Source organism: Zingiber officinale, chromosome 4B (assembly GCF_018446385.1).
Source record: "Zingiber officinale cultivar Zhangliang chromosome 4B, Zo_v1.1, whole genome shotgun sequence".
Classification (NCBI taxonomy): Eukaryota; Viridiplantae; Streptophyta; class Magnoliopsida; order Zingiberales; family Zingiberaceae; genus Zingiber; species Zingiber officinale.
Window position 1 is genome coordinate 4,409,138 of NC_055993.1, and position 144,179 is coordinate 4,553,316.

The window sequence follows — 144,179 nt, forward strand, 5'->3', positions numbered from 1 at the left end:
AGTGAATATTCCATCATCTGGAGGGTTCTATTTATACTGAAAGAAGAGGTTGAGTGTCCTTTGGGTGAGTGGATGTGTTCTTTGGGCTGGATCGATCAAGATCATCCATTCTGAAGGGTTGTAACCCTTCTCCAAGCCCACTTCAATCTCATCCATCAGATTTGAGGAGTTGTGACCCTCAGATCCCGCCTATTGTCATCGGTCATCGGATCTGGATCCATTGATTCGATGCTTCAGATCAAGTCTCATCCCAAGCCGTCAGATCGTTACTCTTTGCGATCCAACGCTCTAGATCGCATCACAAGCGATCCATCATACCTATTTGATCAACGTTGATCAACGGTAGCCATCCATTCCCTAAGTCAACTGTCCAGTCATCTCCCTTTGCCCACGAGGATGCCGCATAGGTGCTGCCACGTCAGGTACGAGCCTAACACGTCAATGCTCCTCGCGACGATGCGTACGTGCAAAGTGCAAAGTGCGCCTACAAAGCGCCCATTGCGCACGTGGCGGGTGGCGGGCTCACAGGTGCGAGCACCTGCTCGCCCTGGGCTAAGGGAGCATCTGTCCTTTTATTTTTGTGTTAACTCCATTAACACATCTTCATTAATAAGTAGAGAATACACATCGAGAATTTTCGATGTGGGACTATTCTCCCATGCACTTTATTAATGAATAATAAATGTTATTTTGGGCCGACTTTAAACATTAATTTCTCATTCACCCTTAATCGGTTTTGAGCAAATTAATAGTCTAAATCTATCTACGTGAATCGTAGATTTCAATTTTGAAGTCAATTATGACTTTCAACAATTGATGACTTCCTTCCTCAAAATCATTTTGGTCAATTTAAGGCCCCAATATCCAACAATCCCCCACATGAATGGAAATTAATGCAATGCGTGTATGCATGCTGACACTTTATAAGAGTCCAATCGATAAGTCACTGCATCGGGAGAGGTAGCTTGTGGCTTTGAACCTTCCGTAGTGAAATACTATCGAGTATACTAGGCTGCGCAGTGAACGTGATGTCTTGAACTGCTCAGCTGTTGGTGTATACTTAGACAATAACACCCACACAGAGATCTATCTCACCTACTTTAGGTTCTCATGGTTGGTTCCGTTTCGGCCATGGATACCATCTTGGATTCATGAGTGTTTCATTGAAGCAGCTGCCTGTCTTCACACACATAGGTGACACTTCTATCAAGAGTATCCTACCATACTCCACCTTATCAGGTATAGAAGTCACTAAAAGCATAAGCTTAACCTCACTACATGAGGTAGGACAGCACAAATTCATCCTAGGATTGGGATAGAGATAAACTATCTAATGTGCTGGACCACAACTTCTGTAACTTCGTTGTCCCATTGAACCAAGATCTTGGGATCTCCAGTCAACAAGGTTGGGTTACCGCTACAGTCGTTTTCAGTTGTAGATTTTTAATCTCATTCCTCTTGATGAGCAGTATACTTTATCTCGACTCAACCCCTTCGTTAGAGGATCTGCCAAATTATCTTTTGGACTTAACATAGTCGATTGCAATCACTCCATTCGAGATCAACTGCCTAATGGTATTATGTCTACGACGTATATGTCGTGACTTCCCATTATACATATTACTCTGTGCCCTTCCAATCGCCGATTGACTATCACAGTGGATTAGTACGGCAGGCACAGGTTTCATCCAGCTCGGAATTGTTGGTCCCTTTGGAGGCCGGCAAGAGGGGAGGGGTGAATTGCCCTACAAAATAAAACCAAAAACCCTTCTCGGATATTCAACTAACTTAAAAGAACTTGTAATTAAAAAGGCAGAGACTAATTAAAACAGAAAGTAGACACAGAGGAATTACTTGGTTTGCAATCAGAGGATTGCTAATCCAAGGCAAAGAAGGCGCACTAATTGATTCTCCTCTGGGCGGAGTAGCCTCTTACAGCGTTGAAAGCACAGAAAGAAATAACACAAATGAAAGCACTGGATTACAAGTAGTTCGTTCTTAATTAATTATTGCTTCTGGACCAAGGCTATATTTATAGTCTTGGTCCGGGCGCCTAGAAGGGTTCCGGGCGCCCTGGGGGGGATAAATTTTATCCCCCAACGGTCGGATCAAGTCAAAACTCGATCCTGTTGAAAAGTCGATTCCGGGCGCCCGGAAGTCGGTTCCGGGCGCCCGGAATGGTTCCGGGCGCCTGGAGCCCTAAGGTCAACATAAGTTGACTTTTCGACTCCGGTTCAGCTCGTCTCGATCCAGCTCATCTCGGTCCGGGTCTGTTCGCTCCGGCTCCGTTTGCTTGGGTGATCTCGGCCTTCCGGAATAGGGCTCACCCGAACCCATGTTCCGGCCTTCTCCCCGAGCAGCCTTCCTTCCCGGTTTCTCGTCCCTCGAATGCCGCGCACGTTCTTCTCGTCCACCGGTGTACTCTTCCGCGGACACCTCGTCCCTCGGACGCACTGAGCCCGTCGGCTCTCTCCCGTGACGTCTTTCTCGCTAGCCGCGTCTTCCGCTCGACTTCCTGTGTTCCTAAGCTCCTGCACACTTAGACACAAGGGTTAAACAAACGCAGGACCTAACTTAGCTTGTTTGATCACATCAAAACACCTTGGGGTTCCAACAATCTCCCCCTTTTTGATGTGAGCAACCCAAGTTAAGTTAGGGTAACCATATGCAATAAAACGATTTATATTCCAATAAGTCCAAATATTTTTCATTTGAAAAATTATAGTACCTCCCCCTAGATTTAACATACTTCTCCCCCTTTGATCACATAAAAATTGGGTTATAAATTAGTCTAAGGTAAATTCAAAAAAAACTTTAAGTGTAAAATATTTAATAATGTCTAAGTAAAATTCAATTTAAAGACACTCTTCAGAATTTTTCTCTCGAAAAAAAATATTTAAGTAAAACATTTTTCAGATAAAACAATCATAAGTGTTAAAAAAAATTTAAGTTATGAAACTTATCTCAACATTAAAAAAAATTTCTAAAAAAAATCTAAGTTAATATTCATAAGAAACAATTCTAAGTCAATTTTAAGAAAAATTATAAGGCAATAAAAAAAATTCTAAGATAACTTTAAACAAAATTCTAAGTCAATTTTCATAAAAATTTCTAAGATAAAAAAAATTTCTAAGTTAATTTTTTTTTTTTTTTTTTTTTTAACATAAATTGAATAACTCTTTTAAAGTATTAAGTAATTTAAATTAATGCTTTTTCAGTTAGTCAATTAAACTCTTCATTTCGATACTTGGCTCCCAGGTCGTGGCGAGGCACTAGGCCTTCTTGGTTATTGGAGCAACAACCACTTCCTTAGACAAAGCCTCATAAAGAAATTAGTTGTTTAATTTCCTTGCTGAAAATGCTAAGTCTAATTTTAATTTTAAATTAAATAGGTTTTTGGAACCCAATAGAGGTTCCTACCTACAGGATTAACCAAGTATTTCCTAGGTATATAGATTTTTGATATATTTCTAATTTGACTTTGATGAAATCTATAATACCAATTTAAACCTCTATAATATCTAAAAGTAGAAAGATTTGAACCATTAGATTTTTTCAATCTTTCTATTTCTTCTTTTAGTTTTTCATTTTCAATTTTCAATTTTTCAAAATCCTCTATAAGACATGATTTTGCCAAAATTCTCTTTGTTTCTAAAATTTCATTTTCTAATTTGGCATTTTTATTTTCTAATTTATACATGAATTTAGTCATAGCTTTGATACCAAAGTAAAGTTCATCAGGGGGTAAGAGGCATACCTCACTTACCATATCAGACTTGAAGCCTGAATCTCCCCCTGCTTCACTACTTCCATCTGAGGTCGCTCCCCCTTCATCGATGCTGGGTTCTGATGTACTTTGTCCTTCGTGGCTTGCCATCAGTGCAATCCCCGCATATTCTTGAGCTTCTGATTCAGATGAAGAAGTGTCATCCCAAGTTGCTTTTAGGTTGTGTTTCTTGGGTGTCTTCATTTTGACCTTCTTGAGTTCTGGGCAGTCTTCCCTTAGGTGTTCCTCCTTCTGACACTGGTAGCACCGCACCTTTCTTCTACCTTTTTGATTCTTTTTATTCTGCATTTTAAATTTATTAGATCTAAAAAACTTTTTAAAGTTTCTTACCATGTACGCTTCTTGATCGTATTCAGAGTCTGACTCGGGTTCATCCTTATTGGTTGCGTTCAGCGCCATAGTCTGGGTTGTGTCCTTTGATATCTCTACACATCTAGCTTCGTGTAATTCAAGGGTAGAAAACAACTCTTCTAAAGTACTTACCTCCAGGTCTTTTGAGATGTAGTAAGCATCGACGATTGATATCCACTCCGGAGTTCTTGGAAACGCGTTGAGCGCGTAGCGTATAGTGTCCCGGTTTGTTACCGTTTCACCAAGGTTTTCGAGACCAGTAACTAGTTCTTTTACCTTTGCATGTAGACCGGCTACTTTCTCACCTTTCTCCAGACGGATGTTCATCAGTTTGTTGCGGAGGATGTCCCTTCTAGCGAGCTTTGCTTCAGACGTTCCTTCGTGGAGTTCCAAGAACTTCTCCCAAAGTTCTTTAGCAGATGCATAGTTTCCGATGCGGTTGACCTCTTGAGGCGGTAACACGCTCAGCAGGTGATGTTCCGCACGGTTGTTTGCTACCGACTCATTCTGCTCCTTCTTTGTCCAATCGCTCTCTTCTTTTTCTTTTCCGTCTTTATCTATTGGAGCTACAAAACCATATTTCATAATAAACCGAATTTCAAAATCTATTTTTAGGAATACCTCCATACGACGCTTCCAGTCTGCGAAGTTCCCCTCGAATTTTGGTGGGACGATGCTTGGTCCGGCCATCTTGTTGCTTCGATCGGCGGTTAGTCCTCCTGAAGCGCGCCTTGCTCTGATACCACTTGTTGGTCCCTTTGGAGGCCGGCAAGAGGGGAGGGGTGAATTGCCCTACAAAATAAAACCAAAAACCCTTCTCGGATATTCAACTAACTTAAAAGAATTTGTAATTAAAAAGGCAGAGACTAATTAAAACAGAAAGTAGACACAGAGGAATTACTTGATTTGCAATCAGAGGATTGCTAATCCAAGGCAAAGAAGGCGCACTAATTGATTCTCCTCTGGGCGGAGTATCCTCTTACAGCGTTGAAAGCACAGAAAGAAATAACACAAATGAAAGCACTGAATTACAAGTAGTTCGTTCTTAATTAATTATTGCTTCTGGACCAAGGCTATATTTATAGTCTTGGTCCGGGCGCCTGGAAGGGTTCCGGGCGCCCTGGGGGGGATAAATTTTATCCCCCAACGGTCGGATCGAGTCAAAACTCGATCCTGTTGAAAAATCGATTCCGGGCGCCCGGAAGGGTTCCGGGCGCCCTGGTCGGTTCCAGGCGCCCGGAGCCCTAAGGTCAACATAAGTTGACTTTTCGACTCCGGTTCAGCTCGTCTCGATCCAGCTCATCTCGGTCCGGGTCTGTTTGCTCCGGCTCCGTTTGCTTGGGTGATCTCGGCCTTCCGAAATAGGGCTCACCCGAACCCATATTCCGGCCTTCTCCTCGAGCAACCTTCCTTCCCGGTTTCTCGTCCCTCGAACGCCGCGCACGTTCTTCTCGTCCACTGGTGTACTCTTCCGCGGACACCTCGTCCCTCGGACGCACCGAGCCCGTCGGCTCTCTCCCGTGACGTCCTTCTCGCTAGCCGCGTCTTCCGCTCGACTTCCTGTGTTCCTAAGCTCCTGCACACTTAGACACAAGGGTTAAACAAACGCAGGACCTAACTTAGCTTGTTTGATCATATCAAAACACCTTGGGGTTCCAACAGGAATATCTTCCAAGAAATTCCGCAGCCATTCAGCTTCCTCAGCTGCTTTGTCTAGTTCTATAAACTCGGATTCCATAGTTGACCGAGCAATGCAAGTCTGCTTAGTGGATTTCCAAGATACTGCTCCCCCACCGATCGTGAATACATATCCACTAGTGGATTTGGAGTCTTTTGTATCTGATATCCAATTAGCATCACAATATCCTTCCAACACAGCGGGATATTTTCCATAATGTAATCCATAGTTCATAGTATATTTCAAATATCTGAGAACTCGCATCAATGTTTTCCAATGGGTGTCGTTTGGATTACTCGTAAAACGACTCAGTTTGTTGACCATACAAGCAATATCCGGACGTCTGCAGTTTGTGAGATACATCAAACTGCCTATTATCCGAGAATATTCCAACTGCGATATGGTCTCACCATGGTTTTTCGCTAAGTGTTGACTTAGATCCATAGGTGTTTTCACTGTAGAGAGATCGTACGCATTGAATTTTTTCAATACAGATTCTACATAATGGGATTGTGTTAAAACTATCCCTTCTGATGTCCTAAAAATTTTAATTCCCAATATAACATCTGCTTGACCCATATCTTTCATATCAAAATTTCTAGTCAACATTTTCTTTGTAGTCATGATTACATCATGATTACTACCCATTATTAGCATGTCGTCTACGTATAGACAGACAATTACATAGCATTCAGGTGTGTTTTTGACATAAATGCATTTGCCACATTCATTTATTCTGAATTCGTTTGACAACATTACTTTGTCAAATTTTTTGTGCCATTGTTTAGGCGCTTGCTTAAGTCCGTACAACGACTTAACAAGTCGACACACCTTTTTCTCATTTCCAGGAGCCATGAACCCTTCGGGTTGCTCCATATAAATTTCTTCTTCCAACTCACCATTTAAGAACGCAGTCTTAACATCCATTTGATGTATTTCAAGGTCATACAGTGCTGCAATGGCTATTAGCACTCGTATGGACGTAATCCTTGTCACCGGTGAGTATGTATTGAAGTAATTAAGGCCTTCCTCTTGCTTGTACCCCTAGGCTACAAGTCTGGCCTTATACTTGTCAATTGATCCATCAGCTTTATACTTACGTTTTAGTATCCACTTACAACCTAATGGTTTATTACCAGAAGGAAAGTCTACTAATTCCCAAGTATGATTATTCATGATAGACTCAATTTCACTATTGATAGCTTCTTTCCATATTGGAGCATCGGGTCTAGAGAGAGCTTCACTTAATATTCTTGGTTCCATTTCTGACATGAAAGTCATGAAATCTGGCCCGAACGATTTCTCAACTCTAGCCCGTTTGCTACGACGTGACTCTTCACTTTGATTGTCAATAGTCCTTTTATAACAGCTAAGTTCGGTAACGTCATTTTTGTTTGAACTTCCGTTGTTATCACTTTCAACGTTTCCCTTTTTATTTGGGAATACGTTTTCAAAGAATATCGCATTCCGAGATTCTATGGTTGTTCCCACATGTATATCAGGAATGTCTGATTTGTGAACTAGGAAACGATATGCACTACTATTATGGGCATATCCGACAAATACCGCATCGAACGTTTTAGGTCCGATCTTTACTTGCTTTGGTTTAGGTACTTCAACCTTTGCCAAGCACCCCCACACTTTCAGGTATTTGTACGATGGCTCGCGGCCTTTCCATAGTTCATATGAAGTTTTATCATTTTTCTTATGAGAGATTCTGTTGAGAATGTGATTTGCCGATAATATTGCTTCCCCCCACAAGTTTTGAGGTAAGCCTGAATTTATCAACAAGGCATTCATCATTTCTTTTAGTGTCCGATTTTTACATTCGGCAACACCGTTTGATTGAGGTGAGTAAGGCGCCGTTGTTTGATGGATAATGCCAGATTCTGTACAAAATTCATCAAACGGTGCACCATATTCTCCACCTCTATCGCTTCGAATTATTTTAATTCGTTTGTCAAGTTGATTTTCAACTTCTGTTTTATAGGTTCTGAACGCCTCTAGGGCTTCATCTTTACTTCTTAAAAGAAAGACATAACAGAACTTTGTGCAGTCATCGATAAAAGTAATAAAATATGTTTTACCTCCTCTAGTTTGCACAAATTTCAAATCACATAGATCACTATGTATTAACTCTAGAGGAGTTGTTGTCCTTTCCACCGAATGAAAAGGTAGTTTCGTCATTTTCGCTTCCACGCACACTTCACATTTGTGTGTTCCGTCAACATTGACGTTTGATAATAAATTTAATTTGACGAGACGTTTGAGAGTATTATTATGCACATGTCCAAGTCGATCATGCCATAAATTAAAACACTCAACAACATAGCTGGAAGCATTTATTTTATTTCCATCAAAATTTTGGAGTACAGGCATTATAACCATTTTGAATAGACCCTTTTCTAGGTACCCCTTTCCTACGAAGACACCATTCTTCGTAAGTACAAAGTTGTCTGACTGGAACACTAGCCTAAATTCGGCCTTGACCAATGCCACTCCAGAAACTAGGTTCTTACTGATGTCGGGAACATGGAGTACATCAATGAGTGTTAGCTCCTTTCCGGACGTCATCTTCAGAACAACCTTTACGAGTCCAACAATTGGCGACGTCGTGGAATTACCCATATAGAACTTCCTGCCATTTATTGAAGTATACTTGGAGAATATCGCCTTATCGGAACAGATATGACGAGTTGCTCCAGTATCAATGAACCACTGCTTCGGGTTGGTATCCACCAAGTTGGCCTCAAATACAACTGCAGTGAAATCCAAGTCCTCAAGAGAGGTTGCGACATGATTCGCAGCATCCTTTGGCCCCTTGGTTGGCTTCTTTGGGCGTCTGCAGTCCTTGGACAGGTGTCCTGCCTTTCCACAGTTATAGCAGGAGCCTTTGAACTTCTTTGCTTGAGCCTTCTTTTTGAACTACTTCGGCTTTTTAGCGTTCGGCTCGACCAGGTTGGACATTTCGTCTATAGTCCGCTTGGTTCCTCTGGAGTCGGATAACTTTCGATTATCCTCCTCTATTCGTAGCCTCAGGATCAGGTCTTGCAGCCCTATCTCCTTTTGCTTGTGCTTTAGGTAATTCTTGAAATCCTTCCATGACGGAGGGAGCTTCTCAATTACCGCAGCAACTGCGAATGTCTCGTTCAGCTTCATGCCTTCGGCGTCCAGATCATGCAGTATTAATTGCATATCTTGGACTTGAGATGAGACGCTTTTTGAGTCCACCATCTTGAAATCCAGAAACCGACCGACAATGAATTTCTTCAATCCAGCATTTTCGGTCTTGTATTTCTTCTCAAGGGATTCCCACAAAGATTTTACCGTCTCCAGAGAACAATATACGTTATATAACGTGTTGTCCAAGGCGTTGAGTATATAATTGTGGCACAGAAAATCTCCGTGAGACCACGCATCGCTAGCAGCCTTACTACCTTCCGTAGCGGCTGGCGTGTCTTCGTGCAAAAACCGTACAAGGTTTAGCGTTGTTAGATAAAACAACATCTTTTGCTGCCATCTTTTGAAGTCGGTTCCGGTGAATTTCTCCGGCTTTTCTCCGTGCGGAATGGTTGTCGGAATGACGGTCGGAACGACCATCAGAATGTCGTTGGTAGCCATATCAGTTTGCACGAAATATCGTTTACGACTGTTTATCCCGGGTAGCTTCTGGAGTATGCAAACTGATCGTCGAGGCTAGTGTTCGACACTATCTCCGTAAACGATATTGCTCCGCTACGGTGCTTAACGGATTGTTGCAATTCGTTCCCAAGATACAACGACGACGAACGTCTCGGAATCGTAACACTCCGACTTCCGAGACCAGCGAACCTTCTAGTAGACTTCTTGGACTCTTGAATGCACAAGATGAGATGAATGCTTGAGGAAGAGAAGAGAGGATTGAGTGAATATTCCATCATCTGGAGGGTTCTATTTATACTGAAAGAAGAGGTTGAGTGTCCTTTGGGTGAGTGGATGTGTTCTTTGGGCTGGATCGATCTAGATCATCCATTCTAAAGGGTTGTAACCCTTCTCCAAGCCCACTTTAATCTCATCCATCAGATCTGAGGAGTTGTGACCCTCAGATCCCGCCTATTGTCATCGGCCATCGGATCTGGATCCATTGATTCGATGCTTCAGATCAAGTCTCATCCCAAACCGTCAGATCGTTACTCTTTGCGATCCAACGCTCTAGATCGCATCACAAGCGATCCATCATACCTATTTGATCAACGTTGATCAACGGTAGTTATCCATTCCCTAAGTCAACTGTCCAGTCATCTCCCTTTGCCCACGAGGATGTCGCATAGGTACTGTCACGTCAGGTACGAGCCTGACATGTCACCCGAGTGCCACGTAGGCACTGCAATGTCACTTGGAGCATAAATTTAAGCTCCTCAATGCTCAGTACGAAGTGCAAAGTGCGCCTACAAAGCGCCCATTGCGCACGTGCGCACGTGGCGAGTGGCGGGCTCACAGGTGCGAGCACCTGCTCGCCCTGGGCTAAGGGAGCACCTGTCCTTTTATTTTTGTGTTAACTCCATTAACACATCTTCATTAATAAGTAGAGAATACACATCGAGAATTTCCGATGTGGGACTATTCTCCCATGCACTTTATTAATGAATAATAAATGTTATTTTGGGCCAACTTTAAACATTAATTTCTCATTCACTCTTAATCGCTTTTGAGCAAATTAATAGTCTAAATCTATCTACGCGAATCGTAGATTTCAATTTTGAAGTCAATTACGACTTTCAACAATTGATGACTTCCTTCCTCAAAATCGTTTTGGTCCATTTAAGGCCCCAATATCCAACAGGTTCATGATGAGAGAATAAGAGAGGTCACAATTACATTACATACTGGTGTTCAACTTGACCTCCGGATCATCTATGAAGTCATGCTCAATTTTTGCGATGATTGTCGAAGACTTGGACATTGTAAGAAGGATTGCAAGAATTCTGGCCACCATCATCCCAACCGATCACAACCTACAAAAGGAAGGCAACAATTTCAATATAGGAAAAAAAATAATTTTTTCCTCCTCAAGGGCCACCACAAGTCGTTGGTGACACTCCACCACCAATGGATTGTGTTCCGAAACAAGACCCTGTAGTGGTTGGAACGGTTACTGAAGAATTGGTTCCAAAGGAAATACAATCATCACCCCTCCCAAATGTGCTCGATCCTCTTTCACAACCGGTTGTGGTATTCCATCCGAGAACAGTGTGACCTCATCATCAAAATCAACCGATACTCAAGTCGATGGTAAGAAGGTTACTACATTTCAAGAACAAATTGACTCAAGTGAGGCTACTTCTGTCACTTTAGGCACGGAGGACACTATCATTTCGCACAACACCTTCTTCCCTCATTTAATTCCGGGACCTATTGTGGAAGCGGAACTACCCCCTTCACCAACTTCAACTTCAACTTTAGCACATGTGGATACTTGGCAAAATGGGAGGAATTTACGGGTTAGAGCAGCCCGGCCTTCTCGTGGACGATGAAGATTGCATGTTGGAACATTAGGGGGTTCCATAAGCCCCTAAAACATGGGGTGGGGGGGGGGGAGTCATTCACCTTCTCGAGCAAAAGACAATTCAAGTTATAGCACTCATTGAAGCTAAGCTTAATGAGGACTCCTTAGATGTTATCATGCGAAGAAAATTCTCAGGTATGGGGATGACAAATAATTTCATTTATTCTAATAGAGGTTGTATTTTGCTTCTATGGGATATGAACAGGGTCAATTTGGTTGTTCTCGACACATCGGATCAATATATACATTGCTGTGTTCATTGTTCTATTATAGCCCGGTCTTCTTTGGTGACATTTATATATGGATTTCATTCTATCATGACAAGGAGACCCTTATGGACTTCTCTTACCCTCCTTGAAGAAATGATTGTGGAACCTTGGCTCATTATGGGAGATTATAACTCACCATTGGCAATTCGAGATAAAGAAGATGGAGAACCAATTTCTAATTATGAGATACATGATTTGGAGTGCTTTGTTGACACTTGTGGTTTTGTTGATCTTTGTTCTATTGTGTGTCATTTGACATAGACAAATGGGCGGGTTTCTTGCAAGTTAGATTGTGCTATGGTAAATTCACAATGCCTTGTTGCGGACTATGAAAGTTACGTGGAATTTACGCCCCCGGGTTGTCTATCGGACTACTCTTGCACCATAGTTTCAACTTTTGTAAGAGAGAGAGGTTCCAATAGGCCCTTCAAATTTTATAATATGTGGACTTTGCATGATGGATTCAAAGATTTGGTGGCAAATACATGGGAGACACCCGTATATGGCAATGCACAATTTACTCTAAAGACAAAACTTATACGGTTGAAAAGTAAACTAAGGGAACTTGATACGCTTCACTTTCAACATATCAAAGAGCAAGCATCAAGAGCAAAACCAGAGTTAGAGGTTGTTCATAGAACCCTTCTTGATGGTGGAGAGCCCCCAAGTGAATATGACACAATAAGAAAGAAGACAATTATGCTAGCGGAGGCGGAAGACTCTTCTATCAACAACATGCTAAGAGTATTTACCTCAAGAATAGTGATAGATGCACCAAATTTTATCATCACTTGGTGAAGCAAAACAACAAAAGAAATAATATTATTATACTCATCAAACAATCTGGGGAATAAACAACTAGTTTTGATGAAGTCGCCGTGGAATTTGTGGAATATTTCCAAAGCCTATTGGGTGAAGCCGGTCAAAGCTCTCTAATTGATGTTTCTTTCTTGCATGAGACTAAATTATCTCAAGCCCAAGCATCATCCCTCAAAGCCACAATCACCGAGGAAGAAATCAAGAAGACTCTATTTAGTATAGGTGTTGATAAAGCTCCCGGTCTGGATGGTTATAATGCAAAATCCTTCACGGCGGCTTGGGACAATATAGGGGCTGATTTCATCGAGGCGATAAAGGGATTCTTCACTAATGACCAACTCCTAAAACAATGAAATCACACCTTGATAGCCCTCATCCCTAAATCTGATCATGCTCCAAGAGTTACGGATTTAAGACCCATCTCATGTTGTATGGTTTTCTACAAGGTTATCACTAAAGTATTGGCGGCAAGATTAGCAAATGTTATGGATATATTGTTGGATCCGGCTCAAGTGGCTTTCATCAAAGGCCGGTCTATAGGTGACAACATTCATTTAACCCAAGAATTATTGAGGAAGTATGCTCGTAAGCGGGTTTCTCCAAGGTGTATGATCAAAGTTGATTTGCGCAAAGCTTTTGATACAGTTGATTGGAGTTTTCTTATGTCCGCACTTGTTGGTTTTGGTTTTTCCCAACAATTTTGTGGATGGATAAGGGAATGTATAATCACGGTCTCTTACTCCATTAATCTAAATGGTGGATTGCATGGTTTCTTTAGTGCAAGAAGAGGCTTGAGGCAAGGTGATCCTCTCTCTCCTTTATTATTTGGCCTATGCTTAGAAGTTTTCTCACGTTCTATGAAAGTTGTTTCAAGGTTAAGTGCTTTTCATTATCATTCAAAATGTAAATAATTGGAACTCACACATATAGCATATGTCGATAACCTCTTGTTGTTTGCAAGAGCCGATGCTTCTACTCTTACTCTTATTATGAATTGTCTAACGATTTTTGGTGATAAAGCGGGCCTCCAAGCAAATTCGTTGAAATCCAACTTATATATGGTCGGGGTTAGTGAATACGGGAGGAGCTCCTTCACATAACCGGTTTTCAACAAGGCATATTTCCCTTCCGATATCTTGGCATTCCTTTAGCAACGGAAAAATTGAGGATTGCAAATTATGGGGCACTTCTTGACTCCATAAGGAAGAAGGTTGTATCTTGGCTGAAGCACACACTTTCTCATGTCGGAAGGTTGGAACTTGTGCGATTGGTACTTCAAGGGGTGGAATGTTTTTGGTTGTCTATCCTTCCAATACCAAGTGGTGTTATTGACAAGATTTATGGCATCTCTCGTTCCTTTGTATGGTCAACAAAACATCCACCAATCTCATGGGCTTCTATATGTCTACCTAAAGAAGAAGGAAGATATGGTTTACGTGATTTGCAAACATGGAATATGACTCTCTTATGTCGGATTCTATGGAATATTCAAAATCAACGTGAGTCCTTTGGGTTCGATGGGTTCATCATCACTATCTTCGAAATATGGACTTTTGGCAATGGAGGAGTAAGCCTTCGGACTCACCCCTTATTAAACACTTACTTTTTATTCATGATGAACTTGTACGGCGAACTACCTCCATTGGCGCCGCAAACATGAAAATGATAGAGTGGTTTGCCGGGGAAAATAAAGGATCGGCTTTGGCATATGAGTTTTTCCGTCCAAAAGCGGCTAAAGTGGATTGGTTTTCGATGATATGGAGCCATATATTTTGCCTAAGCATAGGTTCACATCTTGGTTACTTGCTCATGGAAGACTAAGAACTACGGACACCATCTCTTATGAGTCCAACAAATTATGTGTGTTGTGCCGACAACAAGATGAATCCAATAATCATATTTTCTTTGATTGTGAAATTGTCAAGCCTCTACTTGCTAAAGTCAAGACATGGATGGGTATCACTTTTGACATCACCGACATGGCCTCGTTTCTTGATACATTTCGACAACATTACAAAGGTAAAAGGTGGCAAATGAAAGCAAGGCATCTTGCCTTATCTTCTATGATTTATCCTTGCTTTGAGAAGATATTTCACAAAGTCCAAGTTCATGTTTGGTGCTTTATATATATCAAGTAATTCTTTTGTAATGTGTGGTAATGCTTTGTGATATGCTCGGGTATCATACAAAGTTCAAGTCATGTTTGATACTTTGTAGATACTAGTGAGGTCTTGATGTGTGATGTTATGTATGGAGTTTGTTTAATGGTGTCATACAAAGTCATAAACCTCTTATGTACTTTGTAGACATCATATGATTATATTTTATTTTTTTAGGAGTATAATACATTTACCTTCCCCCAAAAAAAAGATGGACAAATTTAACTACAAATAATTTTGGACATGCAACTCTGTCATGAATGAAAAGATACGTTGAAATATTAGAGGTCTCACTTGTGTCAAAATAAATATACTAGTAGATTATATATATTATGGGGAAAAAATATAGGTTGGATGGGACATCATTAGTTAACACAAGTACTAAAAGCATTATTATAACATCATAATTCCCAGTCAAATACAATTAAATGTTGAAATAGGAAGTACATAATACAAATGGATTCATTTAACTACTCATACAAAAATTACAAGGATGTATAAACTCATATATTTGCCAAGTGAATCATATCCCAAAAAATTCATATATTCATTTAGCTACTCGTCCACCTATATCTAAAGGACCAAAAGATTCTAACACGATACTACATAGAACTGATTAAATCATCTAAGGTGGCTATTATTTTTGGAGCTTTGTTATTTATGTATATGTTCAAGTAATCAGATTCTAAAGATCCTTATAGTAGAAAATGAAGAGTAAATAGAAAGGAAGTAAAATATCTCACCTGAAAAAGAAGAAGCATAAAGTTTGTTCTAATTTTATGCTTTCCTTTTCGTGTCTAGTTTCTTATTTCTTACAATACTCAAATGGTTCAAAAATAAATTAATGTGCAAAGTGATCAAGTAATTTAAATAACACATTCCATTGAAATATGTAGCTGTGCAAGTTCTAGTAATTACCAGAACTTCTAAATCATTTTTCACATGAAACTTGAAAAGTATGAATGATGTAATTTTGCACTATACTAACAAAATCCTTAGTTTGTTATGTTTCCACAACCATCTGACTCCCTGAATGATGATGAATAGATTCATAAACAAATAATTCGTCTATTATAATAAATGCACCCATTTTTCTTTAAAAAAAAAAGTAAATTTAATGGTAAATTTTGTACTAAATTGGCCTATCAGCTTTCATTCTACAAAAAACTAATTGAGGATAGTGAATATGAGAAATTTCTAATTGTGAATCAAAATTAAGTTTTTTTTTCAAAGCAACATCAAGATCCCATTTTCAGAGACTGAGAATTTAAGGATACTGAGTTATCACATTGGATGAAAAAATTAGATGATTATCTCAATAGGAAAGCATTATTATTTATACAATAAAGTAAACTATTGTTTACACCGAACTGGTTAACACAAGAAGCAGGAGTTTTCTAGTGCAAGTATTATTTGAGAAATTGGAACAAAATTTTAAACAAGAAAATGATGGAAAGGAGAATAAACTAGACAAAAACCTAGCTTTAATTACCGGGAAGGCAGCCTTTGACTTCTCTAAAAGAGCCTTAAATCAATCTCTTGATCTTCTCTGCAACGACAGAACTGCGGAGAAGGTGAGGAGTCGTCGTTGCGTGCTCAAAGCCCTAAAGGCGGAAGGGATACGAAACTACAGGGAAGGTGCGCAAAGTCATTGCAGGGATAGGGTTTCTTTGCTGCCCATCGGACTTGATCTCTCGGGATTAAGGGTTTGACAAATCATTTTATTTTATTTGAGTCCAAAAACAGTTGGATTAAGAGATACTTTGGTGTCTTTGGTTGACCATCTCAACCGTTGATCATGAGATAGTATTGTGTATTTGATTTAATTTAAATTAAAAATTTTGATCATCTCAATCAGGATCAGGAGATAGTTTTATGTCTTTGAGTTTTTTATGCAAATTTGACAAAGTAATATTTTTGAGGGCGTAACTTTTGACTCAAGATTTCGAATCAGACTATCTACACTCATGTATGCATAATTCAAAAATCTATATTTATTAAAGGAAAACTAAGTTTTGGGCTAAAAAAACATCATTTGGGCTCTTTTCAGAGCATCTGAATAATTTTTTATTATTTGTAGTAATTTTATATTTTTGGTATTTTTTTCTTGCAAGTAGGGTATTTGATCTATTTAAGCGTCATGCTTACTATTTTATTAATACTATTTTTATGTCACTTCTAATATTTGTGTGCGAATGAACAAAGCTGATATTATCCACTGCGTCAGTTTTTATTAAAAAAATTCTTAACCTATTAGAATATTGCAATAACGATAGGAGTTTCCTCCCGTTATTAAAGATATTGCAATAACGGTGTGAGGAAATCTCGTCGTTAAAGGCATAACATTAACAATCAAAATAACAAACACGTTCATTAATGACAAAGCATCAACGACATTGATAAATACAGTCATTAATGTGTATGCATCAATAAAGAACACTAAATTCCGTCATTGTTGAACTATCAATAATGACGGTATTTGATACCGTCGTTAATATTCATCGTTAAAAATAACTTTTCTAGTAGTCAACAAATTAAAAATCACTGTTGCCAATATAATATGTCAAAGTAATGTTTGAGGAATTATATTTATTAAGGAGACTTAGACAAATAGGGATAGAGACAAGGGGGGAGGCGATGGTGATGACCACCCTTCTCATCCTCGATTTTTTAGTATAAGAGGTGTAGGGATATAGAAATGAAGGGTGTATAAAGGACGAATGTGAGCAATGACATGGCCACTCCCTTCAGCGTAAGCACATATCTTTCGCTCCTCCAATATTAAATTCCTCGCTCCGTCCCTATAAATGAGTACAAAGATCTTTGGTTTGAAGTGATTCGGCTAAGTTCATTTGTTGATTTTATTTAAAATTAGTTAATGAACCTAGAGAACTCCGAATTACTTCAAACCAAGAATGATATATTCACTTAAGTCTTCTTAATATATTTATATTCTCAAATATCAATTTGGTATACTATATTGAGAGTTGTAATTTTCAACTCATTTTTGATCAAGCTATATTCCACCAATTGATTGTTATAGTATAAGAATGGATTGGTGGAATGTTACATGACCACAAAAAATTGCCAATAGATTGGGAATAATAAAAGGAGTAAAATGGTTATTGGGTACATGATTTGATAATTTTAAAAATTAGCTATGTGATTTAGGTATTCTGGAACTTTACTACGTGGTTTAGTAATTTGACATTAAAATTATGTTAGAACTTTCTCTTATGTTAGAACTTTACAATGAAAGCATTTTATAATGCCTCCCGTGTTTGAACCATCAAGACTCCTTGACCACTGTGTAAATTTTCACTTGTGCTTCCGGATTTACTCTATTGGTCAGAGAAAACCTTCTATGAAATTAGACTGATCACATCCAAGATTAGTTGTATCGTAAACCATGAATACCTTGCCTATAAAAAAACTGAGGTGACGTTTGGTTAAATGATGGGAATGACTATGAGTATAAGTTTGATAGTAAGGTGGAATGAGAATGGAAATAAAACCCACCTAATTATATAAGTTTTGTTGATTCCCAAAAATCTAGAAATCATTCCCAATTTGGCATTCCCAACCCCACAAACCAAACACTATCTTTTATTATCATTCTATTCCTTCATTCTCAAATCCATCAACTAAACACCCCTGAAAGATGCACAACAAGAACATTTAGACTAGTAATAAATTAACCATAACTACAACTACTTGGTTTAATTAAAGTGTGACAATTGGGAATTCTTATGTAAATGTGAGAACTATAATTACAGCGATAAAAATGAATCCAAGTTCATAACAAATTTATTATATTCATGAATAAAATTCATAAATAATTTATGAATAAATTTATTTATTAAATTGTGTAAAATTTAATTATAAATTTATCTTATTTTTTATTCAAATATATAAAAATATTTTTATTTATAATTTTAAATTATTCATAATATATATATATATTGGGCTAAGTTTAATAAGTTTTTTTTAAAAAAAATTGCTCTGCATATTTAAGCGATATTTTTATTCATCATATTCTTTTAAAATATATATATATATATATATTAGCATTATTGAAGTTGCTTGTGAAGTAGAGGTGAAATTGCAATTTTATAAAAGTAAAAAAAGAAAAAATTCAGAAAGTATTGGGCCAAAATGAAAGTTTCTCCGTGGTACTAAAATAGAAGCCATTTACATTTTGGCCCCCCTCGGGCGGCCCCCCGGTCTAGAGCGTTTCCGCGTTTGCTGAGATCTCGATTAACCTACGCCGCTGGTCACTGCGGCGCACGATAGACCGATTCCCTTCTTCCTCGAAGTTTCCACCCTTCGCCGCCGACGATGGCGTCCCCCACCGGGAGCCCCAACACCTCCGCAAACTACGACACGCAGGCCCTCTTCAAGCCCCCTAACCCCAGCCCTAGTCCCGGCGCCATTCCACGGCAGCCGTTCCCTCCTACTTCTGCCTACCCGTCTCCGCTACCGCCGTCGACGTTTCCGGCTCCGACGCATCCCGGAGGCTTCTCGTACCCCCCGGCTACTCCGCCTTTCCACCACCATCCTTTCCTCCACTACCCCCAGGAATCCCTCCACCGTACCCCAGCCATCTACCCCCCTGTGTCTCCCCATCTTCCGAACCCCAATCCCGGCACTAACCCTAGTCCTAGCTCCAACACCAATCCCGGTGCTCGCCTTATGGCCCTCCTGAACCCTCCCGCAAGTTCCCAACTCGAATCTGCCGTCTCGATGCCGCCTCCTTCTTCCACTCAATTGGAATTCCTCACCCCTTCCGCTATCGGCGCGCTTTACCCTGTGCCTTCAGCCCCACCTGCTGCGCTGGCACAGCCAGCGCCAACGAGGATGTCGAGCAACAAGTTGCCTAGGGGTCGGCTTCTCAGCGCAGGGTCACGTGCTGTCTATGATGTTGATTCACGTCTGCCGGGAGAGAAGCAGCCGCCTCAACTTGAGGTGACACCGATCACCAAGTATACATCTGACCCAGGGCTTGTTTTGGGGCGGCAAATCGCTGTCAATCGAACCTACATATGCTATGGGCTTAAGCTTGGTGCTATTCGGGTGCTCAATATCAACACAGCTCTGAGATCGTTGCTAAAGGGGCATTCTCAGGTGGATCTTAAGAAACATTGAACTAGACTTAGCAATACTTTCTACTGCTGATCAGTCAAAAATTCCATCCTGTTTAAGTGATGGAATCATATCAACTTAGTGAATATGCATCATTGGTTTATTAAGATATCATTATAATCAGGATATTGTACTACATATAGTTTATACATGAAGATAAAGTTTGTCCTTGCAGATCTGAGCCTGGCCAACTTGAGTGTGGATTTTATTGATATTCACGAATCCTAGGTTAAATATTTTGGAGTGTTAGATAAGTCAGTTTTTGCATGCTAAATGGATTTGTTTGTGCAAGAGTTTTAATTGAAAACTTATGCTTTGTTTCTCAGCCATAGTTTATGTTCTGGACATCTTTATCCATCTTGACATCTGAATTTTTTTTGGCTGAAACAGTTAAATTTGTGCTTTGACTGTCATGTTGGTTGATGGAACATGGATTAAAATAGATGGTCATTTCCTTAATGTGGTGTTGGCTATGTAATCAATCATATGTTAATTATTCAATGTAATGTTTGTTGCTTTTCTGATGCATAGCAAAGATCTTCTATTGAAAATGTAAATTTATTCTGTATGTTGAGCGTGGTAGACAAAGAAATTAAATTTTTACATTGGTTACTTGTTACCTAATTATGTTGGCAGGTCATTTGACAATAACATTATGGAGTTGTCTCTGATTTACATTGATAAACTAGTTTCTACAAATGTATATTGGCAGACTAGTGTCCCTAGGCAAGCAAGTTATGGAGTACTAAGTTTATTACTCATTAATGGTAAATTAATGAAACAGAACTGTTCACGCCAGATGGCTCATGGATTCATTCCTTGTAGAACCTAACAAAATCCATTGTGTTTGCTAATACTCTCTTTCCTTGGACTCGTGTAATAACATATACCAGATTTCCCAACAATGATTTCCCATGCACGATGTTTCCCTAATTTGACTCTTATATATCATCCTATTCTTTTCTGGCAGTAGATGCCATTCATAAATATAGTTGTTTCCTATTCATTGTTATCTATGTACAGAATTGTTTTGACCTTCTGCTTATTTAGAAACATTCTTGCGATATCTTTTATGTGTTTTGTCTTTTTTGAAATATTACTTAATCATTTTGGAGGCACAGTCTGGAACTTCTTATGGTGCAACTTTGCTTTTATTTTATTAAGGCTTTTAGATGATGTGATTTTTGACTTTTGTAGAGAGTTACAGACATGGCTTTCTTTGCTGAAGATGTGCACCTTTTAGCCAGGTACTTGTGTGGTTTTCTGTTTTTTCCCCCTTCTCTTGCCTTAACATTCTGCTCATTTCATTTATTGCCAGTGCAAGCATTGATGGAAGGGTTTTTGTGTGGAAGATTGATGAGGGGCCCGATGAGGAAAACAAGCCACTGATTACAGGAAAAGTTATAATGGCTATTCAAATTGTTGGCGACAGAGAGTCATATCATCCCCGAATTTGTTGGCACTCGCACAAGCAAGTAAGACTATCTTTAAAGTTTGTGCGATCTTATTTGATACAACTATGGTTGTTAACAAGGTCTTCAAACTTTTCTTAAATTTACCAATGTAGGATGCATCTTTTGCTACAGCTTATTTTCCATACTTTTTATGTCATGGTGTTCTTGTTAATCTTACATTTCCCATGCAGGAAATTCTGTATGTTGGGATAGGGGTTTTAGTGCTAAAATTTGATATAAATAAAGTTGGAAGAGGAAAAGAATTTTTGGCTGAGGAGCCACTCAAATGCTCCATTGAAAAGCTTATAGAAGGAGTGCAAATTATAGGTAAACATGATGAAGAAGTGACAGATTTGTCCATATCCCAATGGATGGTCACTCGTTTAGCGTCATCCTCAAAAGACGGCACGGTTTGTACTTATGTTGTTTGAGTGTTTGATCTTTTAATACTTTGTGTTTTTGTGGGCAATACAATGATTCATATTTGATTGATAAAATTCGCTTTGTAGAACTTGCTGTTACTTGTTTCTTGACTGCTTGCTAGTCTATTATACAAACACATTGTTTAAGGTAAATATTACATATGGGTGCAAAATCTGCAATAGTTTGTTTAATTCCAACAGAATTTCCTTCGTTAGTGTTTGCATGCCAGAAAAAGTACAAGGAAACTAGTGTCACTCCAGAAGACATGATGCACGCACATGTAATACCAAAGATGAGAAAACTAATAATAGATGTGTCAGTTGTGGATATTGGAGATGGCAGCTCTCTTTTAGCTTGCATAATTTCTTTTAAAGGTGCCAACATAAATAGCTAGTCTCTAGTTCTATAATGTTGCTTTGTTGCTCTAAGTTAGCTTTGCATGATATTAATTCTTAGCCTAACGTTTTGTCTCAATGGGGCATGTGCCCAGCTATTATCTAATGTGATTATATAGAGATTTTATTTAAGCATTTATGCCTCTATTTTCTCTATCATCTCATCTATTTTCTCTATCATCTCATCAGTAAAACGTTAAATCTCACAAGAGATGCATGTTACTAAAGATAAGGCAATTAAATGGCATATGTTTCCTTTAGAATTAAGATCCATGCTTACAGAGTTAAACCATCAATCCTTATTTTATGGACTTGATACTAATTGGTGGTTTGATGATGATAATGACTGTTTCCTTTTGGGTTCTTTGTTACTGGATTTACAGTAATGTTATTGTTTTTGGATGCCATGATTTGTTCTCATTGTTTTTCCACTGCTATTATCATTTTTGTGTCGTCTCACAGGTAAAGATCTGGGATGACCGTAAAGCAGTGCCCCTTTCGGTTTTAAGGCCACATGATGGCCATCCTGTCAACTCAGTGGAGTTCATGACAGCACCTAACCACCCTGAACACATCAATCTCATCACAGCTGTATGTATCCAATTGTTGTGTATTTAAGGATGTCTATATCACCAGCTACATTTTGCCATACTTGTTTTTCTTAGTTATCATTCTTTTGCCCTAGACAATATTTTGTCCACAGTATGATGATCATTTAGATAATTTTGAGATGAATGACAAGCTTCATTCTTAAGTTTGTTATGATGCAGTTGGAGGTTGAGATGAGACAACCTTCATTCTAAAATGATATTTTTTGATTCTTTACATCTTTCTTTACAATGACATTTGTGGCTGCATAATTATCTATGGCAGGGACCCTTAAGTCGAGAAATAAAAATTTGGGCCTCTGCTAGCGAAGAGGGTTGGCTATTGCCTAGTGACTCTGAATCATGGCATTGCACTCAGATGTTGGACTTGAGAAGTTCATCAGAACCTCGAATGGAAGAGGCTTTTTTCAATCAATTAGTAGTGCTTTCTCAAGCAAGCCTTATTATAATTGCTAATGCTAAGAAGAATGCTATTTATGCAGTGCATATTGACTATGGTCCATGTCCTGCTTCTACACACATGGACCATATAGCAGACTTCACTGTGGCAATGCCTATTTTGAGTCTTACTGTAACGCATGATATCCTGGCTGAAGGAGATAAAATTGTTCAAGTCTACTGTGTACAAACACAGGCAATTCAACAATATGCTTTGGATTTAATTCAGTGTTTACCACCACCGATTGCTAATGCTGGGTTAGCAAAAGATCCTTCATCCCATGTAATCGAGGCATCTAATTCTGAAGGATTACCTGTGCCAGAGTTGTCTAGTGAACACTACAGAACTAATACCGCTATGGAAAATGCTTCACCAGAAACCCTTCTTACTGATGGTAGTATGGATGGTGCATCTGCAGCTCCAGCTCTTGTAACCACAGATTCTTCCGAGGCCACTGGTATTAATGAATCATCGACATCAAATGTTGAAGTTAAACTCATTTCTCCACTTCTGAATGTGGATGCAGATGCAATTCATGTTGCCTCATCTTCAGGTCCCTTTAACATAGACATAACAGGAAGTTCACCTTCTCTAAAGAGCCCTGCGAAAACTTCTGAGGATGCTCTGTCCTTGAGTGGTCATGAAACTGATCACTCCAATTTTGAGCATGCAATTGACAGGGGAGTATACAGTGTTGTAACAAAAGAAAGTACAGAAAAGGATGGACTTAATACTGGACAGAATGATATATCCATGATTTTTAATCCTCCTATGATGTTTAAACTTGGTGGAAACTCAACTCACCTAATTACTCCCTCTGAAATTTTATCTGGTGCAATATCTACTTCTGAAAACAGTAATGTCAATAAAAAACTTACCGAGGAGGTGAAGGGGAAAGACTTAAACACTGGTGACAGCATTATAAATGCTGAAGTGGTTGAGGGTACGACAGTTCAACAAGAAACCAATACTCAGAAGGTGCCTCAAGATTTTTCTGCGCTGGAGCTATCTCCCCAAGTTTCTATAGCTCACTCGGAGGTAGATGATGAGGCTCCTACTGTAATAGAAACTTCCTTTCAGGTAGAAAGTCACCCAGCTGAGGACATTGCTATTGTTGAGGCAAAGAAGCACCTGTTAACTACTGCTAAGGAAGAAGGACAAGATAGAACAATAAATGCAACAGAAGATATTGCTGAACCTGGCGTTGCTTCAGTTTCTGAATCTCTCCTGGTTTCCAAAGGTAAGAAACAAAAAGAAAAACAACGTCAAACATCCAGTCCTTCATCGTCTTCCTCTAGCCTTCTCCATTCCACCTATTCCTTGAATGAACCAGTAGTCACTGAGAGTGTCCCTTCAGCTGATCCTGCTTCCCTGGATATTCTTGCTTTGCAGGAAATGCTGAGCCAGGTAAAAAATCATTTCACTTAAAAATGAAATTGCTTTCGAAAATGGTCTTATTGCTCACTACATATCTATAGATTCTTTTAATAGGGATTGACTTTCTATTGCCCATAATCACACTAAAGGCAATGAATTATTGCCCTTTCCTCTTTATTCTTATTGACGTGATTTATATGGTCCATTTTGATCACCTTCAGATTGGACCAATCTGAGATTAATTCGTGGTAGCATTCAAGCTTGATTATTTTTCTAAGGGTTGGTTTGGTATTTTGAGGCTGCATACATATTTCTTCCCCTCTGATTAGATCAAGACTAGCTGATTAGTAGAATTGTTTAATAATAGGAAGTAGACTTGTGTAATTTTTTTGCATTTATATTTTCAGGAGTGAATTAATCACAAACTTCATTTCCTTGTATGAAAACCAGTGTCTGAAATGGTCGATGCCTTAGATTCCTTGTAGCTAGTGAAATTCAATACTTTGATAAACTTTCACCTATATGATGCACGAATAACAGGGTTTTCTGTGCTTTCTTTTTTTTTTTGAGTTGCTCCGCCTTCCATTTCAGTCTTAACATCTATTGCCATTAATTGGTTGGACTTGATTATGGCTTTTAGATAACATGTTTTATTCTTGTGGCCATAATTTACAAAACCACTTGACTATGTTCTGGATTAGATTAACAAATTTAACCTGAAATTTCTTATAACTCAAAAACAGTACTCAAAATGAAGAGGAGGAAAATGCTGCAACAAAGGTTTTATTATTTACAAGGGTTGGCATAATGGGATAACATGTTAATGGCTAATGGGTTAATAATTTTTTAGGTTCCTAATTGAGATAATGGTGTTAATTTCATGAGGCTCAATGATTAAGGGGGCCATATCCCACTGATATACTTGCTAACATGAGCCTCAAGAGAGTTTTAGTCCCTTAACAGTATGGTTTATAACTGAGATGATTGTGTACCTATTGTCATTGTCAATTCTAGAACTAATTTCTCTTGCTAGTTTTTAATTCCTTCATGAATCTTTAGATAAAATTCAGTTTTATGATTTCTAATTCCTGTTGTTTCAAACTTACTGCACGGGAAGTTTCTTGTTCAACAAATTGTCATTGTCTACTCTTGTAAAAGCTGCCATTATCCATTCAGAGTGAACAACTCTTTGGTCTATAATTTCTGTTTTTATGTTTCACTTTTTTCTTTTGAGTTTGTCTGCATTCACATCTTAGGTTTTTGGTTCTTTGCAGGTAGTGAATATGCAAAAGGAACTGGAAAAGCAGATGAGTCTAGTTGTGGCTGCTCCTGTAGCAAAGGAAGGAAAACGGATGGAGACTGTCTTGAGCCGAAATATTGAGAAGATGATTAAAGCTAATGGAGATGCTTTATGGGCACGTGTTCAAGAAGAAAATGCAAAATATGAGAAGTTTGAGAAGGAACGGATGCAGCAGATCACCAATCTAATTACCAACTGTGTGAATAAGGACTTGCCAACCGTTTTAGAGAGGGCAGTGAAGAAAGAACTTTCTACAATAGGGTCCACTGTAGCTCGTTCAATTGCACCTTCTATTTCTTCAGCTATAGCAGAGTCATTTCAGGTTATCTTCAGATTGTGTGCTTTTATTTGAACCAAAACTTTGTGAATTTATCTCACATTCCACATTCTCTTGTTACTAGAGGGGGGTTGGTGATAAAGCAGTGACTCAGTTGGAGAAGTCAGTCACTTCTAAACTTGAAGCTACGGTTGCAAGACAAATCCAATCACAGTTTCAAACTTCTGGGAAGCAGGTTCTTCAGGTATGATGTATGCATTGTTTCAAGCAATGATTTATGTGTATGCATCTGACTATTGAATTGAAGTGAAAAATGTATGTTAGATTAATCATACAACTTTTATTGTCATACATACACTATAAGCTAACTTTAGGTCGCTGTACGTTCACCATTCTTGTTTCAAATGAATTTGATCCCCCGATATTGCTGTTCAACAGCACAAATTGTGAAACTTATTTACAATATAACAAGTTGGAAATTAATTACAATATATAAATGTGTGTGTCAGTGTTCCCTCATTAACATGGATCTTACATGTGTTTATGGAATAAAACGCACTTAGTGGATCACTTGATAGGAATGGTCAATGATCCTGTTTGAAAACTGAAGAGATGGTGCGCTGGGAACAGTGGCTTGGTTGTTGACTGAAAGAAGACTTTTTACTTTACGGTCCTTTGATCCTGTGCACACTCAGACGAGCCAACAAAACGTCAGTGCCCCAAAACCGGAGAGAGTCCTAGCGAAGGCCCTCTTAAGTCAGTACAATTCTAGTCGGGTGTATGAAGAACAGAAGAGCATTAAAAAATGTGCGCGCAAGAGTAAGTTTCAGAAGAACATACTTTGCCAACGGAGAGGATCCCCTTTATATACCACCTCTCATAACCTCCGCAATGATAAGGTGGCTAAGAATGTCAAAGGTTGTTGAATAATGGAAAGTATACAACCTAGGTAATGTGCAATAATTGTCCGACGAAGCTACCATTGAAGGAATATGTTGTTATAAGTGACTGGTTGATGAGAGACACAATAATCCTTAAAGAAAGTTTCAGCAGAATATTCTCTGACAATGTGATTGTCATTCTGACATGTTGTTAGGATTCTCTGCTCTTGTTGTGAGTATATCTCGGTCGACCCATAAGGTTAGCCATCTTTATGTCCGTCTTTGCATTAAGTTGCTCAGTTATGTTCTACATAGTATTAGTGATCCGTTCGGAAAATAATATGATGCATTGGGTGTGCTGAAATCTGTTCAAGAAATCATATGACGAACTGTGTGCTAGAAATCCATTTGGGAATCAATATGAAGCTAAGTGTCTTAGGCCCGACCAATCTTTTATTTGGCCAAGCATGCAAAGAGATTTATGAGTCTCGGGGAGGCTGACCCTTATTCTAGCCATACATATGGCTGGTCAATTGTGAGGTGGGTCGGACATTCCAGCCGACCTATAAGACTTGTCGTCTTTAAACTCGGTCGGCCATTGAATGACCGGACATGCTATCTTTCCATTTTAAGAGACACTAAACCCCTTATGTTCAACCAACTTAAGAGTCGATCGATTCTCTCCCGCCTGGGTTGTAATTCGGTTGCACTGGATCTGAGAGCCTTAGCGCTGGGTGATCAACGAAGTCAGGTGGGGAATGCTCTCTTCCCTTGGCATTGATTGTCATGTCACCTTAACTTTGACCATCACATCACCTTACATCTTCGAGTCCGCTCGTCACAACCCGTATCAGTCAATTTGGTATACCTTTCATCTATAGCACATTTGGTCCATTTAAGAATAGCAGCTGGATTTGCATGGGGCACAACCTAACAGATCGATATGGAATGCATGTTTGATGGGTTACTATCACCCTAATTGCCAGACAAGAGTATAATTAAAGTAATATATCTTGCATCACTTTATTTCTACAATGGGTATGTATTGATCTGGATATTACATACATCATCACAAGTACGAGGCACATACTAGAGGTGGCTACGGGCCATGCTTGTGCCAACCTGTTAGAAGACATGTCAGGCTGTACACAGTACCAAGTGTTTATGGCCACACATAGCATGAGCATGGCCTCGCATTGCTTATTTTTGTTAAATATTTACATTTTTTGAAATTACTTCAAAATTAATCAAAAGTATTTAAAATTAATAAAAAGTATTTTAAATTAATATAGTAATATTTAAAATAATATTTTTTTTATAGATATTAATAAAATATTCAATATCAATAACTATTATTAATATTATTATATAAAAATTTAGTAGGTTAAACTTGTCTAATGGGTTGTGTTGGGCTTGATTTTTGTGTCGAGCCCAGGCTTGCAAGTTGCGGTCCTCATGCTTGGCATGAAGTTGCAGCTAGTCTTGAGCTGAGCTTGGTCTTGTTTGCTATGGGCTGAGTCAGTCTTGGCTTGGACCATGCTAGGCTGGGCCATGCGACAGGCAGCCTAACCCACTTCACACCTCTACCCTTTCTTTTGATGATTTCTCAAGTTTGTTATGTATGCATGTTATGGAGACGTGGAACATCTTTTTCATACTGATGCCCTTTTGCTCTTAACTTTGGGCAATTGTGTAACATACTTGCACTATTTTTTCCAAGTTTTTACATGCATGGACACACAGTAAGCGGCTTCAATAAGGCAAAGAGTTGAACGTAAATGCTATTAGTTCCTTAGTTGTCAATGGTTTAGGGATGCCAAAGGTGAGGGTGCTTGAAGGTGTAAAATTCTTATCGTTCTGTATTGAATTTCATGCAACAAAGGAAAACATGAAATGTGCAAGTAATGAGGTGGGTAAAACTCATTCCATATTCAAAGTAAGTTGGTGTCAACCTGAGGTAGGGTAGATCAAGCTAAATTTAAATGATCTTATGACTCAAACACATGAAGGGGATTATTAAAGGCATTATAATGCTTCACTGAAGGTGGTGGGATGTAGGTATATAAGTAACAAATTAATTGTGGAACAAAAGGCACTATAACTATGGTGGATGGATTGAAGGCTGCAACGAGGGTGAATATTGTTAAAACAAAATCCATGACAATGAATTGTTGACTTAATACATAAAGAAAATCAAAGCTTCACCCTGGATTGCAATCAACATGTATGACATGTGGTCAACTTAGCGTTTTTGACGACATAAGAGTTTCTCGTATTTTTGATTGAATAGAGCAATGGAATGAATTGCTCATTTGCCCATTCCTCTATAGTATCAAAGTTTTTATCTTGATGTTTCTACTAACTGTAGGGGCTTTTACCTATGATATAAAAAAAAAACTATGATATAAGCAGTGATGTGCACAACCATTCTTAAAACCATTCTTGTTAAACAAAAAAACTATCACACGCCAACCATTTATCCTATCACACCATATTCTGTATGATATTCCTAATCCTAATGACTGCTTTGCTTCATATCAAACATCCTAAAATTCCTTGTGTTTTGATGTTATTTTATGTTGGGTGTCAAGTAATAATGATCCCTCTACCTTTTCCTTTCTGGTTTGAGATAAATATTGGTCATATTAAAGCAAGCCTTGTGTGCTTGATCTTGTTTTAGACTGGATGACTGATATTTATTTCATAGTCTCCTTGTTTTTTAAGGTTGACTCATGGATCTTATCCAACTGGCCATATTATCAGCAATGATTTTTTGTGATGGTCCATCTTTGTAAAAAAACAACCATTCTTGTAAGATTTTTGGTTGTGAATACTTGACTTGGAATAGTGGCAGTTTCAAATATGAAATTTATTTATTTCATGTTATTTGTTTATTCTTTGTGGGTATGTGCGTACTTGCAATTGGAAAATGATGTAATCCAGTTTAAAACATTTTTCTATCTGAAACATGCAGGATTCTCTTAGGTCCTGTTTGGAATCATCAGTGGTTCCTTCTTTTGAGCAATCTTGTAAAGCAATGTTTGAGCATATTGAAAATGCATTCCAGAATGGAATGAGCGAACACACTGCTGCTGCTAGTCAGCAACTTGAGGCAGCAAATACACCTTTAGCAGCTACTTTGAGGGTAAGTATGCCAAATCATCATCATCATCATCATCATCATCATCATCATTCTTGTTGCTGTTGCTCCTGCTACTAGCCTACTAGGACATTTTTTTTACTGTCTAATGGTCTTGGTATCTTTTGTTTGGCATGCAATCTCTGTTATCTGCAAGGTAAATCCTTTTATTTTCAATGAAAATTTTATTATTCATGCAGGAAGCAATCAACTCTGCTTCTTCAATCACCCAAAACCTCACTACTGAGTTAATTGATGGTCAACGCAAAATTTTGGCTCTCATTGCGGCAGGAAACACAAAGGTTCTAAACCCTCTGGTTTCTCAGCAAGCTAACGGCCCTACAGCTGGTCTTCCTGAGATGGTAAAACTTCCATTCTGGATCCCACGGATTCTCCGTAGCTTATGGGGACTTTGTCTTCTATTGCTTTAGTTGCATCACTTGGTTTCCTTGTAAGTAACAATTCAGTAATGCTTCATGCTATTCACAGGAGGCCTTTCTGTCTGTTCTGCAGGTCGGTGCACATCTGGATCCGACAAAAGAACTCTCGAGATTAATTTCAGAGCGAAAATATGAGGAAGCTTTCACAATGGCACTTCAAAGAAGTGATGTGTCAATAGTGTCTTGGCTATGCACACAGGTACTCAACTACTCCTGAGGAACCTAACTGCTGAGCCGGTTTGACATTGATGTCTTCATGTCAACCTTTACACTGATGCAAAGTTCTCTATTCCAATCCTTACTGTTCGTCCCTTCTTCGCTTATACTTAGCATCATACTGCAGGTGGATTTGCAAGCACTTTGTTCCATGGTGCCACTTCCCCTGAGTCAAGGGGTTCTTCTAGCACTTCTGCAGCAACTGGCCTGTGATATCAGCAATGAGACATCCAGAAAAGTTGGCTGGATGACTGATGTTGCTGTAGCAATCAACCCGGCTGATCCAATGATCGCATTACATGTGAGGCCAATCTTTGAGCAAGTCTACAGCATGTTGGGTCGCCAAAGATCCCTTCCAACCACTGCCGCCCCTGAGTCGGCCAGCATCCGCCTATTGATGCATGTTATAAATTCTGTGCTTACCTCCTGCAAGTGATTTACTCTCTGAGTTTACACACATGTATAGAAGGAATTGAAGATAAAAGAAGTGTTGTTGTGTATGTAGATTATAGAGGATGCAGGAATGGTTCGACATCTCCTTTTCTTTCTTCGGCTTATTTCTAGGTTTTGAATGAACATTTGTATGTCTAGGAATTCAATTTGGTCATGCATCATGGATTTTTAAGTTAAGGTTTTGATAGTGTTGGGATTGCATAATCCTTGTCTTGACTTCTTGGTGCTTATATGCAAATAAGATAAAGTCTTTATGCATGAACAATTTTTAAGCTTACTTTAGTATATACCCCTTTTAGTATAAAAAGACATGCAGTGAGAATTGATCCTCAAATATTATTGTGCAAAATAACATTTATTGTACATGGGTAAATATGCATTTAATTTTTATTTGTTTAAACATTATAATGTGTAATGTTTAGTTATTGTATGTTTTTTTTACTGAATCAGTAAATCTTATTCCATCCATTTCAAATAAGAAAAAATTAATTTTTTTTCTTTTTAATTTTAAATTGTAACTGTGGGAAAGGTAATAACCAAATTTGAAGAGTTGATTTAGCTAGTTATGAAACTTTCATTTTTCTTCAATGTTAAAGAGTTTCTATGTTATATTTCCTTAAATAGTATCACATTTTTAAAAATTTAAAGAGTTCCTATGTTATATGCATTTATTTCTTAAATAATATCCTCAAAGCACTCCATTTATTATTGCAACATTTCAAAACGAACGCAAACCTTAACTCGATTCCTAAGCAAGCAGAGTTCTTTAGATTTTATCTATGCGGATTTCTTCCGCGCCGTTAGATTAGAGAATCTATGTGGCGGTCAACGGGCAGGAGTTTGTTGTCGGTCTGGTTACCTTCGTTTTTTTGGGACCGGAATCAAGACCGCCGCCACGTGTCCGTGCGTTACCATTTTTAGGTAGAAATCCACAGTGGTGGACGCGTGGGCGTCCGAGGATTCTATTTAACGACTCGTCCGTGCGTACACGCCGCCACGCCGTACCTCCGTACAACGACAGCGACCTCTGCCACGGGCCGCCGCCGATCGAATTGGAGACGGAAATGGAGATGATGGAGACGTGGAAAGAGACGAAGACGGAGGTGTTCATCGTCGGCGCGGGCCCTTCTGGGCTGGCCACGTCGGCATGCCTCAACGTGCTCTCGGTCCCCAACATCGTCCTCGAGCGCGAGGCCTGCACCGCCTCGCTGTGGAAGCTGCGAGTCTACGACCACCTCAAGCTCCACCTGGCCAAGCGCTTCTGCGCGCTCCCGCACATGCCCTTCCCTGCGGACGCCCCGACCTTCCTCCCGCGCCGGCAGTTCGTTGCCTACCTCGACGCCCCGATCGACCTTCACCAAGATGGCCATCGTGAGGCCCTCCAAGGGGCCCTTCGCCACCAAGTTCACCACCGGCAAAGTCCTCCGTCATCGACGTCGGCACCGTCGCCAAGATAAAGACCAGAGAAATCAATGTAAGATATCATAGTAATAATAATAATAATTGTAACGGTAAATATAATAAATTTAAAAATATTCTTGGATGACAATAAAAATATAAAAAATCTTTATTGATTGAAATTAATTTAAAATTATTTTTTTATAATTATTTCGTTTCAATCAATAAATTTAAAATTATTTTTTTTGTTACTATTATTCTTGATAAATTTAACGGAATACCTAAACATTAAGTTTGATTGTTAAATTGGTAAAATATTATATAAATAATAATTTGATGAATATATACATTAGTAATTTGATTTTCATAGACTTAAGAAATTGAAAATTATTGAAATCAATTCAAAATTATTTTTTATATGAAGATGGTCAAGTCCGAGACGAAGAACATATCAAGGACAACAAGCTCGAGCTCGAGAACGGGGAAACCAACTACTACGATCATATCATCTTCGCCACCGGCTTCCGGAGAATTGCCAAGAACCAGCTTAAGGTAAATTAATTTAAAATTACGTGTGTGCCTATATATATGGATCGATCGGTCAGACTAATTTAACGATCAAATTGAATGGCAATTGGCATATGTAGGATGGCGAAGCACTGATGGACGATAAGGGAATGCCGAAAGAGAAGGCCCCGCGGCACTGGAAGGGAAAGAACGGCCTCTACTGCGTGGGCTTCGGTCAGGCAGGCTTGGCAGGGATAGCCATGGACGCCCAGAACGTGGACAACGATATCAAGAACCATTACGTATAAAAAAAAATGATCTTTAGACTAATCAACTAACTGTTCTTTTGTGATCATTTAGTTTAGGAGAGATAACAGTGTTAATTTTATAAATAATGATGTTTAATCTGTTTTAACTTTTTGTATATATATATATATTGCACACGACTGTTAAAGTATTAATTCCGGATGAGTAAGATTAGATTTAATTTGTGACTTTGTGTTTGTTGTTTATTTACTGCTACTTAATTTCAAATAAATGATTCATAGTTTTTTTATTAAAAAAAAATATCTTCCTAAAATGAAGAGGTGGAGAAAAAATTAAAGAGAGAGATTATTATGGCAGATTTTTATTTGTTCATTTTTTAAATTTGTTTAATTTCTTTCTTTTAAAATATTTCCTTTTTTATTATTACTACTTGCTTTAGTTTTCGATCGGGCACAATATTAAATGCATGGATAACTGAAAATATCTTATAGTCGGTAACTAGGGGTGTAAATGAACCAAGCCACTCACGAGCTATTCGAAGCTCGATTTGATAAAAACTCGTTTGAGCTTGTTTAATGAGGCTCGTTAAGATAAACAAACAAAGCTCAAGCTTCACAATATTCGGCTCGTTAGTTCCTGAACACATTCGTTAAGCTCATTAAGCAATTTTTAAATAAAAAAATAATAGTTTTGATATTGAATTTATAGATTTTATACTATACTTATGAAAAATATAGACAAATATATTAAATTTATTTATTAGGATAAAATTATAAATTTTAATAATAATATTATAATTTCCTCTAAATATATAATTTAATTTTTAATGAATATTTAAATTTATGATTTATATTTATTAAGCTAGTTTAGGTTCGATAAAAACTCGAATAAGCTCGTGAACCATGAATATATTTGTTAAATAAAGCTCAAACTCGGCTCGATTATAAACGAGTCAAGCTCAAATATTCAAGAGTTCGGTTCGATTACACCCCTAGATGGTATCATATCATGCATGATAATTTTTTTAATTGTTTAATTACTTTAAAGCGTGAGTCGCCCAAAATGGCTACGCTTATATATTTAATTTTAAAATGACTATATAACATTTTTGATTCATTTGATCAGTTTTTATTGGGAAATTTTTTAGCTAAAAATAATTATATTGTTATTTTTGATTCATTTTGATGATCACTTTGAAAGAATTGCGTCAAACTTCAACTACCTCTTATAATGGATCTATATATCTAGTTTAAAATTTAAAGAGAAAATGACTATATATTTATTTGGAACAAAATTATTGCATACTTATTTTTGAGTCATTTGATTACAAATGAAAAATAATAATATTTTAGATGTAAATTATTATTATTAATTACATTAATGGTAGTAAAAGATGGTCTACTCCATTACTGAATTGAATTGGCGTTCATCTGTTTATCTTTCAGTAAAATAGAAAATTAAAATAAAAGGAAAAAACAGGTGTTCTTATTGTCCTCTTTTTGTCACTTTCAATACTGTAATTATTTTGCACTCCAATTAATTATCTTATCAGAAAAATATATATATATATAAATATATAAATATAAACACAGTTAGTCTATTGAGTATCTGAATGACCATTCGGCTCCATAAATTTTTTTCATAAATTATCAGTGTAAATAGAAAGTACGTGAAGTGAACAATTCAAGAGTCTAATATCCTTTGATGATAAAATAATAATCTCAATTAACTTCATTGATTATCCCAGGGTGACCGACCCAATCCTACAGAATATTTCCATCGACCACTAGGATAAATCGATAAACGTGCGATGGATAATCTAGACACCCAATATCCTTTGATTGCACGTTTCATTTGAATAAATTTTTTTATAAATATACCATAGCTAAAGATCGAACTATGAATACCTGGATAATCATTTGAATATGTTACCGGAACACAATACTCAAGGAACTACCTTATCAGAAACAACTACCAGATTGCCTACCAATTTCTCAAATTAAATAAATGATTGAAATCGATATCCAGTCTTGTTTTAATCTATTTATAAAGTTGAATTATTGTTTTTTTTTCTTACAAACAAGGGGAGGAAGAAGAAGAAGAAAATCATCACAAAGAAGGCTGAGAAACTAATTAAAGGGTCTGCTTGAAGTTTTTCTCGTAGGCTGTAAAAGTTTTCACTCGTAGTAAACAGGGAGAAGAGGAGGCGGGAAGCGCCTAGAGGTAGATGACGAAGCGCATGGCCTCGCCGACCACCAAATCGCCCAACTCGGCGGCGTGGCGTCGACCCGCGGCGTCCGCCTCGTCGGCGCGGCAGGCGAGGCAGGACGCCGCGGCGAGCGGCGCCGCGCGAGCCACGGCCAGCAGAACCTCGAGTCCCCCGCTCCAACTCCACCGGCGGCCCGCGGCGTTAGCGGAGGCGGCGGCCGCCGCGGCTTCCTCCTCGGGGGCACTGAGAGCGAGCGCCGCCTCGTCGAACACCCGCGCGGTGAGCCGCCTTCGCCGCCTGGGCCAGCGCGGGATCCTCCGCCTCATGGCCGCCAGGAGATGCAGCATCGCAGTCGCAATCGCAGTCGCAGAGGAGGAAACTAACGGCGAAGAAGAGGATCCATGGCCATGCCCCCTGCTTTGCCAGGAGGGGCCTTTTAATAATACGCCTCGGTGGCCAACTTCAAATTCTCAAATATTAATTAATAAATCAAAATTAAAAATTAAAAATTAAAAATTAAAAATTAAAAATATCACAATTAATTAGCTAAGACGATTTGGATGGATCACTAATCGAGCTTAGGAAGCCAAATGGAATGCAAAAGATTAAAAAAGTAGGCGATTAGCCAAACGAATAAGACTATATGGATGGGACAAATATTTTTTTTTTTTGTTCCATTTTATCCATACAAAACACAACCTATAAATGTAGGAGCTACCTGGATGGGTCTAGTTTTTCAAATGATAAATTAAATAATTACTAGAGTAGTCATTAAGGGGTTTAAGGGATAAAATAAATGATAATTCGAGAAATTAGAAATGACCCTACCACCTTTTTATTTTGTTTTGTAATATTAGCTCCGCATTATAGTTTATGATGGTGGGCTCTAGTCTCCTCAGAGCGATGGTTAAGACATGGGATGTTACCATATGAGATTTTAGGATCGAAACTCGGCATGACCGAGCATAACCTCCCCCACATGATGGTGGACTCTAACTCAATCCTGTTTAAAATGCTCAATTGTAAAATTTAAAAATATACATTTATTATGAAAAAATCATAATAGTTAATTTTTAGATTTAAATTTTACATCAATGTCCTATTTTATTAATTTCTATCTATTACAATATTTTTTTAATAAGATCTTTCCTTACAAGATTAGAATTGAGGTCTAAAAGTTAAAAAAAAATTTGAGTCTTAGGATCAAAGGTCTAAATAATACCTATCAGTTGCACGAAGAATGTTCCCTTCTTGTCTGTCTACAAGATAATCATTATCCTGTTCAACGTCAAATCATCTATGTAAATTTTTTTATTTTGTCCATTAACATCTATCACTCTATCCAATCCATCTTTAATTCCTATATATCAAAATATTTTCTCGACTATGATCAACCATTTGGGGAGAATAATATCTAAGATACTTTGCTTGTACGAGTGAAGAATGAAAAGTGATGTCCTTGATGTTGTTGTTTTTTATTCTCCCTTCTACCCATATAGGATTGGTGTTGATTCACTCTCCACCATGATGGTGGGCTCATGGCTTTAAAAAATTGAAAAATCCAATTGAGGTGGACCATGAACTCCAATTAGCTAAAGGTCAAAGAGCATTTAGTAGGCAAGGTCAAGCACTAACCAGGCAGGAGGAATAATGGAATACACTGAACGTTCAGTCTGCACCACAAAAAAAAAATGAAATGGAGTGTTACAAGTGCATCACAAATTGACAGTTCTCCAGTTATATATTTTTTTAAGAAAAAACTAAATTTTCATATTAACTGAGATCTCGCTCACCTTTATCTCTGATCTGATCTGATGCCTTGTAAATCTTGCATGATGCTGCTCCAGGAGATCACGAGAAGATCTTCCATCTCTGATGGCAAATGATGATTCAATTAAATGTTCAGATTCTTCTTTTTTTTTGTTTGTTTAATTAATTTTCTTTCAGCACTTATTTCTGTTTTTCCTTTCCAGTTTCTGTGCTTGGATCATCATGCCCGGCTATTGGCACCGAGACAATGATATGCCCAGCTATTGGCCAAAAGCTTGGTATGCATCCAGCTGTGATTGGATTGGTTTTGCAAAATGGATGGATTAGTGTGGTGACAAAGGAAAGCAGCTTTCAGAGCATTCTTTTTACCTGCATTTTGTGTGATCTCGGACGCTTCTCGTCCTTTATTTTATTAAGAATGGGTTCAGGTGGGAGGTAGCAATGCTCAGCAATTTGTTTGCATGCCCATCAAAGAAACACTCTTTTCAAGCCATTAACAAAATATAATAGTTTAAAAAAAGAAGAGAGTAGTTACCTGGACGATATGATTTTTGTTACTTTTGGAAGGGGCGTGGCTATTTTGATAGTGTTGCACAAGTTCCTGAAATAAAAAAGTAGCATTTAAATAAATAATAATCCACAATTTAACCTTCTACATAATTAGCTGTAAGTATGGTTTCAGCCTGAACAAAAATAGAACATCAGACCTGATAGTTATTCAACTGATGGAAGAAGCTAAAACTATAGTTGGACATTCCTTAAAACTGCAGAGCAACTCTCTTTTGGAGATAGAATTACAACGTAGACTATACAAAGAACCGAATGAAAACCAGTTATTTCTCATCTCATCTCATCACAGTTATATATCTTCAAGGTAAAACGCCTGTGCAACAGGACGACAAGATTTTGTGCTTTGTGGTGTTTAATTTGGCTTTCACTTGCACCATACTTCTTGGAGGAGCCTATACCTTGAATTTGCTTGTGATCTCTCTTTTTGACCACCATCTACTGTCGGAGATGGTGAAACTGGTGGCGTCTTGTCCGTGATTGCTGCAAGGGGGCTGTCTAGTTCATCCAAGTCCTCATCGCTAGTGTATCCCTTCCTTTGTATCACGGATGCTCTCCTGTCTAGCTCACCTTTCTCACCAACATCGCCCACCTTCTCTGCCACGTCTCGGAACAATGGGGGTGAGTATACCACAGGAGCAGCCGCACAAGGGAAGCCTCCAATAAGTTCCTTCTCGGACGATTTCCGATCCAGAATGCTCTGCATTCGATACCAAATTCACACGTTATAGCATACCAAAAGCCATAAGTTATAGCAACCTCAAAGATACTTCTCTGCTCGCTCTTCACTTACCTCAATGTTTAATTCCTCAAGCACAACACCTGGGACAGGATCTGGACAGAACTCATCTGGCGTAAAGTTGCAGAGTATCCGAGTTATCAAGGGAAGATCAATTGAAGGACAAACCTTGAGTATTTCCAAATCAATCAAAATAGTCAAAGGACATTTGTGGGATGAGAAATTTACAAAAAAAACTCAAGAAACCTATGTTAAAAAAATAGCTAACCTCTTTTCTGACATTGTTTTCAAGTAGCATATCCTTGGGGAGCATCAGAAGATCACTTAATTCATTAAGAAGTCGAAAAGATTTTGATTGAGTTCCCCACTCTCTGTCATCATTCCCATCAGTGTCTTGGTATTGGTCTTCTCTTGATGAATCATCATCATCCATACCAAATACATTTGATAACCATCGAGACCAATTTCCTATCTGTATAAAAGTTTATAGCTTATAATATATATTAGCAGAGAAAACTGACTGCAGATTACAACCAACATCGAAAACTACCTTATTATAACAAATCAGAAGGTATTAACGACCTATTTTTCCATGCCACCTTTTATCTTCTAAATTGAAAATGTTCAGATATATACAAAGGTTAAGCTAATCAAACTGTTATTGAGTATCCGAATCAAGGGCAAGTAGGCTTGATGTCAGTAATCAAGGTGACAATATCAAGTAGGTACAAACAGGAAGACACAGTTAAGCTACTTATTAAGGCAACAATGAGTTTCATGTTTAGCAGTCAACTTGTCACTTCATACAGTACCAGTGCAGGGAGGAAAAATGAAAAAAAAAAAAAAAATTGATACTATAACCGAGTAGTTTATAATGGAAGATGCATAAATACTGACAAACAATCAATACCATTTTTTGAGAGAAACTAATATTACAATACAAACAAACACCTAATGGTATTGCTCAATAGGAAATGACTGATCACTCAAAACTGAAGGAATATGATCAAAGCATTAGCAGCATGTGATTCTTTTCTGAAAAAGATGTGTGAACAGAAAAGTTCACGTGGAGGTAGCAGTTTGCCATCCTGACATTTAGTTCAGCAATATGGCCATCATACTCGACAACACAAAGATTAATACAGGATGAACAAAAGCATACAGAGGAACAAATTTTGTCCAAGCAGAAGTAAATACTGGTGACCTTCAATTAACAATGGAACTAATACAATATTTTATTATTAGTCAGATAAAGAATACTGGTACTCATGAATGGAAAATGTATTCGAAGTGCAACTATTTTTAATATAAAACTCAAAGTCAGCTATGCCATTTGCTTAAATGGGATTATTAGTTTGCCTTTTCCAGCCAAGTGTCATGATTATTGTTCAACAATTGATGGATCAGAAAACAGAAAAAAATTTAAATCTTACTGATTATACCAATAAGAAACAGCTTAGGCAATCAGTCATTTTAGAATTAGCAAATTCCCTCTATCTAGATATGAAGATAAAATGGATACAGTGGTTCTTACAGAATTTTTTAGTTGTGCACCAGATCCGAAACTTAAATCCCCAGCGGGAATTGGCAAGACTTTTGGATCAACAATTGGATCTGAGACAGGATCAGTAGGAATCTGATGAGCTGACTCACGCAGAATAGCATTGAACATAGCAACATCTAATCTGGATACACACTGCTCCATCACCTAATCATATCAATGCAAATGATCAATCATCCAATAATTTGTTCACGGAAAACTTCATATCAGAATCAATCAAGGAAAATACAAAAGACATAAGAGAGTAATGTCCAAACATACCTTTCTCGCCAATACAGGTAAGCAGCCGCACTCATGGCCACCAGCACGGACTGGACAAATTCTAGTGAAGGCATCACGAAAAGCACTTTTCCATAAGTTGATAGAAAAAAATCCTTGGTGTTGATCGCCCAATGCCGGTCCTAATAATTTCCCTGAGCTTCTTGGAGTGCACAAGTTATCTTCCGGTGATTGCATGTGTGGCGTCAATGTCTGAAATATGAAATGACATATTAAAAACGAAAATGAAGTTGTTAAACAAGTTCCCATGAAGACAACAGATAAAACGGCCACAAAATCTCATAACATAATGAACATCTAAATAAAATGGCAAAATGTGCTCAAACTTAAAATAGCCAGCACCAAAACAGTACACATAATGAAATGGTCAGAGCAGTCCTCTCATTTTCATTGCTACCACAACCACGATCACTTGCATGATGACAATCCAAGGATATATTGATAGGCATGGTACTGGTAGTGTACTAATAGTCAACATGTCCAGCACAATGGCAAGGAAAATCATACAAAAAAGATAAAAGTGATCTCTCTCTCTATTTAATGAGTGATTCCTCGTCTTGATCAATAGGGCCCCTTGAAAAATTTTTGGTTACCAAAATTGAAATGGCTAATGGTTGAACTTAGGATGTGGATGAGGGACATATGTTCGCTGTGTTCAGTTATTATTGATCATGAAGGGTGTTAACATAAACATCTTACAATTGAATGACAAACAAGATGATCAGTTGGCTTCTCTGCTAGTTCACACCAGAAAAACAGTGATTATGAATTTATTATAACAGCTTGCACCATCTGCCTCCACAAAGCAGTGCTGACTACAAATTGATGTAGGTAGTATTTCACCTGGTGCATGATATATACAAGGTTGTACACAGTACATACTGTATGTAACTCCTGATATGCGTTGTTACTGACAAAGGCCAGAAATTAGGCAATTGGCGTACCAGTAAACTTCAACCATACCAGGAAATATTGCAATAAATTGGAAACCTTGAACATTGATAACCCACTCCTTTGGACACGGTATTGACTAAAAGATGAACAAACAAACGTTCAGTGTAACACCAAGCTAATACGCCATTAAACCTCAAAGAAAGTGAAGCCAGAAACTAGAGATTTGACACAGAATACCATTACAACAGCAATGTTTGAATTAGAATAATCACAGATGTTCATCTCAAACAATGAGGAACAAAATGCAAGTGCATGTGCATAGTTGGGTTAAAGGAGCACCATCTGATATACCTTGCTGCTCCAGATAATCCAAACAAAAAAGTTTCAACAAATTAAATTAACACCAACCAAATACACTCTGAGTTGAATTGTTATTTTCCCAAACTATAAATTTTATTATGGAATGACAGAATTTTTTTATCACAAATTACAATGTGGTTAAGGTCCAGGATAAACAATAATGAAACTCATGAAGAATTATCATTTAGAGAATAGGTATCCTAGCATTCCAGATCCTGTGGTTCTATATACTTGCTAACTAGCTATCCAAATAGTCAAGAAGACCTCCCTGAATTCAATCAAATGACTGAGAGGCATTCTCATCTCAAAGCACTTTGCTTATAATCAATAATGTACCCCCACGGGTTAGCCCAATATGCAAGAAATGGAACCATTAACAAGTTCAAGCAGAATACTAAATTGCACAGACAACCAAAGGATACTACACTTCTCATCAAGAAAACTGCGCCCCAGTTTACTTGTGCATCAATGCATCATTAGTTACAACTAACAGCAACATCCTCACATTATCTCAAATGAGGTGAGGAAATGAAAACAAAAAAATTACCTGCCACCATAGTGATTCAACAACCCGGGAGAATATCCATGACTCGATCTTCTGCAGTGCCGACACATATGTGTTTGCATCCTGCCAGTCATTTGTCTGCTGGACAATACCAAGTATTTTTCCTTGTTTGTTGTTGAAATTGTTTTTCCATTTCATCAGTATATGTTGCTCGTCAATTTTCCTTCCACCACCATTTGATGCAACTGTCTTCCTTGTTGTATTGAAATTGGACAAGTTGCTAAAAGTTTGAGAAATAATTGCCCTAAGGACAACTGTGTTTGACAACCAGAATGTCAACCTAATAAAGGAACCAAATTATTAGTTAATTGATAAAACATGAGTTTTGGCTCTTATGTACGCAACTTAGGTACCTTGGAACATCATTACCACATGACTTTGCAACGAGTACCAGCCCTGACACCGTATTCTTCGCAATTGTAGCCTTCTTGTCCTGAGTCCAATATTTACAAGCATAAATATATAGCCTAGAAAGACGCCGAGCTGGTGTGTGAACCTTATGTGACGAACTACCATGCTCTGGTATAACAGAATATAGAGAAATTTCAAGTGCAGCAACTTCTCTGAGCTCTTCCTCAAGTTTTTCAATTCTAGTCTCCATCTCTTCAATCTTCTGATATACTTTTGCCTTGTCGTCATCAAGGGCATCCTCTTCTGCCTCAATTGTTTCATCATCTGTCCCATTGCTCCGATCACATATTGGAGCCTCATCCATCACATCAATTTCCTTAACCTCCTCATTGGTTTTGTCACTAGATTCTTCAGACATCTCTGATGAACCTCTAGAAGAAACATTTGAATTCTCTATCTTTTTGTTCATAGGACTTTTAGTTGATACTGCTGCTCGCATAGGCTTTTGAGCTTTAGTTTGACTACTATTTGATGCTTTGAATTGCAGTCTGCCATGTTCTTGATGCTTGATACTTCCTCGTGATGTACGAGGACTACTCTCTAATTGTTCCTTTTTGGCAAGCTTCTTTGGAACCCTTGATGCCCTTTTAACTTTGTTATCATCATTAAATGGTGTCTCCCCTTGAGATGAAAGTGAATCCCTTGCTGGTTCATAATCTGATTCACCTTCTTTGCCATGCTTTATTTCTTTTTCCAAATCGCTTGTCCGATCATCTCTTTCTTCACCATTCTCTTTGGCACCCATTTTGCAGCTTGAATAACAGCAGCTTTTCAAACCTGTACATTGACTAAAATTGTCTTAAACTGATTTACACTTCCACAAGTAATCTTTAGAATAATGTAAACGGCAATTAGTTTCATTTATGTTACCTGATGAAAGTTCTTAACCTTTAAGCCTTAAGGACTGTAAATTAGTTTGAATAATAGATGCTCACACAGTTTCATACACAGTCACCTACCTCATAACTAGCAGTAAGAATTTCCACTAATCCTCTATGAAGGTTAAAAACGGATACTGCACATTTATCTTATGGTTAAAAGGCGAGTATCACTCTACTTGGTCGGTAAAATCATATTTTGCTATCCATATATATCCTAATAAATCGCTAACACATTTCAAATGCCAAGGCTACTATCATCAAATGTGATATGCCCTGGAGACATCAAGTTTCGTATGTTTCTTCAAGAGCAAAGAATTATGGCAAGCGAGGTATGAATTATGGTAGGGGTTTAGGATGCAGTGAAACACAACAAACAACAACAACAACAAAAAGAGGCATACTAGTAAGATCCTCAGTAATAGCTTCATAGACAATCCATTATCCATGCCATCTAGAAAACCAATACAGCCGACACTTTCCCCGTCGATCTGGCCTAATTGGTTGAAATCCACGAAGTCTAGATCCGTATTGATAAGCAAAATCAAAACAGAAAATTGATTTTGTCCAAAAGCACAACCGACATTGGATCGCAGAAAATTCAATCCGCCAAAAGACAAACGAATAATAACCCAAGCAATCGAACACAAAGAGAATGCACAGAACACTAACACGAAAGAAAGCAAAAAAAAAAAAAAAAAACTAGCTTCATTAGGATGCTGACCTTTCCATCACCTACTTCACTAAACTAAGAAGACTACATCTAGATCTCGACAAAACAACAAACCGACCAAAGGAATGCGCTTTCCGCCCGACGATCGCCCGCCAAACAAGATCCGGCCCAACTCCCACTACCAAGAAGAAGAAAACGAAATGCAAATGTGCGCACTCAAGTGGACATTTTCCAGAAAGGAGAAAAAAAAACACATCGGACCACACGATAAGCGACGGAAAGAAGGATAAAGAGATTTCTCACCGGAAAGGGTCCGCCCCTCCTCTCGCCGTCGAAGAGGAAGAAAGAATGAGGAAAGAGAACACCGCCCTTCCACCCAGTTAACCGCGCACGAATCCCAATGGAGACTCCGCCAGGGATCGCCGAACTCAATCTGATACGGGAAATGCGATCCTACCGCCCCGTCCCTCTCCCTCCCTCTTCCCCGCACTTTCCTTCTCCGACTCACCTTGATCTGCGTCCGCTGTGAGTAGTTTAAAGCCCGCAGCAGTGGACTGGTGGCGATAGCGGTGGGAGATGCTTCAAAATCACGGCGGTGAAACCACCGACGGGTGAGATTACCGAACGCGTCTGGGTTCTAGAAAAAATGATTAATCATTATTAAGGGAGTTCGGTCTGCGCGTGGCGTGGGATCGTAGTCAAGGTGGAAGGTCCCAGGCCACGTGTTCCCTCTTAGTGGGGCCCTCGACCGCATAGAAGCATCGGTACACGTACGACACATTGAATTCTAAATATAGTTGTATAATAATAAATGAGTTAGGATTCTCTAATATTAACATCAATTTTACCATAAATCATTTTAGATCAAATATTTTTTTTTATTTATCAAAATTTGTAATTTCTTCTCAAATTTTTAAATTTTATATTAAAAATTATTTTTAAACAAACTTGAATTCCCAAACGCACAGCTGTGTGATGAATTTATTTGTCGGATTGCCAGCGTCGGCAAACCATTATTTTGATGTCTCCGATCTGGCGCGTCATCTCTCCCGCTATTAGAGCATCCATATTAATTTATCTATTTAAATTATATCCAAAATTTAAAATTTTTGACTAGGATATCTTATGTAGATGCCTCTTATGTTCGTGGCTCCCGTCCCCCTCACAGGCACACAGCTAACCCAGAATTCTGCACGACCCCAGAGGCCCACAATCAAGTCACTCAATTGGACCACATTGCGGGGCCCTCGAGTAGGTTGAAGAGCTGGTACACGGAGTAGGTTCGCTAATTTTTAGTATTACGTTAAAATATATTAAAAGATGTTTTTTTAATAAAATAAATAAATCAAAATACTTTTGAGTAGATAAATAAAGCATTACTAATAATTTTATTCAAAATTATTTTAATATTAATTAAAACTCCTTTTACCAGGATTGAAACTAATCAAACTTAAAAATATTTCAACATTATTATAATATATTTTTTTGTCATTTTCAAGGATACCAAACAGCATTCTTTTATTTTTACACAATTAATTCTGTTACTGATTCGATTAATCTAATAAATCAATGTTCAACAACATCTAAACTCCTCTCACAAACTGCAAAATATTTTTTAGTGCCTTATTTGTGTGCAAGTAGCAAGGGCATCTCTAATAATTAAAAATTTACATAAGTTGTTTTTATAATTTAGATGTTAGAAATTTAAATAATTTTTTTTTCTGATTCAATTCATAGCATAAATTACATGATTTCATGCATATTATATAATTTTGAAACAAAAGAACAGGTTTAAATTTTTACTAGGACTCTTAAACTACAAACCTCAAACCTCACCTCTCCTATAGTTCAAGACTTTTTATTTAGCTTTTTAGATTTTACAAACCTCTTATAAATCTTACATTAGAGATGCCATTGAGTCACTGCCCCAAGTTGCAAAGCAGCCTCTGCCAAGCAATTTAATTCTGTAAAGTCCAACTTCAGAAAATCATATGCAACTTTCATATCATAATCTTACATCTGATATGAATCCTATTCATCTATAAATAAATTATCTTGGACAAACTCAACATAACAAAAGAAATTGGATGATTCAGGTGCCACACATATTGCTTTCATTACATAACTGAATCATGATTCAAGCAATTAATGCTTTGTGAGTATGCGTAAAGAACAAAGTGGATAAAGAACAAACCCAAGATTTAGATTCACCACTTCTCCCACCAGGCAAAGATAGACAGGGATGTACACGCAAGCAAAGAGTAAAGAGTGGATCAGACCAAATATACACTTGCCTTGAATCAAAAGACATGCTTTTAGGAAAGTTAGTTCTACATTGACTGATACAATCAAATTGAAAGGAAGAAGATTGGAACTTGGTGGGTGATGAGGCAATTCATTGATGGGGTTAGGATAGGGGCCCAGAAATCATAATTTGTAAGGAAAGGAAAAAAAAAAAAATCAAGCAGATAGCTGTCTGTCACTGCAGGCTACAGCTGTTAGACCTTAATAGTCATCATCATACACAGCCATTGGGTACTAATATTGCTTGTAAATTAGATAACATCATAGCACTTGAGATGCACTGCAAGAAAGTGCCAAGCTAGTTGACAGTGATCAATTTGAATGTTTATGGATACAAATATGCAGGTCTCTTGGTAAGCAAACTAAGTCTTCTAATCGAATTAGTCTTCAGCCGTTTCTTTCAGTATCTTTTGCTAGTTTGTTCTGTAGTGAAGGAAAGACCTTTAGTTGTTTACAGGCTTCTAAACAAACAATTAATATGTAGAAATGATGTTATCGAGCACCTTCTCCCACTAGATTTGTCCAGGCATGCAGGCCGAACGTATACTATTGTTAGTTACTCGGCTACGGAGTTATACGATTAGCTTCGACACTAAACACATGTTGTCGACATGGCATAAACATAAGCTGGATAAAGAATCCAAGGTGGTTGTAGAGGCAACAATACCTGGGTAGCAATCTCAATTCAGCAACGATCATCTCATCTCACATCGTATGCAGTTGCTTTGAGGCTAAGGCTAGTGTAGTGCTCGGTGTTGAGTCTGCTGCTGCACTCAATACTGTCAATACTGTCAATACTAGTAAGCCATCCATGTTGCTTTGATATCAAGATGAATTCATTTTTCTTTTTTCTATAGCCAACAGAAAAGAGGATAACTTAGGCCTTCACTATAGATCACTATGAAGATGAACAACTTCCATTGATAAATTTTCAATCTCCTTAGTTCATCCATCATCTCGATTCATTAGAGAATGAGGTTAAGGTAACAAGCTTGGAAACTAAAAGGTCAGACTAAATACTAGCCAAGGGACTTTATTCAATAGCAGAACTGCAGAAAGTCCATTTAGCACATTGCAAACTTGAAGCACATAAACTCACAAGGAGACTGACTCACAAACTCCTAACTCATTATATGAGCATAAAAGCAAGACGTTAGACAATATAATGCCCATCAGCAAAATAGCAGCAATGCTGAAGAACAAATTAATAAGGATGAGGGGGAAAAATGCAAACCTACAAACAAATCATAAAATACAAACATAGTTGTGTTCAGTAAAAACGAGAGAGAATTTCATGTTGACATGGAGTATATGTTTCGTTGGTCGGGGCTGTCCAACAGAAATGGGAGATACCTAAAACAACTACAGACTAATAGTACAAATTATATTAATCAATTTCAACAAACACTAATCCACTTCCTTGACCTACAACTAGTCATCAGTGCCAACAAAAGGCACAAAGTTGTATCAACTTTGTGGATAGATTTAGAGTCTATCCGCACAGAATTTTTACATTAAGTAAACAAGGAAAGTTGTATCAACTGTCATGCAATTTATCCTTCCCCTCGTCTATTTTTGAGGTAAACAGAGCATATGTGCCTGCATTTGATATAGTTAGCAGGCACTTATGCTTTATGCCAACATTGGCTAAACTAGTAGTTATCAGTAGCTTCTCTGAAAACAGCTACATCCATCCTTTATTCTGAATCTCCTATGTCTTCCAAGGAAAAACCATCAGGCAAATCCCAAACAATCACGTATTAATTAAATCTCAGTTTTTTCAGTTCAAATACAGAGTTCTAAAACCAAGGAATGAAACTGAACCAATTGAAAATCCAACTCAACAGAAACAAATTGATCCCTTCTTCTAAGGTTACCCGTTAGACTACCTTTCACATTTTGTTTTTCGAAACATTGATCACGAGGAAGATGCCATTAGTTTTCTGTTTGGACTGTCAAATGTGTAAGGAATATCATCTCGTTATCAGCAGCTTGTGCTGAGATGGAGTTGAGTAGGATGTGATGCAATCGGTTCTCAGACTCAAGCATGTGGAAATCCAAGCAATCTACTTCACTTTATTCCACAAAACTAAGCTGCTGATCTAAAAAAGAGTTTTTCTTTTATTTGGGCTCCTTTATGTAAGTAGACTGCCCTTATCGAAACCGAAGGTACTGATGTCAAAACGGGTCTATCGGGCCCAGCATTGCCTGCACCCGGTCAACCTGTTTGTGTACCATGTGGTGGTTTCAACTTTCAACCTAAAAGTTATCCATTGTCTATCTATCTTTTATCAAACAATTAATCATATTATTCCAACTGTTTACTCCACTCACCGCCGGAAAATTCAAAAGAAAAATAAATTAATCCAGGGAAAAAATTGACATCGGAGTGAAGCATCTGATTCCGACATGAACAATTTTAACTTCAAGAGCAAGTTTAGAAAAAGGCTTTGATGAAGCCAGTGAAAGGAAGAATTACAAAACAAAAAGTTATGGTGGCCAAGACAAAGAAAAGTGAAATAATGGGTGAAAGATATTCTAGATGCAAAAGAGGAGCATAAGTTCAAACTCCATTAGTAGGGCAGCGTAAAAATTCAACAGCATCTAACATATATTCCAACATAAAGGAAGAAGCCCAACCACAGCATATTCCTATTTTCATTGCCATTGCATATCTACCTTTTGGAATAATCAACCTTCATCTACAGGTATTCATGTGCACAGGCTGCTTTTCAAATTACTCCAAGAAAGATTAACTTTACTGACAGTTTACCTTGAACATACATTTCCTAATTATGCAAAGCAATTCCACAGTGAGGAGCTTGGTCAAATGAACTATTTCTTCATGTACCACTTTTTCCAGTCAATTCACCATGCTTTATTAGCTTATGTAATTAGTGTCTAATTGTCCAAGTTGATAATAACTATGGTTGAAAAACAAGGGGTAAAGATATCACTGAGTTCTAGCAAACAAGCATCAAGATACCATTAAGCATCTTAAACCAAAGATCATTAGCAATTTATAGTGGAATAGTGTAATCACATATCAGATTAAATGCCATCTCGCGCTGTGAAGATTAGCTCAAAACTCCAAATCACAACTTGGATCTTTTGCTTGAGTTGCTTGATGTATCTAGCATTTCAGTGGCTCTAAATGAGCTGCAGCAGTGAAACAAATACATGTGAAGAAACAAAAAAAAAAAGAGATAAGGGCATGATAGCAGTCAGAATTTCATAACCGCTAGGGACTTTACGGTACTTTTCGACCAACGGTGAGAGGTAGTTGATGCTTTCAATAATATTAAAAAAAAATCATTTCGTCACCTTTCCACCAAGCTTTAGCTTTTGCATGATCCTATCCTTCAATAGATTCTTCCTTACTCTTTAAGTAAACCCCTACTCCTCCCCCCTCCTCCTCCTCCCATTATCGCCTTCCCTTTTTCAGTTTTATCTCCATCTCAAGAAACATCGAGAGCCAAAGTAAAACAAGCACCTCTTCATCCACCAAATAGTATGACTGAGCCACAGACTAGCTCAATTCTGCACCCCTCCAAGCTTCCAATTCCCAAGCTGAAAACATCTCCAAAAGCTCAAAAAGCCTCATCGATAACCTTGTCGAGTATCCTCTACAAGCTCATCTTCTTCATTGTTTTGATAGCCATCCTCCTTCAATTCCCCTCCCAGGCGCCCGAGTTCATTGGAGAATCCATCTTCACCAGAGTCTGGGAGCTTCTTCATCTCCTCTTCGTAGGGATCGCAGTGTCCTACGGCATTTTCAGCCAGCGCAACGCAGATACGGGGATGGAGAAGGATTCACAGCAGAAGGATGAGAGCCCCCGGTCTTTTGTTTCACAGATGCTTCAAGTTTCGCCAGTCTTCGAAGACGAAGATGATAGTGGTGTGGTTGACAGCAAGCTGCAGACTTGGAACTCTCAGTTCTACAGAAATGAACCAGAAACTCTGGTTGCCAAAGAAGCCGGCATCAGCACTAAGCATCAGTTGTTGCCCGTCCGGAGCATAAAACAAAGGAACCAAGAGATTACCGGACGATTCAACCCATCTAATTACGAATCCAAAGACCAGTTATGGGAGCCAAGAACGGATTCCGTCGTCCTTCCCTCTCCAATCCCCTGGAGCTCGCGATCAGAGTCGACGGCGAATAAGGTCGAACAGGTGGTCGGCAGCAAATCTACTACTACCCTTCCACCGCATCGTCCATCCTCCACTTCGCCTTCCCCAAAGCGGCTTTCTCCCTCGCCGTCTCTCTCATCGGACGCAGCGACGCCAAAGAGCATCTACAGCGACAACAACAAAGCCAGTCCCCCACCAGCGCCGCCACCGCCGCCTCCATTCCCCCCGAAGAGAAAGGACCCAGCAAAAACATCCAAGGACGAATCGAAGGACTCGAGGCGGAAGGGTTTGGGCATCGTCAACGACACAGTTACCGATCTTCCCTCACTCAAACCAAGCAACTCCCAGGAGGGTCCTTCGACCGGGAGGTCAGTGAGAACATTTAAGCCCAAGCAATCCCATGGCACCGCCATGGAAGGGGCGGCATTGGCAAGAGCAAGCGACGAGCAGCGCGACGGCGGAGACGAAGAAGAGGCACCCAACTCTGGATCAGGATCGGAAGAGAACGAGGTAGATAAGAAGGCGGCTGAATTCATAGCCAGATTCAGAGAGCAGATCAGGCTCCAGAGGATCGAGTCGATCAAGAGATCCACAAAGCCGCGCAGTAACAGGAATCGTAACTAGCTCTTCGATACGATCGCGTGCTGTTCATCGAATCATTCTTGCTGAACAGATTTCATCCTTCATCATGTTGTACTTCCTTTTTCTTGTTTCAAAGCATTGAATTATCTTGCAAGAATGAAAGGAATCGAATTTAGAGACTTGAAACAATGAGATCACATTTGAGATTCCTAATTAGATTGTGCAAGGAACAATAATGGAGAACTGGATCAAGCAAATAAACTAGCAAATCAAAAGAATTACAAAGAACACTGATCTGTCAGAAAGTCCGAAAGTCGAAAGTTGATAAGATGGTTGCTGGAATGTAGCCTTCTTGTTGATCTCCGGTGAACTTCACTCCAACCTGCAACACAAGCAGTGTCGATGTCGAGACAGGGAAAAGATCTCCGATGATGATCCTCCGATACTCAAGTTAGTCAAGCAAGAAGAAGAGACGAGGATGAGAACTGTAGCGCAACAGTAAATATCGCATGTAACGCATACCTCCGTCGATATTTGGAATCTCCTTTATATAGAGCTCATGTAGCTCGCGTGCACACTTCTCAAGGCGGGAACGCATCTCAAAGTTTTTCCTGAAAAGACGTGTCAGGAAAGTGTCCCTGACACAATATCTTAATAGGTCGAGCATATCTCTGAAGTGACAGTGAAAGTTTCCGCCGTACGATCCTCTGTCTGATCATGCCGCCTATCAGCGGCACTAGCTCCCAAAAAGATATCAAAAAATATCATATTGTGTCTGTTGTTTGGCTGAGCGAAATAGTCGCTCAATTGAAATTCAATTATCCACATCATGTCTGTTGTCGAGTCGAGCGAAATGACCGCTCGACCAGAAGTCTACTGTCCAAATGTTGTCTATCGCCGAGCCGAGCGTGATGGCCGCTAGAAGTCCACTGTCCCCATGCTCAGCTGACATCAAGTCTACTACTAGGCCGAGCGAAAGAACGGCTCGGCCGAAGTTGAACTTTATCGATGCCAAACCTCACTGCCTGACAAAGCGAGGTAACCGCTCGACTCGACTTCTGCACATCGTCCCTTGAGCGTCTGGTGTTTGAAATGCTCATGTCAAGGACGGTGGGTCGAGACTTAATCCCAAGTCAGAGTGTGATTCGCTCGATCGGCCGATAACATCCCCCATTGAACGTCGTGACTTTGACTTCTTTTGACCTCTACCATGACGATGGGGTAGGACCCCTTATCATCACCGCATCAAACACAAACAAAGCAAACTAACAAGTGTCTAACAGGATAGTTTGAGTAGAAGAGCCATGTGAATTGAATAGACCATGTGAGATGCTGAATTGCTCAACCATTTCAAAAACCAAGCAGACCGAAAGAATAAAGAACTGGGAATTTAAACTTATGGTAAATTACATAATTGATACAAAACTACCATGGCACCATTGGAGCCCTAAAGAAAGTTACAGGAACAAAATCGAAACAAAATTGGGAAGTCTGTTGTCACGCTACAAGTATTGCTGAAGGCTTTCGCCGCTGAGCGTCTCCATTTCCTTCAGAATTTGTTGAGCCAGCGTTTTAACGGGTAGCTCAACATCCTCAAGTAGTTCTCCCAGAAATGGGATGGTCTCAGGCAGCAAGACGAGGTATTCTTCTTTCAAACGTTCTACCAAATACTTCACAATTCGGAGACCTAGTATCTTCGGACGAGTCTTCTCGCTTCTCGTCTGCATCAGCACCTTTACAAATAAAAGAAAAATGGCATCATAAACTGCCATCCTAATGTAGGTACCTAAATTCTAGTGTATGAATTGAAAATTATAATGCCATGGTATACCCATAAAATAAATGATGATTTTAACAAAGTAAGCATGATATATAATCCAACTTCTATTTGCTTTCTACATAAAAGTTTTATAACTCAGGCCTCATAAATTGGTTAGATCCTGCATCATAACATGTTGAGGATTCAAGAAAGAACCCATTAAGAATCAGGATTATTATCATATGATGCTCAGATTATTAATACTTTGCGTATTATAATAGGTCAACATGGAAGAACCTTATACTCACTTCATGGTTCAGTGGCTTCAAAAGAACATCAGAGTGAGCTGTGACAGCCATCTGACCAAGGCACATAACAAGTGATTCATCAACTTCATCAACCGTAGGTACTTGCAAGTGTTGCTCAAGAAGCTTTGGAGGTTCAACTACAAGTTGGCAGGTGATGGGCTTCAGAAGCACCTAATACAGAAGATTTAAATATGAACACCAAAACTAACATGCCGGATAGATGATATAAGAATGGAAACATGATGAGAATAAGAGATTGAACAAAAAAAAAAATCCATTTAAAGATGAGTGGTTTCAGATACAAATACCCAAGGAATCTCTAGAGATAAATCATCACATTTGTTTTGTAGAGTGGCAAAAATGAGTTTACTCAGAAACATACAAGTACATAATACACATAGACATACTGTAGAGCTTCATAGAGAGAAATGAACGATACAGCTAAATGGAAATATGCTTATTGTTCTGTAGTTATTCAGCAACAATTACAATGGAAGATAATTCACAGGGTAGCGAGATGAGATATGAACCATACCCATGTTCCAAATGGCTTTCAGCAAGTTTCTCTCTTTGGCACAAGAGATCCTTATCTCAAGCACATGTATATAAAACAGATATTGAAGCATTTATATTGTTCCAAATGGATTTCTAGTTTACATTTAGAACTTATGGTAGAATGCAAATTGCATTCTGAGTCTCAAAGCTTTTGCTAGTAAAATGAATGGCTGTCCTAGTACTACAGAGTTATGTATGTGAGAGAGAAAACAACAACGAAAACCAAGCCCTTATCCCACTAGGTGGGTCGGATTATGTGTGAGAGAGAAACTAAACAGAGACTATTTGTATGCAAAATAAAATGATCAATTACAGAACAATAGATATTTCAAGAGATGAGAAAATAACCTGAAAGTTGGTTGAATCCAAAAGTTTCTGATTGGTATCATAGAGAAAGCACTTGTACAGTGATTTCAAAATTACTGCTTTTAGATGCCATTGCTCAAGTGACAGAAATTCATCATATGTGGACACGACAGCACCTGCACCATTTGCCATCTTCCTTTTTTTAACCAAAGGTGCATCTACATCTTGAGTATCAGTTAGACATCGTACACAACCACCTAGCAAATGCTTAAAATATGGCACAAAAATTGATCTGCATAAACAAGACATGCTATTGTTAACATCACCTAAAAAACAAAATGTCTCCTCTAGGAGCTTAAATAACAATAAGACATCGAAAGTCCATTGCAAAAGCTAAAGTTATTCAAATCCTGCAATTATTCATCTCATCACAAGTTGTAAGACCATTGTTCAATATTTAAACAATAGAATTTGAACCATATGATTGTTGATTATAGGAATTGGTTCAATAAATTTGAATACTCTAGGTCAATGATGGTTAGCTAGACAGATCATATGCATCTATTAAGCTCTGTTCAAGGTTCAAGGCTAAATAACAAGAAATATTCAAATTAGTTAAATTATTGTTATGTCATTAACTAACTTCTTATTTGAACACCCTCTACCCCTTTAAACCTTCCACTCTAAACAATTCAACTCATTAACTATATGACCCTGATATTTAACCTATTTATTAATTTTAAAATAAACTAGAGCTACACCTAATTGCCCGCTGACTAGTATTTTAATTTTCTCTTTCCAAATAATTAAATATAGATGAGAATATAATAGGGGATTAAGTACAATGGCGTAGAAGAATTCATATAGCCAATCATACTTTAATGGGATAAAGATTTGATTGTTGTTCTTGTTGTTGTCTCTTTCCAAGTAATTCCAAACATGCATCTTAGCATTCCCACTACTGATATATTAACTTTTAGTATGTATTGATTCCCAACATCCCAACACTCCAAACAGTTCAACGGACATGTAATGATTGCATAGAAATCCAAAAGATCCTTCACTAGCCACCATCCATTCTCAATCCCATGCCAGAATGCATAATGTAGAATAAACACAAGACAGTATTGCAAATCTTCAAATATAGCACGATGTTGCAATTCAACAAATGGTTAGCACACTAAAAATTCTGAACATTGATGATTAGTGTAATACCCACCGTTGATGTGTCAAAAGCTCATTGACCAAATAGTAGAAGGAAATATTTCGGTTCAAACTTCCAGTTTTAACCAAATCACATTCAAGTTTCAAATCTGCCCACTCAAGACTTTGGAAGAAAAGAGGGCTAAACATCGGCTCAGTAAGTTTCATGGAAAGCTTGATCATTGCTTGAATTACACTTTGTTCCACCATGTTTATGTTCTTAATTGACTTTGGGAGTTGACGTCGAAGATCAAGTGCTACCAAGCAATGTTCATATATCTTCACATGATATTTTCCTATAGCTGGCATATCCATTGAACTAATCATGTCAGAAAGCATACCAAAGACCAACGACAGGCTCCATTCACCACATTCAAGAGCACTAGAGTATATTTGTAGCAGAGGTTTGATAACAAGTCGGGCCTGCAAAGATTAACAATATGAATTGAGTACAAGCACATAGACAAAAACTTCCAAGATTTCAAAGAAATAATTACAACTCACGAGCAACCATGTAGTTAGAGCAAAAACTTACAGGAACTGTGACCACGAACAGCTTTCTCACAGCATCAGCTTTCATCTTTATCTTCGAATCTACACTGAGAGCATATACTGGACGAAGTACTATAAGATCTAAGATATCATTGAGATATGGATTCAAAGCCCCCCCAAGTTCATTTATAACTGCCTCTAAGGCATTGAGGACAGAAAGTAACATAGATGACTTCTTATCAGAATCCCCACCAAGTGCCATTTTGTGTGTATTTTCATCTTCCATAATGAGGCAGCTTAAAATTCCATGAGATTGTTTCATTATATTCTTCATAATAAGAGGTAGTTGAGGCAATGCTTTTGACCCAAGAACACTAACTAGAATCCCAGCAGCTTGTATGCATACAGAAGAGAGAGCCAAGTCATCAAAACCAATGTACTTCACAATAGTTGCAAGGCATGTTTCAAATACTGTATTTTCGGCCGGATATTTCTTACATAATGCCTCTACTGAAGAAACTGCTGCTAGCTTCACTCTGGTGTCTGAAGTATCTAGATCACCATCAATCAACTGGACTATTTTTGAACACAAGTTGTCAAAGAATGGTTTGACATCTTCACCAATAACTGGCGGGAGGCTAAGCTGTGATTGTTTTGCTTTCCTTTTCTTCAGAACAGAATTTTGGTTCTTCACTATCTCACATAAAAGCCCCAGTGTCTATGAAGTCAAAATAAAATTAGAAAACCATTAAAAGATAACAAAATATTAGAAAAACTACAAGCTACAGTCAAAATCAAATGTCACATACCATATTTTCCATGACTAATAAAAGAAGCCCAAAACATAAAGTTAAGCAACAAATTTACCTGCTTTTTCACGTTGTTATCTGTGTTTTCCAATAACTTAGTGATGCTTGTAAAGTAAGTAGATGGAGCCATCCAATTTGCAGTGAGATTTAATATTTTGTCTGCAGACCTTTTTAGCCCCTTTATCCTATCTGAAGCAATGTTATTCATTTTCCTCTTGTCTCTGATATGTTGCAAGTGCAATACAACCTCCTGCATTAGTGCTCCAAGTGTCGTCTGTAAAAGTACATTGCAGGCTGAGATAGCATGTGGAAGTATAAAGCACAATTTACATACAAAAGTAGCGTTCATTTCTCTACCAAAAAGTGTAACCAATAGTTTCCACAATCCAGAAGCATAAAGAAGGCATCCAAACTCCAGTATAGTACAAGATTATCCAATCTTAGACAAGAAGAAGGGCAATGTTGAATATCAATCCAATTGTTCAAACAATGGAACCTATATGATGTATGGTGGTTGGCCAGGGCTAAAAAGAATAATTATGTTGCAAAAGTAAATTGAAACATCATGACATTATAGTTGCATTTGCATGCAATTTATTATCTAGTAATTAATGTTTTGATTTAAATGTTATGTGTGGCATATGGTAATGAAAATTTTATAGATTTGATCAAATTGTACAAGAAATTGGCATCACAAAAATTGATATCAATTTCGAGAAGTTATGCTATGAACTATGAAGAATTGACCTTATAATGGACTTCCAAGACATGTTAGCAAGGTTTCACATTTCTTTCTGTGTTAGATTTTCCATCTCCGATCAGAACGACAGGATTTTTTGTATGTGTAATGCTCAACACACTTCACAGATTTCTAAGATCAACTCAAATGATTGTAGGTTATTTCTGTAAGGTTCTTAGAAATTTCAATGAAAGCTTGGCAATCAAGTTAGTATATAAGAACACCCAATAATATAAAACTTATACAGAATTTATATTTATGAAAGTTTGCATCTTAGATTAAATTGAACTACGACTGAGGAAGTATGAGGAAATATTTCAATAGATTACCCTAAGAGGGTTTAAGACAATTGTTAATGAGAAGTAAGCAACTGCAGCTCCTGTTGGGTTCAATGAAATAAGGCATAGCACCTTATCAAGAGAAGGAGATTCCGTGGAAAGTTAAAGGATTTCAAACTAATTGCCTAGTGAAGCTGCCTAAGCTGCAGTTTGAGGCGGAGCATCAGTTGTAGCATACACTTTGTTCAGAACAAACAACCTCGTAGAGTGGTTGTGACAGAATTCGATTTAACTTGCATTTTGAGTGGTACAAAAGTGGTCAATCACCTATAAGTGACTGTGTTTCCTAGAAGGATGAGGATGCCAAAGAACCAAGGAAGAAGAGGACAACAAAACAAATCAAGTGGAAAATGTCGCTAGCCTTTCCTCACAAATGGCTCTGCTTCTTAACTCAGTCACAACCTCCATTACAGCAACACAGACATCCTAATCTTGGAAAATGTCTTGAGCCTTTCCTCCTAATGCACTCCACCTATAATTTAGCCCCCATCCCAAGCACATGAGCATCCTAATCATCAATAGCAAAGGGCAAAGTATTGACCATGGAATCAAACTCATATTGTAGAACCATGACAAAAGGAAAGGTAGAACTCTTATTGAAGATACTTACTTGGTAAAAGTTATAGATGAGGAGGAATCCAGTGAAAAGGAGAAAAGGAATGGGGATTTCAAAGGACTTAGGACAATGTTAGGATGTCAGATGATATTGAAATGATATATCTCAGAAAACAAAGCCCCAAGTGAACAAGATGACTAATCTTAGTATTTGTAAAAAGGAACACATATCCTAGTGCCTATTTTAGATAATATATACAAACACATATATTTGTTTAATATTTGTAATACCAAAAAGGGTTGTGATTGTAGGAGTGGAATTACAGAAGATGGGAGAACTGCACTGTGCCAATATAGCTCAGTGCACCTTCACAACATATTAAGAAGCAAAAGACAATAGAATACTACAAACAATCAGTTGCACAAAAGATGATAAAAAAAAATATGGAGAAACAGATGTCAGGAATCACCAATAAGAACTTGAACATCTAAAAGTAACCACAATGTAAAACGAAATTTTGGAAGCCTTACTAGCCTCAATGCACAACAAAATGATGAAAGCCTATTTATATACATAGGAGCATGTACTGGTAAAAGAATCTCGATGCTTGGAAACAAATAATATAACCTTTACAGCATACCCTACATGAGAATATCCATGTATGAAAATTTTGGGCAGCCTGCTGTATAAAACATTAACAGCACGAGCAATAGTCATTTACTGAAAACATTAGTGCCAATGCACTGCTGGCGTGCTAGATTATTACCAAGGTCATATAAAAGGTTAATAATGTGTGAAATGTACCTGAAGATATCCAACATCTTCCAGAGCCTCAAGATCAAAGAGTAATTTAGGATCTTGCAGTTTAAGCAAAGTAAACTGCATTATCAAATGTAACTGAAAGAGAAATTCTTCTTCATTGTGTGCTCCAAGTTGTTTGAAAAGCTTTACTAAACAAGGAAACCATATCTGGCAGGAGTACTGACTGCAGATTTCTACTGCAAAGGAGTATTCCCACTCACTAAGGGTAGCAACAGAAAAGAAATCATTCAAATTCCTTCGAGATTCAGGAATCTTAGTAAGCCGCAGTACCAATGAATGGAATAGATGGAAAATAAGAATGCCTAAGCTGCGCTCTTCTTGTAAGACTCTGCTAGCAGGTCAATACATGAGAAAAGATAATAAATAAGATGGTTAAATGAAAGAAAGATGTTTCAATTAGTGACAAACCTCAGAAGATACACCATCAGAGTCAAGCGTCGGGGTTCAGCAAACTCTGGAAGAGCTCTTATAAATATCTGGAAAAAATTACTTCATGAAAAATAATAAGAAGAAGAAGAGGAAGAGGACATTTGGTAGGCATAGACCTAGTACCTGTAGCAACTTATCCATACTTTTGGCCTTCGACATCCAGCAAGGCACCATAGTAGATATGAGATCTTCAAGAACATGTTGTGAGTGGCTATCATTCTTTTACATAGGTAAGAAATTTAAACAAATTGTTAATATTTGCAGAAAGATCCAATGGCACTATTCTATATAACTAGAACATATAGGAAATGAGCATGAAATTCACTGCTGGAAATCATTTATGAGGTTCCAGCATAAACACCAATAAGAAGGATTCATGTTGACTTGCAACTAAAAATTCAATAGAGCATGCAAAAAAACAGTCCAGTAAAATAAAGTAACTAATTAATGGGATTTCATTTCCACAAGTCTATTAATTAACCCTTGTTCTAGAAGTACCAAGCTGTGGTTGTGTCAGGTATTTTAAGATAACTAGTGTAGACTCAAGAAGCTTCTCCACATAAACCAAGGCATAAGTTTTAAAGATGCCCTAAATTGCTCTTTGAGCTTGAGGCTATGGCTGTATGTTTTAATAACTAGTGGTTATTTATTAACATTTTTCAATGAATATGGTCTTCAAAGAATTAGAAAATGCTCATAGTGTTCTCTTCTTATCACCATTATTTTTATTTAAATAAACTGTCTCCTCTTAACTAAAGCTACAAGTAAACAAAGAGAACCTTTTTGTGAAAAAATAAAATAAATAGGATAGTTACATTTCTTTGTTCAATAATTCAAGTTACTAAATTATATTTATCTAAAGATTTTTAAAAGACATAGAAAAGTGCACCTGTAGACAAGAAGGAAGAGAAAGAATGTATTTAGATTGTATAGGCATAATATGAAGACTGCAACATTAAATAGGGAGGAAACCGACAAGTTATTGAAGGGACTTTTGACAAAATTAATCCAACAAAATTGAAGTGTCCTGATAATGATGCTAACTTTTATCTAAAAAATGCCAACCTGTTTTAATGCAGATTCCCCAATCACAGCAAATACATCAGAAATGTGTTCTGAGATCCACCCAGATGAGACCTTTGTGATAGAAGATAACAATAAGAATACATGGTTACGGGTTGTGACATCTATAGTAGATCTTGCAATTTGAACTAAAAGGCCTATATTGACATGGGTAAATGTATAATCCTGCAAAAGAAATATATGCATATATTAAGATCTTCCGGAATAAAAATGGGTGAGTTTAGATGCTTAAATTTTCATGAATTTAGAAACACTTACAGCAAGAGGAAGATTTGACAACAAGGAATCAGTAATATCCTTAAGAACTATTAATATTGCATGACGAGCTTGGTAAACAGAAGTAGTGACATCATCGCACCAATTATCATAAAAGAGTTCCTCTAATATCGTGAAAAGAGATTTTACTAGAGAAGGCCTACAAATGTGAATGCAATTTGTTAATCAGGCTCAAACATTTTAATAAATAAAATAAAAAGTAAACAGACACAAGGATATTGGATCATCATCACAAACCTTTCATTCAAGTTTTTTTTCAGAAGCAAGATGTCCAGTAATGAGATAAGAACAGAAAGTCTTGATTCTTGTGTAGATAATGCAGCTTGATGAAGAGAAGAAGCATGCTCAGTTGGATGCTTATTCCTCTTAAATCTTTTTGATGGCACAAGCTTATGATCTTGGAGATGAATTGATTCGAGTAATGAAACTATGGAAGAGCAATTAATCTGCCAAAAAAAAGGCTTAGTAACTTGTAAAATATAATAGTAATTAAATATTCCAACATAAACAATTAACTGAATTGCCCAACTCCAGTAGTTAATTGACCTAATTTCAGTTTAACCTTCAAGTGCAACTGCTGGTAAAAAAAATTGTAACACAAAATAATGTGTATCTGGAGAGAATGAAGAGGAGACAAAATTCTGCAGAGAAGAAGAGGTAAGATATCCTTTTGTTGTGGGTGGAACATGAGAATGCTGCTTTTGTTCATGCAGAAGCAACATTGCATGGCAAAGGAAGAAGGCAGTGGCACAATAGATGTTTTTGTATTGCAGGCAGTTATGGATAGGAGAAAAGGTAATGTGCGCAAAGAGAAGGTGATGTAGAACAGAAATGAAAAGAGTGAAGAGGGATTATGAAGGTTTTGATACCAATCATGGCACTCTAGTTCAGTCCCAACTGAAGTTGTCTAATAAAGAGAGTTTATAAGCTTAGATGATAGTGTTAACTTGAACTCAAACATTTGAGCTAATGGTTGAGCCTAACAAGTTAGTGGGTCCATTTTCATTCTAAGCATGTCATGACATTTAATTCTAGACCTTACTAACTCAGGGCTTAAGCATTTGGGCAGCAGGTAAGCCTAGCAAGTTAATAGTCAGTTCTATCAATAAGTTGGTACATGACACCGAATTAAGAGGAATCACTTGGAACATAATCACAATTGAACAGAAGGGACCTGATTAGAATATAGAATTAGTAAGCCTAGCTAATAAGGAAACTATTCTAACATCAAACAAGTCTATGAACATTTAATAGCATCTAGCTTGTAAGTATTTTAAGTAATCTACATGCAAATTTACAACAGTAGCATGTGGTTAGTATGGTGTTTTTATCCATGGGGATGGTATGAATAAGTATTTATTTGTAATATATTTTATTCATCAATAATACATATAAAGACTGTGCTAGCTGGGGTTTTGAGAAGAGGAACCCTAAGTTTCCCCAACAAGGAGTCATAGCCCTCCTCTCTCCTACATCGAACATCCAAGTCTCTCAGCTTCAATCTTCTTTGCACAAGGTGTGCCAACTCCTCAACATCTTCCCCAAACCGATATGTGCTGCTTTCCCTTTGTTGGATCAGTGTACAACCTTTGTTAGAGTTCCCTCTGTGCACACATCCTGTTTGAGAGTGCACCCATTGGCCACACTCGCCATGTGCGCCCTTCATGTGATCACACCAACCATGTGCGTCCTCCGTACAAGCTCCCTACACTGCCTTCTCATATCACAGCCACAGCCAGTGCAGTCGTTTCTTGGATCATCGAATTGATAGCCTTCCTCCTCTCTCCGCTTGCATCTTTCCAAGAATCTCAATCTATTGTGCCTAGCATTTCTGGTTGCCTCATTCCGAGATCTGAAGTCGGCAAATGTTTCTCCGTGTCCATCATTTAGCAAGACTTAAATTGAATTAGTCTTCTTTTCTTCACATGAATCATTCCATGGATCTCAAGTTAGATTAGTAGTCTTCTCTATGCATACATCAGTTCATGGGAACTAGTCATCGTCTCTCCACATGTATCATTCCATAGAAATGAATCGGGAATCATATCAATCCTTTGTGTATGGCATTCCACAAACATCTCAAGCAGGATGTATCTTCCCTCCACGTGTGTCACTCCACATAGATATCCTCCCTCCACATTCATAACAAATTGGTCTTTATAGTATATTCAAACCAGCTTAAGTTGTAATATCGTCTATTTATCAATAATAAACACACACACACATATATATACAGGGTTATTTGGAATTCTGATAGAAAGATGAATCCTAATTAATAATTAGTTACATAAATAGTAACAACTAATAATTGATGAATCTAAAAATTTCACACAATTTCTTAGATGTATAAAACTTGCAATATCTCATTTTCCAATTGAACAAAATTGAAAAGAAGCCAAAGCACTTTGCAGGATTTCATAGCATTCAGGACTCAGGAGTCTACTACGCATATACCTCAGATTGCAATTGAAATAAAAATTCACACTGTTAACAGAAGAGGATTTCATGGTTTCAGCTAATATGAGCATGCTCCGACTACATGACCCTAACGTAGCAAAAGAATTATCAACTTCAATATTATATGTAAGCGACAATTTAAAGCAAAATCTATCTATTGAAAAGGAGATAAAAGAAGTCACATAGTAAAAAAAAAAGGAATAAGCTAAAAATGAGCCTGTGTATGAAGTGGCAGGTCATACATTTAACCGCAGAAGAGCATCTCTACTCGCATTTCGCAAATCGCCATTATCGCTCCGGAATAAAATAACCAGGTTCCATAAGAGCTCATCCTGTGAAGCGGCAATCATACATTATTATCACATCAAACCACATAACAGCTAGAGTACTAGACACAATAAAACAACAAAATAGTGATCACTCACTCAATAACTTATAATCTCTAATAATCTAAACTCTAAAGATAAATTAAACTGTAACAGCAAAGCTGTCTGTGAAAGAAATTAAGCATTCAGAAGGCATTCAGAATGTCCAAACAGAAGGCATGCACCATAGAATTAAGCATTCAGCTGGCTAACCATCAAAATAAAAAGATGTTAAGTATACAATATCATTCATGAGTTGATGACAGAGAAAGACAAGAAAATAATGCTAAGTTGCTCAACAATTATGCAGTTTTTAGAAGATGAAACATAGAGAATAGACTAACACCAGGAAAATCATCATAACATATTAGGAACATTTATTTAAAAAAACACAATTATTAAATTGTTGTCATATAAGAATGGCTGGATAACAAGAATGAGAAAAAGCTCCATAAAAAAGAATAAATCTTATTCTGGCAACCTTTGGAATTGGTAACCAGAAAAACAGATTTTTGATAACCTACACATCTTCTGAGAAATGTAAGTATAACAGCTTTAAAAATGTATATATATGACTATTAGAAAAATTTTGAGATTTGCAGACCACAAGTGATAAGTAACAATTGCTTCAACTAATATCTACATGAAATGAATGAAACCTCAACAATGTGCAACTATTACTCTAAATAAGTTTGCAGAATGGTAATAGAATTCCAACCTGTAGCTCTCTCTTCAAATTTTCATAAAAAGTTGAAGTTAACATCCGAAGAACCATTAAACAAGGAGCCAAAACAGCTGGATCACCTGATGCTAAATCATCCATCTGAATCAAAAATACATTTTAAGATGAAAGAATACAGTAAACTTGAGAGAATTTCTACTAGATGAGAAAATGTTAACATGTATATTAACCAAAAACCAAATTAATTTGCAACTTACTCGTAAGGCTCTCAGTAGGTAATCTATGATGTCTGAATCAAGATATATAGAACTTGATAAAGGGGAGCAAATCTGAGGATTCAGAAAGAAATAATATTATTGAAATTTACAAGAGAACATGCTAAATAATAAAAAGACCATAAGGAAGTATTCTTCCTACTGAGTGCAAGTGAACAAACAGGAGAAAGAAAAGAACATAATGGAAGAGGACGGGAATATGGTTTAAAAGGGTAAAAGAATTACTGCTAATTAGACAACATACTTTTTTAATATATGAAAACTATTTTTTAACTTGCATGCCACTAATCAGAGTACCTACAAATGGAGATAATCATCATATTTCTTAAGGCTAGTCATGTACAATCGTACGCAATATGGCTTTGCAAAGGTTATGTCAAAAAAGAGTGCACACCTTTACATGATATGTATGGGTTCAGAAAACATTAAAAGGGAGAAAGGAGCATAGTGAGCACTTTCACAGCTGGATAAAGCATATGCTTAAAAAAGCTGGATACTAAAGTAGCAAAAAGATCTGAATGTGAATACAGAAGATATTACAAATAAGAACAAGCTAGATACCTCTAAAAGCAAGCATAATAACTGAATTTCATTCTTGGAAAGCGTTTTTTGCAATGAATGAGCCCCAGAGTCATGCTGACTATATTTTTCCATGAGCTCAAATAGTAAAGATTTAACCGCTCCGACAGACAGTAATGATGCTCCCATTCCTTTGAATAATGATAATATCATTAGCTGCAAAAAAGGCACACAATTAATGAGCGTTCATTCAATATACGACTATGAGAAAAAAATGAAAATATACGTTGGGAGGGGAGGGGGGATTGATTGCCATGGTAAAACAAACCTTTCTATACGAGGATCCTTTAAGTGCAGACTGGAAAATATAGAGCAATATAGCATCTTTTTCTGCTGGACCAAATCTGAAAGAATTTATATATATGGAAAAGGCAATCAACCAATCAATGAATCCTCCAGAATATAACACCAAAAGGCACATGCACAAGATAAAAGACATTTCCTTGTAAGCAGCTAAAATAACCACAAGAAAAAAAAGGCACAAGATATAAGTATTAAATATACGGAATACATAAAATAAAATAAAATTAGTATGCCAAAAAATACACAATTTTGAATATAGATACAAAGGGCATCAATACAGTTCAAGAAGTATATGAAAAAGAATGCCAAAACAATAAAGTAGCTAACACCCACAAATAACTGCACAAACAAGGCACGAATGAAATTGACCGAAATCACACTTCCACAGCTGACAGTTTAATATTTAAAACGTAGTGGAATACCTCTTTTGACTGCTATTAGGAGCTAAGAGATCATTGCTTGAAGAACTCAACATTGACTTCAAATACGAATGAAGAAAATTGATGTCCAAGGACATCAATGTCTTCTCATTTACCAAAGCCTCCAAAAAATCCCAGAAAGTTGGAAGTGATAAGCTCATAGAGAGAAAGATACCATTCCCTGCAAATAAAAAAGCATCAATTCAAGTAAATAATTGCATTAATATGTTAAGTTATAAATGAAACTTACACGATCTGGCAAATACCTTTTTTAGGTTGAGAAGCATCAATTCTACCACTACCATACATCTTGTAGAACTCTTCAATGCAATGAAGTGCAGCTGTCCGTACATCCTACAAGTTATTATATTCTATTACTATTAACACATAGAGAAGCAACGCAACAAAAATAGGCAAGAATAATCTTATATTTAAATAGTAAATCAAACCTTATCATGATTAGCAAGTGGAACAAGAAGAGAAGGAAATTCAGCTAAAGGCTGTAAATAATTATTCTCATCTGAGTTGGTTCTCTCAGCTGATGCAAATATCGAGCAAATCGTCTCAAACAACTGCAGACTCTGAATTTGAACTTCCTTACTGTAGCCTACAAGCAGAACTTCCATCAATTTTTCAGTTCACAAAAGGTTCAACATAGGCATGACGCATAAGCGAAGAGTCAGCAATCATGTTGCTAGTGAAATAGGAAAATTGAGCTATGCAGACAAATATACATTATAAAAATTCAATCCCCTAAGGATTAATGTTAAAATAAGAGGAATCTCATCATAGATTCATCAGAATGTGACTATTTTATATTTCATTATGAGAATACTGAGTAAAATGCTCTTTCATTTCAACAATTCAACTATACAAAGAAGTTTAGTTAGCTATGGACGCTACAATTTTATCAACTAAATAAGCCAAGTGTTTGATGTGTTTAGATGATAATGAATACGACAGTAAGGAAAGACATCAAAAAGCTCCTAATCACTTAAACTTGATCCTCATAGACAAGAAGGTGAAGGAGATCAGAATCCATCTTAAAGTAATTGCAATTTAATATGATTATAATATTAGATGTTATTTTCCAAGTACAATAATATGGTTAGCAAGTTATAAACATGGTTAACTCATCCGTGACATATTCATAGTAGTTATGGTCATATGGATCCAGCAATAAGAGAATTTCAACATGCAGAAGGGATAAGTTGAGTAAAAAAAAGCTATATTAACCAAAAAATAAAATTAATTGATCATTTCTCTCTGTAAAATCTAATTCTTTTCTGATCACTATTATCAACCTTCTTTCAACTTTTGATTATTCATATGATATTCACATTCATGATTGACTAGAAACAGTCAAAGCCATTTAGAGTTTGCCCTCTCAAGTTTCAACCTCTTCCAAAGATTATTTACCCTTTTGAGTTTCAATATTACTGAATCGCCATTCCAAATATTGCATTCATTACTGGATGCCGGGAAATAGATTAATGCCAAATCATAAGACAAGATGGGATCTGCACTAGCATATCATACATTATATGGCAATAATCTCTAGACTCCCCAACAACCTACAGTTCTATACTTGCTCTCTCTTATCAAAATATACTTAGACACAATAATTTAACGATAATTCAATAAAATAAAACTATAGAACTCTCAACTTTCAAATTCTTATATAGCCGAAACATTAGATCATTCTTCTTATGATGTATGTACTAGTGGAATCAAGATTTTCTCCTCAGTAGCTCACTAAATATGACAAGAAGTTTACAGATATCAAGAAGACAAAGGGAAAAGGGAATTGTTGAATTAGGTCACCAAAATTTATTATCACAAGAAAATAGAGTAGAGAAGAAAATAGAATACAAGGTTAGCTCACATTATGTTTAATCAAAGTATAAAGAATAAACAAAATGAAAATAGAAACTCTCATAATTCAAAAAAAATGTGAAACATAGGGCAGCCTGGTGCACGAAGCTCCCGCCATGCAGAGTCCCGAAGAAGAATCCATTGTACGCAGCCTTACCCTGCTTTTTGCAAGAGATTGTTTCCAAGATTCGAACCCGTGACCTTTAGGTCACAAAGCAACAACTTTACCGTTGTGCTTAGGCTCCCCTTCCGTGATAAACATAACAAATAGTTATTTTATGATTAAGATTTTTTTATAAAAAAGCAAGGAACTCGGATACTATACTATTCCCATGGAGTATGAGCAAATTATTTTGATGGACTTATTATTTTTCTTTAGAAATTGAATAATGTAAATTTTTTTTGTAAGCACTGCATATGCACTTGCTAAAAATATATGCACTAAATGATGACCTTACCACGCACATACTCTTATGGAAGCTTAGAACAGAAATGATTGCCAAAATAATGACCCTACCATATGCATTTGCTAAAAAGTCGATTCTTTGATGTTCTGATTTGTATTTCTTTTTATTAACTGATAACAATTTCATCTCAAGTAAAATATGGAGGGAAAAGGCCATCAAACATGAAAACAATACAACATTTTCACTGCAATACAATCAAGTGAATCTATGGGCAGAACATTATCAACACGAACCTTCTTCAGCAAAATATTTTGATAGAAACTCAAAAGGCACTTTGCAACAGTTAACCAATAAAAATTTCAGATGATCACCGAAGAGTTTCTTATGATATGATGTCACAAAGAAGAGAAACAGTTCATCCATTATGTTGAAACTCTCGGAGCTATTTTCCTGTATTTCAAAGGAATAATAGTTCAGAAACGTGTATGAGATAAAGAAATCAAAGTTAAAATCTACACTTTTCGTGAGGAAAATTGCTTCTGTTGCCCCTATTACAAAATGTGGAAGTTCCCTTAAGCCACTTACTAATTTATTATGGTTAGCTGCTTCATTGAATGATCTTAGTAGACTCCAGAAAATGCAAAGTAGGAGATTTCGATTAAGTATTCCAACATCAGCAGTAAAGAGCTGGTTAGCTAATTCAATATAATAGTCATCACTTCTGTGTAAATTGAACTGCAAGAAATTTATTTAAAAAAACACTCATAATCATTTAGTTCCATAAGATATAACAAAATTACCAGTATAACGGGTATACAGAACATTAGAGCCAGAGGCATACCTCTTCGAAAGTAGGACCTCCTGACTGTTCAATTTCATGCCACTCTTTTTTTAGCGCATAAAAACAAGTCCTATATATCTTCATAGGGCAGCCAGACTCTAGAGAATGAAACAGTTAACGAAAGTAAAATTTTGGAATATGAAAGTATAAAAGCTAATGTGGCGCTGCCATATTAATTGAATCTAAGTTGAATAAATTAGATATCCAAGCAAACTTGGGCAACATTATAAAATATAAAAAAAATAAAATTGTTTCCTTGGGTAGTAAAGGTAAAAAAATTTGGAGAAAAAAAAGAAAGATAAGAGTATAAGCCTAGATACGAAACATAGTGTGTAGTGTTAATACATGGTTCCTCTCTAAGATGAGGAACTTATTAATTGTGTTAAGAAGAAACCTGCGTACTAAATGCTTCCTGACAAAAGGTAATTATAATTGGAGACGAATTTAGTTAGAATAAACTGAGCTATTTTAGATACTAGAGGATTTAAGTTGGATAGATACAAGTTTGAATGCATACAATTAAAGCTTTGAATAAAAGAAATAAGTAAGAATTTTAAGCATCAAAGGATAAATGCAAATTAAGAGGATAAATATAAGCTTCAGTACATGAAATGCAAGTTTGGAATGGACAAGAAGATTTTAAAAGTAGAAACTGCCAAGCTGTAGATATCATTAGTATTTAAAATAAAAGAATTCTAGTGACTGAATAATACACGGTACACTTAAAATTAAAAACTTTATAATGCAATGATAATTGCAGCAAGCACAAACAATGGCAGCAACCACAAACAAGAACAATAATAAGGTAGAAATAAGCTAACAATTTTCTAGAGTTGGAGGTAGTACATCAACTATGAATAAAATGGGGGAAAATAGGTTAAGAATTAAGATGGACGTGTTCAATAACAATGATATATTCTAAAGACAGTCAAATTGAACAAATTAGAATTTAAAGACTTTGAGTATGGAAGCTTTACTCACACCATGTAAGAAAAAATCAAATAACTCATGGAATTTGGTGAGAATTAAAATCAGTTCTACAATGTAGAAAATGGCATAGATGCTTCACATAATTATGAAATTAGATAATACAAACCCAATCGGGCAAGACAACTGAAACAATTTTAACTACTTATACCTGCATTTACAATGTTCAATGCCTGCAAAATGATGAAGAAAAATAAACTCTTAGAAAGTCCATTGTATCTGTTGCACTCAATCAACCACTCAATCTTCTCAGGAGGGCTCGCAACAAATACTTCAGCCAAAGCTTTAATAGTTCTTAAATTGATGGAAGCAGCATGATCAGAACGATAACTCTGCATCATTTAATGCATTTACCAATTAAGTAAACATTGTTCAAGTGCCAGAGAAGTATAGTGAAAGAAATAAGGGACTGGTGGGGTGATGGAAGCACAAAAACCTAGCAGATTATGCACTCAAGAAGCAATGCTCAAAGTTGTTATCCACAACCCAATATCATCACCAGTCAACTATAACTATTAGCTAGTCATACAACCAATTGAATTTTCCATACAAACAGATAAAGCAGATGATTCCCCAAACAAGAGAATGTTTTAACTTTTAAGTTGTTATCTCAGCAATCCCATATCATTAATAGTTAAACATGGATAGTCATACAACCAATTAAATTTTCTACATTTAATTAAGCAAGAAAAACCACCTTAGCCATGAAGTTTTAGTTGAATGTCAGAATCTTCCAGAGCAAGGAATTGCTAGACAAATTAAATAACATACACAATTTGTTGTCCACTTGCCACCAATTAGTTATTGGTTGGCTATGTGGCCCACTAGTTGTAAACAAAACTGCAAAGTAGGCATTGGAATATACATGATTTACTAACCTGAAAAACATAGATACTTTCTTTGTGCAACATCAATCAATACTGTCAGAACACCTATAAACAATATATTGTAAAAACAAAATGCAAAGTCAAGAAAGAAAAACTCTGTACTCTGCTAACCAGGTGTGCCCTGTAAGATGGCAGTAGCAGTCATCCACCTTCAGGGGATAGAAGGCTACCAGTATTCTAGGAACTTTAGCCTATGGTTTTCCTTCCTCAAACCCAGAGCAACAGAAGTTCCATATCATTAGGGTAAGGAAGGGAAAAAAATGCAGATGAAATCTCTTCATCTGTATCTTCATTATCAACTAAATCCTCTAATTGACTAAGACTAACTCCGGGTTTCAGAGAAATTATCTCATTTCCATCATTTAGAGCATCTCAAACATATGTTTCTTCATTATCAAAATGACCCTTTATTAGCTCACTATCTACAGAACCATACAAATAGATTTAGCAATGTATAGCCACTCCACCTTTCCAACAAGGTAAAAGTCTTAGCATGATGCTGTGTTTTGAAATGTGAAATATAGATTATAGAATTGGAATAGATATCTGAAATGTTTATGGGTATGTCGACAGCAAATCAAATTTAACATGGTAAGATAGGTCACCTATTTGAAGTCTAAGTTTCTGTATCTACATGTGCATATAGCCTAGTAGTTAACTTATGTAAGACTCCAAACAAATGAGCCTACCCACATGCGAGAAGTGTATAAGAATATAAATTAAAGATTGAACTTTGTCCACTTAACTTAAGCTTTAGATAGACACCATCTAATGGTATTTAGGAATGTGCATAACAAGAATATAATTAATTCTGAAATTTAATCTTCACAGAAGAGCTACCAGTTATCATAACCGAAAGAAAAGGGAAGAAAATTGGGAAAAGTAGGTAAAATTATTAACAGTAAGACGTGTCCAATGACTTCAACTCGTTGCATCAAATCAACACCCATTTATCCAACTTATTTGTCAAATGCTGATAAATCATAACAAGGAAATTAAAGCATGAGTCATGAGTTCAAATCGTGGTTCGCCTTTAATTATTTTGTGCTTGTGTGCCCTGTGCCCTGTGCCCTATGATCACCAATCATACAGCATACGTCCAAAGAAAATGTGTATTAGGCCCTTTGGCTTGTAATTCAATCCAAGACTCAAGATATATCATTACCCAACAAAATTTCGACAATAATAAAGAAAATATAGTCAGAAAGGCATAGTTTCCTTGTAAGAAATCTTCGCTCTACCCATGATTTTACCAGTCACCTGTCTGTGTCATGAAACTTTTCTATCTATCCAAAAGGCAAATACCCATGATTATGCAGAACATGCATGAAGTTCTTATATACTGAATCATATGAAGTCCAATAGTTATCAAATTAAACACAAACAGTTCAAATAAATATTCGCTCTTGACATGTTTATTACCTTCATGTGGTCAGAATCTGTTATAATTTGCCCAATAGCATCAAAATAAGGCCATTTTAATTCCTTAACTAGCTGCAAAGCTTTCAAGTTCAATCTCCATGTCTGTGGAGTATCACAGAAGGAAAATCATTATCTCTTTCAAAATTGGGAATTGTAGAGAATACAGGAACAAAATCCAAGAGAGTTTAATTATACCTTTGGACGAACAAGAAATAAAGGGTAAAACATTTTAGCAATTTCTTTAGTACAATTCATGTGTTCCAATTGGAATTCTTGCACCAAGCGTTCAAGGCATGATATGGCTACATCACATACTACATATGTTCTGGAAGCATCTGTTGAAGGGGGAAAAAATTGAAAACTAAAGAAGGCAAGGATGTAGACAACAAGAAGTATAACAAACAAGCTGGTATAACAACCACTTAAAGAGAAATATCATAGATCTAAGAATTCCATAGCAACTATGTAACTTTTAAGTTAACAGCAAATAGAATTAACCAATTTAGTTGTTAATAAACAGAACCCCAGTAAGCCATTAGTCATGTGATTCCCTCAAGTAAGACCATTATATAAACTAAGGGATTATTGTGTGGAACATATTTGCATTTTAAAGTTCTATAGAAAATAAATTCTAGACATAATTCATTTTCCCCTAATTTGTATCCATAGAAAAAATCCTCTACAAATAAAACAACATGACAAAAAAACATCGTACTTTAAACATTGATGGAAAAAAAAACCAAGTAAAAGATAAAGCAGCTTACTCTGAATTGCACTGCACCAAAGAAACAGACAAAATAAAATTGACAGATGAAGCATAATTATGAAAGTGCTTAGCAGCCCAAGTTAAGGATAAGGAAACCAAAAAAAGGTAGATGATTATAAAAGAGCAAGATCCATAATAGCAACTCACCTCTCTCAATTACATCAGTGCATCTAGATAGTATATCATTATATGTGTCAAGAAGTTGACTAGGAGTTGCAATTCTGGCCATCCCGTCTATAGACAAGGCTGCCCGTACAACATGTAAATCCTCATCATGTAGAGCACGCATAATTGAATCTTGTACATTCACAAGTTTCTAGAGAGGGAAAACAGGCAAAGGATTAAAAAGGACAAGCAAATATTTACATGTTGATATAGCAGCCAAACTAACCAACAAATGTACAAATTTTTAATAAAAAGTATGAGCACTTCAGAGTAAAACTAAGAAAACCACCTGTTCATCGGCAGAAATGGTTTTCAACATTGCCGATGCAGCTATATTTGCCAAAGCAGTCTGACGAACCACAGCCTAAAAAAAGCACACCAAATAAAATGGCAATTAAGATTATATTTGGAGATTGAAAGACCAGTTGCCATCTGAGACAAATAGTTAAATGAAGAGACTAGATCAATCTTAAACTTAAAGTAATTGAAAAATCTGGCAAAAGAGAAAAATAACAAACAATTATTAAAGACCCAAATTCCAATAAACATATGCATTATACTACTAATCTCCATATTTAATACCTTAGGATGTTCAAGCGAAAACCATAGTTTTGAGTCAGATATCTCTGTTGGCCTATCCAATGTATCATCAAACATCATGCACAACCTTTGAGTAATGTTTTCTTCTTCCGTTACATTCATCTTACTATCCTAAGAAACGAAAAAACAAAAGAATCATACACAGTAAGAAGAAAAAACCACTCATTAATCCAGATGAATGAAATGAAATGAAAACTACAGCAGGTAGAAACCTCAAGAAATCTTCGAATAGCTCCACGCAATTCACATTTATAATGCTTATCAAGCACAATGAGAATCTTCCTTCCCCAGTTACCTGAGACAAAAAAATAGTAATGTATAGATGTCATAAACATTAGTACAAGAACGTTATGCATAACAATCTAGAAGATACATGGGTAAACAACTGAATACAGGCCAGAATACTAGTGAATCAGGATCTGACACCGATGTCGTGCAAATTATATTATCGCACCCACACAGACTACCTACATCCAGACTCTAAAGTCACAACTTGGAGAATGAATCCTACCTGCTAGATTTAGATCTGGTGAGTCCACCTTCTGCAACAACTTCATACACCTTGCAAGAATCTTAGGCACGAGAATCTCTATAACATCCTTAACAGGAAGAACCTCAACAGCAACTTCTAGAGTTTCAAGCAAAGAGTCCTCATATAAACTGGAGCAAAACACATGAACAAATTTTAAATAAAAAAGCACAGACAGCTAAGTGATACAGAATCAAAACAAAAGGTACCTATATTCCACCAGTGATTCTATGTAAATGTGGAGAAAGCTCCGGACATTAAACTCATTATTCAATCCTGCAAGTACTCCAGGAAAGTCCCTTTCGATAGAAATAATCTGATGGTAAGATGATGCTGAAGAATTTAAAAAATTCAATAAACTTTTTCGAATTACCTTATTTTTTGTAAAACCATAACAGCCTTCTTCGGAAGTATCAGTATAGACTGTGACTGATAACAGGCAACCAAGTAAAGCCAAAATTGGATCAGCGCAAGAAAATATATAAGTGCAACAGGTGCATAAGACAAAAACATGGAGAAAAATTGATGCTAAAATTGTAAATTTAGAATAAAAGAATGAATTATGCACATAGTTATACCTTAAAATTATCTAACTCATCAAACAATTTCAAGGAAATTAAAATAATTATAGATCAGTGGACAAATAAATATAAGTGATAAGAGAAATTACAAATCTATAGCTTGCAGTGATGACAGCTGAACTCCAATGTTGTTTCTCAACAATATTGAATGCTTAGCAGTATATGCACACAAAAGGAAATCCACAAAACAAATAAGAAAAGATGTAAAGAAGGCATGCAGCACTATAATGAAGCAATCAGACGACAAAGTGACTTCAAATCACAATTTCCAAACCTGACTAGATAACTTTTCTCTCTACATGAACTATAAGACACTGTCAACTAAAATGGTCTGGCAGGAGCTCCATCTCATATTGTAAAAACACAAGGCAGGCCTGATGTTATTCTACTCCAATTATCATAAACTTAAACAGAGGCGCCAAACTTATATATCAAAACATACAGAAATGAGTCTCAGAAATACAACCAGCAATATCATCCATGCATTAAAAAAAAAACTAATTGACATGAGATAAAATAATGATGAGACTTTTTGACTCTAAAACACGAATATCGAATATTCAAAGGTAATACATGACATCTATATTTACAAAACAATTTGCTAGAATATAGTTTCTAAATTTATTCTGCAGGTAGTATTGCACCAGTAATGGATTGAGAATATCTTTAATACTGCTCAAGTTTATGCAAAAATATTAATTTTAATGAAGGTTATCAATTCACCAGTTATGCAAAGAAAATAAAGCTTGGCGATGAAGGTTTCAAAGAAGTTCAAAAGCATTTATATGCCCACACTTATGTAGCAATCCCATCATGTCAACTGTCTGCAACTTGTGCAAGCAAAAAACTAAAAATATATATATCACATTACAGTAAAAACACAGAAAGAATAAGCACAACGAGCAGAAGGAAAGTTTAACATATGTAAAGATTAGGTCTGACAATAACAGTAAGAAGAGTATAAAATAAGCAACAAACAGCCGTATCTGGATATATGGTTAAGATGGGCTCATCTTAGTTATAAACGAAACAGAAAGAGAAAAATAAGAGTTAATGAACCAAATCTTTCTTTTCTAGGTAGTAGCAGAATTTTGTGATCAACCCCCTGTGTGAAAATGAGCAATATCTAGAAGTTGCAGATACTTTTTATTTGGGACACATGTATTGTTAAATAATAAACCACTAAAAGAAAAATAAAAGATTTTTACCTGCACAAGAGTAACAAGAGCAATTATTATTGTTCGAAGCCATGGAAGATCCACGGGTTTGTTTGCATCATGTTGAGCCATTTGTAGAATGGAGGACATCAAACTTTGGATAAGCTTTGCGGCTAGTGTTGCTCTAGTAGCTAGCAAACCAATTACCATTAGAGCACCAGCCTGTAAAAATGTTAGCTAGTCAAACCTTAAGTGAGAGTAAATAGTTCATTAACAAATTCATCGTTATCATCAATGGCAAATTGGCCACCTCCCAACTGTTTAAGGTTAGCTACATGCATTTTATCCTTCATTGACAGAGGTTATTTCTCTGGTAATATTAAAATCAATGAAAACATTATTTATTGGATTAATTGCAGTATTCTTTGATCTTTAATCTCTCTCTACATCTTACACCTTCTGCTCTAGGAGTTTCAACTCACCTAGACACAGAATTATTCGTCTCATTTAACACATCCTTACTATCTCAACTGATTTTGCTATGGTCTAATCATTTATTTAAGCTACACATGATTGCCCTTGAATACTAGTATTTTTTTAATCATTTTTCCTACTAACCCAACACATCCTACATGTTTTCTTGTGTTTTTTTTTTCTCATTTTAAGTGACAGAATTAAAAAAAGATTTTGTGATGATTCACATGCCTGCTTATGTGTATTATTTTCAGAAGAACCTCATTATCAGAGGAAAAAAAAAGTGGCAGATGCAAACTTTATAACTTGATAGGATAAGAAACTTTTTTGGAAAATCACATCTAAATAGCAATGACTACCAAGAAAAAAAATGGCAATTATGTAAGACAAGGACTACAAATTGTGATCAATTTGTGGGCATAGCTTACTTTATGATCATGATTTCCTCTCATAGCAGGGTTAAGCCCATTAAGAACAAACATCAAAACTCGCTGTACTGTATCTGTCTCCAGCTTGGGAATTACACCCAAAGCCTCTATGGTCACGGCAGTAGAGAAGCAAATAACAGGCCTTGAGGGCTGAAACTCTTTTGTTGGAGATGACTGCAAGAATATAAGGTATGGAAATCAATGAAAGACTAATCTAATACTGCAAGGTAGATAAATCAAAAGTCCAAGCAATAAAGCACAGACATAGTTGCACAGAGTCTCCAAAAGGCCCTTATCACGAATGCACTGTTGCACAATAACTTTTCTTGGCAAAGGGGAACCTGAAACCTTTACTCCTTCAAGAAACATCCATTTGCTATTTCTGAAATAAAAGTTCCCCAAAAATTACTCAAATTGCATAGGATAAAAACTCACATCAATGGGGAAACAAAAGATGCAATATGTACCCTAACTCCAGCAATTGAACAATGCGAACGAACGTGGTTGTGTCATGGAAAGGTAGCGCACAAAGAATAAGTTCATCAATATTGTAAACATGAACTCTGCAATTCCAACAGAATAAAAGAGATCAAATTTGAAAAACTCGTAACAATCAATTAAGTAAATGGGTACACCAAAAGAGACATACAGATAGCGTCGGATGAGATATTCAAGTGTCTTCAATGCAGGGTGGAGCTGCAAGTAACCAGAAAGCAGCTGCAGGTACGAACATATCGATTTGTTAACCTTCGCCTCTTCGGCAGGAACCATTTTTTCCCTGTCCAACTCGAGACTGGTCTGGCTAAAAAGAGTATCTTTATATCGATTGAAGCGAGCATCTGACTCGATAAGGACGTCCAGCCCTATCATTGAGTCGCAAATCAGAATAAATGAAAGAGCACAGAACACCTACGACTTGAGTTCACAAAATATAGCCTACAACGGGATAGGCAAAAGATGGTACCTGAGAGGGCAATGGGGAGAATGCTACGGAGATCGATGTCAGAAGCGGTCCTATGGTCAAAAAGAACGGATGGACGGACCCTGGCCGCTGGTGCTACATTAGCGGCAGCGCGGATAGCCTGAAGCTCGGCGGCGACACTCGACATGGCGGAGGAAGAGGCGGAGCGTCGGGAAGCAACAGCGGAGGTGACGCGCGATGACGAGAGCGTGCTCGAGGAGGTGGCGCCGGCAGTGAGGAGACACCGCCGCCGGCTGCTCTCCGATTGCTCGATGGAGAAGAGGGGGGCAGCAACAGCGGAATAGTCGCGTGGTGGTGCGAGCGTGCTCGAGGAGGTGGCGTCGGTGGCGAGGAGACGCCTCCGTCGGCTGTTCTCTGCTCGATGGGAAAGAGGGGAGCAGGCGGCGAGTGCGTCGCGTGGGCGGGGGAGAGGAGAGCAGGCGAAGTTAGGTTTTTAATTAAAACTTCAGTTAATTATTTAAATTATTTTCTAATTTAAATGAATTATCTTATTAAAATACATATAAATTTAATTTTAAAATTATAAAAAAAATATGTATTATATATATATATATATATATATATATATATATATATATATATATATATATATATATATATATTATTTATTATTATTATTATCATTATTATTATTATTTAATTTATTTTAAATAAACTTATGATGACTAGTAAGGATAATTTTATAATTTTATATATTTAGATATTTAGGTGGCTTTTGATTTAGAGAATTCACATCAATTACTCTATCCAAATATTTTACCTTAAATTTTGGATTGTGTAGCTTAAAAACCTTTGCATCAGCTATCTTATTCATTCCCTAAATTTAGATTTGATAAATAAATGATTCTTTAAATTTAGGGAATGAAATCACTATCCTCAAAATAAAATAATATTTCATTTTAATTTCTCCCCTTCCACTCCATCTATCTCCTTCCACTCATTCCATAAATATAATAATAACAAATAGAAGAAAGAGAAGAAAAATAATAAAAAAATTAAGGATGATAGAAATTTTAGGTAGTTGATATAGTGTCTAGTGAAAAGTGATTGTTTAAATTTAATAAAGTAAGGCATTTACCCTAAATTTTAGATATAGTAATCGGGAAATTGATGTCGATGCTCTTAGGGATTTGAGAATGAGAAAATAGATTTATTCTCAAACCATGTATTTGATTGATGAGAATGGAATTAAAATTTTAAAATAAACTTAAAAACTTGGGTATTAATGAAACTCACTCCTCCCTTGAGTTTTGATAAAAATATAAATGAGAATTAAGTTTTGGACGAAACACTCTTAATATATTTATTCAATTTTTCTTTCATATTCTCATACTTTCTCTCTCCTCATTCCATCATCACACTTTTTCTCTCATTCTGCCCCCACGGGCTGGATCAGCTGGTTAGGTGCCTGCAGCTTGCCACTGAAGTCGTGGGGTCGAAGGTCGCCAGTTGCACTCGGGGATAAAACCCTGGTCTGCTGCGCCAAAAATTCCTTTGACCCCCAGTCACCTATCCTGCCCAGCATCAACCGTGATTTACTCCCTCTGGAATCTTGTGGGGCCGGGGTCAGGGGCCGCTAGGGTGGCGGTTCCACCTATTGCCACTTTTTCTCTCATTATGAAGTCGTGGGGGGTCGAAGGTCGCCAGTTGCACTCGGGGATAAAACCCCTAGTCTGCTGCGCTAAAAATTTCTTCGACCCCCAGTCACCTATCCTGCCCAGCATTAACCGTGATTTACTCCCTCTGGAATCTTGTGGGGTCGGGGCCAGGGGGCCGCTAGGGTGGCGGTACCACCTTTTGCCACTTTCTCTCATTCTATTTTCTCTCTCCGCAATCTCTCTCATCATACACTTCTCCTCATTTTCTCTGATCACATTTTATCTCTTCGTGTCCCAAGGGCTATGGTGCCGTGGTAGACATTTAAGTTGTCACTCAGGCACCCACGGTTCGAACCCCAGTTATAGCGTATTTGTGGAAATTTTTTCTTCAAATGAGGGGCGCAATCAAAGGATGTTGGGCTTCTGGGCTGGCTGCAACGTGTACTTCCCGATTTACCCTGATGGTCGATAGAAAACTTCCATAGGACATGGCCGGTCACCCGCAAGGATAGTCAATTAGGCTAACTCGGATAATTAATATTTTTTCTCTCTCATTACATTTTCTCTCTCATCATGCTCTCTCATCGTGCTTCCTCTCCCATCACACTCTCTCTTTTTTTTTCTCGTCACACTTTCTCTCTCATAATGCTTTATCTCTTTTTAATATTTTCCATCACTATTTCTCTCCCTATTTTGTCTCAATCCACTTTCTCTCTCTTCATTCTCTCCCAACATACTTTCACTTTTATCACGCTCTCTCTCTCCTCATTCTCTCTCACCATGCTCTCTTTCGGTATGTCCTCTTGGGCTGATGCGGTGGTTGAGGTATGGGGTGTTGCCACATGAGGTATTGGGTCGAAACTTGACGCATTCGAGCATGTCCTCTCCTATGGCTTGGGCAGTGGCGGATCCAGACAAATATTTAGAGGGATGGTCAAAGGCAGCGTCACTGGTGTGAGGCATCGACGAAGTGAAGAGGCGACAAAGATGAGTGCAATGATTTGAGGAGACCAAAGAGGGGGAAACAATGAGGTGCGATTAGGGTTTTTAGTTTGAAGAATAAAGGGTTGACTTAGAAATAAAAGGATTGGGAACGAGAAAGAAACAAAACGAAATCTGCTTGGAAATGATTCGACAATGAGAAAGGAAAGGAAAAGGTGTTTTTTTGACACTTTTGTAAAAAAGTCCAATAAATTTAAGAAATTATAATTATGTCTTTTATTTTTTAATCATGATTATATATTTATTTTTTATTTTTTTTAATTAGAAGCAAGGTGGTGCGGAACGCCCCCTGCCTCCGCCAGTGGGCTTGGACACTTGCACTAATGGTTAGTAGTCATCCGTGATTTACCTCTTCTGTATTGGCCTAAGGACGGTTTGGTGGGGACGAGCGAATTGCATTTTTGCCACATGCTCTCTCCTATCGTACTTTCTTCCCTCATTTTTTTTTTCTCATCACACTTTCCCTCATTTCATTATTTCTCATCATATTTTCTCTGTCATCATTTTCTCTCACATATATTTTTTTCTCTTATTTTCCTCTAAGGGTAAAAAAAAAAAAATTGATTTATTCCGATAGAAAATATTCAACTAATCAAATATTATTTTTAAGAGTGATATCCATGCTAATACTCATTCTAATTCCACAATAATATGATTTATACTCCCATTTTGATTTTTAAGAAATAATCAAATGTTACCTTAACCTTCATTCTCTTCTCTTTACTCTCATAATATGTTAATGAAGTTTTCCTCACCGTATCCAAATAGAAGGTTGGAGTTTAGGCAATGGTTTTAATAATGATTATTATTGTATGATTTTTATGTATAAATTGAAAGGGAAAATACCTTTGACTTTCTCTACTTTCTATCAAGTAATATTTTATTCCCTTATATTTTAAAAATAACATTTAATTCCTTCTAACTAAATGAAAAAAAATTGTAAAAAATATATCCTTATCTTTTGATATATTTAAAAGAAAGAATTATATTAAATTTATTGATAATTTGCATTTACATTTGTTTTCTTTTATATCTGAACTAATTTTAGATAATTTAATATTTAATTGATATTTTTAATATGTATATGACTGCTAATTTATTAATTAAAATTAATAAATATTATTTTATATTAAAAATCAATAAATATTAATATTTAATTATACAAATAAAATAAAATAAAATATTTTAAAATATAATGTATAATATTTTTTTATTTTCTTCTAAATTTAAAATTTTAAATCTATCTATGTCCACAATTATATAAGATTATGCGAAAATATACGAAGGTCTAATTTGTTTTTATGAGAAGGCAAATTTGTTTTATCTTATTCGAGCTTTTTTATTTTCTCGTGCATATATGTAAGTCTCACATCTTAGTTCATCATTGACTTAACCGTCAAAGAAAGTAACACCGATAATGTCAACCCATCAGCTAACAAACTTTACTTTGTAAGACATCGAGAGCGGATGCAATAATAAATTGATATCAACCATAAATCTAAGTGAGCGACGAAGGATGTTATCACTTAATGCTTCTATATATTTTTTTTCTTTTTATGTATATTTTTCTCTATATATATACCTTATACTATTGATCCAACTAACTAATAATTAAAAAGTTGAACTAAAGGTATATGTAATTATTTTTCACGTTAATTCATTATATTTTTTTCTCTTACGGTTATAAAAAAAATATCAAAAACATAAGCACATTAAGTATTTTTACAATTTTTTTCACCTTTAATTTTGATAAAGTGATTAAAAGAATTATTTTTTAAATATAAGACAAAATCCTACTTATTATAATTTTAACGAATAAAATATCTCCCATTATTTATCGGTGATATGGACCGTAATAAAATACTAGAAGATTAAAATTAAATTTATAAAATATAAGCCAAATAAAATCAAAGCAATCTCAATCTTCTAAATTCATATTCCACTTGTTTTCAAGATGATGCCGTGGCGTGGTTTGCTAAACTTCTCGTCCAAATAATTCGTAACAGGTCGCTCCCACTCAAATCATATACATGAAGTAGTCCAATGCATTACGTGGCAAGTAATGATAAGTGGAACTATAAGTTTTGTATCCACATAACCCGTAGAGATACTTTTGGGTACAATGGAAGCAATAGATTAACCGATAAATAATAAAACATAGGAGATAAATAAAAACATAGGAATAAAAAAGGAAATTAAAAGAAAAAAAATAAAAAGAGAGATGAAGAAAAAAAAATATAAAAATAACGAGAGAAGAAGGGGAGAAAGAATAATAGAGAGTAAAAGAAATGAAGAGAGAAAACCCGATGCCAATCCCTCTCCTCCTCCTGCTTCTCTTTTACTTTGCCGCTGCCGCCGGTGGCTGCGGCGGATCGACCGTCGTATCCGTCATCGACCACGGCGCCATGGGAAACGGGCGTTGCTATGACACAGTGGCCATCCAGGCCGCAATCGACGCGTGCGCCGCGGCGGGTGGAGGGCGCGTTAGGTTTCCGGCCGGCGGGGATTACCTGACTGCGACGGTGCGGCTTCGGACCGGGGTAGTGCTCGACATCGAGCCCGGGGCTCGGATCCTCGGCGGCACGCGGCAGCGGGACTATCCGGCCGACCCGGCTCGGTGGTACGTGGTGCTGGCGGAAGGGGCGCGGCGGGTGGGCGTCACTGGCGGCGGGGAGATCAACGGGCAGGGCGAGGCGTTCGTGGTGCGGAGGGACCCGCGGAAGAACGTGATGGTGAGCTGGAACGTCACCGGGCTGTGCCGCGGCGACGAGTGCCGGCCGCGCCTCGTCGGGTTCATCGACTCCGCCGACGTGGAGGTCTCCGATGTAACCCTAAATCAACCGGCCTACTGGTGGTGCGTTTTCTCCTGCTCCCGATTTCGGCGGATTCGCTACTCTGCTGATTGCTTTTTTAGCCCTATTTCAATCGAGCGAAAACCAGTCGTCACTAACCTTCGCGTCGATCGTTGCAGTCTCCATCTGGTGAGGTGCGAGAACACGTTGATCCGCAACGTCTCCATCTACGGCGACTTCGACTCGCCCAACAACGACGGAATCGACATCGAGGATTCCAACCGCACGGTCATCAGGAACTGCCACATCGACACAGGGGACGACGCGATATGCCCCAAATCCTCCACCGGCCCCGTCCTCGACCTGCTAGTCACCGACTGCTGGATCCGGACGAAGTCTTCCGCCATCAAGCTCGGCAGCGCCAGCTGGTTCGACTTCAGCAGGTTCTTCTTCCACAACATCACCATCGTCGACTCCCACAGAGGCCTCGGCATGCAAATCCGCGACGGAGGTACCCAATTCCCGATCTCAGGCGATCCCTAGTGGCTAGTGGCCACGAGCAGAATGAAAACTGATCGATGTTTAATGGAAGCAGGAAATGTGACGGACGTGGTGTTCTCCAACATCAGAATCAGCACGAGATACTACCACCCTTCGTGGTGGGGGAGAGCAGAGCCCATCTACATCACGACCTGCCCCAGGGACTCCGCCTCCAGGACCGGCTCCATCTCCAACGTCCTCTTCATCAACATCTCAGCCGTGTCGGAGAACGGAGTCTTCCTGTCAGGCTCGCCTGGCGGCCTCCTCAGCAATCTCAGGTTCAAGGACGTTAACTTGACCTATCGGAGATGGACCAAGGATCCCGGAGACATCTACGATTACCGTCCGGGTTGCAAGGAGATGGTGAAGCGCAGCACGGCAGGGATAATGATGGAGTACGTCGCCGGCGTGGAGATGGAGGATGTGAAGATGAGATGGTGGAGGAGTAACTTCCCCGGATGGAACAATCCCCTCAAGATCAGACCTTCCACTGTCAATGAACTCTCATTCAAGGATTGGAGCTCTATCGAGATCACAGAACTCGAATCCTCACGTTCTTAAGGTATACCCCCACATTTCACGTTGTAATATATTCTCAAACCAAAACTGATTTAATTTAGATATCACCTTCTTCTATTTCTTGGTAGTGTGTGTAATTCAGGAAATGAAGTTTGTGAACATAAATTCAGTCTGGTTCGAGACAATCTATATTTGGAGACGAATCGAATTGGTATGAACGAGATTAGAGAAGAAGAAAAACAGAAAGTTCGTGAAAAAATTATGAAAAGAATAAGTAACATTTTATAAAAAAAAATTATTTTAAAAATTATTTAAATTTTATTAATTAATCTTCTATTTTGACTAAAATAATATTAAAAATTACTTTTGATTTTTAAAAAAATCCTAAAATTTGTTGTCGAATTAAACAAACTAATCAAAAACATATTTTTTACTTTAACAGAAATAAATTATTTTAGTATGCAAACCTGTTTTTCAAAAAATAATATTTGAAAATATATTTTTATATCTAAAAATTCTATTAATTTTTTAAAATTTGTATAAGAGAAAGTAGAATGGAGAAAAATTATAAAATAAAATTTTGATTTGTGTGAATTTGTAGTATTAAAAATAACTTTTTAGGAATTAATTCATAAGAAATTTATTATAGATCAAACAAATTTAAAAATATTTTATCTAACAAAAAGTTTACTATTCTATCAGTATAAAAAATTTAAATAAGAAATTAAAACAGAAAAATTACTTGAAAAATATTTTTCTTATTAAAATAATTTCTATCCTAATAATTCAAAAGATTTGGGACTTTAATCTAAAAAGTATTTTTGAACTCAATATAGGTTTCTACGTACAAAATTTATCAAAAACTTTAGTGGTACTTTTTTCTTAGGAATTTTTCTAATTTATTCATGGTGATTTTTAATGTATTTCTATTATAATTTCTAAACTTTGATTTTTAAAAATTATTTAAACACGCGTCGTCATTTTCCATTTTGTCTAATTTTTCTTCCAGATTTTCATTTTCTATTTTAAATTATCATACATAAGTAAGGGGCGTAAATTTACTATAAGTTTAATTTTCACCTAACATTATCTTTTTTTAGTTTTAACAAATTCTTATATAACATATAGATAAATTCAAAAGATTGTTTAGGGTAATGTGTAAATATCCTGTGGTAGTTTTAATATCGTCAACCAAGTCATGTTAGGTTCTGCCGTCTTTTTGATATCTTGTGTCTAAGTGTGCAGGAACATAGGAGCACAGGCGGTCGAGCGAAAGAGGTAGCTAGCGAGAAGGACGACATGAAAGAGAGTCGACGGGCTCGGTGCGTTCGAGGGATGAGACATGTGGAAGAGTATGATAGGGGATGAGAAGGAAGCACGCAACGTTTCCGAGGGACAAGAAGTCGGAGCGGAAGGTTGCTCGAGAAAGTCAGAAAATGAGTTAGGGTGAACCCTATTATGAATGACTGAAATCATCCAAGCGAGTGGAGTACGCTGACGAACGAGAAGGAAGCGCGCGACGGTTCCGAGTGACGAGAAGTCGGAGTTGAAAGTTGCTCGAGAAGGCAAAAAAAATGAGTTCGGGTGAGCCCTATTCCAGATGACTGAAATCACCCAAGCAAGCGGAGCTATAGCGGAAGACCCAGACAGAAAGTCAACTCCAAGTTGACTCTGATCCGGGCGCCCAAAGTTATTCCGGGCGTCGGGACTTCAGGCGCCCAAACCTAGTCCGGGTGTTGAGAACACTCGGGGCAGCCAAGGCACCCCGGGTGCGCTCCCTGGTTGAGGGTTGGTTCAGCTCAGTTCGAGTGCCCAGACCTTGTCCAGGTGCTCGGACCAGAAACTTTATCGAGTTGTCAGCTGCTGCGATCTGTTACGACGTGGATAAAGTTTTATCCACACCTAGGAGCCCAGAACCCTTCCAGGCGCTCGGATCAAGACTATAAATACAATCATGATCCCAGTAGCTAGATAGAACACTTGTAAATTATTTTTCTTCTGTTTAGTTTTGTAATTGAGTGCTTTAACTGTTGTAAGATGCTTCTCCGCCTAAAGGAGATTTATAGTGAGCTTTCAACATTTTTGAGTAGCAATCCCTTGATTGCAAACCTGTGCCTTTTTCTTGTTGTTAATTTGTTTGCTATTTCTTTTTTATATAAGTGTTTATATTGATAAAGCTATAAGTCGAGAAAGGTGTTTGATTTTTTATTTCAAGTTATTCACCCCCCTCTAGCTGGCCGCAAGAGACCAACATAATGCACGTACCCCACTTACATTATGATGTGATGCTCCCTGTTCGTCGCAGCTTTCCTCTGAAGATCCTCCCCTTTCATCGATGTTCATTTATGAGCTACTTTCATCTTCTCCTTGGTGGTCTGCCAATAGAGCTAGACTAGCGTATTCTTCAACTTCTAATTCTAATGACGATGATTTATCCCACGTCGCTTTCAGAGTTTTGAGCTTCGATCTTATTGGTCTTTTGCCCTTGTTTTTCAGTTTAGGACAATTGTCCTTGATGTGCCCTTCTTCTTGGAAGTTATAACATCAGACCTTCCTTTTGCTCCGAGATTGTTTCTTAGTCTGCGCCTTATTAATTTTATTAGATTTAATAAACTTACTAAATTTTCTTACCATTAGGGTTGCTTCATTTCCATTGATGGAAGTTTCAGAATCTGGTTCGTCCATTTTTTACTTTAAGGCAACATTTTGATTCTTCTCCTTCCTTAGTTCTGCATATCTAGATTTATGAATTTTAAAAGTAGAAAATAATTCTTCTACATTGCTTACCTTTAAGCCCTTAGGGATATAATATACATCTAGTAACATTGATCATTCTGGTGTTCTTGGAAAAGCGTTAAGCGCATATCTTAGTGAATCTTGGTTGATTATCTTTTTTCCAAGATTCATGAGTTCAATGGTTAGCTCCTTTAGCTTGGCATGTAGTTAAGGGACCGTTTCACCTTTCTTCAACCGAAGATTTGTTAGTTGGTTCTCAAGTAAATCTCTTCTTGCAAACTTGGCTTTGGAGGATCCTTCGTAAAACTCTAGGAATTTTTTCTAGAGATCTTTTTTAGATTTATAGACTTCGATCCTATTGACCTCTTGTGGTTGCAGTACACTTAGTAGATGAAATTTTACTTTTCCATTGGCTACAAATTCAGCGTGTTCCTTCTTCATCCAGTTGTCATCTTTCTTAAGATCATCGTTGTTGTCGGTAGGTACTACAAAATTATTTTTCAAAATTAAAAAAATATCAAAATATGTTTTGAAATATACCTTCATTTTCTTCTTCCAGTGGACAAAGTCTCCCTCGAACTTAGATGGGTGGATACTTGATCCGGCCATCGTCTTCTGTGCTTCGGTAGGCGGTCAATCCTTATGAAGCGATTGAGCTCTGATACCACTTGTTGGTCCTGATTCAACCAACTAGGGGTGGGGGGGGGTGTGTAAATTGCTTGTCAAATGAAATTAATCCCTTCTCATTCTTTCAACTTGGATTAGTAACACAATAAATTAAGTGAACAACTAATAAAATAAAAAAGGTGAAAGAATTACTTAGTTACAACCTAGGTGGTTGTTAATCTAAGATTTTGAAAGTGTTCTACTAGAATTCTTCTTCATTACAGGTGGAGAAGCCTCTTACAGAAGAAGTTGACAGCTCAAAAGAATGACTAGGAAAGAGTACAAGACTTACTGTTCAAGTTGTTGATTAATTCTCAGTTTTAACTCATGGAAAATCCTATCCGTGGGTGGAAGACGCCTTCAAGAGGATTCTGTTGGTACAATTTACACTAACGGTCTAACTCAGACTTTGATAAATGACAAGTAAGTTAAGTTAGGTTTTGTTGTGATCTAACCATTTGATCAAGTGTGCAGGAAATTCAGCTAGGTCAATGGGGCGACCTGATAGCTGGTACGAAGTCCAGATAGGTCGGCGGGCTGACTGGATATCTGACAAGAAATTTAGCTAGGTCGACGGGCCGATCGGATAGCTGATACGGAGTCCACCTAGGTCAACGGGCTGACTGGATAGCTGGCATGAAGTCCGGACAGATCGACGGGCTAACCGGATGTCTGACAAACTGATAAGTTAAGGTAAGTCACTGGAGAAGAGTGACCAAGTGAGGACGTGTCCCAATTGAAGGGACAGTAGGCGTCAGTCCAGTTTAGGTCCATTTGAGATATCTAAGTTGAGACTTTGACTAGTTCCTGGTCTTGAGAGGACATGAACCAATTACTACCCTTTATTATTAATTATTTGTCCTAACACTTGTTTTACAGGTTATTTGGACTAACATTGTTTTGCAGGATAAAAGGAGAAAAATTACCTTCGGATGAACAGTGCCAAAGGCGCCCTCAAGCAATGAGAAGGCGTCTTCCGCAAGATAAATTTTGGACAAAGTCGTGGATAAGTGCCGAGCTGTTAGGGATCAATTTTGCCTCATTAGAGACGCATTCCATAGCTATGGAAGAAACCTTCCATGTCATTTATAAGGCTGTCTTGAGAAGGTATTAGTACAACAACTTATATTCGAGCTACTTCGTGTCCCTTTGAGATTCTGACTACTCCGGGCTCTTGCTATGACTCTGTTGCGAAGCTGCTGCGCCCAACAATTGCTCCGAGAACTTCTGATCGTGGCCGACAGACCGACACCGACACACGAGTGCTCCTACTTCCAATTCTAAAGTGTTGATAACATTTCATTTGTATACTTGATTACTGAAAAAGGACAAGTACATTGTGTTGCACTTGTTCAAACTTTCCTTGTACTCGATTTCCTCTTCTGAAGGTACCGGAAGGGGCCTTTACTAGATTACCCGTCGATAGGTTTGTGAGACTTGAGTTTTGGAGTAGGAGTTGCCGTAGGCTCTGAACAAAGTAAACCGCTTGTGTCTTTCTCGTGCCTTTTAAATTCTGATTTCATACATATTTTTCGTTGTGCATACTTGTGATTTTAAAACCGACAAAATGATTTTTTTTAAAAAAGCACTTGATTCACCCCCCTCTCACGTGCGTATCGATTCAACAAGTGGTATCAGAGTAGGTACTGTTCTGAATTGGTGCAGCCACCAATCAAGTCGGGGGAAACAGTTTCACTTTTTCTTATTTTCAGTAAACTTACCTATTCAATTTTTCTCTACTCGTTCAGTTTTAACTTAAAATTGGTACAACACCTCTCGAATTCTTCTATTTATATATATATATATATCTTAAACTCCGCTAATCCAAGACCAAGTTTTGGCACCTCTTTTTAGTTTTCTATCTACAACTGCGAAATAGCCCAAAATGAAAGATACAGCACTGTCCGTCCCCCCCCCCTCTTCAACGACGATGACTTCCCATATTGGAAAAAACAAATGGAGGTATACTTGAAAACCGACCTTGACCAGTGGTTCAGCATCATTAGAGGCTATAAAGCTCCCGTCGACAACATCGGAATCTCAATGGACTCGGAACATTGGAATTCGGAAATGAAGAAAAAGACTTAGATCGACTTGAAGGCTCTCAACACAATTCAGTAATGGCTAACGAAGGAAGAATTGAACCGCGTCGGCTCAGACAAAAATACGAAAGAGCCATGGGATAAACTCATTGAATTGCATGAGAGAACCAACAATGCAAAGGTAACAAAAAGGGACCTTTATTTAACATAAAAATACAGGAAGGATAATTTGTGAATCAACTACACGCAAGAATAAAAGACATCCTCAACGAACTTCACACCATCGACCACTAGATGGAGAATCATGACTTAATAAGGTATGCTCTAAACGTGTTTCCTCAAAATGCACTGTAGGCATCCATCGTGGATGCTTATACGATTTTGGGGAACTTGTCTAAATTAAAATTAGATAAGCTATTTTGTGAATTAGAGCTGCACGAACAGACTAATGCCAAAACTGAGAAGGGTATTGCTCTTATTGCAGGGACATCAAAAGAAAAGTCCAGAACCAAACCTAAACCTGAAATTGAGTCTAACCAAGACTCAAAGGATGAAGAACACCTGGTGAACCTGGTAAGAAAGATGTTCACCAGGAGAAAGAATAATTTCAGCAAAAAGGACTTGCAAAAGATCAACTCTTCCTCCAATTCCAACAGCAAGAATGTGACATGCTTTGGATGCAACAAGAAGGGGCACTATAAGATCGACTACCCGAATCTGAAGAAAAAGAAGACCCTCAAAGCGACGTGGGATGAATCGTCCGGAGATGAGTCAGACGGTGAAGAACCGAAGCACACTAACTATCTCGCGCTGAAGACTTACAAATCATAATAGGAAGACGGGTCCGAACCCGAATCGAGCCACAAGTCTGCACTCGTTTCCGAAGGTTTCGATGAGGTATACTTTACTTTAAGTAAAAGATTTTTCAAAATTATTTCATGTTTAAATAAGAAATTAACCAACTTTGAAAACTACATAAATGAACTAACAAAAGAAAATAACAAACTTAATGAATAATTAAAATCAAGTTCAATAACTAAACCAATTAATGCTGAAATTCCAACTCAAGTTGCAAAACTTGAGGAGGATAATCTCAGATTGAAAAATCAAATAATTGAACTAAAAGATTTACTAGAAAAATTCATAACTAGATCCAAGTATCTCGACGTGATACTTGGGTCACAAAGAGCGTGTACAATAAGTCTGAACTCGGATACAAGTCCAGGTCAACCAATAAATCTTTTATATCCTTAGTTAATCAAAATAAGATCCAAACTAAAGCTTGGGTTCCAAAAACATGTCTAACCACGCAAGTAGAAATCAACCAATATTATGTACCTAAAAATGAGATCCATTATATGAAATCAAATCTAACTAAAATCTTAAATTCAAACGAAAACAAATCTTCAAAACTAAATTCTAAACTTAAAAATGAAATAAAATCAAGCAAATCAAATTACCATCAAGTCCACTATAATTATAAAAGTAATCGACACAAACTAAAAATTAAACTCAACAATTCAGGGGAAGGCTCCAAATTAGTTGGCACCTTCAAAATAATAACTTATTCGGCTGTGTAATTAGGACTAGCTAAACTAGGGACAACAATTTAACTTGACAAATGTACTGGTGAAGTTTTGGATGATAGTAGGTTAGGGAAACTCTGTCTATGCATGTCTAGGAAGATATGACTTCGACCTAGTGCATTTGACTTAGTGAAACTAACTGAAGCTACTCTTTTACGAATCCTAACTAGTTAGACTAAGGTTTTATACTAAGTTCAGTGGATAGGACTATTTAGAAAACCTCGAAGATATGATTACTCTAATGATATCCAAGTGACTCACCATAGCCCAAAAGTTTATTCAAAAAATGTCCGTTTGTTGAACCCAAAGTTAAACCTGAATCTACTACAAAGTTAAACAAAATCTTGAAACTAAACTTAGCTCATCTCACAAAATTATACAATTCCCTGATTGAAAACGTAGTTCGGGTGAGATGACTAAAAATTTTAAAATTAAACTTAAAATTAAAAATTTAAATTAAAAAATTAAACTTAAAATAAAAAAATAAAAGTAAAAATTAAACTTTAAATTAAAAATAAAAAATAAAAATATAAATTAAAAATTAAAAATATAAATTAAAAATAAAAATAAAAGATTGAACTTAAACTTAAAATTAGAAATAAAAAATAAACTTAAAATATAAATTTAAAATATAAATTAAAAATTAAACTTAAAAATAAAAATAAAAATAGAAATTAAAAATTTAAATTAAATTTAAAATTTAAAAAAATAAATAAATAAAAATAAAAATAAAAAATTTAAATTTAAATTAAACTTAAACTTAAAATTAAAAATTAAAAATTAAAAATTAAAAATTAAATTTAAAATTTAAACTTAAAGTTTAAAAATTAAAAAATTTAACTTAAAATTAAAAATTAAACTGAAAATCAAAATTTGGGCGCCTCTTGATGGTGCCTCCGACACAATCAGAGGCACCCTCAGGAGAGGCGAGAAAAATCCCGCCTAAGCGGTGGAAGGCGCATTTAGCCGCTTAAAGGTGCCCTCCATAACCTTTGGAAGGTGCCTTCTATTAAGCTTGAAGGCGCCTTCAAGTAGCATTTTTCCAGCGAACAAAATGCTTTCTGTTTGCGATCTCGGACACGACAAAGCGCTTTCCAACCACGATTTCTTAACGTTTTCATCTCCAACACCTCAAAATGCCTCCTAAGAAAAGACAACATGTTACCCATAGGCCTATCAATACTCCATCTACTGATGCCAGATTTCTTACTGAGCAGCTTAGGTTGTCTTTTTTACAGCATACATATGTTGCCCTAAAATCTAGGTACTTAAGTAGAACATTTTTTAATCAATATTGTACCCCTATCACACAGATTATTGAGCACTACCAGTTAGATAAACTGATTTACTGTAGTCATGCAGTAAATCATGATTTGTGTGTTCAGTTCTATAACAACTTATAAAAGATAGATGACCTGACCTACTCCACTAGAGTTGGTGGAAAGAATTTTCATTCCCCCACTTTATTATATAATAGTTTAGGACTTATGAGATCTGCATACACATTTTTATACTATCCTGGTAGAGATCTGCCATTTGGCGAGCCCTACTCCCATATAACATTAGATACTATCTATATGTATTTTTTGGGGGAGGAGAAACTACTTACAGTGATTGACTTTAGGTCACTCTCCCTTAGGGTCCAGGACTATATCCTATATCGAGTCCTGACCACATGCATTTTGTTGATCACATCTCGCGATGTTGCGATGATGTGACCCTTCCACTCTAGTCTTTTGTATACTCTTTGTCAGCGTCTAGATATTGATATTGCATTACATATGTTTCATAATATCATATATGCATCCAGTCTCGTCACTAGGCGTCAGGTTCATATGCCCTATTGTCACATTTTGACATACATATTCTTGACCATAGGAGTAGATATGACCCAGGGTATATCTAGTTCCCTCAATGCATATGACGAGTTTAGTCAGCATCAGCCAACCTTAGTGCATATAGACATCACTGCTCAGGGGGTTCTATCCTGGAGAGGTGGGCAACAGTCAGCTATACCAGTTGAGGCCGAGGATGACTTTCCACCTATTATTGCAGCCGAGGGAGAGGAGTGGTCAGAGTTTACGACTAAGGAGATATTTGGGTATCCTTCGAATTCGACCCAACCCTCGACATTGACCCATCCCTCGACTTCTCTATCCGTCGAGGATCAACTCGCTCGACTTGAGGAGTCCTCCGTGCAGCTTCGATAGTTAGTCTCGGATGGATTAAACACACTTTGGGAGAGATGACCACTAGATTTACTTTTCTCTGAGATAACATGATCACCAGATTTGAGCAGATTCTTTAGGCTCCGTGCTCTCTTGAGCGACCCCTACCACCACCTGCTGATGATGCTTGGATCTAATCATGTTGCATACATTATTATGCATTAATATTGTATATTACTTGACTTACTATTTTCAGTCAATTTTTTTCTTTCAATCTGATTGTTAAAATTAGGAATGTGTTCAAAAACTAGGACCAATATTTTTAATTATTTTCAAATAATTTATAAATTCTAGGATAAAATTTCTTTTCTTACATTTTTTTCTTCAAAATTTTCATATTTTTAGAATTTTCAAAATCAATTTTTACCCTAGTCAAGATTAACTTCATAGAAAGCATGTTCCAATAGATTTAGGACTTGAACATCTTACCAACACACTAGAGCTACCTCGTTTGTGTATTGTCAAACTTAGAAAGGGGTAAGATGTTGGTTAGTCCTAAAAAGATCGTACCGGTTCCACTGTATAAAAAAATTTGTCAAGTGTCGAACCTCTCATAACAATCTATTGTGTTCTTTAGAAATTAAATTCGGAATCGTAAACGGAACTTAACATTATTAATTTCAAATTTAACTTATCTGTTCTTAATAGTTTAGACTTGAATCGCAAGCAGAACTTAACACTATTGATCCAAATCCACCTATGTTATAAATTCCATTAAATATTAATTTCAGAAATTGGCTCCCAGGTCAAACATGGCGAGGCACATGGCCTTCTTGGGTATAGGAGCATCCACCACTGCCTCAACAAAGCCTCTTAACGAAATTCAATATTTAATTTCTTAAAATAACATTAGGTTTAACCAAAAGGAACAATCGAATCACAAATTCAAAAAAAAAAAAAAATACAAACTCGAATCACAAATTTGAAACTCTAGAATCATATGCCTCTTGTGTTTGGAATTATACAAAGAAAACCAGCATGATGCGGAAAATAATTACTAGTTATACATTTCTTTGTATGTAACGACCTCTTGATCTTCTACCGTATTCCTCTTCTTATCTCAGACATTGTGTGGGCAATGATCTATCGAGATGAGAACCACCCCAGCCCTTCTTCTTCCTCACCAAGTTTCGGCCACCAAAACTCCTCCAACGATGTAGAGGTTCGGCCACCACCACCAAGCTCCAAGGGATGCAAGAAACAAAGCCTCCTTTCTCTCCTTCTTCTCCAACCAATATCCGGCCACCTTCCAAGCTCCAAAGGATGAAGAGTTTCGGCTAAGGAGAAGAAAGAAAAAGGAGAAGGGAGAACTAGAAGGGCCGACACACCACCAAGGAAGAGAGGAGGAGAATAAAATAGAGTTATTAGCCATGAAAACATCTTTACCCCCTATTTTATAATCCTTGGTCTTAGCAAATAAGGAAAAATTAAATAAAACCTTTCTTATTATCTTTGCCATGAAAAGGAAAATTTAATTGATTAAAATCAATTTCCTTTTCTTAATTATAATGGCCGACCACCTCATAATCCCAAACAAGGAAAGTTTTAACAAGAATTAAAACTTCCTAATTTGTTTTCGAAAATAAAAATTTCTCTAATAATTTATCCCTTCATGGTTGGTTATAAAAGGAAATATATAAATTAAAATTTCTCTATTAAAACATGTGGATGATTTCCAAAAGAAAAGTTATCTTTAAAATTAAAATCTCCTTACAATCTACAAAAAGGAAAGATATCAAATCTTTTCTTAATTTTTTGTAGAAGAAAATATTTAATTTTAAACTCTCTTTTTAAATCATGAATATGGTTACAAAAAAGGAAAGTTTTATCAAAATTAAAATCTTCCTATCAATCTACAAATAAGGAAAGATATCAAATCTTTTCTTAATCTTTTGTAGAAAGCTATAAAAGAAAAGATTTAAATTATAAACTTTCTTTTAAAACAATGGAATCCACATAAGAAAAATTTTAAAATAAAAATCCTTTGATTTTGCTTAGGGTCGGCCACACCATGCTTGGGCTCCAAGCATTGGCTGACCCCTCAATTTGGCTCATCCTTTTTACTTTGGCCGGCCCAAGCTTGGGTTCCAAGCTTGCTTGGCCGGCCCCATTAGGATGGGTAAGAAGGTGGGTAAGGATGAGTATAATACTTTATAAATAAGAGGCTACGATAGAGACCGAAAGGAGGAATTGGTTTTGGTCTCCCGATGAAATTAAGCTTCCCGTGTTCACCCCGAACACCCAACTTAATTTCATCAATAATAATTCATACCACTAAAGAATTATTATTGAACTACCGCACCAATCCCAAATTATATTTTGAGCTCCTTCTTATTATGAGTGTGTTAGTCTCCCTGTGTTTAAGATGTCGAATGCCCACTAATTAATTGAGTTATTGACAACTCATTTTAATTAATGTCTTAGTCCAAGAGTAGTACCACTCAACCTTATTGTCATGTCAGACTAAGTCCACCTGCAGAGTTTAACATGACAATCCTTATGAGCTCCTCTTGGGGGCATTATCAACTTAGATTACTAGGACACAGTTTCCTTCTATAATCAACAACACACACTATAAGTAATATCATTTCCCAACTTATCAGACCTATTGATTTATCGAGCTAAATCTCACCCTTTGATAAATCAAAGAAATAAATACTAAATATATGTGTTTGTTATTATATTAGGATTAAGAGCACACACTTCCATAATAACTAAGGTCTTATTCTTTTATTAAGTCAGTATAAAAAGAACTTACTTTAAATGATCCTGCTCAATACACTCAGAGTGTACTAGTGTAATTTATCAGTCAAGATAAACTAATACCTAATTACACTACGACTATTTCAATGGTTTGTTCCTTTCCATCTTGTCGTGAGCAACTGTTTATAATTTATAAAGAACTGATAACATGATCTTCTGTGTGTGACACCACACACCATGTTATCTACAATATAAATTAATCGAACAACTACACTTAACTTGTAGATATTTGACCAATATGATTCTTATGTTTATACAAAAAACTAGACTTTTAGTATACACACTAATATAAGATACATAGACAGATTGCCTGGACTTAAGATGCTTATATCAGTGCATCAATATAAGTTTGAGTGTTAAATACTAAATTTAAAGTGATTAGGTTAGTCAAACACTAACTAGATAAAAAGACTTAACTTTGTTGGGATCGTTCGTATTCGGCTAGAGAGGGGGGTGTGAATAGCCGCCCCAAATTCTCGCGTTCTTCCTACAGTTAGGGTTAGTCGCAGCGGAAATACAAGGAAGAAACTAAGGAGAAGAAAAACAAACCGATGTAACGAGGTTCAGAGATGAACTCCTACTCCTCGGCGTGTCCGTAAGGTGGACGAAGCCTACCAATCCATCGGTGGATGAGTCCCCGGAGAACCGGCTAAATATGAGCTCCTTATGGGTGGAGAAACCTCGCCACAACTACTTCTTGCAATAGCAAGATAAGAAGTACAAATACAAGAGAAGCAAGAAGTAAATACACAGCAAATGTAAACAGCCCTTGCCTTCTTGTCGACTGTTGAAGAAGCAACAGCTTCTCAGACGCCAACCACAACAGCAGCTCAGTCGGAGTCCCAGCCGAAGGAAGAAGCTCAAGCACCAGAACAGCAGCTCTGTAGCAGAAGAGAAGAGGAAGAAGCTTTTTCACAGAAGATGCCCTCGTCTCCTTTATACCTACGAAGAAGAAACAGCGAAAAAACTAGCCGTTGCGTTGCAACGGCTAGAACCCTGATCGGTCTGTGGACCGATCAGGCCCTGCGCTGATCGGTCCCCAGACCGATCAGGCCACAGCTGGATCGGTCCACAGACCGATCAGAGTACGCACAGAAGGTTGTGGACCGATCCCAACTCTTGGCTTTGAAGCTCTTCCTTCCGCGACATCGTCTCTTGATCGGTCGCCACGACCGATCAGGGAAGCTCCTGATCGGTCCACAGACTGATCAGGCGTCTTTCTCGCGGCTACTGATCACCTTCTGATCGGTCTGCAGACCGATCAGATACCGATCAGTAGCACACTGATTGGTTACTGATCGGTCACCAGACCGATCAGATAACTAGTGACTTGGTTTTTTGCCCAAACCAAGTCCCAAGCCTTCCAAACCAACATTTGGTCAACCTTGACCTGTTGGTACTTCATTCCTAGCATCTGGTCACTCCCTTGACCTGCTAGAATTTCCCGCCAAGTGTCCGGTCAATCCCTTTGACCTACTTGGACTTTCCTCAACACCAGATGTCCGATCATCCCTGATCCATCTGGATTTTCCCTTGCCTGGCTTCACTCACCCGGACTTTCACCTGGCTTCACTCACCAGGATTTCCACACTGCCTAACATCCCAGTTAGGACTTTCTCACTGCCTGGCTTCACTCACCAGGACTTTCCACACTGCCTAACATCCCAGTTAGGACTTTCTCACTGCCTGGCTTCACTCACCAGGACTTTCCACACTGCCTAACATCCCAGTTAGGACTTTCCCACTGCCTGGCTTCACTCACCAGGACTTTCCACACTGCCTAACATCCCAGTTAGGACTTTCCCACTGCCTGGCTTCACTCACCAGGACTTTCCACCTGCCTAACATCCCAGTTAGGACTTTCCCTCGTGCCAAGCATCCCAGTTAGGACTTCTCCGTGCCAAGTCTCCATACTTGGACTTTTCCAGTGCCAAGTCTCCATACTTGGACTTTTCCCGTGCCAAGTCTCCACACTTGGACTTTTCGCGTGCCAAGCTCCCTGCTTGGACTTTTCCAGTGCCAAGTTCCCTGCTTGGACTTTTTCCATTGCCAAGTCTCCATACTTGGACTCTTTCCCGAATCAGGTCAACCAGGTCAACTTTGACCTACGGTTGCACCAATAATCTCCCAAACATCTATTCTTGTCCCATATCAAGAATACAACTCTTCCACGAGTGTCAAACATCAAAATACAACTCAACTAGGTCAACCTTGACCTAAGGTTGCACCAACAATCTTCCTAAGTCAAACATCAAAATACAACTCGAGTCAGGTCAACTCGAGTCAGGTCAACCAGGTCAACCTTGGCCTAAGGTTGCACCAACAATCTCCCCCTTTTTAATGTTTGACAAAACCATAATCAAGTTAGGTTAATCCGATAACCTAACTTAGGTTTCCCAATGTTCTTCAATGTACTTCCTTGAACATTATCTAGAACATTCTCCCATTCTCCAACACTCTCCCCCTTTTTGACACACATCAAAAAGAGAGAATCAAGGTCAAGAGTTTCCTCCTAATGAAAGTCCCATACCTTTCATTGAAACTCTTAATTTCCCCCTTGATACTAAACTCAACAATCAACTTAGTGACAATCCTATGTCACTAATCCTCAAAAGTCTTAAGGAGTAAAAACTCCCCCTAAGAGTCAACTCCCCTTGACAATTAGGTAAAAACTCTCCCTAAAGGTCAACTCCCCCTTGATCATTGCACCAACAATGTCTTGGAGAATTTCAAACCTTTAGAAACCCGAAACTCAACTCCCAAAAACTGAAATTTCAGATACCTGCTGAAAATCAGAAACTGGCACGCACTGATCGGTCCTAAGACCGATCAAAACCCCTTGGATCAGTCCCCAGACCGATCCATGCTTCATTGATCGTACTGGATCGTCACTGATCGGTCACCAGACCGATCAGACCTTCACCAGATCGCACCAAGCTCTCTGGATCTTACTGGATCGGTCTGCAGACCGATCCATGCTTCACTGGATCGGTCCGCAGACCGATCAGGACTTCCCTGGATCGGTCCCCAGACCGATCCAGACTCTGACAGGAGATTTCTGAAATTTCCTTCCCGAAATTCAGAAACTCCTAGAAAATTCCAGAAAATTCGAAAAATTGTGAAATTTTGAGGATACATTTCTCATAACATATACTATCATGGAAAAATAGTTTTCTATGAAAATAACTTCCATTTTTCAATCTTGATACAAAGTTCAAAAACTTTGAAATAGTTCAAGTTTAACTCAACTTTGTATCGCAATGTTCAATGATGAATGCAATCACTAAGATGGCTTCATCAAGGTTTTCCAAATCAATTTCAAAATGATTTTAAACCTTTTAATTTAGGACCAAAATCTTAGGGCTAAATGTACATGACTTGTACACAAGCTTTCCCTATGATCCTCCATTTCTTGAATTAGGCTCATCTAGGTACAAGAACTATGCACCTTGATCCTAATTCATGATCCTAATATCTCACACACATCTATGGGTTTAGGTATCTTAGACTAAGGTCTCATGCATTTTCTAAACACAGATTTGATCTCAATATCAAAATGTGTTTTTCATCCTTAAATCAATTCAATTGATTGTTAATGCAAGAGATGATGACATGACATAAAATGGTATCATAAATGAAAACATGTGCCAATGCCATGATGTCATGGCATAAAGTTTGAAACTTAAATAAACATGACATAAAAACTAGCCTAAGCATTATCATGACATTTCAAATGATAATAAAACTAAACATGATGTCATGACATGTGAGGGCAAACAATCATGGCAAGATTTAGCATAAATAAATATACCTAGATTACCTATCTAAGTATCCTTAACCACTTGGCTAACTTCAAATTTAATCCTAGATTGCCCCAAAATGCCAAAATCCTAATTTTGACACTTCTTGAACTCTAGATTAATTCATGCCACTTAAAGATCAAATTTATCCTCAAAACTTGGCATGTTTCATTTTTCCTCGAGAGTTCTCTAGATTTTCCCAAATTGTGCCAATTGAGATTAAAAATGAAATTTCCAATCTTTAGGCACATTTAACTCTTCAAAGGAGTAAATGATAATTCCATTTCATTTTCAAAAGTTCTCAAAACCTTGAAAATGCTCCTTGAGTGTCAATTTTCTCAAAGTTGGATTAACTACCCTTCTAATCGGAGTTGACACTCTCTAACCCATCTATGGGGTAGAGAAGATGCTCCTAGGAACCCAATACCTATTAGAGCTCATTGGGTTCACTAAATATTCACTAGGGATAACTTCCCTAGCAACCCTCCTAATGACCCTCTTAGGCTTTAAAGCCTTAATCATTTGGGTCTCATCAAGGTCAACTATGGGGGTGACTCCCCTTGTGACCTTGGTAATGGTCTTCCTAGCCCTAGGTTTTGTTCCATAATCGAATGAAACATTATGATAAGTGGGCTTGACCAATTGGGACTTAGGTTTGTGACCCAAACCTTTCTTGTCCTTGGACTTGGGTTTTTGACCTCTAGACCCTAGAGTCAAATCCTTAAGAGCCTTTTCTAGAGAGTCAAGTCTTGACCTCAAGACTTGATTTTCTTTCTCTAATACCTCAAGTTTTGATTTATCATTTTTCTTTGAGGTATTCCTAGGCATGTGTCTAGATGATTTGGGATTTCTATCTAGATTTTCCTTAGCCTTAGATAAGTTAATTCTAGGGTTAGCATTTCTAGAATTGTTCTTATCTAGGCTAACATGCTTGGCTCCTAAGCACATGTATCGATTTCTAGTGTTAACATGCTTATCATTATTGACAATGGCAATAAGACTACTAGCATGCATCCTACTAGAATTGCAAGAATGAGCTTTAAATGTTACCTTAGGGTTTGCCTTAGCTCCCCCTTTACATGTGTTTGGCCTCTTGTCCTTGTGAGGTTGCCTCCCCCTTGGACATTGACTCCTATAGTGTCCCCGTTGCTTGCATTGGAAGCACACCACGTGCTTCTTGCTCTTGCATGTCGGGACTCCGGCTTCCTTGACCTTTGGTGCCGGTGGAGTCTTTCTAACCCTCTTTGGACACTTACTCTTGTAGTGCCCAAACTTCCTACACTCAAAACACATTATGTGTAATTTGCTTGAAATCACAGTGTTTGAGTTACCTAGGGTTGTGGATGTAGATGAGCTTTCTTCTTCATCCCTTCCGAAGGTAGATGCCTCTTCTTGCTTCGATCTTGAACAAGAGCTCTCCTCCTCTTCTTCCTTGGATGTTGAGTAGCCCTCAACTCCCAATTCGCTTCCTCCATGATGTGAGCTACTTGGCTCACTAGACTCCTCTTCATGGAATTTTGCCAAATTGTTCCACAATTCCTTGGCGTTGTTGTACCTATCTATCTTGCACAAAACATTATTAGGTAAAGAAAATTCAATAATTTTTGTTACCTCGTCATTGATTTCGGATTGTCGGATTTGCTCTTTCGTCCACTCCTTCTTCTTGATAGATTTTCCTTCCTCATCCATCGGAGGGGAAAACCCTTCTTGTACACAAAACCAATTTAACATATTAGTCCTAAGAAAATACATCATCCTTACCTTCCAATATGTGAAGTTGTCGTGAGACTCGTAGAAGGGTTGAATCGTGACATCTTCTCCATAGAGATCCATCTCTCGCCCGTGCTCCCCCGGGTGTTGATCCGTCGAAGAGCGGCCTCGCTCTGATACCACTTGTTGGGACCTTAGATCGGCTAGAGGGGGTGAATAGTCGCCCCAAATTCTCGCGTTCTTCCTACAGTTAGGGTTAGTCGCAGCGAAATACAAGGAAGAAAGAAACAGGAGAAGAAAACAAACCATGTAACGAGGTTCGGAGATGAACTCCTACTCCTCGGCGTGTCCGTAAGGTGGACGAAGCCTACCAATCCATCGGTGGATGAGTCCCCGGAGAACCGGCTAAATATGAGCTCCTTATGGGTGGAGAAACCTCGCCACAACTACTTCTTGCAACAGCAAGATAAGAAGTACAAATACAAGAGAAGCAAGAAGTAAATACAAGAATGTAAACAGCTTTTCTTGAATCTCAAGCTTCTCAGACGCCAACCACAGCAGCAGCTCAGTCGGAGTCCCAGCCGAAGGAAGAAGCTCACGCGAAGCTTGCGAAGAAGAGCTCAACAAAGCTCAAGCACCAGAACAGCAGCTCTGTAGCAGAAGAGAAGAGGAAGAAGCTTTTTCACAGAAGATGCCCTCGTCTCCTTTATACCTGCGAAGAAGAAACAGCGAAAAAACTAGCCGTTGCGTTGCAACGGCTAGAACCCTGATCGGTCTGTGGACCGATCAGGCCCTGCGCTGATCGGTCCCCAGACCGATCAGTCACATTCTGTGCGTACTCTGATCGGTCTGTGGACCGATCAGGCCACAGCTGGATCGGTCCACAGACCGATCCCAACTCTTGGCTTTGAAGCTCTTCCTTCCGCGACATCGTCTCCTGATCGGTCGCCACGACCGATCAGGGAAGCTCCTGATCGGTCCACAGACCGATCAGGCGTCTTTCTCGCGGCTACTGATCACCTTCTGATCGGTCTGCAGACCGATCAGATACCGATCAGTAGCACACTGATCGGTCACCAGACCGATCAGATAACTAGTGACTTGGTTTTTGCCCAAACCAAGTCCCAAGCCTTCCAAACCAACATTCGGTCAACCTCGACCTGTTGGTACTTCATTCATAGCATCCGGTCACCCTTGACTGCATTTCCGCCAAGTGTCCGGCCAATCCCTTTGACCTACTTGGACTTTCTCAACACCGGATGTCCGATCATCCCCGATCCATCTGGATTTTCCCTCCAGCTTCACTCACCGGACTTTCACCGGCTTCACCAGGATTTCCCACCGCCTAACATCCAGTTAGGACTTTCTCCTTGCTTCACTCACGGGGACTTTCCAACCGCCTAACATCCAGTTAGGATTTTCCCCTTCAACTTCACTCACCGGGACTTTCCACACCGCCTAACATCCCGTTAGGACTTTCCCACCGCCTGGCTTCACTCACTGGGCTTTCCACCTGCCTAACATCCCGTTAGGACTTTCCCACCGCCTGGCTTCACTCACTGGACTTTCCACCGCCTAACATCCCGTTAGGACTTTCCCTCGTGCCAAGCTCCTGCTTGACTTCTCCGTGCCAAGTCTCCATACTTGGACTTTTTGCCAAGTCTCCATACTTGGACTTTTCCGTGCCAAGTCTCCACACTTGGACTTTTCGCGAAGGACTTTTCCAGTGCCAAGTTCCCTGCTTGGACTTTTTCCGTTGCCAAGTCTCCATACTTGGACTCTTTCCCGAATCAGGTCAACCAGGTCAACTTTGACTTACGGTTGCACCAATAATCTCCCAAACATCTATTCTTGTCCCATATCAAGAATGCAACTCTTCCACGAGTGTCAAACATCAAAATACAACTCAACTAGGTCAACCTTGACCTAAGGTTGCACCAACAATCTTCCTAAGTCAAACATCAAAATACAACTCGAGTCAGGTCAACTCGAGTCAGGTCAACCAGGTCAACCTTGGCCTAAGGTTGCACCAACAAACTTGACTAACCAAATGAACACTGCTATATTCTGATAGTTAGTTAGTAGCTAATGATTAGACAGTTAAGGGCAATTTATAGTTGATTAGATTATTTTGAAATAATATCAGGTTCAGGGGGAGGATTAATATCTCTAAAAATTGTCTTGAAATTTGATTAATTTTGAAAACATTCTTTATACCTTTCAAAATTCCACTTTTGAAAACGTTTATCACATGTTTGAAAAATTCGGATCAAATCATATGTTTTAAAAAATTATTTTGAAAACTGTTTCAATAAACTACTTTATGTTTGTGCGGTTTGCACAAACGGTCTAACTCAGATTTTGATGAATAAAAAGTAAGTTAAGTTAGATTTTGTTGTGATTTAACCACTTGATTAAGTGTGCAGGAAATCCAGCTAGGTCGACAGGCCTACCGGATAGTTGGTACGAAATCCAGCTAAGTCGACGGGCCAACCGAATAGCTGATATGAAATCTAACTAGGTCGACGGGCCGACCGGATAGCTGGTACGAAGTCTAGCTAGGTCAATGGGTCGACTTGATAGTTGGCACGAAGTCCAGACATGTTGACGGGCTGACCGGATGACTGGCAAACTGGTAAGTTAAGGTAAATCACTGGAGGAGAGTAACCAAGTGAGGACGTGTCCCGGTTGAAGGGATAGTGGGCGTCGATCCAGTTTAGGTCCATTTGAGATCCCTAAGCTGAGACCTTGACTGGTTCCTGGTCCTGGAAGGACATGAAATAATTACTACAATATATTATTAAATTGTCATAATACTTGTTTTGTAGTGTATTTTTGGACTAACATTGTTTTGTAGGGCAAAAAGAAGAAAATTACCTTCGGATGGACAGTGTCCGAAGATGCCTTCAAGCAGTGAAGGCGCATTCGTACTGTTCATAAAAGGCGCCTTCCATAGTTATGGAAGACGCCTTCCACAGGATAAACTTTTCGCGTTGCAGCGTATAATGTCAGGCTATTCGAGATCAAACTTGCCTTAATAGAGGCATCTTCCATGGCTATGGAAGGCACCTTCCATGCCTTTTATAAGGTGTCTCGAGAAGACATTGGACAATGACTACTATAAGAGCTACTACGCATTCTTTTGAGGTTCCAATTGCTCCGAGCTCCTGCTACGACTCCACTGCAAAGTTGCTGCGCCCGACGACTGCTCCGAGGACTTCTGATCACGCCCAGTAGGCCGACATCTACACGAGGACTTTAGAGTGTATACTAAAAGCCTAGCTTTTGGTATAAACATTTATCTAGAAATAAGAATCACATTGGTCAAATGTCTACATTTATGATAAATGTAGTTGTTCAATTAATTTATATTGTAGATAACATGGTGTGTGGTGTCACACACAGAAGATCATGTTATCAGTACCTTATAAATTATAAACAGTAGCTCACGACCATAATGGAAAGGAACAAACCATTGGAAGGTCGTAGTGTAATTAGGTATTAGTTTATCTTAACTATATAATTACACTAGTACACTTAGAGTGTATTGAATAGGACCATTAGAGGTCGTTTCTTTTATACTGACTTTATAAAGAAACAAATACCTCAGTTATTATGGAAGTGTGTGCTCTTAATCCTAATATAATAACAAGCACATATATTTGATATTTATTTCTTTAATTTATCAATGGGTGAGATTTAGTTCGATGAATCAATAAGCCCGATAAGTTGGGAAATGATATCACTTATAGTGTGTGTTGTTGATTATAGAAGGAAACTGTGTCCTAGTGATCTAGGTTGAGAATGTCCCCAAGAGGAGCTCATAAGGATTGTCATGTTAAACCTTGCAGGTGGACTTAGTCCGACATGACGATGAAGTTGAGTGGTACTACTCTTGGAGCTAGATATTAATTAAGTGAGTTGTCAGTAACTTACTTAATTAGTGGGCATTTGTTATCTTAAACACAGGGAGACTAACACACTCATAATAAGAAGGAGCCCAAAATGTAATTTGGGATTGGTGCGGTAGTTCAATAATAGTTCTTTAGTGGAATGAATTATTATTGATGAAATTAAGTTGTGTGTTCGGGGCGAACACGGGATGCTTAATTTTATCGGGAGACCAAAACCAATTCCTCCTCTCGGTCCCTATCGTAGCCTCTAGTATATAGAGATTTATACCCACCGCATACCCACCTTCTTACCCATCCAATGGGGCCGGCCAAGCTAGCTTGGAACCCAAGCTAGGGCCGGCCAAGACCAAGTGGATGAGTCATGTAGGTGGTCGGCCAAAGCTTGGGTCCCAAGCTTAGGTGGCCGACCACTAGAATATTAAAAGGATTTTTATTAAAATTATTTCTTATGTGGATATCATGATTTTAAAGAGAGTTTAAAAATTAAAATTTCCTTTTATAACTTTCTACAAAAGATTAAGAGAAGAGATTAATCTCTTTCCTTATTTGTAGATTAAAAGGATGGTTTTAATTTTTGGTAAAAACTTTCCTTATTTGTAAATCATCTACATGTTTAAAGAGAGTTTAAAATTTGAAATCTTTCCTTATTTGTTGATTAAAGGAGGATTTTAAATTTTAAGAAAACTTTCCTTTTTAACCATGTTCATGATTTAAAAGAAAGTTTAAAAATTAATAATTCTCTTTTATTAGTTTCTACAAAAGATTGAGAAAAGATTTGATATCTTTCCTTATTTGTAGATTAAAAGAGATTTTAATTTTTAGAGATAACTTTCTTTTTATCCACATGTTTAAAAGAAAGATTTTAATTTATTAAATTTCCTTTTTATAAACCAATCATGAAGGGATTAAATTATTGAAGAAATTTTATAAATTTCTGGAGACAAATTAGGAAGTTTTAATTAATTAAAACTCTCCTTGTTTGTAGTTTTGGTGTGGCCGGCCATGTAAATTGAGAAAAGGAAAATTGCTTTAATTAAATAAATTTTTCCTTTTCATGGCAAAAGAATTAAGGAAGTTTTTAATTAAATTTCCTTATTTGCCAAGACCAAGGATTATAAAAGAGGGGGTAGAGAAGGCTTCATGGTGAACAACCTCTATTATTTCTCTCCCTCTTTTCCTTGGTGTTGTGGCCGGCCAACCTCTCTTCCTCTCTTCCTCTTGGTGGTGGCCGAACCTTCTCTATTGGCTTGGAGCTCTTGTGGTGGCCGGATACTACTTGGAGAAGAAGAAGAAGAAGGAGAGAAAGCTTGTATCCCTTGGAGCTTGGTTGGTGTTTTGTTCTTCGTCCTTGGTGAAACTTCTTTGTGTTGGCCGAACCTAGCTAGGAGGAGAAGAAGGTGCTTGGTGGTTTCTCATCTCGGAAGATCGTTGCCCACACAACGTCCGAGGTTAGAAGAGGAATACGGTAGAAGATCAAGAGGTCTTTCTAAAAGGTATAACTAGTAATTTTTGTTTCCGCATCATACTAGTTATTTTTGGAAATAATATCAAATACAAGAGGCTTACGATTCTAGAATTTCGAATATGTTTTTCGATGTTGTGTTCTTTTGTTTTTCTTTTCCTTGTGATTTGATTGTTCTTTTCGGTTAACCTAAAGTTATTTTAGGAAATTAAATATTAGATTTCTATAAAAGGTTTTGTCTAGTCGGTGGTGGTTGCTCTCATATCCAAGAAGGCCGTGTGCCTCGCCACGTCAGTACTGGGAACCGATTATGGAAATTAATATTTAATGGAATTAATAACTTAAGGTGATTTGGGTCGAACGTGTTAAGTTCCGCAGGAGATCCAAGTCAAAACCTAAAAGAACAAATAGATTAAGTTTTGGATCAAACGTGTTAAGTTCCGCAGGCGATCCAAAATTTAATTTAAAAGAACACATGGTAGCTAGGAAAAGGTTCAGACCTTTGTACAAAATTTTTGTACAGTGGAACCTCTAGGTTTTCCGAGTAGCAACCAACAGAGAAGACATTGGACAATGACTACTATAAGAGCTACTACGCATTCTTTTGAGGTTCCAATTGCTCCGAGCTCCTGCTACGACTCCACTGCAAAGTTGCTACGCCCGACGACTGCTCCGAGGACTTCTGATCACGCCCAGTAGGCCGACATCGACACGAGAGCTCTCACTTCGATATTTAAAGTGTCGGTATTTTTTAATTAATTATTACAAAAGGACAAATGCAGTGTGTTGCACTTGTTTAATTCTCTTTGTACTCAATTTCCTCTTTCGTAGGTACCGGAAAAGGCTTTTAGTGAATTACCCTTCGATAGGTCCGCGGGATCTGGGTCTTGGATTAGGAGTCACCAAAGGCTCCAAACCAAGTAAATCGTTCGTGTCTTCTTGTATTCTCGTTCTTTTTAGTTTTTTCACTGCATTCGTATACTTTGATTTCAAAACGACAAAATAAATTTTTATAACCACGTGATTTACCCCCCTCTCACGTGCGATCGATCCAACAAGTGGTATCAGAGTAGATTGTGCTCTGATTTGGTACAACCACTAATCAAGTCGAGGGAATTGTAGTTTTTTTTGTTCTATCTGAATTGGTAAAACTTTACCTATTCAGATCATTATTTTCATTCGGTTTTAATTTGAGATTGGCGTAACACCTCTCAAATATTTTTACATTTTTTTATCTCAAACGCTGCTAATCCAAGACCAAGTGTTTATACCTCATTTTAGTTTTTCTTTCTATAGCTGTGAAATGACATAACTTGAAGGGTACATCACTGTTCGTCCTCCCCTATTCAACGGTGACAACTTCCCTTACTGGAAGAAGCGGATGGAGGTGTACCTGAAAACTGACTTCGACTAGTGGTTCAGCATCACCAGAGGCTACAAAGCCCCCGTCAATAATGTCGGAATTCCAATGGACTCGGAACATTGGAATCCTGAACTGAAGAAAAATGCGCAGATTGACTTCAAAGCTCTCAACATAATTCAGTGCGGGCTAACGAAAAAAGAGCTGAACTGCGTTGGCCCATGCGAAAATGCAAATGAACTTTGGGGCAAGCTCATAGAACTACACGAGAGAACCAACGACGCTAAAGTAACAAAGAGAGATTTATTTTAAAATTAATTGTTTAATGTCAAAATGCAGGAAGGTGAGACTGCCAGTCAGCTGCACAGGAGAATAAAGGGCATCCTCAATGGACTCTACACAATCGACCACCAATTAGAGAACCGAGATATGATAAGGTATGCCTTAAATGTATTTCCTCGAAATGCACTATGGGCATCTATCATGGATGCCTATAAGATTTCGAGGAACTTGTCAAAATTAAAACTAGATGAATTATTCAGTGAATTAGAACTACACGAACATACTAACGCCAAATCTGAGAAAGATATTGCTCTTATTGCAGGGTCATCAAAAGACAAGTCCAAATCCAAATTGGAACCGGAAGTCAAGTCCGATCCAGACTCAGATGATGAAAACTCCTGGTGAACCTGGTAAAAAAAATGTTCTCCCGGAGAAAGAACTTCACCAACAAGAACTTGCAGAAGATCAACTCCACCTCTAACTCTAACAAAAGAATGTGACCTATTTTGGATGCAACAAAAAGAGACACTACAAGACCGACTGCCTAAATCTGAAAAAGAAGAAGGGCCTTAAAGCGACGTGGGACGAATCGTCAGAGGAAGATTCAGATAGTGAAGAACCGAAGCACTCCAACTACCTCGCACTAATGACATGCGAACCAGAATAGGAAAGTGAATCGGAAGACGGGTCTGAACCCAAGTCAAGCCACGAGTCCGCACTCATTTCCGAAGGTTCTAACGAGGTATATTTTATTATAAATAAAAAGTTCTTTAAAATCATTGCATGCTTAAATAGGAAATTAATTACTTATGAAAATCAAATAAACGAACTAACAAAAGAAAATGATAAAATTAATAAACAATTAAAAATGAACTCAACAATTGAACTAATTCAAACTGAAATCTCAACTCAAGTTACAAAACTTGAGGAGGATACTTTTAGATTGAAAAATGAAATAGTTAAACTAAAGGAATTACTTGAAAAATTTACAACTAGATCCAAGTACCTTGACATGATACTTGGATCACAAAGAACTGTATACAACAAGTCTGAACTCAGATATAAGTCCAGCTCAACCAACAAATCCTTTATATCTTTAGTTAATCAAAATAAAAATCAAAGTAAAGCTTAGATTCCGAAAGTGTGTCTAACCACGCAAGTAGGACTCAATTAATATTACATACCTAAAGATAAAATTTATTATATAAATCAAAATAAATCATCCCCCTTAAACTCTAAAGTTAAATCTTCAAAAATAAATACAAAACAAAAGAAAAACCTTAAGTTATATATGTTGGAGTGTATACTGAAAGCCTAAGCTTTTGTAAACATTTATGTTAAATAAAGAATCACATTTGGTTAATTTATCTACATTTGTTTGTAGTTGTTCAATTAATTTATATTGTAGATAACATAATATGTGGTGTCACATATAGAAGATGATGTTATCAGTACCTTATAAATTATAAACAGTAGCTCACGACCAAAATGGAAAGGAACAAACCATTGGGAGGTCGTAGTGTAATTAGGAATTAGTTTATCTTGACTATATAATTACACTAGTACACTTAGAGTGTATTGAGTAGGACCATTTGAGGTCGTTTCTTGTATACTGACTTTATAAAGAAACAAAGACCTCGGTTATTATGGAAGTGTGTGCTCTTAATCCTAATATAATAACAAGCATATATATTTGATATTTATTTCTTTAATTTATCAATGAGTGAGATTTAGTTCGATGAATCAATAAGCCTGATAAGTTGGGAAATGGTATCACTTATAGTGTGTATTGTTGATTATAGAAGGAAACTGTGTCCTAGAGATACTAGGTTGATAATGTCCTCAAAAGGAGCTCATAAGGATTGTCATGTTAAACCCTGCAGGTGGACTTAGTCCGACATGACGATAAGGTTGAGTGGTACTACTCTTGGACTAAGATATTAATTAAATGAGTTGTCAGTAACTCACTTAATTAGTGAACATTCGATATCTTAAACACATGGAGACTAACACACTCATAATAAGAAGGAGCTCAAAAATGTAATTTGGGATTGGTGCGGTAGTTCAATAATAGTTCTCTAGTGGAATGAATTATTATTGATAAAATTAAGTTGTGTGTTTGGGGCGAACAAGGGATGCTTAATTTTATCGGGAGACCAAAACCAATTTCTCCTCTCGGTCTCTATCGTAGCCTCTTATTTATAGAGTACTATACCCACCTTCTATACCCACCAATAGGGGGACGACCAAGCTAGGGCCGACCTAGGTATAAGATTGGGTGGCCGGCCCTAGCTTGAACCCAAGCTAGTGGGGGCTGGCCAAAATAAATTAAAAAAGAAATTTAATTTTAATTTTTATTATGTGGAAGATATAATTTATTAAAGAGAATTAAAATTAAAATATCTCTCTTGTAAAAGATCTACAAAAAGATTAAAGAAAGAGATTAGATCTCTTTCCTTATTTGTAGATTGGTGAGATATTTTATTTTCTCTTTAAAAATTATTCACATGTTGTAAAATTAAAATTATAGAAATTTCCTTTTTATCAACCATGAAGAGATTTTAAAGAGAAATTTTATTTTTTAAAATTTCCGGAAACAAATTAGGAAGTTTTAATTGTTGATTGAAACTTGTCCAATTTGTTTTCATTGATGTGGCCGGCCATAAGATTTCAATTGGGGAAATTTTATTTTATTTTTCTCAATTAAATCATGTCAAGGAAATTGAGGAAATTTTTTTGTAATTAAATTTCCTAATTTGCCTAGGCCAAGGAATATAAAAGAAGGGGTGAGGGTGCCTTCATGACATAACCTCTATTATTTTCTCTCCCTCTTTTCCTTGGTGTTGTGGCCGGCCATCATCTCTTCTCCTCTTCCTCTTTGTGGTGGCCGAAACTCTCTATTGCTTGGAGCTCTTGTGGAGGCTGGATACTACTTGGAGAAGAAGGAGAGAAAGCTTGCATCTCTTGGAGCTTGGTTGGTGTTTTGTTCTTCATCCTTGGTAAAGCTTCTTTGTGGCCGAACCTAGCTAGGAGGAGAAGAAGGTGGTTGGTGGTTTCTCATCTCGGAAGATCGTTGCCCACACAACGTCCGAGGTTAGAAGAGGAATACGGTAGAAGATCAAGAGGTCTTTTAAAAAGGTATAACTAGTAATTTTTTTTTCCGCATCATACTAGTTATTTTTGGAAAAATACCAAATACAAGAGGCTTATGATTCTAGAATTTCGAATATGTTTTTCGATGTTGTGTTCTTTTGTTTTTTCTTTTCCTTATGATTTGATTGTTCTTTTCGGTTAACCTAAAGTTATTTTAGGAAATTAAATATTAGCTTTCTATAAAAGGTTTTGTCTAGTCGGTGGTGGTTGCTCCCATATCCAAGAAGGCCATGTGCCTCGCCACGTCAGTACTGGGAACCGATTATGGAAATTAATATTTAATGGAATTAATAACTTAAGGTGATTTGGGTTGAACGTGTTAAGTTCCGCAGGAGACCCAAGTCAAAACCTAAAAGAACGAATAGATTAAGTTTTGGATCAAACGTGTTAAGTTCCGCAGGCGATCCAAAATTTAATTTAAAAGAACACATGGTAGCTAGGAAAAGGTTCAGATCTTTGTACAAAATTTTTGTACAGTGGAACCTCTAGGTTTTCCGAGTAGCAACCAACAATTGGTATCAAAGCTAGGGTTTTGCCTCTGTGTATTTGGTATTAGTTTAAATTATGCACATGTCATACATAATTTAGGCAGGTTAATAGTAGGATGTGCTAACTTTGTGGATGCAGGATCCAACTATTATGACTTTTAGTTATTATGTGTGTGATTGGACCCTTGGACATGTCAAGGGCATTTATATGTGTGTGCATGATTGTATTAAAATACAGCAGGAGCTGTATTTAGTTTTATTAGGATTTTATTTTTGATCTAGATACATGTACATTCCTTTTATGGAATATAGGATCAAAAATGTAAAATTCTATTTATATCGCGGATCGAATCTTGCAAAGCGTGGAACCTTCTAAGGACCAGAGGCGCAGTGGAACAAGGAGCAAGATGGATGCGACAGCTAGACCCGGTGGCGGTGGCCAAATATGGCAGCAGCTTGGGATGACAACACACGGAGGACAACTAGAGATAAAAGCCATAATAGTTGAAAATTAGATTTTCTATTTATTGCTTTTATATTGTGCTGTGTGTATGTGTTAGTTTACATGCTTAGTAGGCTAGCATAGTTAAAATTCCTCATTTATAAATAACTAAGTGGGAGAGGGATTTTTAAATAAATCCCATGGTCTCCATTACTGGTTTGTAAGTGATGCAAACAAGCTTGCGCGTTGGCTCTGAGTGCCTTCCTCCATAACGGATGAGCTTGTTTGTGGATCACTAGAATAGACTTCCATTTTTGGATGACTATAGGAAGTTAATTAAGAGCGTGTGATCTTCCCCAACGGAAGGGGCATAATCTTATTAATGAACTTAGTGTCAAGTAATGGTATACACTTAGACACATCTAATAGTATCCTCCCCATCGAAGTCACTACTATTATTTGTGTGACCAAAAGACACCAACTATTAATTTTATTTGTCAAATAGTTAGGTTGACAAGATAATAAAATTAATGGGTTAAAACCCTCCTTTTACAAATGTTGAATTTGTATACGTCCACACTAACGTGGCATACAAAATTCACGGTGTCTTGAGGTGTTGGTTAATTTAAAATAGTATTGTTTGAGGAATCAATATTATTCTAAATTTAGAGTTCTGACCAAAAGTTATTTGTGATTCTTAGGATGACTTTCAACCCACTGTCCATCATACTTCAACAGAATAGACTTACTGGACCAAACTACATAGATTGGAAAAGAAACCTAGACATTGTTCTTACTGCTGAAAGCTATAAATTTGTACTGACTGAGCAGTGCCCTGAAACACCTACTGGTAAATCTACCCAAGAGGAGATTGAATATCATAGGAAATGGGTAAAAGCAGATGAGATGACGCGGTGTTACATTTTGGCTTCAATGTCAAATGTATTGCAACATCAGCATCAAGATTTACCAACAGCTTATGATATTATGAACAATCTCAAGGAACTCTTTGGTCATCAGGATATGGCTTCTAGGCAAGAAGCCATGAGAAAGATAATGACAGCCACCATGCAAGAGGGTACTCCTGTGAGGGATCATATCCTAAAGATGATGGCTTATCTGAACGAGATACAGATCCTTGGAGGAGAAATTGATGGGGAAACCCAGATCGATATGATCCTCCAAACACTACCTAGAAGTTTTGAGCAATTCCGCCTGAATTACAATATGAACAAAAGGGTATATTCATTGGCGGAACTACTGATAGAACTTCAGGCAGCAGAAGGATTATTTCGTCACAATGCTCAAATTCACTATACTGAAAATGGTTCTACTTCTAAACCGAGAGGAAAGAAGAAGAAGAAACAAGCTAGTTCAGCAAAGAAAGTGAATAAGTCTTAGAGTACAGGATTTAAAGCTGGAGTGAAGAAGCCAAAGGGCAAGTGCTTCATCTGCAAGCAGGCAGGACATTGGAAGGCAGACTGTCCTCGTAGGAACCAAAACAAAGGTATATCTCATGCTCTAGTTGTTGAAATATGTTTAGCGGTGTTATCTACCAGCACCTGGTGTGTAGATGCATGAGCCACTGATCATGTCTACAATTCCTTGCAGGAGTTCCAGGAAACCCGACGACTATCTGAAGGAGAAATTACCGTCTACATGGGCAATGCTACTAAGGTGGCAGCTGTTGCAGTGGGAGACGTCTACTTATCTTTTAGTAGAAATAGGAATTTGGTTTTAAGAAATTGTCTTTATGTACCCAGTTTTAGAAAGAATTTAATTTCAGTTTCTAAACTGTTTTTAGATGGATATTCAGTTTTTTTCAGTAACGATGTAGTTATTAAAAGAAATAAAGTGATTATCTGTTCTGGTGCATTAGTTGGCAATTTGTATACTTTAAATCCAATTTCTTCCACAAAGCAAAATATGGAAATTTATAACTCATCTTCTAACTCTAATAAGAGAAAAGAACATTCGGAAATGAACCAAGCATATCTTTGGCATCTAAGGCTTGGTCATATTAACTTAAGTAGGATTCAGAGGCTTATAGCCGATGGACTTTTGGGTTCATTAGAGTTGGAAAATTTTTCAACTTGTGAATCCTGCTTGGAAGGTAAAATGACCAAGAGGCCGTTCAAGGCCAAGGGGTATAGAGCCAAAGAAGTGTTAGAGTTGGTTCACTCTGATTTGTGTGGTCCTATGTCTGTCCAGGCAAGAGGAGGTTTTGAATATTTTGTCTCTTTCATAGACGATTATTCAAGATATGGATATATTTACCTAATGCGCCGCAAATCCGAGTGCTTTGATAAGTTCAAAGAATACAAGGCTGATGTGGAGAAACGACTAGGTAAAAGTATCAAGACACGTGGTGGCAAATACCTCTTAGGAGAGTTTAGGAATTACTTATCAGAGGTCGGGATTCAATCCCAACTGTTCGCACCTGGTACACCCCAACAGAATGGTGTGGCAGAACGAAGGAATAGGACTCTTATGGAAATGGTTAGATCGATGATGAGTTATTCAGAATTACCAAATTCGTTTTGGGGATATGCTCTGGAAACAGCAGTGTATGTTCTGAACTTAGTACCTTCTAAATCAGTTTCTTCTACTCCCATAGAATTGTGGAATGGGCGAAAACCCAGTCTAAGACATATTCGGATTTGGGGTAGTCCAGCACATGTGCTGAAACCAGATGCTGATAAGTTAGAATCCCGTACAGAAGTTCGCGTGTTTGTAGGATATCTCAAAGGAACGAAAGGTGGTTTATTTTATAGTCCTAAAGACCAGAAGGTCATTGTTAGCACCAATGCCCAGTTTTTAGAAGAAGACTATATAATGGATCACAAGCCCAGTAGCAAAGTTGTTTTAGAAGAACTTAGAGAGGACACGTCTAATTCAGTACAAACAGTACAAGATGAAGTACCACAAGAGACTGCAACACGTGCACATGATACACAACCACAGACAGTGCCTCGTCGTAGTGGGAGGGTTGTAAGGCAGCCTGAAATATTCATGTTTTTGGGAGAGTCTTCGGACTTGATCCCGGGTAAACATGAACCTGATCCACGAACATATGACGAAGCACTCCAAGATATAGATGCAGCATCTTGGCAAAAGGCAATGAATTCTGAAATAGAGTTTATGTACTCTAATAAGGTCTGGGAGCTTGTAGAACCACCTGATGGTGTAAAAGCCGTTGGATGCAAGTGGATCTACAAAAGGAAAAGAGGAACAGACGGGAAGGTAGAAACCTTCAAAGCTAGGCTTGTTGCGAAAGGGTACACTCAGAAAGAGGGAATCGATTATGAGGAAACCTTTTCACCGGTAGCCATGCTTAAGTCCATCCGGATACTCTTATCCATTGCTGCTCATATAGATTATGAGATTTGGCAAATGGATGTCAAGACAGCTTTCCTTAATGGAAGTCTTGAAGAGAACATCCATATGAAGCAACCAGAAGGGTTCATTGAAAAAGGCAAAGAGCATCTAGTATGCAAGCTCAATCTGTCCATTTATGGACTAAAGCAAGCTTCAAGGTCTTGGAACATCCGGTTTAATGAAGTAATCTAGTCGTATGGATTTATTCAGTGTCCAGATGAGTCTTGTGTATACAAGAAGTGTAACGAAAACGTGGTGGTATTTCTTGTACTATACGTAGATAATATTTTGTTAATTGGCAACAATGTCAAGGTATTATCAGACCTAAGGGTATGGTTGTCCAAACAATTTGATATGAAGGACTTAGGAGAATGTGCACACATTCTTGGAATCAAAGTGATAAGGGATCGCAAGAAAAGAATATTGTGTCTGTCTCAAGCTTCATATATAGATACAATCCTTGCTCGTTTTAGTATGCAGGATTCCAAGAAAGGTTTCTTACCTTTTAGGCATGAAATAGCTCTATCTAAAGAGATGTCTCCTAAGACATCAAAAGAGATAGAAGACATAAAAGCAGTTCCTTATGCCTCGACTGTAGGAAGCCTTATGTATGCAATGCTATGTACGAGACCTGATATTTGTTTTGCCGTGGGCATGGTCAGCAGATATCAGAGTAACCCTGGACAAGGACATTGGACTACGGTAAAGCATATATTAAAGTACTTGAGAAGGACTAGAGATTATATGCTAATTTACCAAGCAGACGATTTGCTCCCCGTGGGTTACACGGATTCAGATTTCCAATCAGATAGGGACAATAGTAAGTCTACATCAGGCTATGTGTTTACTTTAGGAGGTGGAGCCATTTCATGGAGGAGTGTTAAGCAGCGTATCGGACTCAACCATGGAAGTCGAGTATGTAGCAGCCTCTGAGGCAAAAGAAGCGTATGGCTCGGGAACTTTCTAATGGACTTAGATGTGATTCTGGTTTGCCCAAAATTATCACAATTTATTGTGATAATAGCGATGCAGATTGCAAACTCGAAGGAACCAAGAGCTCATAAGGCAAGTAAACATATAGGCTAAGTACCAGATACGAGATATCGTGAAGCGATGAGAAGTTGTCATCGCCAAGATTGCATCGGCATAACCTGGCGATCCTTTCACTAAGGCCCTTTAAAGCTTTTGATCGGCATGTGGAGGGAATGGGAATCAGATGTATGGTAGAAGATATGGCAGCTTAGTCATTAGTATAAGTGGGAGATTGTTGGAGTGTATACTGAAAGCCTAAGCTTTTGTAAACATTTATGTTAAATAAAGAATCACATTTGGTCAATTTATCTACATTTGTTTGTAGTTGTTCAATTAATTTATATTGTAGATAACATAGTATGTGGTGTCACATATAGAAGATGATGTTATCAGTACCTTATAAATTATAAACAGTAGCTCACGACCAAAATGGAAAGGAACAAACCATTGGGAGGTCGTAGTGTAATTAGGAATTAGTTTATCTTGACTATATAATTACACTAGTACACTTAGAGTGTATTGAGTAGGACCATTTGAGGTCGTTTCTTTTATACTGACTTTATAAAGAAACAAAGACCTCGGTTATTATGGAAGTGTGTGCTCTTAATCCTAATATAATAACAAGCACATATATTTGATATTTATTTCTTTAATTTATCAATGAGTGAGATTTAGTTCGATGAATCAATAAGCCTGATAAGTTGGGAAATGGTATCACTTATAGTGTGTGTTGTTGATTATAGAAGGAAACTGTGTCCTAGAGATACTAGGTTGATAATGTCCTCAAGAGGAGCTCATAAGGATTGTCATGTTAAACCCTGCAGGTGGACTTAGTCCGACATGACGATAAGGTTGAGTGGTACTACTCTTGGACTAAGATATTAATTAAATGAGTTGTCAGTAACTCACTTCATTAGTGAACATTCGATATCTTAAACACAGGGAGACTAACACACTCATAATAAGAAGGAGCTCAAAAATGTAATTTGGAATTAGTGCGGTAGTTCAATAATAGTTCTCTAGTGGAATGAATTATTATTGATAAAATTAAGTTGTGTGTTCGGGGCGAACACGGGATGCTTAATTTTATCGGGAGACCAAAACCAATTCCTCCTCTCGGTCCCTATCGTAGCCTCTTATTTATAGAGTACTATACCCACCTATACCCACCTTCTATACCCACCAATAGGGGGCCGGCCAAGCTAGCTTGGGAACCAAGCTAGTGGGGGCTGGCCAAAATAAATTAAAAAAGAAATTTAATTTTAATTTTTATTATGTGGAAGATATAATTTATTAAAGAGAATTAAAATTAAAATATCTCTCTTGTAAAAGATCTACAAAAGATTAAAGAAAGAGATTAGATCTCTTTCCTTATTTGTAGATTGGTGAGATATTTTATTTTCTCTTTAAAAATTATTCACATGTTGTAAAATTAAAATTATAGAAATTTCCTTTTTATCAACCATGAAGAGATTTTAAAGAGAAATTTTATTTTTTAAAATTTCCGGAAACAAATTAGGAAGTTTTAATTGTTGATTGAAACTTGTCCAATTTGTTTTCATTGATGTGGCCGGCCATAAGATTTCAATTGGGGAAATTTTATTTTATTTTTCTCAATTAAATCATGTCAAGGAAATTGAGGAAATTTTATTGTAATTAAATTTCCTAATTTACCTAGGCCAAGGAATATAAAAGAAGGGGTGAGGGTGTCTTCATGAGACACAACATCTATTATTCCTCTTCCTCTTTTGTTCCTTGGTGTGGCCGGCCATCATCTCTTCTCCTCTTCCTCTTTGTGGTGGCCGAAACTCTCTATTGCTTGGAGCTCTTGTGGAGGCCGGATACTACTTGGAGAAGAAGAAGAAGAAGGAGAGAAAGCTTGCATCTCTTGGAGCTTGGTTGGTGTTTTGTTCTTCATCCTTGGTAAAGCTTCTTTGTGGCCGAACCTAACTAGGAGGAGAAGAAGGTGGTTGGTGGTTTCTCATCTCGGAAGATCGTTGCCCACACAACATCCGAGGTTAGAAGAGGAATACGGTAGAAGATCAAGAGGTCTTTTAAAAAGGTATAACTAGTAATTTTTCTTTCCGCATCATACTAGTTATTTTTGGAAAAATACCAAATACAAGAGGCTTATGATTCTAGAATTTTGAATATATTTTTCGATGTTGTGTTCTTTTGTTTTTTCTTTTCCTTGTGATTTGATTGTTCTTTTCGGTTAACCTAAAGTTATTTTAGGAAATTAAATATTAGCTTTCTATAAAAGGTTTTGTCTAGTCGGTGGTGGTTGCTCCCATATCCAAGAAGGTCATGTGCCTCGCCACGTCAGTACTGGGAACCGATTATGGAAATTAATATTTAATGGAATTAATAACTTAAGGTGATTTGGGTTGAACGTGTTAAGTTCCGCAGGAGACCCAAGTCAAAACCTAAAAGAACGAATAAATTAAGTTTTGGATCAAACGTGTTAAGTTCCGCAGGTGATCCAAAATTTAATTTAAAAGAACACATGATAGCTAGGAAAAGGTTCACACCTTTGTACAAAATTTTATACAGTGGAACCTCTAGGTTTTCCGAGTAGCAACCAACAATATAAACCTAACTTAAATAAATACAATATAAACAAATATTATAATCAAGTATACTATAATTATAAAAGTAATCGACATAAACCCAAAACTTAAACTCAAAATGTTCAATAATTCAGGAGAGACTCCAAATTAGTTTGCACCTCCAAAATAATAACTTACCCGATAGGGTAATTAGGACTAGCTAAAATAGGGATAACAGTTTAACTTGAGAAAAGTACTAGTAAGTTTTAGATGATAGTAGGTTTGGAAAACTATGTCTATACATGTCTAGGAATATATGACTTCGACCTGGTGCATTTGGCTTAGTGGAACTAATTGAAGCTACACCTTACAGATCCTAACTAGTTAGATCAAGGTTTTATATTAAGTTCAGTGGATATAACTATTTGAAAATCTCGAAGATATGATTACTCTAATGATGTCCAAGTGACTCACCATAGCCCAGAAGTTTATCCAAAGAATGTCTATTTGTTGAGGTCAAAGCTAAACTTGAATCTAACACAAAGTTAAACTCAATCCTAAAAATTGAACTTAATTCATCTCACAAAATCATAAGATTCCCTGATTGAAAATATAGATCGGGTGAGATGATTAAAAAAAACTAAAAATTTAAAACTAAACATTAAACTTAAAATTAAAATTTTAAATTAAACATTAAACTTAAAATTAAAACTAAAAATTTAAAAATAAAAATAAAAATAAAAAAAAAATAAAAAAAAAATTAAAATTAAAAGTAAAAGTAAACTCAAATCTAAATTGATATTAACTCCTACCTATTGTAAGAAACCAAGTAGATATTGGATAGTGGTTGCTCCAAACACGTGACGGAGGATCACACCAAGTTCACTCAATTAACATACAAAAGCTTAGGAATAGTTGTCTTTAGAAACAACGGTAAACTCAAGATAATTGGGGTAGGTAATATTGAACTTAAAACTGATTTTATTGTTAAGAAAGTATTATTTATTAAAAATCTCAAATACAACCTTCTTAGCATTAGTCAATTGTGTGATTCTGGATATAAGGTTAAGTTCCTATCCTCTGAATGTCTAATTAAGCACTTAGATAACCCTTCTATAAGTCTAAAAGGGTTTAGAAAAGATAATATCTATGCAATTAACTTAACCATTTCCTCACTTAAGTGTCATTTAACACAAAAGGAAGAAACTTGGTTATGGCATAGAAGAATGTCACACACAAACTTTAAAAATCTAAGTAAATTAAATGGATTAGTTAGAGGCTTACCAAAATTACATAACTTAGACTCAACAATTTGTAATGTCTATCAATAAGGAAAACAAACAAAGTCTACTCACAAATCAACTAATCAACTTCAAATAAATTTAATCCTAGAACTATTGCACTTAGGCCTATTTGACTCCCATGAGATCAAATCATTAAATGGAAGTCTATATTGATGATTACTCTAGATTTACCTGGATAAAATTATTAAAAAAAATAAGGATGAACCATTTGAAATCTTTAGTAATTTTTGCAAACAAATTGAAAATGAAAAAGACCAAAAAATTAAAAGAATTAGAAGTGACAACAGAGACGAATTTAGAAATCACAACTTTAATCAATTTTGCCTTGAAAATGGTTATCATCACGAATATTCATGCCCTAAGACACCCCAACAAAATGGAATAGTAGAAAGAAAGAACATAACTCTACTTGAAGCCTCTAGGACAATGCTAAATGAGTATAACATACCAAAATATTTTTGGCAGAAGTTGTTAGCACAGCCTGCTATGTACAAAACAGGACCACTATAAACAAAACTCATAATAAAACATCATTTGAACTCTATTATAATAAATAACCCAATATTAAATACTTTAAAGTATTTGGATGCCCAATTTATATACTAAATATAAGAAAATACTTAGAAAAATTTACCTCAAAAATAGAAAATGAAATCTTTTTAGGCTACTCACTAAACAGTAGATGTTACAAAGTGTATAACAAAGTTACACTAAGAAGTGAAGAAACCTCAAATGTAAAATTTGAAGAGTCCAACCAAAACCTAGAACAAATCCAGAATCAAACAATCGAATTTGTTCGAGGTAACCCTAGTCAAGGGGGAGTCAGTGAAAACCTAAGTCACGAAGAAGAAGATAAATTTCAACTGAATGAACCTATTAGAACCATAAGAATAAATCCAAATCATCCAATTGACCAAATAATTGGTGACCCAGACCTAAGAGTTCAGACTAGGTCATCTTTTAGAAATTTAAGTCAAATATCCTTAATCTCAAAAATTAAATCCAAAATGATAAAAGAATCCTTACTTGACACAGACTGGATCATAGCCATACAGGAAGAACTAGCCCAATTTGAAAGAAACGAAGTTTGAGACTTACTACCATCACCTAACAATAAAAAGGTAATAGAAACAAAATATGTTTTTAGAAATAAACTAAGTAAAAATGGGGAAATTATTAGAAACAAGGCTAGGTTAGTGGCTAATGGGTTTAGTCAAGTTGAGGGACTTGATTATGATGAAACCTATGTCTAAGTAGCTAGACTTGAATCTATTAAGATGCTACTTAGCTATGCAACCTATAAAGGATTTAAACTTTATCAAATGAATGTTAAATCCATCTTTTTAAATGGACTAATAAAAAAAGAAGTGTATGTAGGTCAACCACCTGGATTTGAGAGTTTAGATCATCCTACCTATGTCTTTAAGCTTAAAAAGGCATGTATGGTCTTAAACAAGCACTTACAGCCTGGTATGAATGGTTGACCTCCTACCTAATTTCCAAAGGGTTCAGTCAAGGACAAATTGACCCAACCTTATTTGTGAAGTCAATCAAACAAGATATATTTATAGCCTAAGTATATGTAAATGATATAATCTTTAGTTCAACTAATTCAGAATTCTTATAAGAATTCATAACCTTAATGGAACAAGAATTTGAAATGAGTTTAGTAGGTAAATTAACTTACTTTTTAGGTCTAAAAATTAAACAAACTAATGAAGAAAATTATGTCTACCAACAAAAATATATTAAGGAATTATTTAAAAATTTTGGAATGGAAAACACCAAAGAAATAAAAACTCCAATGACAATTAACACAATCTTAGATAATGACCCAAATGGAAAATCAATTGATCTAAAATTCTATAGAAGTGTCGTAGGTAGCCTTCTATATTTGACTGCAAGTCGACATGATATTTTATTTGCAGTTAGTATGTGTGCTAGATACCAAATCTATGCTAAAGAATCTAACTTAACTAACGTAAAAAGAATTTTCAGATATCTAAAAGGAACTTCAAATGTAGGAATTTGGTATCCTGGAACAACCAATTTTGAACTTATAGGTTACTCTAACTCAGATTATGTTGGCTGTAAACTAGACCGTAAAAGTACAAGTGGTGGATGTCAGTTACTTGACCCATCACTTGTCAGCTGGTTTAGTAGAAAGCAACATTTTGTTGCCTTATATACTACTGAGGTAGAATATATAGCAATAGGAGAATGCGTTGTACAATTGTTATGGATGATGCACACTCTAAAAGATTTTAATTTAAACTTTACAAAAACAAAAGTACTAATTGATAATGTTAGCTCAATTAATTCAACAAAAAATCTTGTGCATCATTCAAGAACCAAATACATTGAAATTAAACATTACTTTATCAGGGATCATATCACTAAAGGTGATATTGAACTCAATTACATTCAGTCCAAGTCAAACTTAGCTGACATATTCACCAAACCTCTCCAAAAAAGTGAATTTAGCAACTTATGACGTCAGTTAAGAATGTGTTTAATAGACTAGGACCAATATTTTCCATATTATTTTCAACATTTCCAAATTATAGGCCAAAATTCTTTATTTATGTTTCTCAAAATTTTCTATTTTTAGAATTTTCAAAATCAGTTTTAGCCTTAGTCTAGATCGAACTCATAGAAAGCATGCTCCTATAGATTTATGACTTGAGTATCTCACCAACATATTAGGGCTACCTTATTTGTGTATTCTAAACTTAGAAAGGGGAGAGATGCATAGGCAGCTTGCCTAGACTTAGGATGATTATATCAGTGCATCAACATAAGTTTGGGTGTTAAAGACCAATTTATAATAATCATATTAAGTAATCCAGGTCAGTTAAACACTAAATGGATATAAATACCTAACCTGACTAACTAAGTGAACACTGCTATCTTCTGATAGTTAGTTAGTAACTAACGGTTAGACAGTTAAGGATAATTTATAGTTGATTAGATTATTTTGAATTACTCTCAGGTTCAGAAGGAGGATAAATAAGTCCATAAAACTTTGAAAACATTCCGTTTTACTTTTTCAAAAATCCATTTTTAAAATTTTTGCATGTTTTGAAAAATTATTTTGAAAACTGTCTCAATTTTTCCAAACTACTTTAAAATAATTTTTAATTTTAACTTTTGTCTTGGAAAACTTTAACCTTAAATCTTTTAAAGTTTTTTTTGAGAACTCAACATTTTCAATTTTTTTTGGAAAACTTTAAAGTTTCTAAAGTTAGTATATTTTAAAAGTATTTTCAACTTTATTTCTCTTGTGAAAATACTAATATATTGTGTTTTTTAAAATGTCTTTAAAAAAATATTTAAAATATGCTTTATAAGATGTCTTGAAAACACTTTGAAATTTTTTTTTGAAAAGGTTCTTTTCAAAACTTATTTTTTAACTTTGAAATTTTTAATAAGTTATTTTCTTTATCATTTTGAAAGACTAAGTAGTTTCAAAATTATCTTTAAACATATTTTGTAAAATATGTGTTTTAACAAGTTTTTATGGTTATACATTTTTTTCTTTCCCCCCTTAAGAGAAATCCTGAGAATTATTGTAAAAATATTTCTTATTTTCCCTAGCAATTTTTTTTTGTCTATTCATGGTTTTTTGATGAATGTCAAAGGGGGAGGGTTAAGAGATAAGTTGAAACAAATCAAAATCTGAAAAACTTAGACCATATCATGTGTCTATTTATGATTGTATTTTTTTCCCCCTAATTTAACCCAGGTTGTCATTGCATCAAAAAAGGAGAGATTGTTGGTGTGATTTGCACTAACGGTCTAACTTGGGTTTTGATGAATGACAAGATAAGTTGGACTTTATTGTTATCTAACCACTTGATTAAGTGTGCAGGAAATCCAGCTAGGTCAACGGGCCGACCAGATAGCTGGTATGAAATCTAACTAGGTTGACAGACCGACTGGATAGCTGGTAGGAAATCCAGCTAGGTCGACGGACCGACCGGATAGTTGGTATGAAGTCCAGCTAGGTCAACGGGCCGACCGGATAGTTGGCACGAATTTCAGGCAGGTCGACAGGCTGACTAGATGTCTGACAAACTGGTAAGTTAATGTAAGTCACTAGAGGAGAGTGACCAAGTGAGGACGTGTCCCGATTGAAGGGACAGTAGGTGTCAGTTCAGTTTAGGTCCATTTGGGATCCCTAAGCTGAGACCTTGACTAGTTCCTGGTCCTGGAAGGACAGGAACTAATTACTACTTTATATTATTAAATTAACCTAATATTTGTTTTATAGGGTATTTTTGGACTAACATTGTTTTGCTGGTAAAAAAAAAGAAAATTGTCTTCGAATGAACAAATTTCGAAGACACCTTCAAGTAGTGAAGGCGCCTTATTACTGTTCATAGAAGGCACCTTCCATGGCCATGGAAGGCGCATTCCACATGATAAACTTTCGACGTCGCAGCGGATAAGTGGCAGACTATTCAGGATCAAACTTGCCTCATTGGAGGCGCCTTCTATGACTATGGAAGGCACCTTCTATGACTATGGAAGGCGCCTTCCATGCCTTTTATAAGGTTGTCTCGAGAAGGCATTGGACAACAACTACTATACGAGCTACTACGCATTCTTTTAAGGTTTCGATTGCTATGAGCTCCTGCTACGACTCTACTGTAAAGCTACTGCGCCCGATGACTGCTCCGAGGACTTTCGATCACGACCGACAGACCAACATCGACACGAGCGCTTCCACTTTGATCTTTAAAGTGTTGGTATTTTTTAATTAATTGCTGTAAAAGGACAAGTGCAGTGTGTTGCACTTGCTTAATTCTCTTTGTACTCGATTTGCTCTTTCGGATATATCGTAAGAGGCCTTTAGTGACTTACCCTTCGATAGGTCCGTGCGACTTGGGTCTTGGAGTAAGAGTTGCCAAAGGCTCCGAACCAAGTAAACCGTTCGTGTCTTCTTGTATTCTTGTTCTTTTTAGTTTTTCCTCTGCGTTCGTATACTTTGATTTCAAAACGACAAAACGAATTTTTAAAACCACGTGATTCACCCTCTCTCACGTGCGATCAATCCAACAAGTGATATCAGAGTAGGTTTTACTTTGATTTGGTGTAACCACCAATCAAGTCGGGGGAATTACAATTTTTTTTGTTCTATCTGAATAGGTAAAACTTTACCTATTCAGATAATTATTTTCGTTTGGTTTTAATTTGAGATTGGTGCAACACCGCTCAAATTTTTGTATCTCAAACACTGCTAATCCAAGATAAAATTTTAGTACCTCGTTTTAGTTTTCCTTTCTACAGCTGTGAAATGACACAACTTGAAGGGTGCAACACCGTTTGTCCTCCCCTATTCAACAATGACAACTCTCCTTATTGGAAGAAGTGGATAGAGGTGTACCTGAAGACCGACTTCAACTAGTGGTTCAGCATCACCAGAGGCTACAAAGCCCCCGTCAACAACGCCGGAATTCCAATGGACTCGGAACATTGGAATCCAGAAATGAAGAAAAAGGCGCAATCGATTTCAAAGCTCTTAACATAATTCAGTGGGGCTAACGAAAGAAGAGTTGAATCATGTTGGCCCACACGAAAATGCAAAGGAACTTTGGGACAAGCTCATAGAATTACACGAGGGAACCAACGACGCTAAGGTATTTTAACTTAATCCCTAACTTAATCTCCCCTTATTAATGTGTTTGATGAATGACAAAGGTGGAGGGCTAGGGATTAAGTTAGCAAACCAAAGAAAAATAAGGGGATTAAGTTAGCAAACCAAAGAAAATCAGAACAACTTAAACCCCATAACAAAAGCTAATTTACTCATATTTGTCTATTTATGTTTGCATATTTTTTTAACTTAACCCAAATTATTATTATATCAAAAAGGGGGAGATTGTTGGTGTAATTTGCACTAACGATCTAACTCAGATTTTGATGAATGACAAGTAAGTTAAGTTAAATTTTGTTGTGGTCTAACCACTTGATCAAGTGTATAGGAAATCTAGTTAGGTCGACGGGCCAATCGGATGGCTGGTACGAATTTCAGATAGGTTGATGGGTGATAACCATGATTTTGGCTATATTATCTTGATTCATAATGCATGCTTTTGATGGTCTATTCATAGCTTAAACTCATGTTTACATTACATTTTGTAATTGCATTTGATTTTGGATTTAATTGCAAATTGGTTCATAATCATGGTATTTGATGCTAATATGTGTATATTATTTTGTTGGCATCAAAAGGGTCAAGGACCCGATCAGATCAGACCACACTCGGGCTCAAATCAAGGGCTAATCAAGTCGATCAAGCCTTGGAGTGTTTTGGACCATCCATTGAAGATCAGAGAGATCTGAGTCATCCGTCAAGGATCTGGTCCATCCAAGATATGAGGAAGCACATCACAGCCGTAGATGAAGATCCAAGGGTTTTGATCCAGATCTGAGATGATCCAACCGTTGATCCAGCCCAAATCAATCTGGACCGTCCGATCAGTTTTGAGGAGGTTTAAAAGCCGCGTGAGAAGCTACAGTTCCCTGGGCTCGGTGTGTTCGCGATTTTGCTACAGTGCTGTTAGAGTGTATACTAAAAGCCTAGCTTTTGGTATAAACATTTATCTAGAAATAAGAATTACATTGGTCAAATGTCTACATTTATGATAAATGTAGTTGTTCAATTAATTTATATTGTAGATAACATGGTGTGTGGTGTCACACACAGAAGATCATGTTATCGGTTTCCTTATAAATTATAAACAGTAGCTCACGACTAAGATGGAAAGGAACAAACCATTGGAAAGTCGTAGTGTAATTAGGTATTAGTTTATCTTAACTATATAATTACACTAATACACTTAGAGTGTATTGAGTAGGACCATTTGAGGTCGTTCCTTTTATACTGACTTTATGAAGGAACAAAAACCTCAGTTATTATGGAAGTGTGTGCTCTTAATCCTAATATAATAACAAGCACATATATTTGATATTTATTTCTTTAATTTATCAATGGGTGAGATTTAGTTCGATAAATCAATAAGCCCGATAAGTTGGGAAATGATATCACTTATAGTGTGTGTTGTTGATTATAGAAGGAAACTGTGTCATAGTGATCTAGGTTGAGAATGTCCCCAAGAGGAGCTCATAAGGATTGTCATGTTAAACCCTGCAGGTGGACTTAGTCCAACATGACGATAAAGTTGAGTGGTACTACTCTTGGAGCTAGATATTAATTAAGTGAGTTGTCAGTAACTTACTTAATTAGTGGACATTTGTTATCTTAAACACAGGGAGACTAACACACTCATAATAAGAAGGAGCCCAAAATGTAATTTGGGATTGGTGCGGTAGTTCAATAATAGTTCTTTAGTGGAATGAATTATTATTGATGAAATTAAGTTGTGTGTTCGGGGCGAACACGGGATGCTTAATTTCATCGGGAGACCAAAACCAATTCCTCCTCTCGGTCCCTATCGTAGCCTCTAGTATATAAAGATTTATACCCACCGCATACCCACCTTCTTACCCATCCAATAGGGCCGGCCAAGCTAGCTTGGAACCCAAGCTAGGGCCGGCCAAGATCAAGTGGATGAGTCATGTAGGTGGCCGGCCAAAGCTTGGGTCCCAAGCTTAGGTGGCCGACCACTAGAATATTAAAAAGGATTTTTATTAAAATTATTTCTTATGTGGATATCATGATTTTAAAAGAGAGTTTAAAAATTAAAAATTTCCTTTTATAACTTTCTACAAAAGATTGAGAGAAGAGATTAATCTCTTTCCTTATTTGTAGTTTAAAAGGATGGTTTTAATTTTTTGGTAAAAACTTTCCTTATTTGTAAATCATCTACATGTTTAAAAGAGAGTTTAAAATTTGAAATCTTTCCTTATTTGTTGATTAAAGGAGGATTTTAAATTTTAAGAAAACTTTCCTTTTTAACCATGTTCATGATTTAAAAGAGAGTTTAAAATTAAATATTCTTTTTTATAAGTTTTTACAAAAGATTAAGAAAATATTTGATATCTTTCCTTATTTGTAGATTAAAAGAGATTTTAATTTTTAGAGATAACTTTCTTTTTATCCACATGTTTAAAAGAAAGATTTTAATTTATTAAATTTTCTTTTTATAAACCAATCATGAAGGGATAAAAATTATTGGAGAAATTTTATAAATTTCCGGAAGCAAATAAGGAAGTTTTAATTTGTGTTTAAAATTTTATTTGCTTGGAAATTTTATGGTGTGGCCGGCCAAATAAATTGGAGAAGAAAAATGATTTTTAATTAAATAAAATTTTCCTTTTCATGGCAAAAGAATTAAGGAAGTTTTTATTAAATTTTCCTTATTTGCCAATACCAAGGATTATAAAAGAGGGGGTAGAGGAGGCTTCAAGGCTAAGGACTCTATTCTATTTTTCTCTCTCTTTTCCTTTGTGGTGTGGCCGGCCCTTTCTTCTTCTCTTTGTGGTCGAACCTCTTCATGCTCATGGAGTTTTAATTGGTGGCCGGATCTAGCTTGAGGAAGAAGGAGAGAAAGCTTACATCCCTTGGAGCTTGGTTGGTGGAAAAGATCTTCATCTTTTGGAAGCTTTGTGCTTGGCCGAAATTTGAAGAAAGGAAAAGAAGGTGTTTTGGTGGTTTCTCATCTCGGAAGATCGTTGCCCACACAACGTCCGAGGTTAGAAGAGGAATACGGTAGAAGATCAAGATGTCTTTCTAAAAGGTATAACTAGTAATTTTTCTTTCCGCATCATACTAGTTATTTTTGGAAATAATACCAAATACAAGAGGCATGCGATTCTAGTATTTCGAATATGTTTTTCGATGTTATGTTCTTTTGTTTTTTTTTTCCCTTGTGATTTGATTGTTCTTTTCGGTTAACCTAAAGTTATTTTAGGAAATTAAATATTAGCTTTCCATAAAAGGTTTTGTCTAGTCGGTGGTGGTTGCTCCCATATCCAAGAAGGCCATGTGCCTCGCCACGTCAGTACTGGGAACCAATTATGGAAATTAATATTTAATGGAATTAATAACTTAAGGTGATTTGGGTCGAACGTGTTAAGTTCCGCAGGAGACCCAAGTCAAAACCTAAAAGAACGAATACATTAAGTTTTGGATCAAACGTGTTATGTTCTGTAGGCGATCCAAAATTTAATTTAAAAGAACACATGGTAGCTAGGAAAAGGTTCAGACCTTTGTACAAAATTTTTGTACAGTGGAACCTCTAGGTTTTCCGAGTAGCAACCAAGAATTGGTATCAGAGCTAGGGTTTTGCCTCTGTGTATTTGGTATTAGTTTAATTATGCACATGTCATACATAATTTAGGCAGGATAATAGTAGGATGTGCTAACTTTGTGGATGCAGGATCCAACTATTATGGCTTATAGTTATTATGTGCGTGATTGGACCCTTGGACATGTCAAGGGCATTTTATTGTGTGTGCATGATTGTATTATAAAATACAGCAGGAGCTGTATTTAGTTTTATTAGGATTTTATTTTTTGATCTAGTTACATGTACATTCCTTTTATGGAATATAGGATCGATGGATGTAAATTTTATTTTATGTTCGATCTAATTTACATGTACATTCCTTCGAGGAATATAGGATAAAAATGTAAAATTTTATTTATGTCGCGGATCAAATCTTGCAAAGCGTGGAACCTTCTAAGGACCAGAGGCGCAGCGGAACTAGGAGCAAGATGGATGCGACAGCTAGACCCGGTGGCAGTGGCCAAATATGGCAGCAGCTTGGGATGACAACACACGGAGGACAACAAGAGATAAAAGCCATAATAGTTGAAAATTAGATTTTCTATTTATTGCTTTTATATTGTGCTGTGTGTGCATGTTAGTAGGCTAGCATAGTTAAAATTTCTCATTTATAAATAACTAAGTGGGAGAGGGATTTTTAAGTAAATTCCATGGTCTCCATTACTGGTTTGTAAGTGATGCAAACAAGCTTGCGCGTTGGCTCTGAGTGCCTTCCTCCATAACGGATGAGCTTGTTTGTGGATCACTAGAACAGACTTCCATTTTTGGATGACTATAGGAAGTTAATTAAGAGCGTGTGATCTTCCCCAACGGAAGGGGCATAATCTTATTAATGGACTTAGTGTCAAGTAATGGTATACACTTAGACACATCTAATAGTATCCTCCCCATCGGAGTCACTGCTATTATTTGTGTGACCAAATGATACCAACTATTAATTTTATTTGTCAAAAAGTTAGGTTGACAAGATAATAAAATTAATGGGTTAAACCCTCCTTTTACAAATGTTGAATTTGTATACGTCCACACTAACGTGGCATGCAAAATTCACAGTGTTTGAGGAATCAATATTTTTTTTTAAATTCAAAAGTTTTTGACCAAATATTTGATCAAAGACAGATCAACTATTAATTTTATTCGTCATAAAGTAAAGTTGACGAGATAATAAAATTAATGGATAAAATCTCCTCTTTGATTTTGTATACGTCCACACTATCGTAGCATATAAAATTCATGGGGATTTTAAGGAATTGATCTTGACCAAATATTTTTGTGATTCTTAGGATTTAAAATGTTTGTCAATTCCCTAGTTGTTATACTATAGAAAAGACTTAGTAGTCCCAATTGTAATGATTGGAAATAGGACTTGGACATTAAAGTAGACTGTCTTCTAAGAACTAAGAATAATTTAGGTGTATTTAATTCATTAGTTGAAACATGTCTAGTGGTGCTATCTACCAGAACCTGGAGTGTAGATACAAGATGCCATTAATCATGTCTGCAATTCATTGCAGGGTTCCAGGAAACCCGACAACTAAATGAAAGGTAAATCACCGTCCACATGGGCACTACTGTAAAAGTGGTAGTTGTTGCAGTGGGAGATGTTTATCCTTTGATAAGAATAAAATATGGATTTTAAGTAATTGTCTTTACGTACCAAGTTTAGAAAGAACCTGATTTTAGTTTCTAAATTATTATAGATATTGTGTCTATTTTGATAACAAAGTTGTTATCAAGAAAAATAGGGAAGTTATCTATTCTGGTATGATGGTTGACAATTTATAATCCAATAACTCCCACGATGCAACAAATGGAAATTAGTAACACATCTTCTAATTTTAAGAGAAAGCAACCTTCGGAAATGAACCAATTATATCTTTGGCATCTAAAGCTAGGTTATACTTGAGTAGGATTCATTGGTGGCTGATGAACTTTTGGGTTCATTGGTAGTGGAAATCTTTCCAACCTGCAAGTCTTACTTGGAAGGAAAATAACCAAAAAGCTTTTAAGTCCAAGGGGTATGGAGTCAAAGATATGTTGAAATCGGTTCATTCTGATTTGTGTGATCCTATGACTATCCAGACAAGAGGTAGTATTGAATATTTTGTCTATTTTATAGACAACTATTCAAGATACAGATAAATTTACTTAATGTACCGCAAGACTAAGTACTTTGATTAGTTCAAAGAGTACAAGGTTGATGCGGAGAAATGTTAAAGTAAAAAGTCACTATGGAAGATCATAGTGGCAAGTACCTCTTGAGAGATTTTAGGAGTCACTTATCAGAAGTTGGATTTCAATCTCAACTAACTGCATTTGGTACACCCCAACAGAATGGTGTAGTAGAAAGAAGGTAAAGGACTCTTATGGAATAAATAGATAGATGATGAGTTATTCAGAAAATTACCAAATTTGTTTTAAGGATAAACTCTGAAAATGAAAGTGAACATAGTACCTTCCAAGTTAGAACTCTCTACTCATATAGAATTGATGAATAGGTGAAAACCTATTTTGAAGCATATTCAGATTCGGGTAATCCTGCACTTATGTTAAAGAGAGACAATGATAAGTTGGATAGGAGTTCACTTGTTTGTAAGTTATCCTTGATAAACAAAAGTAGGATTATAGTCTTAAAAATCAGAAGGTCATTGTTAGCATCAATGACTGATTTTTAGAAAAGGACTATATAATGAACCACGTGCTCATAAGTAAATTTGTTCTTAAGGAAATAATAAAAGACATGTCTAACCTAGTACCAACTGTACAAGATGAGATACCACAAGAAAACTGTAACACGTATCACAAATGATACACAATTGCATAAAGTGCCTTGTCGTAGTGGGAGGGTTGTTAGGCAACCTAAATAGGTTCATGTTTTGGGAGAGTTTTTGGATTCGATCCCTAGAGGACATGAACCTGATCTCCGGTCATATGATGAAGTACTCCAAGATAAAGATGTAGCATCTTGGTAAAGAGTAATGAATAACAGAATTAGAATATATGTATTCTAATAAAATCTGGAAGCTTGTAGAATCACCAAATGGTGTAAAAGCCGTTAGGTGTAAAAAGGTCTATAATAGGAAAAGAGGGATAGACAGGAAGGTAGTAACTTTCAAAGCAAGGCTTGATGAAAAAGGAAACTTTTTCACTGGTAGCCATGCTTAAGTCTATCCGGATTTTTTTATCTATTTGGCAAGTGGATGACAAGACAGCATTCCTTAATGGAAGTCTTGAAGAAAGCATCCATATAAAGCAACTAGAAGGGTTCATTGCAAAGGGCTAAGAGCATCTTGTGTGCAAGCTCAATCAGTCTATGGACTGAGGCAAAGCTTCAAGGTCTTGGAACATCCGGTTTATCAAAGTAATCCAGATCTATGGATTTAGTAATTAACCGGATAAGTCTTGTGTATACAAAAGGTGTGATGGAAGCGTGGTGGTATTTTTTGTACTATACGTAGATAACATTTTTGGTAGTTGGAAACAATATCAAAATGTTGTCAGAAGTAAGGGTATGGTTGTCCATACAATTCGATATAAAGGACTTGGGAGAATGTATATATTCTTGAGATCAAAGTAATAAGGGATCGCAAGGAAAGAATATTTTACTTATCTCAAGCTTCATACATCGGAAAAATCCTTGCTCGTTTTAAAGCATGCAAAACTCCAAGAAAGGTTTCTTACCTTTTCGCATGGAGTAACTTTATCTAAAGATATGTCTCTGTAGACATCAAAGGAGATAAAGGAAATAAAGGCAGTTCTTTATGCTTCGGCTGTCGGAAGCCTAATGTATGCTATGCACGAGATCAGAAATCTGTTTTGCCAAGGGCATAGTTAGCAGATATCAAAGTAACCTAGGACAAGGACAGTGGACTGCAGTAAAACATATATTGAAGTACCTTAGAGGCACTAGAGATTATATGCTAGCTTACAAGGCAGATAATTTGGTCCTTGTGAGTTACATGGATTTTGACTTCCAATCGGATAGGGACAATAATATGTCAACCTCGGGGTTTTGTGTTTACTTTAGGAGGTAAAGTCATAATTATGGAAGAGTGATAAGCATAGGTGTTTTTATGGACTCCACCATAGAAGCTTAGTATATGGCAAGCCTCTGAGGTAGCCATAAAAGCTGAATGACTCAATAACCTCAAGATAGACTTAGATATGATTTCTGGTTTGTCCAAAGATTATTACAATTTATTGTAATAATGTTAGTGCAGTAGCAAACTCGAAGAAACCATAAGTCTATAAGGCAAGTAAACACAATAGAGCGCAAGTACCACCCAATATGAGAAATCGTATAAACGAGGAGAAGTTGTTGTCGCTTAGATTGCATCAGGTGATGACCTATAGATCCTTTCACTAAGGTCCTTAAGGCAAGAGCTTTTGATGGGCATGTTGAAGGGTTGGGAATCAGATGTATGGCAGCTTAGTCTTTTAGTATAAGTGGGAGATTGTTAGAGTGTATACTAAAAGCCTAGCTTTTGGTATAAACATTTATCTAGAAATAAGAATCACATTGGTCAAATGTCTACATTTATGATAAATGTAGTTGTTCAATTAATTTATATTGTAGATAACATGGTGTGTGGTGTCAAACACAGAAGATCATGTTATCGGTTTCCTTATAAATTATAAACAGTAGCTCACGACTAAGATGAAAAGGAACAAACCATTGGAAAGTCGTAGTGTAATTAGGTATTAGTTTATCTTAACTATATAATTACACTAATACACTTAGAGTGTATTGAGTAGGACCATTTGAGGTCGTTCCTTTTATACTGACTTTATGAAGGAACAAAAACCTCAGTTATTATGGAAGTGTGTGCTCTTAATCCTAATATAATAACAAGCACATATATTTGATATTTATTTCTTTAATTTATCAATGGGTGAGATTTAGTTCGATAAATCAATAAGCCCGATAAGTTGGGAAATGATATCACTTATAGTGTGTGTTGTTGATTATAGAAGGAAACTGTGTCCTAGTGATCTAGGTTGAGAATGTCCCCAAGAGGAGCTCATAAGGATTGTCATGTTAAACCCTACAGGTGGACTTAGTCCAACATGACGATGAAGTTGAGTGGTACTATTCTTGGAGCTAGATATTAATTAAGTGAGTTGTCGAACTTACTTAATTAGTGGACATTGTTATCTTAAACACGGAGACTAACACACCATAATAAGAAGGAGCCCAAATGTAATTTGGGATTGGTGCGTAGTTCAATAATAGTTCTTTAGTGGAATGAATTATTATTGATAAAATTAAGTTGTGTATTCGGCGAACACGGGATGCTTAATTTCATCGGAGACCAAAACCAATTCCTCCTCTCATCCCTATCATAGCCTCTAGTATATAGAGATTTATACCCACCGATACCCACCTTCTTACCCATCCAATGGGGGCCAAGCTAGCTTGGAACCCAAGCTAGGGCCGCCAAGATCAAGTGGATGAGTCATATGCCTGCCAAAGCTTGGGTCCCAAGCTTAGATGGCCGACCACTAGAATATTAAAAGGATTTTATTAAAATTATTTCATGTGGATATCATGATTTTAAAGAGAGTTTAAAATTAAAAATTTCCTTTTATAACTTTCTACAAAAGATTAAGAGAAGAGATTAATCTCTTTCCTTATTTGTAATTTAAAAGGATGATTTTAATTTTTTGGTAAAAATTTTCCTTATTTGTAAATCATCTACATGTTTAAAAGAGAGTTTAAAATTTGAAATCTTTCCTTATTTGTTGATTAAAGGAGGATTTTAAATTTTAAGAAAACTTTCCTTTTTAACCATGTTCATGATTTAAAAGAGAGTTTAAAATTAAATATTCTCTTTTATAAGTTTCTACAAAAGATTAAGAAAAGATTTGATATCTTTCCTTATTTGTAGATTAAAAGAGATTTTAATTTTTAGAGATAACTTTCTTTTTATCCACATGTTTAAAAGAAAGATTTTAATTTATTAAATTTCCTTTTTATAAACCAATCATGAAGGGATAAAAATTATTGGAGAAATTTTATAAATTTCCGGAAGCAAATAAGGAAGTTTTAATTTGTGTTTAAAATTTTATTTGCTTGGAAATTTTATGGTGTGGCCGGCCAAATAAATTGGAGAAGAAAAATTATTTTTAATTAAATAAATTTTTCCTTTTCATGGCAAAAGAATTAAGGAAGTTTTTATTAAATTTTCCTTATTTGCCAATACCAAGGATTATAAAAGAGGGGGTAGAGGAGGCTTCAAGGCTAAGGACTCTATTCTATTTTTCTCTCTCTTTTCCTTTGTGGTGTGGCTGGCCCTTTCTTCTTCTCTTTGTGGTCGAACCTCTTCATGCTCATGGAGTTTTAATTAGTGGTCGGATCTAGCTTGAGGAAGAAGGAGAGAAAGCTTACATCCCTTGGAGCTTGGTTGGTGGAAAAGATCTTCATCTTTTGGAAGCTTTGTGCTTGGCCGAAATTTGAAGAAAGGAAAAGAAGGTGCTTTGGTGGTTTCTCATCTCGGAAGATCGTTGCCCACACAACGTCCGAGGTTAGAAGAGGAATACGGTAGAAGATCAAGAGGTCTTTCTAAAAGGTATAACTAGTAATTTTTCTTTCCGCATCATACTAGTTATTTTTGGAAATAATACCAAATACAAGAGGCATGCGATTCTAGTATTTCGAATATGTTTTTCGATGTTGTGTTCTTTTATTTTTTTTCCCTTGTGATTTGATTGTTCTTTTCGGTTAACCTAAAGTTATTTTAGAAAATTAAATATTAGCTTTCCATAAAAGGTTTTGTCTAGTCGGTGGTGGTTGCTCCCATATCCAAGAAGGTCATGTGCCTCGCTACGTCAGTACTGGGAACCAATTATGGAAATTAATATTTAATGGAATTAATAACTTAAGGTGATTTGGGTCGAACGTGTTAAGTTCCGCAGGAGACCCAAGTCAAAACCTAAAAAACGAATAGATTAAGTTTTGGATCAAACGTGTTAAGTTCCGCAGGCGATCCAAAATTTAATTTAAAAGAACACATGGTAGCTAGGAAAAGGTTCAGACCTTTGTACAAAATTTTTGTACAATGGAACCTCTAGGTTTTCCGAGTAGCAACCAACAAGTGTCATCTTCTTCTTCCTTGCGGCGCCGTTGCTCCCATTCCTTAGACCAGATCCGGTTCGTCTTCTTCTTCACCGACGACGATCTCCAGCTGTCGGCGTTCATCTTCCGAGGGCAGAGAACTTGAAAGGAGGTCTCCCGATTGCGCTTTGGGTTATGCTTCATCGCCGCATACCCGGTTGAGGAGGTTTCCCGATCGGCGTTATTCACTTCCACCAGAGCTTGAAGAGAGGTTTCTTAGATCCTTCTGGACGTTTTCCGATTCACATCCCACAACAAACCTGGATTGATTTGGCCGATTGATCTGATTTGCATTTCTCAGAACCTGAGCTCTGTTTTCTTTGGTTGATGGGATTACCAAATGAATGTGAGCTCGACTGGAGGTTTCCTGGAGCTGTGAACATCACTTGGTAATAGCTGGGAGTTCGGGATTGTTGTTGAATGCTTATAGGGGTCCCGAGAGCATTTCTGCTTCACGGCAGATTGTGAGGAGTTGAGTTACGATTTTGGGATGTGGAATGTCATTTAGGTTTTGTTTTCTTTTTCTTGTCCTTGAATTGTTCATCAATTTGCTCAGATCTTCAGATATGATACATTCTCTTGCAATTTCAATTTCGTTTGAATTTTTATATTACAGATTTTGATTTTGTGCTTACAAATCCAGATTTTACTAACCCATTAGAATTGATTTAGGTTCTATTATGTTTCTGAAAATCTATTACTGCTTGTTTATAGGTTAGTTAAATTTGTTAGCAATTCCTTGCTCTATACAATCAATCTTGTTACTGTGATCTTGTTTTCATGTTAAATGCTACTTGAGTTTCCGATTATTACCTCTATTTCGCATTATGTTGTTGAAGATTGAATGTTTAAGTTGATTGAAATTGTGAATTGATTGTTGATTTTGTCCAATAACATTGTGTTTGAACTCTTGAGATTAATTGTTGATTGTGATTGAGAATTGAAGATTTGGAAAGTGAGATGAGTATAGAATTGGATTATAATGGTGAATGCAATGATGATTTTGGTTCACAATTGTCTTTAGTTCTTGAGTTTAATTGCTACTGTGAATTTGAATGCTTTGTTATTGTGAATTGAAATGGTATGTGTATTAATTAACTCATTTGATGAGATGATACTTAAAAATCTGAATTCAATTGCGTTTATTTGATGAGAGTTATCTTTCTTTGATACTATTCTTGATCAAGTTGAGATTAGATTTTGATTGGAACCAACAATATGATTCATACACACCTACTAGTTATCCTTAGAAAAATACGACTTGGAACTCCTTACTACACGTGTTGAATTAATTTGAGTGAGTTTCAATCTTTATTAATTTGATGTGCCACGTGACATGTGAAAATGACTTACATCAAATTTTGGCGCCGTTGCCGGGGAATGTGGCAAAAAATTTTGGCTTACATCAAATTCGATGGGCTGACCGGATATCTGGCAAAAAATTTAGCTAGGTCGACAGGCCGACCTGGATAGCTGCATGAAGTCCAGACAGGTCGATGAGCTGACCAGATGTCTGATAAACTGGTAACTTAAGGTAAGTCGCTGGAGGAGAGTGACTAAGTGAGGACGCGTCCCGGTTGAAGGGACAGTTGGCGTCGGTCTAGTTTAGGTTCATTTGGGATCCCTAAGCTGAGACATTGACTAATTCCTGGTCTTGGGAGGACAGAAACTAATTACTATCCTTTCTTATTAATTATTTGTCCTAACACTTATTTTGTAGGTTATTTAGACTAACGTTGTTTTGCAGGACAAAAGGAGCAAAATTGTCTTCGGATGAACAGTGCTGAAGGCACCCTCAAACAGTGAATGTGCCTTTGTACTGTTCATAGAAGATGTCTTCCATGGTTATGGAAGGCGCCTTCCGCAGGATCAATTTTGGCCGAAGTCGTGGATAAGTATCGAGCTGTTGAGGATCGAATTTGCCTCATTGGAGGCGCCTTCCATAGTAAGTCTGTCTCGAGAAGGCATTGGTATAACAACTTATATTCAAGCTACTTCACTTCTCTTTAAGATTCCGACTACTTTGGGCTCTTGCTACGACTTTGTTATGAAGCTGATGCACCCGACATTTGCTCTGAGAACTTCCAATTGTGGTCGGCAGGTCGACATCGACACACGAGTGCTCCTACTTCCATTTCTAAAGTGTCGGTAACATTTCATTTGTATACTTGATTACTGAAAAAGGACAAGTGTAGTGTGTTTCACTTGTTCGAACCTTTTTTGTACTCGATTTTCTCTTCCAGAGGTACCAGAAGAGGCCTTTAGTGGATTACCCATCGATAGGTCCGCGGGACCTGAGTCTTAGAGTAGGAGTCACCAAAGGCTCTAAACCAAGTAAACTGCTTGTGTCTTTCTCGTGTCTTTTAAATTCTGATTTCATACGTATTTTTCGCTACGCATACTTGTGATTTTAAAACAGACAAAATGAGTTTCTTTTTAAAACCATGTGATTCACCCCCTATTACGTACGTATTGATCCAATAGATTCGAGGCGCCTTCGAGTGGAAAACTTTATCTGCCGAAGATAAAGTTTTATCTTCGGCTAATGGCTAGGGAAGGCGCCTTCAACCGTAGTTGAGATCCTCTGTCTCAAAAATGATGTGTCCTCGTGTCCCCTTGCTGATTGGACGATCATGACATCCTCGTGATGTGCACTGCATCCTTCAGATGTGATTTAGCCCGTCCAATCGACGAGGTGACACAGGGACACATCATTTTTGGGACAGAGGATTTCAACTCCTTCAACCGGCTAGAAGGTGCATTCAGTACTATTAATGTAAGGTAAGCTCCTTAGTTGATCTTCATTCTCGAGCAATCTTTCACTACAAATTCTCGTTCCTCAGAAATACTGTGCGCTTCCTTCTCGTTTGTCAGCGTACTCTTCCGCAACACCTCGTTCATTAGACGCACTGAGCCCGTTAACTCTTTCTCGTGCCATTATTCTCGCTAGCTGCGTCTTTCACTTGACTTCTTGTGCTCCTAAGCTCCTGCACACTTAGACACAAGGTCAAACATAACAAAACCTAACTTAACTGGTTAACCACATCAAAACTTTCATAGGATATTTACATAGTGGGGAGTAACAGAGTTGTGGAGGTCTAAAGTAGAATAGCATAGTTGTAGGGGGTTTGGAGAGCTCAGTATGGAGTACCAAGCTTGTAGAGGTCGAGCTTATAGTATCAGACCTGTAAGGGTTATCTTGGAATACCAGACATTTAGAGATCGAGCTTGTAGCACCAGACTTGTAGAGGTATAGCATGGTAGATCAGCTTGGGTCGTGCTTTATGAGTATGACAATTGAATAAGAGTTAGTTCTTTAGGCAAGCTTAACTTCAGGCGATGGTTGACCTAACTTGTCTAGGTTCGAATCTCTTGGGGCTTCACTGGCTAAGTGAACCCGACTTACCCCCGCTCACTCTGCCTTGAGTTCGAAACTGACTCAAGCGGATTTGATCTAATGAATTTTAACTAACAATTCGGCTCTTGACTCTTGACTCACAAGTACACACACTTGATATCCACCATGTTAATCAGCTTAATTCGCTTTGATGTGATATAGCTTAGGGACTTAAGAGGAATTAGAAGTGAGGGGCATTTCGATATTTTATTGTAGCATCCCTTTTTAAGACACTGTTCATCGTGAGAGAAAGGGGGCTACGTTAGTTTTCTTCTTCGCCACCAAGGACACACAACCCTTCTTCATGTTTTCTCCGCCGACACAGAGGAGGGGGCCGACTTCCTCCTCACTCTCCTCTCCTTGTCGGTGCGGGTCATTGTTCCCCTCCTTTTCTTCCTCCCAACGCCACCATTGCAGCCATGCGCACCGACACCCACTCCCTTCTCTACGTCGACATCGTTGGGATTGACAGCGTCTACGCGACCGCCTCCTCTTCATGCTGTCGGGATCTCACCGATGCTACTTCTCCCTCTCCTCTCCCGCGGGACACACCGCCATCGTTGGACATAGAGGAGAGATGGACAGCGCCTCTCCTCTCTTCCCCCTTTAGATTCACTCACGCCAATGACATTGACGTCGCCTCTCCTCTACTCTCTCCCGCGAGACACCGTCACCTCTAGCACCGTTGCTTTCGCCGGCCAACCACGATTCACTCCAGCATCGTGGGCATTGCCGTCGCACTTCACTGCCCTCACTTTCACGCCAAGCCCCACTCCTCCTTCTCCCTCGTTGTCTCGTCGCCCACCGCAACAGCATTCCGACCACTGCTACGAGCCGCTCGCAGTCCTCATTGCGGGTCAGGTCGCTGCCACGCGTGTCGTCTCCTTCTCCCTTGACATGCCGACATTTGCAGCCGCTTCCAGTGGACGCCGGCAGACAAGCGCTACCTCTATCTCCGTACCGCCTCTCTTGCCGCCTCATCGTAGGCCACCTTTGGCCATCCGCACTATCATACACCTTCGGGCTTTCGAATCATCGCTGCCGTTGTGTTCTGATTTGACCTATTGCGTTCTAGCTTTGTGCCAATGTGGTGTTTTGGCATTTGCGTCACTATTATCTCTCAGCCTATGCATCAATGTTTTATCCCAGCCTGCGTACCGGTGTCATATACCGATTTACGTGCCAATGTTCTATCCCGATCTATGTGTCAGTGTCTAATCTCGGCCTGGGTGCCGAAGTCATATCCCGGCCTGCGTGCCGATGTCATATCGCGGTCTACGTGTCGTCTTCTAGTCGGATCCAGGTCGTGCTCGGCTAAGCGCCGTCAGATCCAGCTTTTCATCTAGCTCAGAGTCACCTACTCTTCCGGGTCACGACAACTCGAGCAGCGTCCCGACTAGCTCACCGATCTATCCGAGGGCGCCCCCTGGGGCAAAGTACGTCATTCGTTCATATTCTATACGTATTTCATTATTTTATGTCCTAATCTATTACTTATTTATTCGTTGGATCTGCCTCGAGCATCGAGGTACCAGGGACCAGGGCGATCCGATCGTTGACTGCATGCAGTGTTGACCTAGAGGACTTCTGACAATTTGGTCAACATAGAAGTCATCTCAGCATATCTTTTTCAGACATCCTGATTCAATTAATATTTCATCCATCTTATCCAACGATCCGTCTGATTTAGATTTCAGACAGGATCACGCTTAGTTGGCATTTAAATTTCCTCGTATTAAAGTAGCCATCTAATAACATGGACAAGATTATATTATTTCTCATACTTCAGTGTATTATCTAGAGCTATATACGTACTGGTTAATTACTTACATACGCGGCCTTTACACATATAATTATATATATATTAATACTGAAAATGGACCTCTGTTCCTCTCCGTGCCAACTGCCTGTCCTACAGATCGTACGCAGGCCAGCCGCAGCAGTCCCGGACGTGCATGCACGCTACGTCTACTGCATGTCTACAAGCCAAGAAACAGTTTGCACGATCCTCTCGCAAGACATCGATCGAAGGAGTTACGACGTTTATGGCGGCGGGCATCCATGTCACTCCTGTCTCGGGCGAGCCACCCACAGGGAGCTGAGCGCGCGGAGGCGGTGGAAGTACTCGGCGACGGCCAGCAAGCACCGCGCCATCTGCCTCGTCGTCAGAAACTGGTAAAGCCGGTGAAGCGTCTGCTGCCTCAAGTGATCTGCCTGGACGCATGCACGCAATATTATAGCGGTACGTGATCTGAGATCAGCTTAATTAAATATTAATTAATTAATTAATTACTTGGCGAACGAATTCCTCCAGGGTGGCGAGCTTGTTCATGGCGGCGACCATCTGGCCCATGTAGTTGCCGACGTCGGAGGCGCCGCAGCTCAGCCCGTCGGAGGTGACGGTGTCCAGCAGCGACTGGTTCAGCGCCCCATGCCCCTGGCTCAGCGCCTCCTCCGTCTCGTGCGTCGACTGCTGCAGCCCGCACACTGCCAGCAGTTGCTGCTCCGTCAGCGGCTCGATGTGACTCAGCAGCATCTGAATTGAACCGAATCGAATCAAATCAAACCAAGAACACTCCTTTCTTTCTTTCTTTCTAGTTTCCTCAATGAGACAAACACTACTTTACGGCCACTTTATGCCCATGCCTAGAAATTTTAACTAATTTGATCATCAATTAACTACCGTTGGAAAAAAGAATTAATTAATTAATTAATAATTGTCCTTGTTAATTATTTAATTAATGGTGCAACGGTTGCATTATTGAGAGAGTGGGAAGGCGGACCTTGAGGAGGTCGGATGGCCGGAAACCGCCCATCCACATGGAGCATCGTTCGGCGGGGGTGAGCCAGGTGCCGGAGAGGAGGTGGAACACGTCGGTCTTGATCACCATGCTCTTCAAGCTCGCCATCTGGTCGTAGTGCGCCACGCAGCTGTCGACGAACACTCGCAGCTTGTTCTCCG

The 144,179-nt window shown here is 37.4% G+C and overlaps 7 protein-coding genes across 9 annotated transcripts in view; 4 read left to right on the top strand and 3 right to left on the bottom strand.

The window, feature by feature from the left end:
• Nucleotides 1–18,818: 18,818 nt before the first annotated feature.
• Nucleotides 18,819–31,410, top strand: LOC121974497 (enhancer of mRNA-decapping protein 4-like). The gene is made up of 12 exons (XM_042525590.1): nucleotides 18,819–19,732; nucleotides 20,948–20,997; nucleotides 21,069–21,225; nucleotides 21,396–21,614; nucleotides 22,485–22,613; nucleotides 22,896–24,476; nucleotides 25,721–26,068; nucleotides 26,148–26,267; nucleotides 29,879–30,049; nucleotides 30,244–30,405; nucleotides 30,557–30,682; nucleotides 30,827–31,410. The coding sequence occupies exons 1-12, from the start codon at nucleotides 18,947–18,949 to the stop codon at nucleotides 31,133–31,135; spliced, it is 4,158 nt and encodes a 1,385-aa protein (XP_042381524.1). The 5' UTR covers nucleotides 18,819–18,946; the 3' UTR covers nucleotides 31,136–31,410.
• Nucleotides 31,411–32,216: 806 nt separating this feature from the next.
• LOC121977264 (probable indole-3-pyruvate monooxygenase YUCCA11) lies at nucleotides 32,217–33,365 on the top strand. Its single transcript, XM_042529851.1, has 3 exons — nucleotides 32,217–32,571; nucleotides 32,975–33,102; nucleotides 33,198–33,365. The coding sequence occupies exons 1-3, from the start codon at nucleotides 32,217–32,219 to the stop codon at nucleotides 33,363–33,365; spliced, it is 651 nt and encodes a 216-aa protein (XP_042385785.1).
• A 4,661-nt stretch (nucleotides 33,366–38,026) lies between these two features.
• On the bottom strand, nucleotides 38,027–44,840 carry LOC121974498. Of its 2 annotated transcripts, none has more exons than XM_042525592.1 (8): nucleotides 44,534–44,840; nucleotides 42,622–43,456; nucleotides 42,251–42,548; nucleotides 40,432–40,641; nucleotides 40,144–40,317; nucleotides 38,878–39,081; nucleotides 38,664–38,777; nucleotides 38,027–38,570 (listed from the first exon to the last, which is right to left on the bottom strand). In XM_042525592.1, the coding sequence occupies exons 2-8, from the start codon at nucleotides 43,422–43,424 to the stop codon at nucleotides 38,238–38,240; spliced, it is 2,136 nt and encodes a 711-aa protein (XP_042381526.1). In that variant the 5' UTR covers nucleotides 43,425–43,456; nucleotides 44,534–44,840; the 3' UTR covers nucleotides 38,027–38,237. The 2 variants fall into 2 exon arrangements, with proteins under 2 accessions (XP_042381526.1, XP_042381527.1); XM_042525593.1 differs by lacking the exon at nucleotides 44,534–44,840 and adding an exon at nucleotides 43,962–44,180.
• A 5,126-nt stretch (nucleotides 44,841–49,966) lies between these two features.
• LOC121974500 (uncharacterized protein DDB_G0284459-like) lies at nucleotides 49,967–51,503 on the top strand. Its single transcript, XM_042525595.1, has one exon. The coding sequence runs from the start codon at nucleotides 50,048–50,050 to the stop codon at nucleotides 51,287–51,289; it is 1,242 nt and encodes a 413-aa protein (XP_042381529.1). The 5' UTR covers nucleotides 49,967–50,047; the 3' UTR covers nucleotides 51,290–51,503.
• Nucleotides 51,504–52,616: 1,113 nt separating this feature from the next.
• Nucleotides 52,617–78,524, bottom strand: LOC121974499 (uncharacterized protein At3g06530-like). The gene is made up of 39 exons (XM_042525594.1): nucleotides 78,086–78,524; nucleotides 77,771–77,984; nucleotides 77,589–77,684; nucleotides 77,386–77,503; nucleotides 77,122–77,295; nucleotides 76,271–76,441; nucleotides 74,855–74,910; nucleotides 74,691–74,780; nucleotides 74,464–74,612; nucleotides 74,165–74,247; nucleotides 73,935–74,063; nucleotides 73,642–73,716; nucleotides 73,335–73,503; nucleotides 72,617–72,756; nucleotides 72,422–72,523; nucleotides 70,264–70,444; nucleotides 69,126–69,223; nucleotides 68,870–69,019; nucleotides 68,578–68,734; nucleotides 66,452–66,609; nucleotides 66,269–66,356; nucleotides 66,006–66,183; nucleotides 65,549–65,624; nucleotides 65,263–65,436; nucleotides 64,684–64,755; nucleotides 64,463–64,567; nucleotides 63,622–63,711; nucleotides 61,160–61,368; nucleotides 60,905–61,061; nucleotides 60,629–60,811; nucleotides 59,687–59,782; nucleotides 59,543–59,610; nucleotides 59,117–59,462; nucleotides 56,738–56,953; nucleotides 55,914–56,588; nucleotides 55,395–55,801; nucleotides 54,218–54,467; nucleotides 53,315–53,485; nucleotides 52,617–52,980 (listed from the first exon to the last, which is right to left on the bottom strand). The coding sequence occupies exons 1-39, from the start codon at nucleotides 78,228–78,230 to the stop codon at nucleotides 52,750–52,752; spliced, it is 6,447 nt and encodes a 2,148-aa protein (XP_042381528.1). The 5' UTR covers nucleotides 78,231–78,524; the 3' UTR covers nucleotides 52,617–52,749.
• A 4,437-nt stretch (nucleotides 78,525–82,961) lies between these two features.
• Nucleotides 82,962–84,671, top strand: LOC121974501 (exopolygalacturonase-like). Its single transcript, XM_042525596.1, has 3 exons — nucleotides 82,962–83,557; nucleotides 83,675–84,006; nucleotides 84,091–84,671. Exons 1-3 carry the CDS (start codon nucleotides 82,992–82,994, stop codon nucleotides 84,594–84,596), a joined length of 1,404 nt encoding a protein of 467 aa, XP_042381530.1. The 5' UTR covers nucleotides 82,962–82,991; the 3' UTR covers nucleotides 84,597–84,671.
• A 58,310-nt stretch (nucleotides 84,672–142,981) lies between these two features.
• The window catches only part of LOC121974502 (bZIP transcription factor TGA10-like), a 3,581-nt gene continuing 2,383 nt past the window's right edge, over nucleotides 142,982–144,179 (bottom strand). The window contains exons 9-11 of one of the 2 annotated variants that reach the window (XM_042525597.1): nucleotides 144,001–144,179; nucleotides 143,511–143,753; nucleotides 142,982–143,431 (exon numbers count right to left, since the gene is read on the bottom strand). The exon at nucleotides 144,001–144,179 is cut by the window's right edge and continues 96 nt beyond it. In XM_042525597.1, coding sequence (XP_042381531.1) covers nucleotides 143,282–143,431; nucleotides 143,511–143,753; nucleotides 144,001–144,179 — 572 coding nt within the window. In that variant the 3' untranslated portion in view covers nucleotides 142,982–143,281. The remainder of the gene's footprint in view (nucleotides 143,432–143,510; nucleotides 143,754–144,000) is intronic. The other variant, XM_042525598.1, reaches the window with a different exon arrangement.

Bases quoted from the DNA above. Each gene is read 5' to 3' on its own strand.
- LOC121974498 (XM_042525592.1), bottom strand. From the start codon at position 43,424: ATGGGTGCCAAAGAGAATGGTGAAGAAAGAGATGATCGGACAAGCGAT. The intron at 40,642-42,250 runs GTAATTTTTTTG...TTCATATTTCAG, and splicing joins TTGAATCACTATGGTGGCAG to ACATTGACGCCACACATGCA. The intron at 38,778-38,877 runs GTTAGCTATTTT...GAAATACTCAAG, and splicing joins AAAACAATGTCAGAAAAGAG to GTTTGTCCTTCAATTGATCT.
- LOC121974497 (XM_042525590.1), top strand. From the start codon at position 18,947: ATGGCGTCCCCCACCGGGAGCCCCAACACCTCCGCAAACTACGACACG. The intron at 21,615-22,484 runs GTTTGTACTTAT...GTCGTCTCACAG, and splicing joins CATCCTCAAAAGACGGCACG to GTAAAGATCTGGGATGACCG. The intron at 22,614-22,895 runs GTATGTATCCAA...TATCTATGGCAG, and splicing joins ACATCAATCTCATCACAGCT to GGACCCTTAAGTCGAGAAAT.
- LOC121974499 (XM_042525594.1), bottom strand. From the start codon at position 78,230: ATGTCGAGTGTCGCCGCCGAGCTTCAGGCTATCCGCGCTGCCGCTAAT. The intron at 73,504-73,641 runs GTGGTTTTCTTA...TTCCCTCTCTAG, and splicing joins CCATTTCTGCCGATGAACAG to AAACTTGTGAATGTACAAGA. The intron at 66,610-68,577 runs GTTCGTGTTGAT...TTCTGCTTGTAG, and splicing joins AAAATATTTTGCTGAAGAAG to GCTACAGTAAGGAAGTTCAA.
- LOC121974501 (XM_042525596.1), top strand. From the start codon at position 82,992: ATGAAGAGAGAAAACCCGATGCCAATCCCTCTCCTCCTCCTGCTTCTC. The intron at 83,558-83,674 runs GTGCGTTTTCTC...CGATCGTTGCAG, and splicing joins AATCAACCGGCCTACTGGTG to TCTCCATCTGGTGAGGTGCG. The intron at 84,007-84,090 runs GTACCCAATTCC...TAATGGAAGCAG, and splicing joins CATGCAAATCCGCGACGGAG to GAAATGTGACGGACGTGGTG.
- LOC121977264 (XM_042529851.1), top strand. From the start codon at position 32,217: ATGGAGATGATGGAGACGTGGAAAGAGACGAAGACGGAGGTGTTCATC. The intron at 32,572-32,974 runs GTCCTCCGTCAT...TTTTATATGAAG, and splicing joins CCAAGTTCACCACCGGCAAA to ATGGTCAAGTCCGAGACGAA. The intron at 33,103-33,197 runs GTAAATTAATTT...TGGCATATGTAG, and splicing joins TTGCCAAGAACCAGCTTAAG to GATGGCGAAGCACTGATGGA.
- LOC121974500 (XM_042525595.1), top strand. From the start codon at position 50,048: ATGACTGAGCCACAGACTAGCTCAATTCTGCACCCCTCCAAGCTTCCA.